The sequence below is a fragment of the Salvia splendens genome, chromosome 2 (genome assembly GCF_004379255.2).
Source record: "Salvia splendens isolate huo1 chromosome 2, SspV2, whole genome shotgun sequence".
Lineage (NCBI taxonomy): Eukaryota > Viridiplantae > Streptophyta > Magnoliopsida > Lamiales > Lamiaceae > Salvia > Salvia splendens.
This window is the reverse complement of record NC_056033.1, coordinates 17,016,083-17,160,261: the sequence shown is the minus strand read 5'-3', so window position 1 is coordinate 17,160,261 and position 144,179 is coordinate 17,016,083. Positions and strand designations below refer to the sequence as shown.

At 38.0% G+C, this 144,179-nt stretch overlaps 7 protein-coding genes, 1 long non-coding RNA gene, 1 other non-coding gene and 1 pseudogene across 9 annotated transcripts; 5 read left to right on the top strand and 5 right to left on the bottom strand.

The window, feature by feature from the left end:
* Positions 1 to 23,868: 23,868 nt before the first annotated feature.
* LOC121790374 (shaggy-related protein kinase alpha-like) lies at positions 23,869 to 28,312 on the top strand. Its single transcript, XM_042188614.1, has 13 exons — positions 23,869 to 24,082; positions 24,791 to 24,983; positions 25,067 to 25,159; positions 25,249 to 25,308; positions 25,761 to 26,033; positions 26,152 to 26,226; positions 26,300 to 26,356; positions 26,447 to 26,587; positions 26,682 to 26,732; positions 27,163 to 27,258; positions 27,340 to 27,423; positions 27,787 to 27,889; positions 27,983 to 28,312. Exons 2-13 carry the CDS (start codon positions 24,870 to 24,872, stop codon positions 28,063 to 28,065), a joined length of 1,230 nt encoding a protein of 409 aa, XP_042044548.1. The 5' UTR covers positions 23,869 to 24,082; positions 24,791 to 24,869; the 3' UTR covers positions 28,066 to 28,312.
* A 6,113-nt stretch (positions 28,313 to 34,425) lies between these two features.
* LOC121771212 lies at positions 34,426 to 37,391 on the top strand (annotated as a pseudogene).
* A 44,976-nt stretch (positions 37,392 to 82,367) lies between these two features.
* LOC121790365 (pto-interacting protein 1) lies at positions 82,368 to 86,153 on the top strand. Its single transcript, XM_042188606.1, has 8 exons — positions 82,368 to 82,618; positions 83,281 to 83,408; positions 83,919 to 84,166; positions 84,246 to 84,372; positions 84,946 to 85,219; positions 85,335 to 85,467; positions 85,574 to 85,660; positions 85,855 to 86,153. Exons 2-8 carry the CDS (start codon positions 83,324 to 83,326, stop codon positions 85,975 to 85,977), a joined length of 1,077 nt encoding a protein of 358 aa, XP_042044540.1. The 5' UTR covers positions 82,368 to 82,618; positions 83,281 to 83,323; the 3' UTR covers positions 85,978 to 86,153.
* A 2,088-nt stretch (positions 86,154 to 88,241) lies between these two features.
* Positions 88,242 to 90,963, bottom strand: LOC121790354 (chaperone protein DnaJ). Its single transcript, XM_042188599.1, has 6 exons — positions 90,786 to 90,963; positions 90,626 to 90,718; positions 90,521 to 90,554; positions 88,829 to 88,855; positions 88,617 to 88,755; positions 88,242 to 88,521 (listed from the first exon to the last, which is right to left on the bottom strand). Exons 1-6 carry the CDS (start codon positions 90,849 to 90,851, stop codon positions 88,467 to 88,469), a joined length of 414 nt encoding a protein of 137 aa, XP_042044533.1. The 5' UTR covers positions 90,852 to 90,963; the 3' UTR covers positions 88,242 to 88,466.
* A 1,760-nt stretch (positions 90,964 to 92,723) lies between these two features.
* Positions 92,724 to 93,237, bottom strand: LOC121774987. Its single transcript, XM_042171920.1, has 2 exons — positions 92,823 to 93,237; positions 92,724 to 92,728 (listed from the first exon to the last, which is right to left on the bottom strand). Exons 1-2 carry the CDS (start codon positions 93,235 to 93,237, stop codon positions 92,724 to 92,726), a joined length of 420 nt encoding a protein of 139 aa, XP_042027854.1.
* A 9,930-nt stretch (positions 93,238 to 103,167) lies between these two features.
* LOC121774982 lies at positions 103,168 to 103,479 on the top strand. The gene has a single exon (XM_042171910.1). The coding sequence runs from the start codon at positions 103,168 to 103,170 to the stop codon at positions 103,477 to 103,479; it is 312 nt and encodes a 103-aa protein (XP_042027844.1).
* A 12,264-nt stretch (positions 103,480 to 115,743) lies between these two features.
* Positions 115,744 to 115,827, bottom strand: TRNAL-CAA. The gene has a single exon. It is a non-coding gene; the product is annotated as a tRNA-Leu (tRNA).
* Positions 115,828 to 116,599: 772 nt separating this feature from the next.
* On the bottom strand, positions 116,600 to 118,030 carry LOC121762198 (two-pore potassium channel 5-like). Its single transcript, XM_042158009.1, has 2 exons — positions 116,916 to 118,030; positions 116,600 to 116,838 (listed from the first exon to the last, which is right to left on the bottom strand). Exons 1-2 carry the CDS (start codon positions 117,920 to 117,922, stop codon positions 116,691 to 116,693), a joined length of 1,155 nt encoding a protein of 384 aa, XP_042013943.1. The 5' UTR covers positions 117,923 to 118,030; the 3' UTR covers positions 116,600 to 116,690.
* An 11,072-nt stretch (positions 118,031 to 129,102) lies between these two features.
* LOC121771024 lies at positions 129,103 to 130,084 on the top strand. Its single transcript, XR_006043908.1, has 2 exons — positions 129,103 to 129,742; positions 129,869 to 130,084. It is a non-coding gene; the product is annotated as an uncharacterized LOC121771024 (long non-coding RNA).
* Positions 130,085 to 131,721: 1,637 nt separating this feature from the next.
* On the bottom strand, positions 131,722 to 132,039 carry LOC121774971. Its single transcript, XM_042171903.1, has one exon. The coding sequence runs from the start codon at positions 132,037 to 132,039 to the stop codon at positions 131,722 to 131,724; it is 318 nt and encodes a 105-aa protein (XP_042027837.1).
* Between the last annotated feature and the right edge of the window lie 12,140 nt (positions 132,040 to 144,179).

Genomic DNA, 144,179 nt, shown 5'->3' with positions numbered 1-144,179 from the left:
CGACATATTCGTCGGTGACATAATACCGTCAGACAATTGATCACAAGTGATGTTATCACAGTTGACTATGTAAGGTCAGTTGATAACTTAGCGGATCCGTTAACAAAAAGGTTTAAACTGTGATCAAATGCATAAATTGCTAAAAGGAATGGGACTGAAAACCACATCTTAAAATACGAGTATAGTGGTAACCCAACCATACGATTGGAGATCCCATGGGATTGGTTCAATGGGAAAACGAAGCTATACAAATCTAGCTGTAACACTCAGAAGATTTTAATCTTCGCCCATTCTTTAGAAAGCATTGAGTGTTGTAACCTGCATGTGGTAAGAGGCTAAGTTTTGACTTTTAATGATTCTTAGAAACCTCAAGGAGGTGGGTATTGCAGGATACCTGGAAAAGAATCACCTATGTAAGTGAAGAAGTGTGGGCCGCTTCAACATGTGAATCACTTATGAATCCAAAGTGGTGTTCCATGGCCAGTAATGGACACAAACGTGAGAACTGATAAGTTTGTAAATAATATTGTGTCAATATTATTGTCTCGGTATACACCAAGGAGGAATGGTTCAAGGCATCACGTCCACCAGGCCGCCGGTATGCCCGATAGTGTTGACTATGGAAAGTTTAAAGCCCCAAGCTACTATTCCAAATGCAATATTATTTCTCGAGAATTGAGCAAAAGAATCTGCATACATGCATTTGTGTCTGGTGTTGGTTTGAGCTTGCAGCGCTCTAACCAGTGTGGGGGATTGTAGGAAAAACATGTGGGAAATTAGAAGGGTCTCAAAACCTTTCCTTTTCCTAAGTCTTTTGGCTTTTCAACCTCCAAGTGTTTATGAGATGCCTAAATGCCGAGACCTCTCATGTGGCCACTCCTATCCTATAAATAGGTGTGGATTTGAGAGATAGATATACAAACACCAACAATCATTCTCCCTTTCTCTAGTCTCAAGCATTCTAGTGTGCATCTTAGGAGCATTGTCTAGCTCGATTCTCGGAACTCCATCAAGTTCGCCGGTGCTTAGCGGGTTTGAGGTGCTTCTACACGCTAGGAGGAAGTCGTTTTATCTTTGGGGGCAATACGCCATTCCGTGAGCACTAGTCGGGCCGTAATTTATCTTGCGGAAAGAGGGCTTTCCTCCACTCGACTTATAAATTTGGTTTGCTTTATTTCCGTTGTAATTTTCATTCTTCTTTTTGTTGCAAGTTTCCTTTTGATTGTAATAGTTAGAGTACCGCCTGTACACGGCTTGGGAATTTCTTCCCTATTTTTCTAACAATACATAATTCATTTTATAGCATTCTATTGAGATCAACCATCGTTTTGTACAGGGAGCTACTGCTGCAAAACGTGGAGCAAGTTCATGATTCTCTGGCCTCAATCGATGTCTGGACTTAGAAATTCACAGGGACCTCGAGAGTGTTGGAGGATCATGTGAACTCCGTGTTGAGGTACTCTAAAGTACTCTACAAGCAGTTTAAGGGGATAATGTCAACTCAAAGGGAGCTGAGCGAGGTGCAAGCTTTGATGAAGTAGAGTCTGGCACAGGGAATAGCGTTGCTAAAATAGAAATTCTGACCCAAATACTAGATTAGTGACAGATTAGGTAGTCACTAATGTATAAATACGCAACACAACATTAGTGACGGAGGTGCGTCGGTCTCTAATCAGTGGCAGACTTCTCGTCGCTACTATGAGACTAGAGAACACAGTTGTAGTGACGGCCTAGTCCGTCACTAATTTGGACAGCTAAGGTAGTGCCCAATTGATTTTGTGACAAGGTATTCTGCTAGTGATGTTATTGTTAAATTTAGTGGCGGACAAAATTAGTCTTCAAATTTTTTATTGACAAGCTTTTTAATTACGGCTACATTTCGATGCTAATCTGTTACTAACATTGTTTTGCGACGGAAATTCGATGTTTAGTGATGAATATTTCTATCACTAAATGGCGAGTTTTTTTTAGTGTAACACTTTTATGAATAGGCCATCTCTACTAATAATACTAATATGGATAGGTAATCTCTACTAGACATACACACACCAAATGCACTATTTAAAACTAAACATACACTCACTCTTATATTATTATGTATTCCGTACTAATTATTTTATCAAATACTACAAATTAACTAAAGAATGTACTCCATCCGTCCCACTTTAGGAGTCTCATTTGAGTTTGGTACGGATTATAAAAAATGTAAAGAAAAGTTGGTAGAAAAAAATAGTGGAAGGTGGGTCCTACTTTTATATATTAGTTTTATAATATAATTAAATGTGAGTGGAAAAAAGTTAGTGAAATGTGTGGTCTATTACAATTTATGGAATATTTTAATCGGGACTCCTAAAGTGGGACACCCAAATATGATTAACCGGGACTCCTAAAGTGGGAGTGAGTATAAATTTACTTTTATTTTATATAATTATTTTAAATGCTAATTTCAGTTTTGATAATGAAATACTCCTATAATATAATTAGTAGTAAGATAATTCTACTTAAATTAATAAACTTGGGTTTGAGACACTATAAAGGATCGAAAAATAAGAAAAAATATATTCCCTTTATCCTCAAAGAATATGAACTTTGGGTTCGACACGTGTTTTAATGCAAAATTGGTAAAGTAAGAAAGATGTAGGGAGAAAAAGTAAATAAAATATTATTAGTGGAGAATAGATCCCACCTCATTAGAGAGAAAATAGTTTCAAAAATTAGAAAGTGCATGTTCTTATGGGACGAACTAAAAAGGAAAGAGTGCATATTCTTGTAGGACGGAGGGAGTATAATGAAAAAAGTTATACTACTAATATTGAGTTGATCTCGTTTATATTAGGCTTTATTTATAAAAGAGCAAGTGATCAGTAAAATTAAATTTTTCAAAAACAAAGTAAATATTGGTAAAATGCTAATCTATACAATCAAAAGGGACAGTTGGATGGAAAGTAAATATTGTCATTTTTGGCGGGAAATTGTGAAACTATTTTGTTTACCATTTTGGTCATTTTGAGAAATGACAATCATTGAATAGGAAAAAGGCAGCTCCTATTGAGATAGTGGGTTCTCAAATGGTTCAACCAAATGCAAACTTTTTGAAGAAGATTTGAAACACTTTTAAATAGATGGACTAGAGTCTGAATTTTGGGGACTGATTTTGTGATTGCAGTATAGCAGGTTTGGTTCTGCTTGGAATTCGGCGACGGCTTCGGCCACAGCTGGCGGGTGAGGCTGCGAGAGAAATGCCGGAGTTGAAGAGGAAGTGGCGACGCTGCTGCTATGTAGGATGGGTTACTACGGCGGCGGCGGTGCAGGAGGGCCGACGGCGGTGGCAGCTGGACTTGCACGCCGGCAAGCCCGATACCTGAGAGTTACGAGAGAGAGGGGTTGGTGACCGGCGACGATGGTTGGGTGGCGTGGAGGAGTCCTCAAGCCGGTGGCCAAGAGGTGGAACCGCGAGAAAGAGAGAAAGGCGGCGGCCATGGCATGTAAGGCAGAGCAGCGCCGCGAGGGAGGAAGGCGCAGCGGGTAAGGCGGCGCGATAGACTGGACGAGCGGCGAGGCTGTGTGTGGAAGGAGAGCCGGCGAGGAAGAAGGAGCGGTGCTCTGGCCGGGGAGATGATTTCCGCAGCCGAATAAGGAGGAGGAGGGGGAAGGAGGGAGGGAGGGAGAGAGAAACTTGAGAGAGATGGAGGCGTCGCATGTTGGATTAGGGTTTTAGGATATTATTAATTTATTGTATATTGTTTGAAATTTTTGTTTAATACTCCCTCCGTCCCATAGTAGAAGTCACACTTGAGAGATGACACAGGATTTTAGGAGATATTATTTTGTGTGTTAAGTGGTGAGAGAAAATATAATTTTATAATTGATGTGAGAGGGAACTTTTTCCAAAAGAGGAAATGTGACATCTTTTGTGGGACAAACTAAAAAGAAAAGTGTGACATCTACTATAGGACGGAAGTATTTAGTAGGCTTTTAGTGTGTTGGATTTTGGAGTATAATTTAGATTTCAAATAGTAGTATTATAAAATTATGTAATCAATTTATAGTACTTCTTTCTTGATTAAATACAGTTTTTAATTTGAAATTTTAATTTATTGGACTTTGTATAATATACTATATTTTTAAAATAATTTTGGTAATAAGTAAGTCTATATATATAGTTAAAATTGAGTTGACTTTGATTTACTCATATTTCTATCTTTTAGACTTTCCAAAATTTTAAAATATGTATATATTAAATTTAAATTTGGCTAAACCAAATAATAATTATAAAAAGTGAAGCTAAATTAATGTTATTATTAAACAAAGAACAATATTGCATCACAAGAACATTTTTACTAATACGAACACATACTATGTGTTAGTTTCTTGATGGTAGATCATACACTTGGTGTTACTTCTACTCAAGAGGAAAAATAAAATTTTGAAGTCTTTTTACTAAGTACTTAAATTCATAGTATATAGTTAGATTTGAGTTAACTTTGATTACTCATATTTCTCCTTTTAGATTTTTCAAAATATTAGAATATGTAACTATATTATCATATATGGAAATAAAATTTGGCTAAACCAAATAATAATTAATAAAATAGCAAATAATAATGATAAAAAACAAAACTATATTAATACCAATATCAAATCAAGAACAACATTGCATCACACTAACATTTTTATTAATACGAAGGCATACTATACGTTATTTTTTTGATATTAGATCGTAAATTTGGTGTTACTTCAACTCAATAGGGGTGATGAAATTTTCAAGTATTTTTTAATTTTTCTTAATTTAGTTTTTCGTGTTTAGGTATATTTTCATGTATTGAATTTAAATTTGGCAAAAACGAATATATTAATTGTGAAAAAACATTTATTTTTGTATTTGTTTGCTCATATTGGCCTATTTCTTAAAAGGCATTTTTTTAGTCATTGACAATTGTATGTTGCAATTTCAAGAGTAACGAGTCCATGAATGATTAAAGGTTTTAGTCTATACTGAGGGGTAATTATACCATACATACAAAATGTTTCACTACTATTTTAAATTTGTAAAAAAAGTTTTAAGTTGGCATACATCACACAGAAAGTTTGATTATGTACATTCCGTTAAAAAATTCTTTGGTCCGTGCATAGCACGGGTGTTAACACTAGTACTATAAAAATAAGAAGAAGGTGCGTGATTTGTGGATGGCACACGCAAGAGCAACGTCCAAACATGGCAATAGACACGTGTAGGTTTTGATTTTCCTAAAGTGGGACCCAGATGCGTGACTTTGTATGAACACGCGAAAGTAAGCCCACCCGTTTACAAAATTTAATAGAGTGAACTACATAAAATGTCTCCGACGTTTCCATTTGTTACACTACAGACTCCTGACAAAAAAAATATCGCCACAAGACTCTGGCCTTAAACATAATCACATATCATGTTTTTTCTGACTAAAATACCCTTTAGCCCTAAAAGGGTATTATAGGCATATCAAATGGAAATCTGCAGTGACGGCCGGCAAGCTGCAGTGCATGTACTGCTGATTATTGTTCCCCTGATGAGATTTGACATGGTAACCTGTAAATGAAATTTTTAATGCATGCAATTTTTAAAGTACTAGTTAATAAAATATTTTGAGAAATATGAGAGGAGAATTTGATTTCCTTGTTTTGAGACGTGTCATATTTATGTTTCACCTAGTATGACTAATGCATTTTTAAAGAATGCTGAGTAATCATATTAAGTCGGTTGTTTCTTTTCCAAAAAAAAAGATGGATTAATTTTTCTATTAGCATACACACATTTACTCTGCTACACATATATGCCATATCCGAAAATAAAAAGAAATAAAAAGAAAGAGAAAGGTCTCATTCACATGAGATAATAGGATTGGTGAAGGTAAGAATTGAATACTTATTTAATAAACTATTGAGTCATATACATGTGGAGTTATTTAGAATTAGTGATGATATTAGTGAAAATACATGAACTAATGCACGGTTTTTTATTAATATTTTTACTAATTATATTTTGATCCTACTGTGTATGTTAGTTTTTTTACCAATTACACATGCAATTAGAAATTGGAGTACTGAGTACCATTTTCCAAATAAATATATATAAATATTAGTCAAACATATTCGTTGATTTAAGCGTATATGCATACGCGTATATATATAGTTGATTTGATAAATTGTTATTTTTCTATTTATATTGATATCATACAATATGATATGTGTCTTTTGAAATATATACATATAATAGAAGCTATAATTGCGTGCATATATGTGAGAATACAGTTATATAGTAGTTAGTTTATATAACTATTTATAACTCTTAATCATGTAGAAATATAAGAAGCTAATTTAAATCAACTTTGATTTGACAAAAAGTGCAGAGCTATGTCTACAAAAGTGCAGGTGTGTGTAGAGTAGGCCTGCACACACAGCGGGAATATGTCTGAAATGCCCTTCAAGGCATTTGGGCATTTTGGTCCGAAAAATGGCTACAAATATACGATATGTGATTATGTTAAAGGTCAGAGTCTTGTAGCGATATTTTTTTTGTCAGGTGTCTGGAGTGCAACAAATGGAAACGCCAGAGACATTTTATGTAGTTCACTCAATTTAATAACGACGTTTTCAACACTTTTACTCTATGTGATTTAACACTATCTTCGTCTATAAAAGTATACTCCATCCGTTTCTTTAAAATTAGTACGATATTATTTTTTAGTACAAAGTCTAAAAAATTTACTAATATTTAGTGTGTTAAATAACTAGATAAAAAAATAAATAAAGTAAGAGAAATAAAAAATTGAGAGAATAAAGTAAAAATTAAATAAAATAAAATAAAGAGAATAATGTGGAAAGAAAAAAAGTTAATTATAGTACTATATATACTATATATGGAATAACTCAGCTATAAAAAAAATTCTCAAGAAAAATGACTCAATTATGAGGAAGTGGAGGAAGTATATGACACGGCTTTTAAGCACAATTTGTAAAGTAAAAGAGATATATATGGGAAAAATGGTGGAAGTAGTGTTAGTGGATTGATGGGTCCATATATTTGTGTAAAATTTTCTATATTTATAAATTGGTCTAATTTTGATAAACAACCTAAAATAGTAAAACTAGTCTATTTTTTATAAATAGAGATAGTACCCCCTCCGTCCCAGATAGTTTGTCCCATTTTTCTATTTCGGTCCGTCCCACATAGTATGTCTCATTTCACTATTTACTATTTTTGGTAGTGGACTACAAATTCTACTAACTCATTCATACTCACATTTTATTATAAAATAAATATATAAAAGTATGACTCGCATTCCACTAACTTTTTCAACTTACTTTTATTATATTTCTTAAAACTCGTGCCCAGTCAAAGTGAGACAAACTATGTAAGACGGAGGGAGTAATAATTTGTGTCGGGAATTTAATGCTCTGATTAAGCCATGATTTGGCGAAGTAGCGAATTTTCTAGTACTAGTACACCATTATTTCACGAGTTTTGAGATTTACTTAAATTATGGTTGAATTTTTAGGCTACGTTGGCTAGTAGTTAAAGCTATTTTATCCATCTCTCCTCTTTGTTTGGTACCAAGTTGGGAAACAATTAGGAGGTCGTTTGGTTTCGGTGAAACTCAATCATAAGTTAAAGACAATGGACATAAAAGTAATTGTCCAAATTAGAGTTTCATTTTCTAGGTTAACTATTTGGTTTCCAACTATTTTATCCATTCACAATAGGAATAGCCCAGCAATAGCCTAGCCATAAACTCCGTCTGCCACATCATCAGCCCTAAAAATCCTCCTGCCACATCATCAAGACAAGCAAATAGTCCACCATAGCCCAGCCATAGCTTAGCCACATCACTAAAAATTATATAAAACAAATAATTAACAATCACACAACATACAGAATTAAATTTACGACACGAGAAAATTTAATAATACTATTAAAATTTTAAAAAGTACATTAATTAAAAAAAAGTACAATAAAATCAAAAAACTACATTAATTAAAAAAAAGTACATTAATTTAAAAAAATTCACTCCTCGTCTTCGTCGCCACCGTCGTCGCCGCCTCCGTCGCCACCGTTGCCACCGTAGCCGCCGCCTCCACCCAAATCGTCACGCATGCTCACGAACAATGCGTGAAGAAAACTCTTCTCCTCGGGGTCCGTCGCCGCCCGCCATTCGGCTAACGTCTTGACCATCTGACCGCACGTTTGTTGACGCGCGAAGAATTTGAGATCCTCTATGGACTGACCAAGGGGGGATGCCGGCTGGACCTCCTGGGAACCCCCGGCGACCCCCCTCGCCTCCCGTTGCGCCCGCTTTTGCCCAGCAGGGTGAGGTCGGCGAGCGAACGAACGAGGGGTGGGGATCACCTGGGCCGTCTCGGGGAGGTCGTGGGAATCACCGCTGCTACCGCTGTAATCACCGGTGTAGTTCAGCCGTTGCTTCTTCGGCCAGCCAGCGTCGACACCTGCTCGAAACTTCTCGGATTCGTTCAGCACCACAAAGCAGTTCCAGTAGGTGAAATCCTTATACAACCCGGGTTGGGGGAAGGCTTTCTCCGCTATCCTCCTGCAGTCATCCTCAGTTTGGCCACTGCTGTGCATGCGGAGGGCGTTGGTGTACAAGCCCGAAAATCAGGAGACCGCAGCCCAGATTCGGTCGACGCCTTCCGGTAATCCTCCCCGGTGCTTGGTCTCCCCTCCGGGCAAAATGTCTCGTAGGCTGCTGCTATTTTAGCACACAAGTTGACGATCCTCTGATTGTTCGAAGTGAGGGGATCATTGCAAACACTCACCCACGCCTTGGACAGCGCGACGTTCTCCGCATCCGTCCACCTCCTCCGTACCGAGCAGTCGTCCTCACCCGGCTGTGACGACTCGCCGACCCTCTTCCCCTTGCGCTTCTTCTTTAGGGCGCGACGACCCCGCACTGCTCCCCGGTTTGAACGGGAGTATCCAGAACTCCGAGAATATCAAACCCCAACTCCTCAAAGGAAAAAAGTCTCAAATTGCGTGAACTGCGCCTCCATTGGGGTCGATGTGTGCGAAGAAGCAGTCGAAAAATCAAAAATGGGGCGATAGACGTTTTCCTCCCCCGGCGTCCCCTGCGTCGCCGGTACCCCTCCTGTCTGGGGCTGCATCGCCGTCCCCCCCCCCGGCATCATCTGCATCCCAGGCACCCACCCCGACATCATCTGCATACCGGGTTTCATCCCCGGTACCCCCTGTCACGACGGCATACTCCCTCAGTTGCCATCCCGGGCATTTTCCCCCTGGTTGCCATCCCGGGCATCATCCTCTGCCACGGGTACATGTTGTAGTACCCTGGCATCGGACTCCATCCACCTCCCACGGGTACCGGGGGAGTTTGAGACCCGCTCGTCACTAGAGTACATTCGTTGTTGTTCTTCATTTCGCGTTGTTGCTCTTGTACAGAAATTAAGATAGAGAGAAAACTTGTTAAAACAAGTGGTGCAAATGAAAATGACGTGCAAAGCGCGTATATATAGTGTTTCAAAAATTAATTAAAAAAATCCGTTGGGCGATGCGCTCGACGATCTGGACCCTGCAATGGCACCGAGCGGATCTCCCAGCGCCCGTATATCGCCTAGCGCTAGGCGATTTTTTTTTCGGAAAACCGCTAGGCGGTTGCAATGGTTCGCCGAGCGCACCGCCTAGCACCGGGGCTCAGCTAGGCACCATTGTGGATGCTCTAACACATGTTTGGTTCGAACATATTATATTTAATAACTGACAAACTACTACAATAACGAATTTGTTCTCCGTCAATTCCGGAAATGACACTTATAACCTTCACGCCCTAGCAGTCAAAATATAAGCGGGAATTCTCTCATTCTTTCGTACGCCGCCTTCAACAAACTAGAGAGAAAATTGCAAGTGCCTGCAAACCCTTGAGTAAGTGCCTGCAAACCCTTGAGTAAGTGCCTGCAAACCCTTGAGTAAGTGCTTCTCCTGCTTCATGTTTAGCCATTTCCATGTTTTGTTCTTCATTTTATTTGGGTAGTCGTTGTTATTTGGTAACAAATGTAAATCTTTGGAAGAAAAATAGTTTACACTATTGCACACAATCTACTAATGGATTCGAGATCTGCCAAATGACCTTGAAATTGATATGGAGCAAGGAAATAATTTTCGAAGTCCAGATCTACATCGCCGACGAAGATGTGTGGGTAAATAATCTGTTGTCGAAAGAAGGAAAGCATCGAATGTAGTGGTGAAGACAATAATTAAGGGATAAAATAGGAATTTGCGCTTGTTTGATGGGTGCGGAGAACGAGACAATGTACATATTAGCAGCCTCACTCTACAATTTGTAAACAGCAGCTCTCTGAACAATTACCACCGGCATGCTCCAAATTCTTGGGCCAATACTGCAGAACCAAACACATGTAATCAATAGATAAAATTTATACCCATTTCATGGAAACCAAATGACTCCTTAACGAACCCAGATAAAGCTATGTTCCGTCCAAATACCACCACCGTTTCAAGTTGATGATTAACATCTTCACTTTTTTTTGATAAATTCGACGCCTTGAAACCCGCACATAATTGACCGAAATATCACCATTTACCGTGCAGAAAAATATTACGCCTTGAAACCCGCACCGAGTTTGTTGGTTAATTGACCGAAATATCATCATTTTTCGCGCGGAAAAATATAATCTTTTTATTTTTGGGATGTTTCACTCTAAATGATATATTTCTAAAAAAATATTACTCTCTCTGTTTTTTTCTCTCTCTCACTTTCTTCACTTCACTCACAAAACAACACTGCATAAAATTTTATGCAGAAATAAGAATTCTCCACTTAGAATGAGACGGAGGAAGTAGAAAGAAAGACGGGAGCAGATCCTCTGCTGTGGTACAAATCACAGCACCAAGTGCTGTGCATAAAACGCTGAAGATAACAAATGAAACGCAGCACTAATTCATTTTGTTCAAACACCACTACCTCCTTGGGCCCCACCTCACCGATCCATTCTCATTTCTCTCCACAAAATATATAAGTAGTGGAGTAATGTATTTATAAAGCTGATTCCAACATATTTATTCATTAAGTAAAAATAAATTTGCATTATTAATATTTATAGCAAAATTTTAGTCATCAGTTATTAACAATGAATTTGCAATATTAATATTTATAGCAGAGAGTGAAATATAATATTTAAATATATCTATATAAAATTGATTCAATGTTTTTGTCATAGATTACTAAAAATGAATTAGTGGTAATAATCATAGTTATAGTCTTATAGGAATGGGTGTAATTGTGAAAAAAAACTGAATATTATTGGATGTAATTGTGATAAAAACTAAATACTATTGTAATATGTAAAATTATTTAATCATAAAGGAATCATTATTATAAAGAAATTTTCTTCACCGGGAAAATCGATATTTGATATACACATTTAGTCCCAATCAAAATCAGCTTTATTGAAATCAACTTAAAAATATTATTACTAGAAATATTGATAATGTAAATTATTTTTAACAATTAATCACAAAAATATTAGATTAGCTTTATATATTACTACTAATATATTTTGTGGGAGAGAATGGATCGGTAGGTGGGGCCCAGGGAGGTAGTGGTGTTTGAACAAAATGAATTAGTGCTGCGTTTCATTTGTTATCTTCGGCGTTTTATACACAGCACTTGGTGCTGTGATTTGTAGCACAGCAGAGGATCTGCTCCCAAGAAAGACTTATGAAACCAAAGTATGGATATACGATGCCAATTTCAATTAAAAAGTTAAAATGCACTTTCTTACCGTATATCCTCAACAATATTATGCTTTTATAGATTAAATTAAAAAGAGTGAATTACATTAATAGTCTCTAAACTATGCGTTTCGCTCACAAATGGTATCCGAACTCAAAAAATATCATGGGTACTTCCTGAACTAGGATGTAATCAAATTTATTGTACTTTTTCACTATTCATTACAATTTTGCACAAAAAATGCCTCCAAGGCATTGAGGGCAATTTTGACTTTCATATCTTGGTATTGGATATAATATTTTCTCTATGTCTCTATTGAGTATTGGATATGATATTTTCTTATATTTTGAGTACCTAAACTGACATTTTATCACTTCTTTTTTCAATCACTTAATTGCTGATCCTATTTCTCTCTTTCTCTAAACCTTTTTAGAAAGGAAAAAATTAAAATAAAAATAATTTGAAATACTTAAATGTAGTACTCCCTCCGCCCCACAATAATTGTCACTCTTATTGTGGGCACGTGTATTAAGAAATGTAAAGAAAAGTTGGTTGGAAAAGTTAGTTGAATATGGACCCACTTTTTTATATTGATTTTATAATAAAATACGAGTAAAGTGAGTTAGTGGAATGTGGGACATGCTCACCATTTATGGTAAAAAAAAGTGTGCTAATTATTGTGGGACATGGGGAGTATTAATTATAAAAATTATAATTAAATTTAATTATTAAAATAACTCGTAGATAAATTTTATTTTGATTATGATTGAATTATTTTTTAATATTAAAAATTAGAAATTTTAGATTAATTAAAAATTAAAAATTAAAAATATAGGACTAATTAAAAAATTTAACTTTTATTATAAAAAATAATCAAATCATAATCAAAATTAAATTTAGCAACAAATTATTTTAATAATTAGATTTATAATTTTTTTCTTTCTAATTAATATATCTGATTGCATTTTTTTTATTGCATTTTGACGATATAAATCTAATGGATATTGTTGAAAATTTAAAGCGAACTGGGCTAAGCAAATAAATTGGATTGACCCAACAAGACTGCTAAATTCAGGATAAGGGTTTTAATTAGTTTTTATCAACTTATTTCCTTCTTATAAGTACGAGGAAAAAAGGGTATGTAGTGTATGTCAAGATGTGTTATACAGTATTAGATGTAATCTTTTTCGTAATATATGTCAAGATGTGTTATACAATATACTAATATCAAACTACTTGGTACGATGTGCTAATATATAATGTATTAAAATAAAAAATAATTGACATTAGTTAGACATATGATTTGCATTAGATATAACGTTTTACAAAGTAGAAATGTACTCCCTCCTTTCACCATTAGACCATCAGCAGTGGGGCGCCCTAAGGCGCGTCCTATGGCGCGCCACGTCAGCATTTTTATCTTCCTCCTTCTCCACCTGCAGTGGGGCGCCCTATGACACGCCACATCATCATTTTGTTGTTTTGTTTAATTAATTTAACTGTTTTCAAATAACACGTAACGAGTAAAAAAAACGACTAAATAACAAGCGGCGAAGTTTTAATAATAAAAAAAATTACACAATTCAACTAAAAAAAGAAAAAAACTAAGTCAGGCCAATTCCCAACTTCCTACGCAACTCATCTAGTAATGCACGGAGATACTCGGCTTGTTCGGGGTCGGTGCACTTCTTGAGGGCCTTGTGCGTCTGCAACATCGTCCTTGCCATCGACGCTGTAGCTAACGACGCAAACGCGGTGGCCGTCTGCGTCGGGAGCTCATCCGGGTCCGGAACAGGGGTTGCAGCGGTCGACGATGACGTCGCGGTCGCCTTCCCCTTGGCCTTCGCAGCCTTGATGCCGGGAGGACGCCGGGAGGACACCGGTGTACCGGAACTCCCTTCATCCACGTACGTCTGGTTGAGGTCAACCGGGTTAGTGCCGCTGCCGCTGCTCGTGTAGTCACCAGCTTCGGTGACCTTCGTCCTCTTCGGCGCACCAGTGTGCAGAATTCCACCTTGGAACTTCTGCTTCTCCCTCAAGAGCGCCCAGATGGCCTCGTGCTTGAACTCTCCGAACATCGACCGGTACGACAACATCGCTTTAGAGCGCACGTCGTGCACGCTCTCGCCGCTCCCCTGTGACCGCGCGCACTTCTCGAACTCCGCCGAGTACAAGTTCACTTGCTTCTTGATTTGATCCCAGTGCTTGCGGAGTTGCTCACTCTTGCGCTTGTACGCGGTCGGCGGCTTGACCGAATTGTAGAGGTTCTCGATGCGCTCCCAGTACGCGGTCTGTCTCTGGTTGTTGGCGAATATCGGATCTTCCGATATATCTACCCAACACCGGGCCAAAGTGAGAGTTTCGTCGTCGGTGTAGTTCGTACGGCCGGGGGCGTACTCATCGCAGTCACCGGGAGGCGGCAACTTCTGCGCCCGCTGCCGGTTCCGCTTCGCCTTCCCCTTGGCGGCACCGGTCGCTGCGGGGGCAGGATCGGCCGATGCGGTTGGGCGGTGCGGCAACGGCTCTATATCAGACAACCCATACGATTCCGTACTGAAATCGGGATCGTAATGGGTGTTGTCGCCGAACGAACGATAATCGCCGGGTTCTGTACCCGGCCAATGCGCCTCTCCGCTAAACGTAGGGCTATTGGGGCTTGAATCCATTTCGTAGTAATTATGTAAATGTAAGTTTCGAAGATGAAATCGTGTGAAATGAAATGTTACAAATGAACGCTATTTATAAAAAAATGAAACCGCGTGCCATCGTCCGCGTGCCATTGTCCGCGGCCTTCACAATGGGGCGGACGATGTCGCGGACGATGGCCATCGTCCGCGACGTCCGCAATGGAGCGGCTGATGGCGCGGACGATGGCCATCATCCGCGGTTTAAGTCGCGCCCGAAGCATAGGCCGCGACTATCGTCCGCGGCCTATGCCACACACCCACAGTGGGGGGCGGACGATGAATGGCGCGGACGATGCGCGCCATCAGGCGTGCCATCGTCCGCCCATTGCGGATGGCCTTAGGAGTCTCATTCCTTGGCGGCACGAGTTTTAAAAACTGTTAAGAAAAGTGGATGAAAAAAAGTTAGTGGAATAGAGGTCTCACTTGTATATATTAGTTTTAAATGAAATGTGAGTGAAATGAGTTAGGTGAGGGTGGGACCCTATTACCATTTATGGTAAAAGTGAACCGAGACTCCTATTCGCGGACGGAGGAAGTAATACGCAAAATCATACTAATTTCTATAATATTTTTAGACTTTTAATTTATAAAAAGATCCAATATTTGTATCAAACAATATATTAAAATATTATACTATATGCTCACTATTGGCCACCATAATCACTTAGTAGCAAATGAGTCTAGGTCACATAAATAAAATTAATATTACTACTACAACTTCAGGTTTTGACGAGGTTAGCAAGTGCAAGTGAATTACCCTTATAATTGGTGGGAGCGATAAACAATTGAGGTTTTAAAATTATTGATCTTAATAATGAATTAGGTATGAAATGTGTGGTAGTGGGTGTATGCATGTGAATGGATCAATCATTGCATAATAAAACTAAGTTATATTGACCGACCAGTTGCCAACATATTTATAGAATTATTTTTTATACCACAATTAAATAATACTAGTACTTAGTAATTACTAGTACTACTACTTTGTATTATTATCTTTTTCTTTTTTCTACGTAATCATTTCGAAATTACTCCAAATGAATGTTATTGCCCCTAAAGTCATACACTTTCATAAAATTATGATCATTCTAAAAAACTAAAAACTCTGATTCCAAATCCACGAACTTTTAATTGTTCGAATCATGATTGTTGCTGCCTTCACATTAATGATGAAATGAATATTTGAAAGAATGAGAAAAATGGGTATATGGACATTATAAGATGCATGTTTTAGGTATTTCGTAAAAATAAATTGTATATGGATAAAATTTTAAATTGTTTGAGGTATTGTTTCATTATATTGTTCATATATCATTTATAGTAAAAATGATCCGGGATTCCTATTCGCGGATGGATCGAAATAAAAAATGAGACTCTTAATTTCGGATTGATAGAATATTTCTAGAGCGGAAAACGAAATGACCGACTAGGCTCAAGATTTTTTATGCAAACTTTATTGATCGACATCAAATGTCACACCAACTATGAGGCCTATGGATCAACTGGAGGCAAGGAACGAAGGTGAAAGCACGACGAAGGATGAAGTCAAGGCTGAATAAAAAGGATTGGGCCAAGAATATATTTAAAATTTTATTTGAAAAAATATATTTCGTGTATTTTGTTAGGGAAGGGCAATTAATCTTAGACGTCACCACGGTTCGGGAACCGGCGGTTCACGGTTCGGAACCGCCGGTTCCGGTACAAAAAATAGGTGAACTTGAACCGGCCCGGCCAAGGATCGGCAATTCCGGTTCCTGAACCGTGAACCGCCGTTGCATGTCCGGTTCCGGGCCGGTTCAACGGTTCAATTTTTTTTAATACATTGTGAATTTGTAATTCAAGTAAAAAATGTAAATATATTTGTATAAATAAAATTAGAATAAAGCGATGTACAAATGCAATGCAATTTTATTGATACAAATTACAACTTTAAAATTGCAAATTACAACTTTAAAATTACAAATTACAACTAAATATTTACAAATTCCAACTTTAAAACTACAAATTACAACTAAAAATTTACAAATTACAACTTAAAAATTATAAATTACAAAAGACTTAAAGTCTTGATTACAATTTACAAATTACATATTCGAAACAAAGGGGAAAAAAATAAAGGAAAAGGACTTGAGCTCAACTTAAATTTAAAATTTAAGTTCAGATGCATACGTATCCTCAATGCTCAATTGCATTTTGGAATCAAAGTCCACGTAGTTCTCTTACCTTGCTTACCTATTTGGCTTGATCGTAGGAATTGGCGGCGCGCCTACTCTTCTTCATCGGGGAAGTAGTCTTGGTCGGGTTGTACTACTTGATTGTTCCAATCCGGTTCTTGGTCTCTAATTTCGGCGGAGCACCAATCATCAAGTAACATGGTGGCTTCCATATTTTACCCGGTGAGTCAACTTCTTCTATCGTCCAAGATGTTGCCTCCAACACTAAAGGCGGACTCGACGGCGACAGTGGAAGCCGGCACCGAAAAGATCTCCTTGGCCATTGATGCAAGGATGGGAAAATCTTTCTCGTGTGATCCCCACCAATCTAGGACGTCGATTTGTTGGGGAACGGGACCTCCTTCTTCCTCATTGAATGAAAAGTGTGAGTCAAAATATAAGTCTAACTCACTTGTCGAATTTGCCGTCCTTCCTCCGCTGCTGAAGCCGTATAGGTCCGGCAATTGGGATTGGGCGTCGGGTTCATCAACTTGGAAGAAGCCAAAGTTATGTGTTTGACGGGGGGTCTAGGTCTCACTTGGTGGGTACGGTTGTACTTGGCTTCGTAATCGTGAAAGAGAGCCCGCAAGTCGAACTCAAAACTTCTTTGGAGGCTTGGAAGGTGGGGGATGTTTATTTGGAATGTTTGGGCTAGGTTTATGTAGTTGTCGTCGTCCTCGTCAGTTTGCAAAGCTCGGAGTGGTTCAAGATCAATAGAAGCCAAATTGTTGTAATAAAATTCTAAAATTTTGAAAGTACCAACTAGTTTCCACTTTGGATCCAAAACTTTGGCAAGCAAAAAAACCGTGGGGATCTCGTTGAAATACTTGAGTCATTTTTCAACCATATAATATAAAACACACATTAACTCAAGATTGTTTGTGGAATTTTTCATTGCACTTTTAAAACCAAGTGATATGATCATGCAATGTTCTAAAACACGAACGGATGTGCAATAATACACACCCGATAACTCAATAGTGGCATTTCGAAAACCTTTGAATAACTTAAACAAGCTCATGCTTTGATCCCAACAAGAAGATGTTAGATATAAATCATCAACAGGGTAAGTTCTATAAAAATCAACTAAATATTCTATATGCTCCAATGTAGATTGCAACATATCATATGTGGAGTTCCATCTAGTAGACACGTCTAAAGTAAAAGTTGTGTACCTTATTTTCTTCGAGTGGCAATACTTCTTCCACGCCTTGCCAATTTGAGGCTTCCAGTGGATCAAGGATACAACTGTAGTAATAGGTTGAATATGTCTTTGCCATAAAGACAAATCATCTTGTACACATAAGTTTAAAATATGACAAATACATCGTTGGTGAAAATACTTACCACTTATCACCGGGGAGCAAGCCGCAATTAAATCGGCTATACTTGCGGTGTTAGCGGTTGCGTTATCAAAACCAACCGAAAATATCTTGTTGCATAACTCATACTCATTCAAAACTTGAATAATTAAAGATGCAATTGCTTGTGCTGTGTGTGGGGAAGGAAATTGTCTAAAACCAATTAAACGTTTATTTAAAGACCAACTATTGTCTATAAAATGACATGAAATTCCCATGTAAGAATTTCGTTGGAAAGAATCCGTCCACACATCGGAGCAAATATTAACTTTGTGCCCCAAGGTGGAAAGGAATTTTCCAACCTCTCGTTTTTTGTCAAAAAACTGACGGTTGTTAGATCTTTGAGCAGTAGAGGGGGGAATTCTCTTTGTAGCAACATTAAAAGCGGTTTGCATAGTAACTTCATATTTTTTGTCATTAAAAAAATTGAACGGCAAATGTTTCATTGCCGCCCATCTTACCATAGCATCGGTAATATTTTTCGGATCATATTTAAATAGCGGCGTACCTGTTTGAGACGATGAGCCGACGGGGAAGTTTATTTGGCTTTGGGACTTAGTATGCCCATATTCCACGGGGTGTTTTGACTTCAAATGGCGATGGAGAGTACCATATCCCCCACCGATAACAAATGGATAAACTTTATCGCAATAGTTGCAATATGCTTTGAACTCACTTGTCTCCACGGTAGTGGTCGGATCATTAGGATTTGAAATTACCACCGTGACCTTCTTGAAATGTTTGGTGAAAATCTCGGATTTCAACTTGGGAGGCATCTTTTTCTTTTGTCGTCCTGCGGAAGGAGGAGGATCGGCCTCCTCCTCATCATTGTCGCCAACTTGGCCGGTGCTAGAAGGGGGGAATTGATGCGATCCATCATCGCCTTCGTCCGATGATAGATTCACATCGTACTCAAAACGCGAAGCCGAATGTGAATTCCCCCCTTGTTGGTCGTCGTCGGCGAGGGCAAGTAACAAGGCCACATTTCGATCTTCTTCCTCCTACGAAAATTATACAACTAAGTAAAAATACTAACACAAAAATAAAACACATAGACACATAGATGTTGAAAAATGAAATTATGAATTTAATAAAAATGAATTAACAAAAAATTAAAACATATTATAACTTACTTGAACTCGAAGAGCGGCTAGCCTTCCCACCTCCTCCGCAACGTGAGAGTAAAGTATGAGCGCAAATAACGTAAACAACTTGAGAGAATGAGGATGGAGAATAGAGAAATTGAGATTGAGAGAGAAATTCTTATTAACACAAGAATGGGGTGAGTAGAAATGAAGAGGATGAGGGGTATTTATAGGGGAAACGTCCGAACCGCCGGTTTTCGGTGGAAACCGGCGGTTTTTCATCGATTTCAAAATTCAAATTTTTAAAAATACCGTTGGAACCGCCGGTTTACCGCCGAAACCGGCGGTTTCCGTCAACGGTTTCTGATCAAACCGGCGGCCGCGGGAGCGGTTTCTGAAAAGGCTAGGAAGTAGGCCTAAAAAGGTGTCGGGAGGTGTCGGGAACCGACGGTTACGGTTCTTCAAAATCTGCAAACCTGAACCGGCCCGGCGGTTCGGGCGGTTCCGGTCCCGGTTCGAACCGCCGCTGACGGTTCCGGTTCGTAACCGCCGGTGAGGTTCCGGGCCAGTTCGTCCGGTTCGGTTCGGTTTGGAGACCTCTAATTAATCTCCTCCTTAATCACATGTGTGTCCACCCATGCTCTATCATAATCGTTAATTATATTGCATTATCAATGTTTTTTTTCTCCCATTTCAATGCTCTTTATGTGTTTAGTAGATGTTATAGTTATAACTATTTTCATTGTAGTTGTGTCACTTAAAATTAAAAAGTTTTGTCTTAGAATTTTTTTTTCTCTAACGAGTTAAGACTCATTCTCTGTTAATAATATTGCAATTACTTTGTCTTTCTATTTTTCTAACTTTACCAATTGTCCATTAAAACCCATTGCATTTCAAAAGTTTTTATTTTTTAAAGAACAAATATACTATTCATCCCCATGCATTATTTTATACTCTTTTAGCCTCACACTTTTTATAATTTTTTTTGATATATTGATAACAAATGATTTAGTTAATTATATTGGAATATTAATACATTAAAGTAATTGTTATACTTCTCTTGTCCAAAAATAGTCTTAGAGCATCCACAATGGCGGATGTCCCGGCGGACATCGGACCGGCGTGCCGGACGTCCGCCATTAGGAAGCATGCATACGGATACGGAGTTCCGCGGCTTTCCGAGACGTCTGCCATTGCGTTGACACGACGGACGTCCCGATTTTTTATTGTTTTTTGTGGATATCCGCCGGGATGTCCTTGGGGATGTCCGTCATTGTGTAGTGGGATGTCCTTATGACGTGGCAGTGCAATGGGATGTCCGTCGGGATGTCCGCCGGGACATCCGTCCCATTGTGGATGCTCTTATTAGTGGACAATATGAATTTGATAAAGTAGGAAAGATAAAATATAAAGTGGGTAAGTAGGAAAGAGAAAGAGAAAATGTGGTTTTGTAAGAGAAAAAAAAGATTAAAATATGAGTAATAAAATAAAAGGGAGTATGATTCTTATGATTTATTTTTGTTAGTATGATATTATGGATAATCTATATGACTATTATTCAAACCAAAAATCTTCTCCATATTAAAAATTCCAGATATTGAGTATCTAATATAATTCCCCGTTTCATAGTAGTGGATGCATTTCTTTCGACACGGAGATTAAGAAAAATGTGTGTAATGTACTAAATAAAAAGATAACAAAGTATGAAAGGGGAAAAAGTAGAGATAAGCAAGAGTTGGAAAATGTGTTACTAAAAAAAGAAATGAATCTACTGCTACTCCATCCGTCCCTGAAGAGTATGCACTATTTCATTTTTCATCCGTCCTCAAAGAGTATGAACATTCCAATTTTGGGAATCACTTCTCTCTAATGAGGTGGGACTCATTCTCCACTAACAATACTTCAAAAACTTTATTTATCTATATCTCTCTTACTTTACCAATAATGCATTAAAACCCATGTCAAACTCAAAATTCATACTCTTTGGAGACGGATGGAGTATTAAACGCCCCAAATGGAAAAATGTCTACTAAGTAATATGCAATAGAAGTACATGTCAATTTTTAGATTAGATCAACTGATCAAGTACTCAATACTCGAATGATCACACTCAAGTACTCCCACAAAAAAAGCACATTTCTATTTATGGAAAGTTCTCCTCAACTCGTTATCCATATACATCAATTTATTTACAATTTATATTACTAAGGTTCATCATTAAACAATAACAATAAATGGATCCCACTAACCAGAGTTACAGTATTTTAACTACCATTCTCCTCTTTTTTTTACTTTACCAATTCTGTATTAATTTTCACGTCATCCTTAATACTTCAATTTTTATGGACGAATGAAGTATTATTATTATTAAAATCAATTAATTTATAATTTGGCAGACATGACACTGGATCATTAGGCCACCCGCAACGCGTTACCCGGGTGGCCCGTATTTCGTTCCTGCATGATGGAAGCGGGGCGGGACGCGTTGCAGCGTCTCGTCCCGTCACCTGCCCGTCCCCAGCTCGTCACTAGTCCCATTCCGCCGTGACGAAACGTAGGACGGCTCGCCACGCGCCGAGGCGACGTGGCGCGCTCCAAGGCCATGCGTGACGCCCACTCGTCGGCCTGCGAGTGGGATTCGTCACGCTGACGCAATAAATCATTTTTTTTAAAATTCGAATTAAAATAAAAAATTAAAAAATAAAAAATTGGTAAACGGTAATGTTACCGTTTTTATATCCGTTTCCAATTTATTATTATTATTTTTATTTTTTTACCCTATAAATACTCCTAATTCATTCTCATTTCACACACAACTACACATCTATTCTTTCCAAATCATCTCCATTTCCTCTCCAATTTTCATCTCAAATCATCTCTCTTTTATTCTTCCCTCAAATTTAATCGATCTCATGGATCCGTATGAGCAAATGCGTCGAATAATGGAAGAATCACTTGAAGAAGATCGACGCCGGGAGGCGGAGGAAGCCGCGCCGCCCCAAAGACGCTCCCAGACTTACATCCATCGTAACCGGGAGGAAGCCGCCGCAAGGTTAGTCCGCGACTACTTCTGCGATAACCCGGTGTGGGGAGATACCTACTTCCGTCTCCGTTTCCGCATGCGGCGACCGCTATTTCTCCACATCGCAAATACATTGGCGGCCCGGGAAGAGTTCTTCCAAGAAAGGTTCGACGCCGTCGGCCGTCCCAGCCACACGACGCTGCAGAAATGTACTGCAGCAATCCGTCAGCTTGCGACTGGACAAACGACGGATGTGTTTAACGAATACCTCCACATTGGAGATAACACTGGAGAATGTGCTTGCTCCAATTCTGCAAAGGCGTCCGGGCTGCCTTCACCAACGAATTTCTCCGGAAGCCAAGCACGACAGATTGCCAGTTCCTGCTCCGCCTTCACGAAGAAGTGCACGGATTCCCCGGGATGCTTGGAAGCGTCGATTGCATGCACTGGCAATGGAAGAATTACCCGGTGGCGTGGAGGGGGTCGTACACGAGCGGCCACAAAGGCACCCACCCCACCGTTATACTTGAGGCCGTCGCCGACTACCGGCTATGGATCTGGCATGCGTACTTCGGGGTCCCCAGCTCGAACAACGACATAAACGTGCTCCACCAATCCGACCTCTTCGCCGAAGTTTTAGATGGTAAAGCGTCGACCGTCAACTTCACCGCTAACAACCGACGCTATAAAATGGGGTACTATCTTGGAGACTACATCTACCTGAAGTGGCCAACCTTTGTGAAGACGTGCGCTAGGTCTGTGAACGCAAAACATGCGCTTTTTGCGCAGAAGCAAGAGGCTGCTCGGAAGGATGTGGAACAGGCGTTCGGAGTTCTCCAAACGCGCTTCAACATTATCAAAGCCCCGGCTCGTACGTGGTTCATGGAGAGCATGGTCAACATCATGTATACGTGCATAATCTTGCACAACATGATTGTCCAAGACGAAGGACCCGAGACGGGAAATTGGTTTGACCCTAAAGCCCCCGGAAGCTCAACTGCAAGTAGTCCGCCTCGAAGTGGAGTGCATTCGTCTATACAAGAACGATTGTCTATTCGGGCAAGGACATGTGACTCTTCCGCCCACGCCCAACTCCAAGATGATCTAATGGAGCACATTTGGGCAAACTTTGGCGGAAGAAATTAAATTATGTATTTTTAATTTTTTCAGGATTTTAATTATGTTTTTTTTTTAATTTTTTTTCAAATTTTTTGTGGTAATTTTATTTTATTTTTAATGAAGTGTGTTTTTTTAATTGAATTTGGTTGGAAAAAAAATGAAATTGAATGAATAGTAATTTAAGGGATGGAGGGTTGCAGGTTCCGTCCCAGATAAAGGATGTAGTAAAAAACGTAGAATGTGGCATGTAAATAGTAATTTAAGGGACGGTTAAGGAACGGTATAGTGACAGCAATGTGGATTACATTTTCATTGTCGTTAAAGTCTAATTAAATAACTACACTAATCACATGCATTAAAGGAGGGAGAGATCACAAAAATGATTATCGGCACAGCCCAATCCCGAGAACGCCGTAGAATCTCGTGGATTAGCCCGTCGTTGTGGAAAGAGGGCCAATTACGAATTTGAATGAATCCGAAAATGGTGACTGATAAAATAATTTTTTCGAAAAAGCAAATGTGTTTGGTTTGAACGGTCAAAAGCAGAGAAAAGTAGTAACGCAGCAAAAGCAACTTGATTTCGGTTTTTACCCCTAAAATACTTTATTTTACTATATGCTTTGGGGGGCGGAGTCATTTTCGTGTTGACTGACTCCCATCAAATAGCTGCCTGCCTATTCACATTACCCCCATTCAAACATTTTCAGGCGAAAATCTGGAAAATTAACAGGAATTGGTGATTTGGCGCTAATAATTTCACGATTTCGCCGCTGGCTGATTTGTTGGACGGATTTTTGTCGATTGGTTTCGTTTTCGTTGGGTGCGGTTTTGGATCGGTGAGCTTAGTTTTAATTTTTGTTGCGATGCGGCGCGGTTTGGAAGCCTGATTGGCTGAATAAGTCTGCGTGCTTGGATCTTCGCGTATTTGTCGTTTAATTTGAGTTTCGATTCGAGATTCGGGTGGATTTGTCATTCTTAGCTGATTTTCTGGCTGCGATTGATTTTGTTCCGTTTGTGTGCCTTTTGTGTTGGTTTATATGATTATATGGCTTGTTTTCGCCTGATTATTCTCGTTTTCGTTGGGTTTGCGGTTGTGGTTGAACAAATTGGAATTATTTGGGAAGATTTCATGAAATTGGATTTTCCGGACTTTATGTTAGCTGTCTTACTTCCTAGATCTCGATCTAATGCCATCGACCGTTATGTTTTTTGTTGTTGTTGTTGCGATCCTTGTGAAAACTGCAAGGAATTTTATTTATGCGCTTTAATTTTTCAGTTTTGCTTTGTAATTCTAGAGATGCTTTACATGTTTGTTGTTGAGGTTTTGGTTCTGTATTGACCTATATATGAGTGCCTGTTTAGTTTTATTGCTTGATCTGTTCCCTAACTTGAGAAATGTATAAATTCTCGAAGTGGTGGCCGTAGCTGTGTGTTTCTTGTTGTTTGATGTGATTATTCGCTACTTCTATTACGTGTTTTGGTGGAATTGTTGCAATTTTTACTTTGACAAAGATCTTGTTTAACTGAAGTTGGATTTTTTGCAGATAGGTTTTGAGTCAGCTTCTTTATCCGAGCCTGTATAATAGTGAGAAAGCCTTCTTCGATTGTCACGATTAAAGGTGAATGGCCTCAATTAGTGTAGCTCCCCCTAATGGTGTAAGAGACCCTGGTCGTAATCCTGGTGGACTGGATAAATTGCCAGATGAGATGAATGAGATGAAACTCAGGGATGACAAGGTAACTAATGATTATGAACTCTTCTTTCTGTTTTTGTCACAGTTCATTGCTTATAAATGTGCTACTGTAATCCTATGTCATAGGATGTGGAACCGGCTGTTGTAGATGGTAATGGAACAGAAACTGGTCACATAATTGTGACCACAATCGGGGGCAGAAATGGTCAGCCAAAGCAGGTTTAAATTCGATACTCAGTATTTATATTATGGTAGATTTGTTAACTTTTGTTATTTTCCTATTCATAACCTTCAATGTGATTTTTCAGACAATCAGTTATATGGCTGAGCGTATTGTGGGTCAGGGATCTTTTGGAGTAGTGTTTCAGGTACTGCCTTTGTGATGCCTTCTTCTTTCCTGTTTCAAGGAAAAGCAGTAGCTTCCATGTGTTCGCAATTTAGCATTTCTTATATATATATATATATATATATATATATATATATAGGGAGATGATAAAAATAAGTATGTGTTTAAATCCAGAAATGCAGACCAAATCTTGGCCCTAGGATTAGATGATCTAATGGTCAATAATTAACCAAAAACACGGAATGTCATAATTAAGCAATTTTAGGTCATATTATAATATTTGGGTTTAATGTCATGCTAAGATCGTTTTAGGTCATGCTTTGTTAGCATGACCTAAAAATTACCTAATTATGACCTAAAAGTGACCTAATTATGATATTGTTCTGCGTTTCTGTATTTAAATCTAGTTTTGCATAGATCAAAACCCTATATATATATATATATATATATATATATTCTAATGTTCTCTTTCAGGCCAAATGTCTAGAAACGGGTGAAACTGTTGCCATAAAAAAGGTTCTTCAAGATAAGAGGTACAAGAATCGTGAGTTGCAAACCATGCGTCTCCTGGACCACCCCAATGTTGTGTCTTTGAAGCATTGTTTCTTCTCGACGACTGAGAAGGATGAGCTTTTCCTTAACTTGGTGCTGGAATATGTTCCCGAGACTGTTCATAGGGTAATTAGACATTACAACAAGATGAGTCAGAGGATGCCAATGATATATGTTAAACTTTATGCCTATCAGGTATACTTAGTCACTTGCATTTTAAAAAAATATTTCGAGAAATCCCTGTGTTTAAGTATTTATGACTGCTTTACAAGCTGAATCTTTTCTCTAAAGCTAAAGTATCTTTTCATGGCAGATTTTCAGAGCACTTGCTTATATCCATGGCAGTGTTGGAGTGTGCCACAGGGATATTAAACCACAAAATTTATTGGTAAGTTTATTTTCCAGATAAGGCATATATAAGCAAGTAAGAAACAACTTACTTATCACCACACTGTCTACAGGTCAATCCACACACACATCAGGTGAAGTTATGTGATTTTGGAAGTGCAAAAGTACTGGTGAGCAACATTCGTTACCCCCTTCTGATGAAGACGTATTCAGGTCTTTAACTTAGTAGTGTTACTTATCTTATTTGACTCGATATGTAGGTCAAAGGAGAACCAAATATTTCATATATATGCTCGAGGTACTATCGTGCTCCCGAACTCATATTTGGGGCAACGGAATACACTACTGCCATTGACATCTGGTCTGCTGGATGTGTCTTGGCTGAATTGCTGCTTGGACAGGTTGGTGACAAAACTGCCATCTTAGAGATCACCTTCAACTGCTTTCTTGATGAAGCTTATAATTTGCTAAACAAGGTTTCAATTTCTATTTCAGCCCCTTTTCCCTGGTGAAAGTGGAGTTGATCAGCTTGTTGAAATCATTAAGGTAATCATGGTTGATCTTTACTACTCCCTCTCTCCCAACTAAGATGACACGTTTTCCTTTTCCGTCTGTCCCATATAAAATTACACATTTCTATTTATGAACAATAATAAAGCAACTTTCTCTCTCCAATGAATACACCTAACCATTTTTATTCTCTAATTAAAATATTCATCTCTCTCTCTACATTCAATACTTATACGCACATTTTCTCTCTTAAATTAAACATAGTATTAACCAATAACTCCTAAAATCCCGGCCAAGAAATGTGTCATCTTAGCCGGGACGGAGGGAGTACATGTTAACAGTACATATGTGATTTGAAACATCTGGCCTTCTATAGTATATCACATTCATATTGCATCGCTTGTCCATTATGGTTTATGTAATGTAAGCTAACGGATTGGAATTTCACGCACTTCTATATTTGTAGGTCCTTGGCACTCCAACAAGGGAGGAGATCAAATGCATGAACCCCAACTACACTGAATTCAAATTCCCCCAAATAAAAGCCCACCCATGGCACAAGGTAATGGCATTTCATCTCTGCTTGTTTCAAAGATGATAATTATGTATTTCAAGCATGTTTTGACAAACTTTTCTTCTTCAGATATTTCACAAGAGGATGCCACCGGAGGCTGTTGATGTTGTTTCAAGGCTACTTCAGTATTCTCCAAACCTCCGATGCACTGCGGTGAGCGTTGCTTTATTTTATTGTTTCTTGGATACATACATGTACAGCAATCAATGAATACAATGTTGTGCATTTGCGTTTAAACATTGTGTAAAAAATCTCACCCATGCTTCTAAAGGTGACTGAGTATATAACATTGATTTTTGCATGTGGTTTAAGTTTCTTTAACAAATAGTTTATGTCAAGGTTACACAACTCTGCTATTTTTTGTTTAATTGAATTGGAAATGACATGAAATTGTGTTGTTGGGTTATCAAAATTCTCTTTGTATACGGTTTGGTCAATGGAGTTAGAAATAACTATGGCATTGACGTGGCAACCATTCTCATTATCATCTGCTGTGTTTGCCTTTTCATGATGCAGTTGGAGGCGTTGGTCCATCCATTCTTTGATGAGTTGCGTGATCCAAATGTTAGGCTACCTAATGGGCGGTTTGTTCCGCCATTATTCAACTTTAAGCCTCATGGTGAGTATCAGTTATGCTATCCAGTCGTTTTCCCATAATTTGTGTTCCATATGCAACATCATCTAACCCGTTCCTCCCCATTCCGTTAACCAGAGCTCAAGGGCGTGCCAGCAGAGTTATTGGGGAAGCTGATCCCGGAGCATGCGAGAAAGCAATGCGCATTCCTTGGACTGTAATATATAAACGTGGTCTTCAAGTTGTGAAAAGGGATACTAACGAATTGTAATATGTTTGTAACCTCGTTTGAAGTGGTGATCGTCTCTTGGTATTCGGGTTTCCTTTCTTGTATTTATTAAAATTTGATTGTAGCAGCGAACAAGAAGGTTTAATTATGTACCTTGTATCTGACCATTTTTTGTTTTTTATTATGATTGACGAAACTGTAATTCTAGTTGAAATGGAAGAAGCTCACTTGCCTTGTCTTGTCTTGTCGCCCTTGTGGCTTTTAGAGGTCTCATTACATTTGCTGTTGTAAATGTATGTATGTGAAGAGAAATTACTAGTGCTGAGTTAGTTTTTGTTTTTTTACTCCATTCGTTCCATGTTAATAGAGTCATTTTTCTATTTGGGAAGTTCCAAGTTAATTGAGTTATTTCTATTTTTATCAAAAAGTAATTCTCACTTTTACTTTATTTTTTCTTCATATCTTTTACTTTATTCTCTCTTACTTTTTCCACTATTCATTTAAAATACTATTCTTAAACTCCGTGCCGAAAAGAAATGATTCTATTAACAAGAAATTGAGGGAGTAGTTTGCAAATCTCACCATGCCTCGATGTCGTCATCGTTGATTGAAATGGAACAATAATTTGCTAATCGAAAATATAGTTTGTTTTACGATGATTCGGGACTTTTGAGTTGTGAATTATTAGATAGAGGAGAAGCGTCTTGATCATTAAGTTATGGTTTGATTGGTTAAAAATGCAATTGGTGGGTTGGGACATAATATTACTCTCTCAGTTGGTAAAATGTTGTCCACTTTACCATTTCGGACCGTCTGGGAAATATTGTCCGATTTTATTTTTTATTTTTTTCTTTCAATTTTTGGTAAATGAAGCCCATTTTCTAGTACTCCGTCCGTCCGCCATTAGGAGTCTCATTTCTTGACAGCACGAGTTTTAAGAAATGTTAAAAAAAGTGAGTGGAAAAAAGTTAGTGGAATAAATGTCTCACTTGTATATATTAGCTTTAAATGAAATGTGAGTGATATGAGTAAGTGGAAGGTGAGACCCTATTATCATTTATGGTAAAAGTGAATCGGGACTCCTATTCGCGGACTGACTAAAATGGAAAAACGGGACTCCTATTCGCAGACGGAGGGAGTAACTTATTATACTCATATTCTATTAGGGGCTACTTGGGTCTTAGTATGGTAGAATGGAATGACATTCCTACCTCCATTCCATTCCTTTGTTTGATATTTTTTCACATGGGATAGCCATTCCTTCCTTTTTGCTAAGGAATGACCATTCTCTTTCATTCTCTTCTCCTTTTATTTTAGATTTTAACAAAATTATAAAATGTAGTATTATCTTATATTTAAATTCAATATCATTTAATTTCATAATTTTTAAATTTCTATAATAAAATTAAAATTTTAGAAATTTTAATTATTAAAAAAATCCACACACCTACACACATTGCATACACACACTTCACACAGTATGCGCGCACGCGCGCACACACACAAAACATATGCGTGCGCGCACAGACACACTACCACCACATATACACGCACACAACACCACATATACGCACACCATACACACATGCGCGCACACACACTACCACCACATGCGCGCACACACACTACCACCACATGCGCACACACACAACACCACATATAACACACACAAAAGAAAAATATTTGGCATAAATATTTTTGAACAAAATAATTTTTTGGTAGAATCTATACATTAATTATTCGTATTTCATTCAATTTCATTTCTATATTATTTGTAGTTACCAAACATAAAAATGGAATCAATCAAAGTATAACAATTACATTTGTTTTGTATTCCTTGTACTTGCTAAACACAAGAATAGAATGAAATTGTCATTCCATTCCCTCCTCATTCTATTCCATCATATTAAGAAGCCTCTTAAGGAAAATGACCCATTCATTGGACAAGATTTTATGTAGCTTTATTTTGTGTGTTAAGTTGAGAGAATAAAGTAAGACAGGGGGAATAAAGTATGAGTTTCCATTTTTAGTCATGAGTCATCATGGTTGGGACAAACTAAAAAGAAAAGCGGGTCTTCTTCGGTGGAACGGAGGGAGTATAAAACTAATACTTTCTCCGTCCGCCATTAGGAGTCCCGATTCACTTTTTAGCATAAATGGTAGGTTGACCCCACTTTCCACTAACTCATTTTCCTCAGAATTTATTAGTATAAAACTAATATAAAAAAATGGGTCATACATTCCACTAACTTTTTCAACCCACTATTCTTTATATTTCTTAAAACCTATGTCGAACTCAAATGAGATTCCTAATGGCGGATGGAGGGAGTATATAAATGTGAAACTCACGTTCCAGTTTTTTTTCATATATCTTAAAATCCACATCGAATAAAAAATGGACAACATTTCGCAAACGGAGCGGAGTGCACATATGATAGGCAGTGGTGCCACACAGTGACGGAACCAGCATAGGCCAAGCCCCCGCTGGAGCGGGGGCTTGCTGGTTCCTGATCACTAGTACCACCGGAAATTGTAAGGGCGCCGCCCAGTTGCAGAATATGTTGATCGCTTAAGGAAGAAGATGAAGTGGCTTAGGTTTTGATGTTGGGCTGGAATCCATAATAAATTTAATTGGGCCATTAGTATTTAGTTGAGTAGAAGCTATTTAATATAACTCCTATTTAATTCCTGACCGAATATCTCTCACTATATAATATACTATCGCCTAGGGTCTCTAGCTGCTTTTTTTTATTGACAGGTAATGACTCATTTATTGGCAATTATCATCAATCCGAAAGAAGTAATAGTACTATAATTAGTTTTATAACTCTAAGTCATATACTATTTATTTCTCTTTTCCGCCTACAAAACTATACTATCAATTTTGCGTGGTGTATGAATTTAGTTCCTCATATCATCAATTTATGTATCTATTATTTGTGTATTAGATGGAAATCTCTTTATTTTTTATTTGTATACTTTATTATTTATTTATTTTATATTAATTGCTAATGAGAGTAAGAGTTTAGGGGATATGGTTTCATACTAGAAAATGGTACTCCCTCCGTCCATGAAAAATAGATCTATTTTGCCATTTTTGGATGTCTTTAAAAAACAGTCGCATTCTATAAATGGAAAGTCTCTCTCATACTTTATCCATTTTTTTCTCCTTTCTCTCATCTTTATCTACTTTTTTCATATCTCTCTTACTTCACATTTTTTTCTCATTCTCTCTTACTTTACTAAATTTCTCTTTAAAAACTTGTGCCGAACAAAAAGAGACTATTTTTTGTTGACGAAGGGAGTAATATTTTTTAAATTTTATTATCTTTATAATTTTATGGTGAATAATTATAAAAAAAATTTGTTATCAAAGTGTCTTTGAATTTTGGTAGTTTCACTTGAGAAAATGTTATTCTCTTTGACTTTTGTAAAAAGGTTATAAGTAAAATTAAATATTCTGATACTATTATTTTAAAAAAATGGATATTATTAAATTTTAAAATTTCAGCACCGGCTTGTTTATGTTTTTGGTTCCGTCACTGGTGCCACATAATGTGTGGGGTGAAGGCACCCACTCTATGTTAAGATAATGCGGGGGAGAAAAGGAAGTCATGCGCGCTGCGAATGTAGACGGAAAGCCGACTGTCTCATTCATTCATTCCTACTTACTTTAATACTCACCTTCCACCTTTTTTTTTTCCAGCTTTTCTTGTTACACTATATATTACACAAGGAATATTATTATTTACACCATTGAATATCTAACTTAGTCTTAATGGGTAAAAGTAAAACTATCCATATTTGGTAGTGCACACCACAAAACCACCCACTTTTATAGAAATATTGAAATTTTAAGTGAAAAGACTTATATTTCCTTGTGACAAAATTGCGAGCATATTAGTGATATTGTTTCTCAAAATAATTTTCATCAATCAAGTAGTTATCGACTAGTCGACTAGCTGGCCCGCAGCCACATCAGGTTAAAAAGTCACGTCAGCTTGCTTGATGGTCGGAAAACGGCGACCGAATGTAAAGTTTATGACATTACACACTAATTTTTTAGTAGTTCGTGGAAAAAATCAGAATTTAATAAAAAATTATGACTTTTAAGACAGTTTACCCTTAAAATTTTTACCCTATAACTTTGTTGCATTCTTTGACAACAAATATTTGGACTAGATTTGCATTCTATCTTTTCCGTTTTTTTCAGTTGGTAAAGTTGAAAAAGGTCAAAATGGATGGAGAAAATGTCAGTAAAGTGGTAGCTTCGAGTGCGGACAATCTTAATCATACTCTACTAGTGCTCTGTTTAAGCTTTGATTCAAACCCAAGGTAAAAAAAATCTTGAGACCAGTCCAAGATCTTCTGACCTTCCTAATTTTACCAAACATAATTATAGGAAATAACAAAATTTTCGGGATGCAATTCTTTTGTTCTCACTGCAACAATAAAAAATCGGATAAATATACTTTTTAATGCAATTAAGGACACTAATTTGTGTCTTTAATTATACCACTGCACTTCATAAAATGTCCTTATTGGTAGTGTCCCAACTGAAATTAAGGGACACAAATAAAAACGTCATAAAAAGCAAAAGATTAAGATAATTTGGCTTGAACTTAGAGACCCTTTTATTTTGTATCCTAAATTATGGTTATTTTTTAAAATTTCCGAACACTAGTAATTGCATTTCAATTTTATGTCTCTAAAATATAAGTTTTCTGTAGTGTAAGAAGAAATGTTATTATTTATACTCAAATTTATTTTAAAAAATTGAATAGTGACTCTCTCTCTCACACACACAGGGGAAGTGCCAATATTTTGAAGTTTGGGCAGTGAAGTCATGAAGTGTTATCTACCTTACTTAAAGAAAACATTATCATCCTAGTATATATCAAAATGGTGATAAATGAAATAGAAGAATCCAAATTAAGCAGCTTTTCTACTTTGAAAATCCCATAGTCAGAATCTTGATAACGATAGATATGTATTTATTTTGAAATTTAGGTAAGTGGACCAAGACTGTAGAAATTTCTGGAGAGGAGAATAGTGGCCATTGGCATATGGCAATTCATGTATCACTCAACTTTAAATTCTGGTGAATCCAATGCAAGGAATATTCAGGCATAATTTCTTTTAATTCTATCTACTTTCTTTCCATTACATAAAATCTTCTTTTTTTTATAACTCAGTACTTTGTCTTGATATGTGCTAGTAATATTAAATTGGACATGCCACACATGTTATTTTTTAATCCATTTCAAAATGTATGGGATTGTAACACTGTACATTCTATTATATCATTTGAAAATTTAAGATTAGCTTTAACCAAAAAGGGTCATGGTTGACAGGGAGTGGCAGTGAACCAAAACAAGTGGGAAGTTATGGGAAGAACATGCGAGTGTGGGAGTGTATCTCATTTCTTGATTTTGCCTTCACTAACTAACCTTTTTCTTCCACACTCACAAAACTCCAATGCCTCATAGGTAACTGGTCATTTTATTAACTTACATAAATTTCATAATTCTATATGAAGCATATAGAATTATAACTCAGTTGATAAGACAACAAATTACAACTCAGTTGATAAGACATTTCTCTTCCAATCAGTATCGAACACAAGCATATAGGGGAGACTTAGCCCTAATTGCGGTAAAGTATTTTAGAAGAAAATTGCATGTTTTTTTTAAATATTGAAAAACTCCAATATATTAATAATATAATTAACATACATATGAAAAGGAGAAACTAAATATTTTTTGGTCACAAAAATAGTGCTCATGTTGCTATTTTTGGACATCTCTCAAAAGATATGCACAATTTATAGCTTCTTTTTTTACATTTCTACTTTACTTTATTCTCATTTTAATACATTTTTATCTCTTATTCTTGCAAGGCCCCTTCAAAAAATTATATATAGATGAAACTGGTTTTGCATGTGAGTCATAAACAGATCAAAGCCAAGTCGAAGTTAGAGCCGAGTTTGGTTGCTCATACTTTTTCAACAAATTCAAAATCTTCTTACAACTTCGTTAAACCTAAACCTAAACCTAAACCTAGTTTATCCATCCTTTCACTCATCCATCACTATCTTCCCTTGCAAAAACATGGTGCCCCGAACTTCCTTTCTCCTATTTTAATTTTAATTTTAATTTTAATTATTATTATTATTATTATTATTATTATTATTATTATTATTATTATTATTATTATTATTATTATTATTATTATTATTATCATCATCATCATCATCATCATCATCATCATCATCATCATCATCATCATCATCATCATCATCACCACCATCATCATCATCATCACCATCATCACCATCATCATCATCATCATCATCATCGTCGCATTAATTATGCCGGAAGGCCATGCTAGACACCACCACCACCACCTCCACCACCGGCATTCCCACCCGGCCTCCCAAATCTCCGCCCCTCCTGAGGCCTCCCCTCCGGCTGCGCCACCTCTATCGGGCGATGATTGGCGAGTCTACGACGTGAGAATGTTTGGCGCCATAGGCGACGGCGCGACGGATGACACCGGCGCATTCAAGAGCGCGTGGGAAAACGCATGCCAAATTGATTCCGGCGTCTTGCTAGTTCCCTACGGCTATACTTTTATTATCCAATCCACTATTTTCACCGGTCCTTGTCAAAACGGCCTCATCTTTCAGGTGCCACCTCTGTCTAAATCTTGTCCCAGATCGACTGGTTAAAGATTTCATCTAATCTATATAAGTGTCGATAACTATATAAGTCAGGATAACCCTCACCTTTGTGAAGCATTTTAAGGGGATGAGTAGCCCATTTCTAATAATCCCTCCGTCCTTGAAAATTTGTTACATAATTTCCGTCCATCCAACAAAATTTGTCAACCTTTCATTTTTTTTACTTTTTTTGGTAGTGGACCCCACATTTCTCTAACTCATTCGTATAAAACTAATATTCAAAATAGGAGTCACATTCCAGTAACATGTTTAACCCACTTTTCATTACATTTCTTAAAACTCGTGCTTGATGAAAATGTGACAAAATTTAAGGGATGTAGAGTGTACTTCTTTTACTAGTTTTACTTTGCTCTTCTTTTTCTTGAAGATTTTTATCTGGGAATAATTTTGTATCTCCAAAGGTTGACGGGACGATAATGCCCCCGGAGGGGCCGGATGCGTAGCCGACGGATTACAGTGGGCGACAGTGGCTCGTTTTCTACCGGGTCAACGAGATGGCGCTACGCGGACACGGCCTCATCGATGGACGTGGCCAGGCGTGGTGGGATTTGCCCTGCAAGCCTCACAAGGCAAGATATGGTCGCATTGTTCGGGAGCCATGCGACAGTACAGTTGTGAGTGACCCAAAAACAAATCTGTTTTGAAATGAAACAAAAATGTTACAACTATTAGTAGTAGTAATTAAGTATTGGATGAAAGCAGGCGATACGATTCTTCATGAGCAACAATATTAGAGTTGAGGGAATCAGATTGAAGAATAGCCCACAGTTCCATTTCAGATTTGATGGGTGCCAAAATGTTCACATACAATCAATTTACATAACTGCTCCACCTCTTAGTCCCAACACTGATGGGATTCATATAGAGAACACCATTAATGTTGAGATATACAATTCAGTCGTTTCTAACAGTTAGTATATAGTATATATATTCATTTTATTTATTTATTTGAAACCTAATTAATTTAATTTCTCAATTGTATTGCAGGTGATGATTGTGTTTCAATAGGATCTGGCTGCTACGATGTTGATATTAGGAATATGACTTGCGGCCCCAGCCATGGCATCAGGTCCATTCATCTAACTACATAAATATCGAAAATCGTAAGAGTGAGTGAGATTTTGTGAACGAAAACATCGTGAGTTTTAGCTAGTCCCACCAAAATTTATACAGAGAGGCGCAAAATATATTGCTGTTTCTATCCCATAAAAATAGAGACTCTTTTCATTTTGGTTGGTCTCATAAAAGTAGTCCACTTCTACTTTTGATAACTTATTTTTCTCTAATAAGGTAAGCCTCATTCTCCACTAACATACTCCAAAAAAATTTTCTTTCTATATGTCATACTTTACCAATTATTATCCTTTAAAACCTGTACCATCTTTAATGTCTCTATTTTTATGGGACAGAGAGAGTACTAATAACTATTTTACTTATTCAATATAAATAATAGCCATCATTTATGAATATAAAAACAGGAATATTGTCAAATAAATCATAAAAAATAGTTAAATTGTGGTTCGTCCCTTATTTTTCAAACCTGGAATGATAAATCACCAAGTTTCAGTAATTCGCATTTGTCCCGTACGTCATTGTTTTGGATGAAACAACGAGGTCTATCTACATGGAGAAAATGACGGTGGGACATAATGACATATCTAAAATCGATGGTGGGATAATATTAATATCTGGTTGTCACATTATCGCATGTTTCATCGGAAAAGAAAACTACGTATGAGATGATTATTGTCAAATTCTGAAACTTGGTGATTAATTATTCCAGTTTTGAAAAGTACGGGACAAACCCAAATTTGACTATTCTTTGTGGTTTATGTATAAAAATTCGTATTACCTTGTTAAAAATATAAGGAGGAGAGAATGAATTGCACCACTAAACATACCAAATGCATGCTTTTATTATGTATATGGAATATTCAAAGTATTTACAGTTTGATAAATATACAGCATAGGTAGCCTTGGCAAGCACAACTCGCGCGCGTGCGCCTCCAACATAACGGTGTGCGACTCGGTGATCAAGAATTCCGACAACTGGGTGCGGATCAAGACATGGCAGGGCGGGTCCGGGGCCGTCTCGGGCGTGATCTTCCGGAAGATCCACATGGAGAACGTGCGGAATCCGATCATCATCGACCAGTTCTACTGCCTCACCAAGAACTGCTCGAATGGCACCTCGGCCGTGCAAGTCTCGGACATCGAGTACTCGGATATCAAGGGGACCTACGATATACGCAGCCCCCCGTGCGCCTGAAGTGCAGCGACGCGGTCCCGTGCACCAACATCACCATTGGCGACGTGGAGCTTCTCCCGTCCCGAGGGGCGTTGGTGCTCGACCCCTTCTGCTGGAACGCGTATGGAGAGATGCACGCGCTGACGATCCCGCCCGTTGCTTGCCTTCTTCAAGGGTTTCCTCGCTCTGTCTTGGAGAGTGATGTTGGCATTTGCTAGGGTGCATTCCTTATTTTCTACCATCTTGGTTTTTAGGGTTTCTTGTTTTTGTGTTGGAAAAATTTTGTTGCTAATTATTCTTAGGATCTTCTTTAATTTATTTTTTCCCAAGCTAATTTGTGTACATTATTTGGGATTTGGTGATGTTGTGCGCATGGTGTATGTTGGGGGTTCAGACCATTCCATATCGGAGAATTAGAAAATGTGCACGCAATATAAAAATGCAGGATCTACTTGATTAGTACTAGGCATTTTGGGGAGTATACAAAAACAAAATCGTAAGGGTTTGCTCCTAAACACAATGTTTTAAAAACCGGACCGGTCGGCGAACCGGTAAAGCTACTGGTTCACGGTTCAACCGGTCCAACCGGTTCAATCACTGGTCGTTTTACTGTTGCAAATACATATAATTAAGTATACAATATACAAAATATATTAAATTTACATATACTTAATAATATATAAAAAATATTAACTTTATATTTTAGTTGTAATATAAATATTAAAATTTAGTAGTAAATGAATAAATTTCATAAATATTTTTGTTGGTAAATAAAAATAAATATATGATTCATTAATTATTGAAGATAAAAAATTTAATATTTTATATATAAATAGATAAATTTCATTATAACTAAAAAAAGTGTATTGAACAAAATAATATTATACTATTGAGTAATAATTAAACATGAATAATTAGTTATTTTATGTAAAAATATTAATATCAATGGTTAGTGTATATAAATTAAATATATAGTACAAGAAAAATATTAATATTAAGTAATAATAAATTATATTTACAGATAAAACATATTAAATTTATGTGTAATTACAAACTTATATATTGTAAAAATCTAGTGATTATTAAAACATAATTAAAATATATATTATAATTAATAATTTCTTAAAATAATATAAAATCAAAATGAATTATTATTTTATGTGGATTAAAAATATCATTTTTAGTGTATAAGAATAATTAATGTTCATATTATTTCAAAATGGTCATATGGTGGAGTGGTAAAAGTGTTGGTATATAGAGAAGAGGTCATGGGTTAAAGTCTTGCCAACAACAAATTTTGAAAAAGTAACGGTTTAACATGTTGGCGGTTTCTAGCGGTGAACCGAACCGGATTGCTTGCCGGTTCGCGGTTGGACCGGTCAAACCGGCCGTTCCGGTCCGATTTTTAAAACACTGCCAAAACAGATAATATCATGCTAATGTGAGTTCAGGTGTGCATTGTTGAACCCTTAAATATAAATTGATTATGTATGAAGCTTAAAGACTTAATTTGGCTAATTCTTGCCCGGGAAATTAATACTATGAATCAAATTAGTGGACGTATTGAGTGGATATATGCCTATTTAGATCCCTATGTTTTTTATTTTGTTATTGGAAATTCAATGGTGGATTCCACGTTCCTTGTTACCAAGAAACGTTGAGTATTAAGGTGTTTGGCCGTTGCCAGCTATAGTCCATTAATATGGATTTTACCAAATAAAATCCCACCATAGCAAACTCTATCGTATAAAAATGCAGTATATATAAATCTAGTGTTGTAAAATTAACTTTATTAATTCAGTTTTCTTTATAATTACCTATAAATAACTCCTTGAAGAAATTGAGGTATCCAAGGGATCAATTACTAGTTTTTATCCAACAAATGGTATGAGGTTAGGGTTTTTCTCCTTTCTTGGTTATTGTTCATCTCTTTCTTGTCTATTAATTTGAATGTATTATTATTCATCCCATCAATCCATAATTGTTAATTGCTTGAGAACAATCTAGTGTATTCAATTTATTCATCATGATATTTGTTCAATATGACTAGTGGGATGTAATCAAATGCAAACATTAAATATTGTACAAACTCCAAACTATTGATCTGGACCGTTAGAAAATGTCAAAAGATGACAAAATAATATCAACAAAAAATATCAACGATTGATGTTGTGTTGATATTTTTTGTTGCTATTATTTTGTCATCTGTTAACATTTTCTAATGATTCAGATAATAGTTTAGAGTTTGTACAATATTTAGATATTGCATTTTATATGACTAGTAGTCTAGTACGTATCCATATTTTATTATCAATTGTTGGTGATTTCTGCTTTCTCTTCGTATTAAACACCCTCCAAATTTTAGATATTTTTCAGAAATACTATCTCGTTATACAAAAATATTTTCACATTCACTCATGCACACATCCTCTACATGACTCTAACCCTTCGATCTCATTTGTATTTTTGAGATTAAATGTCCCACGTTGACTTTACATGAGTTTTAAGAATAAAAAAAAGTGGATGGAAAAAGTTAATAAAGTATAGTTTCATTTGTGGATGCCACAAGTTTTAATGAGAAATTAGCAAAGTAAAAGATATGGGAGAAAAAATAAATAAAGTAAGAGAAATATAGAGTTTACTTGAATAACTAAAGCAAAAATCTATCCAAGATATTCATGATGGGAGGCGTTTGGTGATAAAGAAATATAGGGAGGCGTTTGGTGATAAAGAAATATAGGATCAAGATTCACTAAAAAAAATGAGAATTAGTGACAGAAAATGAATGAAAAACGTCAGTCACTAATTCGTGACAGAATATTCTGTCACTAATCTGAACTTACCAAGGCAGTTGCATACCATTTCCGTCATTGTAATTTTAGTGACGGAAGAATCCGTCACTAATATTTTTTAGAGACAAGAATTTTAATGACAAGTACGTATCAGCAGATCCGTCATTAAAATTCTATAATGCTATGTATCTTTTTCTATAATGCTAAGTTATCCATTTTTTTCATTGGGTGGTTATAGAATTATAAACTTAAAAATTTGCAAATTTATCTTAAACTTATTAAAAAATCTCATATGGTCCAAGTAATTTAGTACTCCCTCTGTCCCATTAAAGATGACCTATTTCGTTTTGCACACTTGTTTCGTTTGTTGTTCTTGACTCTGTGTTTCAGGGTTATTCTTGTTTTTCCTTGTTTCGACATGTTTTTTTATTTTAGCACTATCTCCCACTTAGCCCAATGTCTGGTCTAAGTGTGAGAAGTTTCCTTGGTTTTTGTTATGCCTGTGCTGTTGCCTAACCCTTTTTCCACTGCATAAAGATGCTCGAGGGCGAGCCAATATGCAGTGGGATGGAGGAGGGTTAGTCCATTGGAAATCACACATGTCGGGTTTAAAAAAGAGAAAAAATAATCAACAACAGATATAATTAATTAGGACAGTATGCATGGAATTGAGTAAATGAAAGATATGAATGCTTGATTGCTTAACTTGATCAGCATGAATGATGTAAGTATGATGGAAATGCTTATTTTTAAAACCTTCTGTGAAGCCTCTCTAAAATGTGAGTTATAAGCTAAAGTAGAACACTTTCTACTATTTTTACAAAAAAAATACGAGAGGCTGCTTTTTGATATTTAGATGAAAATTGCACAAGTAGTAAGGACTAAAGGCATTAGGACTTAGCCATTTGAGCCTTTTTTTCTTTCATTTCACGAACCTGCCTCATCAAACTAGGCACCCCTTAGTAAACCAAATTGAGTCGTATACACTTTTACCCGTCTTTTGGAGCCTTAAAACCAAATTTTTACATTTTTATGAACACATGAGAAAAAAGGGTAGAGAGATGAATTATTTCAACAAAGAAAAGGGGTAGCGATAGAAGGACCGAAATAAATGGGTAGCCAGGTTGATCAAGTCAATTAGTCGGGTTGATCAAAAATAAAAAGTTAGGTTGATCAGTTCAATTCAAAAAAAAATTATTATTATGTTGAAGAAAGTTGAGAAAAAGTTGAAAATGGGCAGGAAAAAGTTGTAACCTGACCCAGTAAGTCAATAGTTAAGAATAAGCCAGAAAGTTAGAAGCAAGGTCGTAGCTTGACCAAGGGAGTTGTCAAGTAGAAAGAAGGAAACCCCGTTTGATCCAGTAAAATTGTTCAGATCTTGGTCTCTTGACTCATGAGCTTTTCTTTTTCTTTTTTCAGTTTATATTTTTAAAGGTTTTTAACTTAGAACCCCTAGGACCCTACCCTAACACGTTACTCCCCTAAGCCCCATTACTACCGAAACAAAGACCTTAAGGAACTATCTTGTACAGTCCGATTCGAGGTATTAAATGTGTAGCAATTACTGAGTGAATAGTCCTAACATCTCTGGTGAAAAATGAGTGACTGAGTGAATCCAACAGTTGGTTAAAATTGAGCTATCTTGATGAACTGACACCTTGATCAAGTGAACGCGAATGGAGGAAAGATAAGCTGCTGGAAAATGGATTGACCTCGACCTCGGGTATGATTGCTGGAAGTTTATTCGGTTTATGCATCTATGTGAATATGTGTCTTTGTTTTGAATCTTGTGTTTTTCTTCGTCTTCTTTCACTTTCTTGAAACTAGTAAACCATGCCTGAAATTTGTCTTATTCTCTTTTTCTTTTCTTTTTCTTTATACTTGAGCACAAGTATGCTTTAAGTGTGAGCAGTTTGATAAGGCTTATTTCATGCATCGGTTTAGGGTAAAATGTAGGTTACTTGATCAGTTTATCGCGCAAAGCTAGTGTTAATTGTGCAGGAATGCCACTTAACCAAGGGCAGCAAGACCAAGCTGATCAAGCTGGCGCAGAAGGCGAAAAGTGTGGGTTGATCAAGGTGGTGATCAAGCAGTTAGCCGGGGGACCACTACATTCCGGAAGGAGGACACGTATGGTCGATGCGCTAGAAAGCGATCCTCAATCAGTTATCAAGGACTACAGCTGTGAAACAGAAAAGGGGACACGTATCGATGGATAAGAAGCGCAAGGACGAAGGCGAATCCTCACTCGATTATTGAAAGATCGCTGCATTCTAGAAGGAGGACACGTATCAGTAGATGAGGCGCGCAATCCCAGCAAGGACGAATATTCGCTGCCAAAGTTGTTATCATAGCTGGAGTTTGTTGTGAAGTCTATAAATGGAGGACGCAGCGCCATAATGGAGAGCTTCTTCTCTCTTTTTAGTTTTAGTTTCCGCTTGTTCCTGGTTCCAAGTTCCAAAATAGCCTAGGTTAGAGAGTAGAAATGGTTAGTTAGAAGGAGAGAGACCGAAGGGAGCGACAGAGAAACCCAGATCTGTTCGGCGCCATCTCAAGTTTCCGACCGAGAATCTCTCTGCTTTATTCGCTTTCTCATACTCTAGATCTAGTTGCTTAGTTTAATTTTGTTTTGTTGCGTAGTCAAAGAAACGTTCTTGTTTTGTATTCCGCTTCTTCACGATTCTGTTTTGAGTTAAAAATCAAAGTTATTTGTTTTCGAAATTTTCGTCTACTGTTCTAGTTTAATCTTTATCTTGAAAAAAATCCCAGATCCAGTGTTGAACTTTCATTATGTTGAATGGAAAAGTGTTTCGTAGATTCGTAGCATGTTTAGGTAGTTAAATTTTTTATTCCAGTTTGTCGCTTACTTGATCGGTTCGCTATTTTCTAGCATGATGAGTCACTTGATCCAGTAGTTAGTTTATATTCCGCCTTAGTTTATATATAAAAAATATTAACTTTATATTTTAGTTGTAATATAAATATTAAAATTTAGTAGTAAATGAATAAATTTCATAAATATTTTTGTTGGTAAATAAAAATAAATATATGATTCATTAGTTATTGTAGATAAAAAATTTAATATTTTATATATAAATAGATAAATTTCATTGTAACTAAAAAAAGTGTATTGAACAAAATAATATTATACTATTAAGTAATAATTAAACATGAATAATTAGTTATTTTATGTAAAAATATTAATATCAATAGTTAGTGTATATAAATTAAATATATAGTACAAGAAAAATATTAATATTAAGTAATAATAAATTATATTTACAGATAAAACATATTAAATTTATGTGTAATTACAAACTCATATATTGTAAAAATCTAGTGATTATTAAAACATAATCAAAATATATATTATAATTAATAATTTCTTAAAATAATATAAAATCAAAATGAATTATTATTTTATGCGGATTAAAAATATCATTTTTAGTGTATAAGAATAATTAATGTTCATATTATTTCAAAATGGTCATATGGTGGAGTGGTAAAAGTGTTGGTATATAGAGAAGAGGTCATGGGTTGAAGTCTTGCCAACAACAAATTTTGAAAAAGTAGCGGTTTAACATGTTGGCGGTTTCTAGCGGTGAACCGGACCGGATTGCTTGCCGGTTCGCGGTTGAACCGGTCAAACTGGCCGTTCCAGTCCGGTTTTTAAAACACTGCCAAAACAGATAATATCATGCTAATGTGAGTTCAGGTGTGCATTGTTGAACCCTTAAATATAAATTGATTATGTATGAAGCTTAAAGACTTAATTTGGCTAATTCTTGCCCGGGAAATTAATACTATGAATCAAATTAGTGGACGTATTGAGTGGATATATGCCTATTTAGATCCCTATGTTTTTTATTTTGTTATTGGAAATTCAATGGTGGATTCCACATTCCTTGTTACCAAGAAACGTTGAGTATTAAGGTGTTTGGCCGTTGCCAGCTATAGTCCATTAATATGGATTTTACCAAATAAAATCCCACCATAGCAAACTCTATCGTATAAAAATGGAGTATATATAAATCTAGTGTTGTAAAATTAACTTTATTAATTCAGTTTTCTTTATAATTACCTATAAATAACTCCTTGAAGAAATTGAGGTATCCAAGGGATCAATTACTAGTTTTTATCCAACAAATGGTATGAGGTTAGGGTTTTTCTCCTTTCTTGGTTATTGTTCATCTCTTTCTTGTCTATTAATTTGAATTTATTATTATTCATCCCATCAATCCATAATTGTTAATTGCTTGAGAACAATCTAGTGTATTCAATTTAATCATCATGATATTTGTTCAATATGACTAGTGGGATGTAATCAAATGCAAACTCTAAATGTTTTACAAACTCCAAACTATTGATCTGGACCGTTAGAAAATGTCAAAAGATGACAAAATAATATCAACAAAAAATGTCAACGATTGATGTTGTGTTGATAATTTTTGTTGCTATTATTTTGTCATCTGTTAACATTTTCTAATGATTCAGATAATAGTGTAGAGTTTGTACAATATTTAGATATTGCATTTTATATGACTAGTAGTCTAGTACGTATCCATATTTTATTATCAAATGTTGGTGATTTCTGCTTTCTCTTCGTATTAAACACCCTCCAAATTTTAGAAATTTTTCAGAAATACTATCTCGTTATACTAAAATATTTTCACATTCACTCATGCACACATCCTCTACATGACTCTAACCCTTCGATTTCATTTATATTTTTGAGATTAAATGTCCCACGTTGACTTTACATGAGTTTTAAGAATAAAAAAAAGTGGATGGAAAAAGTTAATAAAGTATAGTTTCATTTGTGGATGCCACAAGTTTTAATGAGAAATTAGTAAAGTAAAAGATATGGGAGAAAAAATAAATAAAGTAAGAGAAATATAGAGTTTACTTGAATAACTAAAGCAAAAATCTATCCAAGATATTCATGATGGGAGGCGTTTGGTGATAATGAAATATAGGATCAAGATTCACTAAAAAAAACGAGAATTAGTGACAGAAACTGAAATTTCAAGAATTAATGACAGAAAATGAATGAAAAACGTCAGTCATTAATTCGTGACAGAATATTATGTCACTAATCTGAACTTACCAAGGCAGCTGCATACCATTTCCGTCATTGTAATTTTAGTGACGGAAGAATCCGTCACTAATATTTTTTAGAGACAAGAATTTTAATGACAAGTACGTATCAACAAATCCGTCATTAAAATTCTATAATGTTATGTATCTTTTTCTATAACTAAGTAATCCATTTTTTTCATTGGGTGGTTATAGAATTATAAACTTAAAAATTTGCAAATTTATCTTAAACTTATTAAAAAATCTCATATGGTCCAAGTAATTTAGTACAGTATTTTTTATTTTAATTAAAAATAACTATTGCTATACGCATTTCGTCAATTTAATTACTTTATATTGCGATTCTAAATTGCTTCAAAGATCAAACTATACAACCATTCGACAAGACGCAAGACATTCTCTAATTTAGTTTTATTTTTTATTTCTATTCAGCTCTAAAAAATTATTGGTAGTAAGGCGCTCGCCAAATATGTTTACTAAGATGTACTCCCTCCGTTCCGATTTAATAGAGACTTTCATTTTCAGCACTCATTTTGGAAAAATAATACTGTAATAAATAGTTAACGTGGAAAAGAGTAAAGTAAGAGAGAATAATGTAATGAACAATCTTCTCTACATTATTTATTACTCCTTCAGTCCCTTGTCAAGTGATTCATATTTCTTTTTGTAACTAAACTTTGGCAGTAATATTTATTAAAAACATGCATATGCATATTAAGATCCAAAATTGTTTTAATTAACATATGTGTCTATGTTATTTTAATTTTGAACTTATTACATTTTATGTTTTTAGTTGTTTAATAAAGTGTTAACTATTATATCCCTTGACGGATCTATTGAAGAAGGACTCATTCCAATGGACAACTGCAACAGATGAAAGTTTTCAACCTCTGAAGTCAGCCATGACTTCTGCTCCTGTTCTCCATTTACTGAATTTTGATTGCATTTTTTATTTGGAGACAAATGCTTCAGATTTTGGCATTGGAGTTGTACTCATGCAAGATGATCACCCTATCGCTTTTTTCAGCAAGAAACTTGGTCCTAGACGTCGCAGCGCCTCCACTTATCACAAGGAACTATATGCTGTAGTCGAGGCTGTGCAAAAGTGGCGACAATATTTATTGGGAAGGAAGTTTGTCATCCGTAGTGACCAAAAGAGTTTAAAGGATCTGCTTCACCAAGTTATTCAAACACCCGATCATCACTTATATGTTTGGAAACTTATGGGCTACAAATTCCGAATTGAGTATAAAGCAGCCCCTCTAATCGTGCAGCAAATGCTCTTTCAAGGCGCGAACCAGACGCTGACAAGGCTGCAGACGTGCTCACCTTGCTTGCACAGCCAGTGCCAGACTTGTGGGAGGTTTTGCATGCCGAAACAGCCAATTCAGACGTGCTGTCAGCAATAAAACAATCCACTGAAGCATGCACAACAACCTCTCACCTTTCTTATAGCGATGGGCTTATTTATTTTAAGCGTCGCATTTATGTGGATCCGTCGTCTCCATCCAGATCTCGGCTCCTATTTGAGCACCACAGTACTCCGTCGGCTGGTCATCCCGGAGTAGATAGAACATTTCGGCGTCTGGCAACAGCTTTTTATTGACCAAAAATGAGAAAGGAGGTTCAGCAGTTTGTTGCCTCTTGTGTCGATTGCCAAACTACAAAATATTCCACTCAGAAATCGGTGGGTCTTTTGCAACCATTGCCGATTCCGACGCAGGTGTGGGGGGATGTTTCTATGGATTTCATCACCGGCCTTCCACCTTCCTGAGGGTATACGGTAATTATGGTCGTGGTTGACCGTTTAACCAAATACGCTCATTTTGCTACATTACCGGCCAAGTTTGATGCTTAGCGTGTTGCTCGTTTGTTTATTGATACTGTGGTTAAACACCATGGTTTCCCTAAGACTCTTGTGACAGATAGAGATCCGATTTTTCTAAGTGCGGCGTGGGACCATATGCTTCCTTTGAGCGGCACAAAACTACACTTTTCGACCGCTTATCATCCTCAGTCTGACGGTCAAACAGAGGTCCGCAATCGAGGTCTTGAACAATATTTAAGAGCATTCTCGGCAGATATGCCTTCTGATAAGGCCTATTTCATGCATCGGTATAGGGGTAAAATGTAGGCTACTTGATCAGTTTATCGCGCAAAGCGAGTGTTAATTGTGCAGGAATGCCGCTTGACCAAGGGCAGAAGGCCAAGCTGATTAAGCTGGTGCAGAAGGCGAAAAAGGCCAAAACCATGTGGGTTGATCAAGGTGGTGATCAAGCAGTTAGCCGGGGGACCACTACATTCCAGATGGAGGACACGTATGGCCGATGCGCTGGAAAGCGATCCTCAATCAGTTATCAAGGACTACAGCTGTGAAACGGAAAAGGGGACATGTATCGATGGATAAGAAGCGCAAGGACGAAGGCGAATCCTCACTCGGTTATTGAAAGATCGCTGCATTCTAGAAGGAGGACACATATCAGCAGATGAGGCACGCAATCCCAGCAAGGACGAATATTGGTTGTCAAAGTTGTTATCATAGCTGGAGGTTGTTGTGAAGAGTCTATAAATGGAGGACGCAACGCCATAGTGGAGAGCTTCTTCTCCCTTTTTAGTTTTAGTTTCTGCTTGTTCCTGGTTCCAAGTTCCAAAATAGCCTAGGTTAGAGAGTAGAAATGGTTAGTTAGAAGGAGAGAGACCGAAGGGAGCGACAGAGAAACCCAGATCTGTTCGGCGCCATCTCAAGTTTCCGACCGAGGATCTCTCGGCTTTATTCGCTTTCTCATACTCTAGATTTAGTTGCTTAGTTTAATTTCATTTTTTTGCGTAGTCAAAGAATTGTTCTTGTTTTGTATTCCGCTTCTTCACGATTCTGTTTTGAGTTAAAAATCAATGTTATTTGTTTTAGGAATTTTCGTCTACTGTTCTAGTTTAATCTTTATCTTTAAAAAGAATCCTAGATCCAGTGTTGAACTTTCATTATGTTGAATGGAAATGTGTTTCGTAGATTCGTAGCATGTTTAGGTAGTTAAATCTTTTATTCCAGTTTGTCGATTACTTGATCGGTTCGCTATTTTCCAGCATGATGAGTCATGCTAAGGCTCGTTTCATGCATCTATTTTACGTATGAATTCTGTGATTTCTAAGATGCTAACATGTATTTATAAGTCCAGGTGCGTGAAAAATCTACCAGACCCAGGAATGGAAGACGATTACCAGGGCAGAGAAAATGGAGAAGAAAAGTGGAGAAAAAGAGTGAAATCCGCGAGGGTACAATCGTCAAATCAAGATGACCGTTGCCCTAGGGATTGGAGTCATGCCTATAAATACCAGGAAGCTTACGAGAAGAAAAAGGGGGACGGACCCAAGGAGAACACGAAGTTAGAGAATTCTCCTTAGTATTTTTTTGGGCTCACTCTTCACACACTCACTCACGCACTCGGTTCCATGGAGATTTGGGGTAGTTAGTGGTGGTTTGTTTTTTATTCAGCTGAAGGTATAACACCACTCCGAGAAGGAGTGAAGAAACAATTTACTTTTTGCACGTACTCTTTCCTCGCCGATTTCCTTGCCGGAAATTCGGCGATTGCTTTGTGACTCATTTCACTTTATGTTTAATCTAGTTTGAATTTCTGTTTTTTTCGATTATGTCATTTACTGCTCGGATTTCTACTTTGGATGCTTTTCGCAATTGTTCTGTTTATCAGAGCTGAGATTGGTATTGATCGGAGGTGGATTTCTGAATTGAGGTTGAATCGGAGTTGGGATGATGTTGAGAATGGTGGATCTAATTTGTTTGGTGTTGATTCTGGTACATCTAGCTTAGATTTCTGTTAATCGTTCGAATCTGGAATACGTGTGTTCGGATCTGCATGGAAAACTCTGTTACCGCTTGTTTACTTAGTCCAGTAGTTTAGATCTGATAGCTTTCAGTTTAATTGAAGTGTTCTGCGTTTGATTTGAGGTATGCTCTGTTTTTCATGTCTGCTCTGTTCATTCCGTGTTCGTTTGTTGGAAGAGATGAAGTCGATCGGTAGTTGTAGTCGTACTGCTTTAGTTTGTTAGTTGTTGCTTTTGTTAGTAGCTAATTAGAGTAATCTGTTTTCCTGTTTACTTTTGCTTGCCCTATGTTCGGTTAATTTAGGAAACTCTTTTACTTGACCCAGGAATTTTGCGAATACTCTCAAATTACTGTTTGATACAAATCATGCATGCATTTACGTTTTATGTACTTTCAATTCTCCAGATCTGGTAGTTAGCACTTACTAGATTTTATTTCCCAGGCCTAGTAGTTTAAAACTCGACCCTCATGTTGCGTGGCAGCAGCCAAATCCCTCCAAAAGTTCTCTCTATGCATTTCAACCCTTCCGTCCCCGTGGATTCGATCCCGACTTCCCTATACTAACCAATAGTGTAGAGGGTTGAGGTTTTGAGGCAAGGTTGTTACAACAACGACTGTATTTTGAAGGTTCACGATCTCCTAGACCATGTGCTCTAGTGAATCATCTGGACCTAAGAATTAGGCACACACACAATGTAACGAAAACCTGTCCAGCTTCAAGTCACTTGATCCAGTAGTTAGTTTATATTCCGTCTACTATTTTGTTCCTTGTTTTTAATATGTTTTTCTTTCTTTTCATGAGAAGGTACCACCGCGGAGGACACTGGAATCGTCCTCTCATCTATAGAAATACAAACGCTCATTGGAGAGTCCAGGAGGCCGGTGTAGTAACCACTCGTTACAGAGCCGCGTTAGCAGCAGCACCTTCGCCATCAACTGCTGAGCAACTGACCAGTGAGGAGGAAGGAGAACAGACCACGCTGCCTAAACCACCACTACTCGAGGAAGCAGAAAAGCAGATGGTCGTCATATACAACGATTGGGGAATCGGCTCCCTACACGCTCATGACGAGAAAGATCCCACTCATGCCATTACAGTTACCCCAGGAATACGGGCAATCGCAGTGGAATCGGGGGTGCTCGTGGTGATGTCAAATTTCTATGGACTCTCGAAGGAATGCCCTTATGCCTTTTTAGAAGAATTTTGCAGATATTGTGACATTCAACCCGTACCGGCTGGGTCCACATCAGAAGATTATAGGCTCAAGGCGATACCCTTCATTTTGAAGGGTGATGCAGGAATCTGGTTGAGAAGGCTGCCAGAAGGCTCAATTAGAACTTGGGCCGAGTTTTGCATGATCTTCCTGGACCGTTTCTTCCCAGCGTCAAAGACAAGTGCCTTGAAAAGAGAAATTACAGAGGCAAGGCAGGAGTATGATGAGCCTCTGGGCCAATATTGGGACAGATTTCAAGGACTGCTTCAAGCGTGTCCGAATCACAAGATGGGAGAGCGGGAGGTCTATTCAACCTTCTATGGTGGATGGATGGGGGATAGCAAGAATGATCTCAACTTAGCTGCCCAAGGGGATTTCTCGAAAACCCCGTTAAGCCAAGCGAAGAGTATTTTGGAGAGGCTAATTGAAGCAAAGAGATCGTATGAAACCTCCCGCGGCCAGTACAGACGAGGAGCGGTGCATGCAGCAGAGGCACGAAGTGACGAAAAGCTGGAGGCTCGATTTGAGCAGATGGAGAAAAAGCTGCTAGAAGCAGTAGAGAAGTCCAGAGCGCCTCCACCGCCTGCTCCCAAGGAGAAGCCATATGTGCCACCACCGCCGGAGGAGCACCATTATTATTATTGCGAGTTTCCTCCTGAAGCGGAGCCGCAAACTCAGGTGAGTGCTGTCGGCCATTGGAACCCAAATGACAACTGGATCCAGGGAAAGCAGAGGGATGCTCCGCGGAGAGATCATCCTAATTTTAGGTGGAGTGATCAGAACCCAAGCCAAGCGCCTCCACCGTCGACACAATAGATACAACCCTCCTATGGGCAGCCCAATTGGCCCGCTCAAAATCAAGAGAGACCACACAATGGAGGAAACCAAATGCAAAGTGGTCAAGCAAACTGGCCAGGCGGACCACAAGGCAATTGGTCAAGCGGTGCCCAGGGCAACTGGTCCGGCAGGCAGCAGGAAAGGAACTGGGGATATAAGCACCAAGGCCCTCAGCCAAGCAACTCCGGAAGGCAACTGAACAATCAAGTGGTGAGCTATGTCCCGCCACATCAAAGGGGAAATCAGTAGCACCCAGGGAACCAACAATACCATCAGCCCCAGTATCAGCCAGAGCACTACGGTCCATCAGACTTCCCGGCCATGGTGGAGGACCTTCGAATCAAAGATATAACAGACACCCCAACGAAGGTCCAGGGGAGGTAATGGCTCCACACCACCCTAACGATGCGATGCGCGAGATCCAGGAAGCACAGAAGGAACAAAGGGCTCCTCTGGATATGCTTACAAAACAACTTTCTCAAGTTGCGATGTCGCTGGGAGAACTGAGAGGGAACGAAGGGAAGATCCCTGCCACTGTACAACTGACTGGGCAGGAAAACATAAGTGAAGTCTCCTTGAGATCAAGGAAGGTATATCAGAGCCCCAGCTCACCTGCAGTGTCCCCAGCATCTATACCCGGACCGAGCTAATAAGAAGAAGGAGAGTCTAGTTCCTCTGATCAAGCTGCCAGAGGAAAAGACAAAGGGAAAGTGAAAATGGGCGGCGAGACCTCAGGAGAAGGTCAAGCCCTACCCCTACCGCGAAATGGTGACCAGAAAGAGAGATGCCACGATTGATGTGGCCAGTCTATTCAAGGACGTGGAAGTCAAGGTGCCTCTCCTGACGGCGTTGAAGATGCCCCCAATCAGCAAGTTTATCAAGGACTACCTGGCGGGCAAGGCCAATGAAGAAGGAAGGATTATTACAGAGGAGAATGTCTCTGCAGTAATCCAACGGAGCGACCTCCCATCAAAGAAGACTGACCCAGGGATGTTCACGCTCCCGATTTCGATCAGAGATATTCAAGTGGAGCACACAATGTGCGATTTAGGGGCGTCTATCAATGTTCTGCCTTATTCTATCTACAAGAAACTGGGAGAGGCTAAGCTTGTCGATACCGACATCATGATACAGCTAGCCGACAGATCTTGCATTCACCCAGAAGGGATTCTCGAAGACGTAATAGTGAAGGTGAACAATTTCCTATACCCAGCCGACTTCTTCGTGATAAAAATGTCAGAGCCAGCGGCGAAGGAGTCAAGTAGAGTCTTGTTGGGAAGACCATCCCTGTCTAAGGCCAACACTATAATCGACGGCCGTAATGGACGATCAGTCTGGATTTCAACAGAGAGCAATTTACATTCAACATTGACGAACCAATGAAGAGGTCGACAGACAGTGAGAACATGTACTCGGTGGACGTAATCGAGCCGCTGGTGCAGGAGTATCTGGAGGAGGAGTTCCTACAAAGGCAGTTCACAAACTCTGCCACGAACAAAGAAGTTGAGAAGGAGATCGCAGACTAGTACGAGGCCATGAAAGTGGGCGAGATGGATGATCAAGCCACAGTGAAGACAGTGATGGATTTCTGCGAGCGACCACGGCCAGCTGGGTCAAGCAGGATTGCTCAAGTGTCGAGCCTCGAGAAGCTGCCTGATCAAGGCACCCAACTGAGAAGAGAAGCGGAAGAGAACCCTCTGCCTACTGCAGTACCCACACCCGCAAAGGAATTGAAGTCGCTTCCTGCGCATTTGAAGTACGCCTATCTGGGGGAAACGAAACATTGCCAGTAATCATCATCAATCAGTTGACCCAGGGGCAGGAAAATCAATTGCTGGAGGTGCTGAGGCGTAATCAGAAGGCCATCGAGTGGAAGTTGACAGATTTGGTGGGTATTAGGCCAGACTTATGCATGCACCACATTCGGTTGGAAGAAGGAGCAAAACCTCACCGTGACCAGCAACACAAGCTCAACCCAAATATGAGGGAAGAAGTACTCAAGGAGATAGTCAAGCTGGTCTCGATAGAAATCATCTACTCCATCCCGGATAGCAACTGGGTCAGTCCAGTTCATATGGTACCGAAGAAAGGTGGAATCCATGTGGTGAAAAATGAGAAGAACGAATTCATTCCCACAAGACCCGTCACGGGATGTAGGATGTGCATTGATTACAGGAAGCTGAATGCGGCCACAAAGAAGGATCACTTCCCAATGTCATTCATTGACCAAATGCTTGAGAAATTGGCTAGGAAACAATACTTCAGTTTCCTCGATGGTTATAGTGGCTATTTCCAGATTGCGGTGAATCCAGAGGACCAGGAGAAGACCACCTTTACATGCCCCTTCGGCACCTACGCCTACAGAAGGATGCCATTTGGCCTCTGCAATGCTCCAGGTACCTTCCAAAGATGCATGATGAGCATTTTCTCTGATTTATTAGAAGACTGTATTGAGATCTTCATGGACGATTTCACCGTCTATGGGGACACATTTGAGCAAGGACTACATATCCTAAACAGAGTTCTGGAGAGGTGCCAGCAGAAGGACTTGGTCTTAAACTTCGAGAAGTGCCATTTCATGGTCACTGAAGGCATTGTCCTGGGCCATGTGGTATCAAGCAGAGGAATAGAAGTGGATCAAGCCAAAGTGGCAGTTATAGCAAAGCTCCCGTATCCAACAAATCAAAAGGAGATCAGGGCTTTCTTGGGCCATGCGGGCTTTTACAGACGATTTATCAAGGATTTTGCGAAGATAGCCCAGCCCTTGACGAGGCTACTCCAGAATGATGTGGGGTTCGAATTTTCCGATGCCTGCAAGGCCGCTTTCCAGCTTTTGAAGGATAGACTGATCAGTACTCCGATCATCCGCGCCCCCGACTGGAGTCACCCCTTCGAGGTGATGTGCGACGCAAGAGACTATGCAGTAGGGGCGGTCTTGGGTCAAAAGATCGATGGGAAAAGCTATGTTCTCTTCTACGCTTCAAAGACTCTCAATCAAGCACAGAAGAATTACGATACGACAGAGAAGGATATACTGTCAGTAGTCTATGCATTTGAGAAATTCAGACCCTACCTGCTGGGCTCGAAAGTGATTGTTTACACCGATCACGCGGCGATCAAATACCTTCTGGCGAAGAAAGAGTTGAAGTCGCGCTTGATCAGGTTTGTACTCCTGCTGCAAGAGTTTGACTAGGAAGCAGTCGACAAGAAGGGCAGTGAGAATAGAGTGGCTGATCACCTGAGCCGCATCATGCAAGAGGACAATGGGGAAGCCATCTTTGACGCATTCCCTGAAGAGCATTTGTACCTGATCAAGTCGAAGTCCAGCCTTCAGTCAATCAACCACGCTGAGAAGGTAAATTAAGCTGATCAAAGGAAAGAGATCCATGGGCAGAGGGAGCCATGGTTTGCTGACATGGCCAATTATTTGGTGACGGGCGAACTACCCAGAAATGATGAGGTCACAAGAGCGCAAAAGCAGAAACTCAAGAGCGACTCTCGCTACTTCTACTGGGATATCCTTATTTGTGGAAGATGGGGGCTGATCAAGTCATCTACCGCTGCATACCTGAGTGGGAACAAGAGGACGTATTGGTCCACTGCCACACACTAGCATGTGGTGGTCATTTCGGTTCAAAGAGAACAACAAGGAAGGTGCTTGATAGTGGGTTTTACTGGCCCTCCATCCATAAGGATGCATATGAGTTCTGCAGGATTTGCCCCCGATGCCAATTAACGGGAGGAATCTCAGCAAAGGATGAAATGCCGCAACTCCCAGTGATAGTGTGCGAGATTTTCGACATCTGGGGGATGGATTTCATGGGACCGTTCCCATCGTAAGAAGGAAACTTGTATATTCTGGTAGCGGTGGACTATGAGTCCAAGTGGATTGAAGCAAATGCAACAAAGACTTGTGAGTCCAAGGAGGTGGCCAAGTTCTTAAGGTCTAATATCTTTACCCGGTTTGGAGTACCACAGGCCTTCATCTCCGATCAAGGCACTCACTTCGTCAACCGAACCATAGAAGCCTTGATGAAGAAATATGGAGTCCACCGACTGTCCACACCCTACCATCCCCAGACGAATGGCCAAGCTGAAGTGTCCAACCGAGAGATCAAGGCAATCCCGGAGAAAATAGTAAACCCAACGCGAAAGGACTGGAGTCGCCGACTTGAGGATGCACTCTGGGCATACAGGACTGCCTTCAAAACACCGATCGGGATGTCCCCTTACCATCTGGTATTCGGGAAGATGTGTTATTTACCTGTGGGAATTGAGCATCAAGCCTTCTGGGGTATCAAAGAGATGAATCTGAACGCCGAGGCCTGCGCTGAGGATAGGAAGTTGCAGCTGCAGGAGCTTGAAGAGTTCCGCCTTGACGCGTATGACTTTGCCAAGTGGTATAAAGAAAGAACGAAGATGTGGCATGACAAAAACCTCAGAAAGAATGAGCTCAAGGCAGGACAGAAGGTGCTACTATTCCAGTCGAGACTGAAACTGATGCCAGGGAAGCTGAGGTCGAGGTGGACAACCCCCTATACCATCATCGCCATACGAGCAAATGGAGCAATCGAACTCCAAGGAAGCGACCCTGACTCGTCTTCCTTCTTGGTGAATGGCCATAGAGTGAAGCCCTACAGGGATAGAACCGTGGTGTGCGTGGTGGAAGAAATTCCACTATTCATGCCTAAATCTCTCCAGTGATAGCAGGTAGAAGGAGTAACTAGGTACTCTTGGGTAGTCTGCTTGATCGAGCAACTGATGATTTCTAAACTATCAAACTGATCAAGTGACATCCTAAGGGCACTCAGCCAACTCCTTGGTAGCTTAGTGTAAACACTTTTTTTTTTCTGATTATTAATTTTAAACAAATAATAATAATAATAATAATAATAAATATATATATATAGATCTAAAAACAAGGTTAAACTGATCAAGTGGTTATTATTTGAGTATTCATCTGGAATTACTTGTCAGTTTGATCAGTTGGATTCTGGACTTAATTGATGGTCTAATGTTGTTGGCTTGATCAAGGCAGGGAACTGAAAAGACGTGCTCAAATGTTGAAAAGTCGCATTTAAAGATGAAGCGTCGAGGGAGGCGTGCTCAAGCATTGAAAAGTGGCATTTGAAGGCGAAGCGTATTGAGGAAGCCAGCTATTCTTAAAAATCGCGCCTAGTACTTGAAGTGTCGTTGGGATGCCAACAGTCACTTTTTTCAAATTAAAGGGAGTTTTCTGAAACGTCCTTCATTTTTCCTAACCGCTAATAGTACTCTCTCGATATTTCTCTCTCGATATTTCTCTCAAATTCGCAGGAACCCTAGCCAAATCGCCATCATTTTTCACCCAAAAATCCCACAAATACCAGTAAAATGAAGAAGACCGGAGCAAGCGAGAAAGCTACATCCTCAAGGGACGTTGCTCCCGGTACCAGAAGCAGTGGGTGGCAAACTTCCGTTCTATCCTCGGCGGCGCCGCTTGCAAACCCTAGCGCCGCCGCTCCATCTCCCTCACTCCCTACAGTAGATCCAAGGTTATCGGAGCAACTAGAGAGGCTCCTCGACAGTGTACATATAGGGACGAACGCCGCGACAGCCTTCGCCCATCTCAGAGCTAACCTAGTATTTCCCAGATCTTGAAATCCCGCTCCGATTTCTAAATCAAAATTCCACCATGCTTTCCACCCAAAACACAAAGTCCGCCTCCTCCTTCCAAATCCCTAAACCCAATGGAGCTGCTGGACCACTATAGTGAAGCGACGGTAGTGGTGGAGGACCCGAACGATGTGGAGGAAAGGGAGACTGTTAAGCAGCCTGTCGCTCGTTTCGCCCCGAGGCTGGAGGAGCCGGAAATCTAGCGGGCAGTCGAGGATGCCGGTAGAGCTAGTCCCAGACAAGAAGAAGGTGCCCGTGCCTGAGATATCCCGTCACCCCCGAGTGGCGGAGGCTCCAACTCCACCCACTTCCAGGAGCTACAACCGATTGAGGTGGTGGAGTTTGAGGATGACATGGAGGTCCGGCAGCCCCTCCCCAGTGATGTACTACTTCAGAGCAGGGGGGTCGACTGGAACCTCCTGCGAACGATAGATGATGAGCCATACTCCGAGTGGAAGGAGGAGCAGCTACTTCGACGGCCGCACCGTATGAGGTGCCTGGTTGATGAGGAAGAGGCTGTAGAGGACAGCCACGCCAGGACGGAGAAGAAGAGAAAGGGGAAAGAGCTAGCCCAGCCTCCCCTGAAGAGTACATGCCCTGCCCACCAGGGGATAGTCATTAGGGACCCCGACCAACCAGCTGCCCCTCTGTCGCGTGACGATGATGAAGGCAGTGAGACTGGGGAACGTGAGCTACGCTGGACCCGGACTTCCAGAAGAAGCATGGGGAGGCCTGAGCCCGCCCCTACAGTTGACTACTCCAAAAAGTATGTGGTTCTGACCGCAGACCTCCTCAAGCGGATGTTAGAATTTGATAATCCAAAATGGCAGGAGGAGGTCAACCAGAGGGTGACTAAGCAAAAGTGGCTAAAATCAGGGAAGAAGCTCCACCAACCTGCCCTAGAGAAGATACAGGTTGAGGAGAAGTTTACAGTGTACATAACCGGGATTGGCTTTGAGTGGCTTTTGGAGATTGATGAGACCCCTGTTCTAGAGGTCTTGGCCAAGGAGTTTTTCACCTCCTTTCGGTTTAGTGGGGAGGTCGACCTTGATGCCAGGAGCGTCAGGTTCAGAGTGTTTGGCCACCAGCAGCACATGAGCTTAAATGAGTTTTCCATCCGAATGGGGCTCTATACAAATAGCCAGGTGGCACATGGAGAGTGGTTCGGGGCGAAATATAGGCCTCCCGAACAAAAAGGCTGACTTCGATCAACAGGCTATCTAGAAAGACCTCAGCCACGAAAGAGCTCCAACATTCAAGGACCCTGCTCTCCGCCTAGCCCAAGTATACCTCGGGTGCAACCTCCTGGGTCAAGCCAACACCACAGCCATGATCACTCTGGTTGAGCTCTATTTCATGTGGTGCATGAAGAAATAGAGGAAAGTCCACTTGGGCTTCTGGCTGGCTTATTCTATCAATCAAATCGCTACCCGACCGGCTCGCCACTTGAACATCTGTCACCTCCTGGGAGCTTACCTGAAGAGGAACTGGATTCTGGAGAATCAAGAGAGTGTTAGACGCCCCCTCCATTGCCCTCGCCCTGAACCGTTTGACCTTGATTACTTTTTCAGAATAAAGGTACTGGAGAAGGCGCGATAGGGGGTATTTCGCTTCTACACAATTGGCCAAAGGGAACAATCAAGGAGCCAACTGGAAGGAAGACAGAGGCCAGCTGATCGCCCAGCCAGCCCGAGCAAACACCAAGGTGTTTCGTCTACTGTTCTAGTTTAATCTTTATTTTTAAAAAAATCCCAGGTCCAGTGTTGAACTTTCATTATGTTGAATGGAAAAGTGTTTCGTAGATTTGTAGCATGTTTAGGTAGTTAAATTTTTTATTCTAGTTTGTCGCTTACTTGATCGGTTCGCTATTTTCTAGCATGATGAGTCACTTGATCTAGTAGTTAGTTTATATTCCGCCTTAGTTTATATATAAAAAATATTAACTTTATATTTTAGTGGTAATATAAATATTAAAATTTAGTAGTAAATGAATAAATTTCATAAATATTTTTGTTGGTAAATAAAAATAAATATATGGTTTATTAGTTATTGTAGATAAAAAATTTAATATTTTATATATAAATAGATAAATTACATTGTAACTAAAAAAAGTGTATTGAACAAAATAATATTATACTATTAAGTAATAATTAAACATGAATAATTAGTTATTTTATGTAAAAATATTAATATCAATGGTTAGTGTATATAAATTAAATATATAGTACAAGAAAAATATTAATATTAAGTAATAATAAATTATATTTACAGATAAAACATATTAAATTTATGTGTAATTACAAACTCATATATTGTAAAAATCTAGTGATTATTAAAACATAATTAAAATATATATTATAATTAATAATTTCTTAAAATAATATAAAATCAAAATGAATTATTATTTTATGTGGATTAAAAATATCATTTTTAGTGTATAAGAATAATTAATATTCATATTATTTCAAAATGGTCATATGGTGGAGTGGTAAAAGTGTTGGTATATAGAGAAGAGGTCATGGGTTGAAGTCTTGCCAACAACAAATTTTGAAAAAGTAGCGGTTTAACATGTTGGCGGTTTCTAGAGGTGAACCGGACCGGATTGCTTGCCGGTTCGCGGTTGGACCGGTCAAACCGGCCGTTCCGGTCCGGTTTTTAAAATACTGCCAAAACAGATAATATCATGCTAATGTGAGTTCAGGTGTGCATTGTTGAACCCTTAAATATAAATTGATCATGTATGAAGCTTAAAGACTTAATTTGGCTAATTCTTGCCCGGAAAATTAATACTATGAATCAAATTAGTGGACGTATTGAGTGGATATATGCCTATTTAGATCCCTATGTTTTTTATTTTGTTATTGGAAATTCAATGGTGGATTCCACGTTCCTTGTTACCAAGAAACGTTGAGTATTAAGGTGTTTGGCCGTTACCAGCTATAGTCCATTAATATGGATTTTACCAAATAAAATCCCACCATAGCAAACTCTATCGTATAAAAATGGAGTATATATAAATCTAGTGTTGTAAAATTAACTTTATTAATTCAGTTTTCTTTGAAATTACCTTTAAATAACTCCTTGAAGAAATTGAGGTATCTAAGGGATCAATTACTAGTTTTTATCCAACAAATGGCATGAGGTTAGGGTTTTTCTCCTTTCTTGGTTATTGTTCATCTCTTTCTTGTCTATTAATTTGAATTTATTATTATCCATCCCATCAATCCATAATTGTTAATTGCTTGAGAACAATCTAGTGTATTCAATTTATTCATCATGATATTTGTTCAATATGACTAGTGGGATGTAATCAAATACAAACTCTAAATATTGTACAAACTCCAAACTACTGATCTGGATCGTTAGAAAATGTCAAAAGATGACCAAATAATATCAACAAAAAATGTCAACGATTGATGTTGTGTTGATATTTTTTGTTGCTATTATTTTGTCATCTGTTAACATTTTCTAATGATTCAGATAATAGTTTAGAGTTTGTACAATATTTAGATATTGCATTTTACATGACTAGTAGTCTAGTATGTATCCATATTTTATTATCAAATGTTGGTGATTTTTGCTTTCTCTTCGTATTAAACACCCTCCAAATTTTAGATATTTTTCAGAAATACTATCTCGTTATACAAAAATATTTTCACATTCACTCATGCACACATCCTCTACATGACTCTAACCCTTCGAGCTCATTTATATTTTTGAGATTAAATGTCCCACGTTGACTTTACATGAGTTTTAAGAATAAAAAAAAAGTGGATGGAAAAAGTTAATAAAGTATAGTTTCATTTGTGGATGCCACAAGTTTTAATGAGAAATTAGTAAAGTAAAAGATATGGGAGAAAAAATAAATAAAGTAAGAGAAATATAGAGTTTACTTGAATAACTAAAGCAAAAATCTATCCAAGATATTAATGATGGGAGGCGTTTGGTGATAAAGAAATATAGGATCAAGATTCAATTAAAAAAACGAGAATTAGTGACAGAAACTGAAATTTCAATAATTAATGACAGAAAATGAATGAAAAACGTCAGTCACTAATTTGTGACAGAATATTCTGTCACTAATCTGAACTTACCAAGGCAGCTGCATACCATTTCCGTCATTGTAATTTTAGTGACGGAAGAATCCGTCACTAATATTTTTTAGAGACGAGAATTTTATTGACAAGTACGTATCAGCAGATTCGTCATTAAAATTCTATAATGCTATGTATCTTTTTCTATAATGCTAATTAATCCATTTTTTTCATGGGGTGGTTATAGAATTATAAACTTAAAAATTTGCAAATTTATCTTAAACTTATTAAAAAATCTCATATGGTCCAAGTAATTTAGTACTCCCACTGTCCCATTAAAGATGACCTATTTCGTTTTGCACACTTGTTTCGTTTGTTGTTTTTGACTCTGTGTTTCTGGGTTATTCTTGTTTTTCCTTGTTTCGACATGTTTTTTTATTTTAGCACTATCTCCCACTTTGCCCAATGTCTGGTCTAAGTGTGAGAAGTTTCCTTGGTTTTTGTTATGCTTGTGCCATTGCCTAACCCTTTTTCCACTGCATAAAGATGCTCGAGGGCGAGCCAATATGCAGTGGGAGGGGGGAGGGTTAGTCCATTGGAAATCACACATGTCGGGTTTAAAAAAGAGAAAAAATAATCAACAACAGATATAATTAATTAGGACAGTATGCATGGAATTGAGTAAATGAAAGATATGAATGGCTTGAGAAAGAGTTAGAAAAAGGAGTCAGTATGTTTACATATGGAAACTTGATTGCTTAACTTGATCAGCTTGAATGATGTAAGTATGATGGAAATGCTTATTTTTAAAACCTTCTGTGAAGCCTCTCTAAAATGTGAGTTATAAGCCAAAGTATAACACTTTCTACTATTTTTACAAAAAAAATACGAGAGGCTGCTTTTTGATATTTAGATGAAAATTGCACAAGTAGTAAGGAATAAAGGCATTAGGACTTAGCCATTTGAGCATTTTTTTCTTTCATTTCACGAACCTGCCTCATCAAACTAGGCACCCCTTAGTAAACCAAATTGAGTCGTATACACTTTTACCCGTCTTTTGGAGCCTTAAAACCAAATTTTTACATTTTTATGAACACATGAGAAAAAAGGGTAGAGAGATGAATTATTTCAACAAAGAAAAGGGGTAGCGATAGAAGGACCGAAATAAATGGGTAGCCAGGTTGATCAAGTCAATTAGTCGGGTTGATCAAAAATAAAAAGTTAGGTTGATCAGTTCAATTCAAAAAAAATTATTATTATGTTGAAGAAAGTTGAGAAAAAGTTGAAAATGGGCAGGAAAAAGTTGTAACCTGACCCAGTAAGTCAATAGTTAAGAATAAGCCAGAAAGTTAGAAGCAAGGTCGTAGCTTGACCAAGGGAGTTGTCAAGTAGAAAGAAGGAAACCCCGTTTGATCCAGTAAAATTGTTCAGATCTTGGTCTCTTGACTCATGAGCTTTTCTTTTTCTTTTTTCAGTTTATATTTTTAAAGGTTTTTAACTTAGAACCCCTAGGACCCTACCCTAACACGTTACTCCCCTAAGCCCCATTACTACAAAACAAAGACCTTAAGGAACTATCTTGTACAGTCCGATTCGAGGTATTAAATGTGTAGCAATTACTGAGTGAATAGTCCTAACATCTCTGGTGAAAAATGAGTGACTGAGTGAATCCAACAGTTGGTTAAAATTGAGCTATCTTGACGAACTGACACCTTGATCAAGTGAACGCGAAAGGAGGAAAGATAAGCTGCTGGCAAATGGATTGACCTCGACCTCGGGTATGATTGCTGGAAGTTTATTCGGTTTTATGCATCTATGTGAATATGTGTCTTTGTTTTGAATCTTGTGTTTTTCTTCGTCTTCTTTCACTTTCTTGAAACGAGTAAACCATGCCTGAAATTTGTCTTATTCTCTTTTTCTTTTCTTTTTCTTTATACTTGAGGACAAGTATGTTTTAAGTGTGAGCAGTTTGATAAGGCTTATTTCATGCATCGGTTTAGGGGTAAAATGTAGGCTACTTGATCAGTTTATCGCGCAAAGCTAGTGTTAATTGTGCAGGAATGCCGCTTAACCAAGAGCAGCAAGACCAAGCTGATCAAGCTGGCGCAGAAGGCGAAAAGTGTGGGTTGATCAAGGTGGTGATCAAGCAGTTAGCCGGGGGACCACTACATTCCAGAAGGAGGACACGTATGGTCGATGCGCTGGAAAGCGATCCTCAATCAGTTATCAAGGACTACAGCTGTGAAACAGAAAAGGGGACACGTATCGATGGATAAGAAGCGCAAGGACGAAGGCGAATCCTCACTCAATTATTGAAAGATCGCTGCATTCTAGAAGGAGGACACATATCAACAGATGAGGCGCGCAATCCCAGCAAGGACGAATATTCGCTGCCAAAGTTGTTATCATAGCTGGAGGTTGTTGTGAAGTCTATAAATGGAGGACGCAGCGCCATAATGGAGAGCTTCTTCTCCCTTTTTAGTTTTAGTTTCCGCTTGTTCCTGGTTCTAAGTTCCAAAATAGCCTAGGTTAGAGAGTAGAAATGGTTAGTTAGAAGGAGAGAGACCGAAGGGAGCGACAGAGAAACCCAGATCTGTTCAGCGCCATCTCAAGTTTCCGACCGAGGATCTCTCTGCTTTATTCACTTTCTCATACTCTAGATCTAGTTGCTTAGTTTAATTTTATTTTGTTGCGTAGTCAAAGAAACGTTCTTGTTTTGTATTCCGCTTCTTCACGATTCTGTTTTGAGTTAAAAATCAAAGTTATTTGTTTTCGGAATTTTCGTCTACTGTTCTAGTTTAATCTTTATCTTTAAAAAAATCCCAGAGCCAGTGTTGAACTTTCATTATGTTGAATGGAAAAGTGTTTCGTAGATTCGTAGCATGTTTAGGTAGTTAAGTTTTTATTCCAGTTTGTCGCTTACTTGATCGGTTCGCTATTTTCTAGCATGATGAGTCACTTGATCCTGTAGTTAGTTTATATTCCGCCTAGTTTAATCCAGTAGTTTAAAACTCCCAACTTAAAGCGTGGCAGCAACCGAACCCTATTCACTAAACACACACTCAACGCACCAGTTACTCTGTGGGATCGACCTCGTACTTGCCGCTTGCTGTTAGAAGTAGGATGCATGTTAAGGAGTTATAAATATTTTTGTGAAAGAGAGAAGCGCCTTGATCAAGTCGCAACGACATTTGCAAACTGATCCACTTGGTCGGTTATTTTTTCATATAACTTGATCACGCGTAATCTCCCTTTTCACCACCTTCTAAATGGGTAATTTTTTTGCCTTGGGCGGAACTTGCTCTAAATTGCTTCCACCATGATGGTCTTAGGACATCTCTTTTCCACGCACTTTACGGCCGGGAGCCCCCTCTATTGGTTGCGTCGTCACCATCTCGTTTTACGCCTCCGACTGTTGTTGATTTGATAAGGCAGCGAGGTGAATTATTAGTGCAATTGAGGAAGAATTTGGAACGTGCTCAACAACGTATGCGAGATACGGCGAATAAACATCGTCAAGACGTTCAGTTTGATGTCGGTGATTCAGTCCTCCTCAAGATCCAGCCATATCGACAGCATTCTGTCGCGCATCCACAATCTGTCATGTTATCTCGACGCTTTTATGGGTCTGTCATAGTTACAAAGAGAATTGGCCCCGTGGCGTATCGCCTCGACTTACCACCTCATTCTCGTATTCATAATGTGTTCCACGTCAGTTTATTGCGGCCATTCATCTCTGATACTCGTGCTCATCCGCCAGTCATGCTACCGGAGGAATTCTGTATGTCGCGTCCGATGCTTAAACCCACCAGATTGCTTGATCGAAGGGTGATTATGCAGTAGAGGAAAGCCGTGGAACAAGGTCTAGTTCAGTGGTCTGATGAGGAACAAGATTCACCAACTTAGGAGCCAATCAGTTACTTGTCTCGTCGTTTCCCTTCTATTTTCCTTGAGGACAAGGAAAGCTCTATCGGGGGTTGATAAGGATATAACAATGTGTCAGCCGAGCAATCGAGTCATGCAGAGCACAACGATCCCAATGTGGCTGTAGCAAGTGACGACACAGACGAACAGAGTGTGTGCAATTCAAGAGCTCGTCGTACACGCCGACCACCAAGACGTTTCCAAGATTATGTAGGTCGTTAGTTGTTTGAATCTTTCTTTAGTTAGTTAATATAATGTAATAGATTAGTGCGTCGAGCATATTTATAAGCTCTATCTCGGATTTTCTTTGTGGTTCTTTCCCGGGAGATAGGAGGTCGAACCGCACTAGGGTCCTAGACTATAAAAGGGGACTTGTCAACATTAATGAATGATAAGTTTATTCCCACAACTCTTGTTATTTTTCTCTCAATTTCCTTATAACTTGACGTCTGCCTTATAGGGCCTATTTCATGCATCGGTTTATGGGTGAAATACATGCTACTTGATCGGTTTATCGCACAAAACAAGTGTTAAATGTGCAGAATTACCACTTGACCAAGGCTTCAAGGCCGACCTGATCAAGCAAGTACAAAGGTGATCAAAGGCTCAGAATCGGGGGAGTTGATCAAGGGGAGCGATCAAGCAGTTAGGAGGGAACCACGGGCTTCTGGAAGAAGAGCACGTGAGGAAATGAGCTGGATACAGCGCACCATTCTGTTATCAAGGACGACGTTTTAGAAGGGGACACGTGCTGGAATATGAGACGCAAGGACGAAGCTGAGTCACGAATTTGTTACCAAAAAGTGTCGACATTCTAGAAGAACAGCACGTAGCAATCAATGAGTCGCTCATTCTCAGAATGAGTGAATATTCCCTGACAAGATCGTTATCCAGCTAGAGGTCGAATCGAGCTTATAAATAGAGGGAGTGCCACCACAAGAAAGGAAGAGACACTTTACTTTCCGCCTAGTTTAGTTTAGCATAGTTATCTAGCATAGTCCAGCTCTCTAGCTTAGTTTAGTTTAATTTTCTAGCTTAGTTAGATAGCTTAGTTAGAAGGGCGACCAAAGGGAGCGCTACAGAATACTCATTTCTGTTAGCGTGACTTAAGTTTCCCGCTGAGATTCTTCTCAGTTTACCGCTTTCTTAGACTCCAAGAGTTAGCTTAGTTTAATTTCACGCTGTAATCAGTTTTTAGTTTAATCAAGCTATTTTTGCTTTAAATCCGCGCATTTACTTTTCTGTTGTTTCATGCAAATCACTTGACCCAGTAGTTAGAATTCCGTTGATCAAGCTAGCTAGTTTAAATTCTGTCTAGATTAAAACAGTAGTTAAAACTCACAAATTAAAGCGTGGCAGTAGCCAACCCCCCCTGTTCACTATTCACACACTCGACACACCAACTTCCCTGTGGGATCGACCCCGAACTTGCCGCTTTACTGTTCGTTGTGCAAAATTAGGAGTTAGAGTGCATTGATTAAGTGTCAACGACATTTGCTAACTGATCCAATCGGTTCGGTTATCACACCATATATTTTGATCCGCATTCTATTCGTGTTTTCGATCTCTTTCCCAGTCCCTCCAAAATGGCGCTGTTGCCGGGGAAGCATGGTGTTACTTTATGTTTGTGCGTAGTGCGTAGGTGTATATAATTTTGTTTCTCATTTTTTTTGTTTTTGCTGTTGATGAGAAGGTACCACCAAGGCGATTACTGGAATCATCCCTTGATATACAGAAGAACTAACACTCAGTGCAGAGTCCAGGAAGCCGACGTTGTCATCACTCGTCGCAGAGCCGCATTAGTAGCAGCAGCAGCCACCGAGCAGAAAACACAACCACCACCCGAACGTACGGAAGCAGAGATGGCCGTTGTCATCGACGACTCGGGGATCGGTTCTCTACATGCTCATGATGAGAAAGAGCCAACGCATGCCATCACCGCTACTCCTGGGATGCGGACAATTGCCATCAAATCAGGAGTACTGCCCGTCTTGTCCCACTTCTACGGCCTTTCGAAGGAATGTCCGTATGCTTTTCTGGACGAATTCTGCCAGTACTGTGCAGCCCGTGCCAGCTGGGTCCACATCCGAAGATTACAGACTCAAAGCTATTCCTTTTGTCTTGAAGGGGGACGCGGGTGTCTGGCTGTCAAGGCTGCCAGAAGGATCCATCAGAACGTGGGCTGAGTTTCGCATGATATTCCTCGATCGTTTCTTTCCAACATAAAAAACAAGTGCCCTAAAAAGGGAAATTACACAAGCCAGACAGAAATACGACGAACCCCTCGTCCAGTACTGGGATAGGTTCCAAGGGCTGCTTCAAGCATGCCCTAACCACAAATTGGGAGAGAAGGAAATCTACTCGATTTTCTATGGCGGACTCACGGTGGATAGCAAAAACGACCTCAACCTCGTAGCACAAGGGGATTTCTCAAAAACTCTTTTTAGCCAAGCTAAGAATATTTTGGAGAGGCTGATTGAGGCTAAGCGGTCGTATGAAACCTCTCGAGAGCAGTACAGGAGAGGAGCAGTGCACGCAGCAGAGGCGCGCAACGATGAAAAGCTGGAGGCTCGATTCGAGCAGATGGAGAAGAAACTGCTGGAAGCAGTAGAAAAAATGAGACCACCGCCACCACCTGCACCAAAGGAGACACAGTACGTACCGCAACCGGCACCTCCAGAAGAACATCATTACTATTACTGTGAATTTCCCCCTGAGGTAGAGCAAGTGAACGCAGTAGGCCACTGTAACACAAATGGCAACTGGATCCAGGGGAAGCAGAGAGATGCTCCGTGGAAGGACCACCCCTACTTCAGATGGACTAATCAGAATCAAAGCCAGCCACAACTAACCGCACCTCAACAAATACAACCCTTCGACGGGCAGTCCAACTGGCCAGCCCGAATCTTGGATAGACCAAACACAGGAAGAAATAGAATGCAGGGAGGTCAGAAAGGATAGTCAAGTACACCTCAAGGGAACTGGTCAAGTGGAGGACAGCCTAACTGGTCAAACCGACAACAAGAAGGAGAATGGGGGTACCAACACCAAGCTCCTCAGTGTGGCAACCAGGGTAGGAAACCAAGTAATCAAATGGTGAGTTATGTCCCGCAGTACCACAGAGGAACCCAGCAATCCCAAGGGAACCTACAGTACTACCAAGGAAATCAACAAAACCATCTGTCCCAGAACCAACCAGAGCAATATGGATCTTCCGGTTTCTACCAGCAAGGCCATGGAGGAGGCCGATTTAATCAGAGAAATAACAGGCAGCAAAATGAAGTTCCAGTGGATATGATTGTTCCACATCAGCCTCATGATGCTGTGCGAGAAATACAGGAAGCCCAGAAGGAATATAGAGCCGCATTAGAAATGCTTACAAAGTAGTTATCTCAGGTCGCCATGTCACTAGGCGAGCTGAGAGGTAATGATGGAAAGATTCCGGCTACAGTGCAACCTCCAGCAGGGTGAGAGAATGTTAACACAGTCTCTCTGAAATCAGAAGCAGTTTATCAGAGCTCTACTGCAAGTTTTCCAGCATCTAGGGCAAGTCTTAGTAAAAGCCTTGAATCCAGCGCCCCTGATCAAGTCACAGCGAAAGAAGAGTCTAACATATGTGAACATGGTGCTGAAAAGAGAAGGAGGGCCGAAGTAGAGGAAGTAACCTGTGAGATCCAACCTGATGATCTTCCCTCAAAGAGAACTGACCCAGGAGTATTTACGCTCCCAATTTCTATCAGAGTTCAAATGAAGCACGCAATGTGCGACCTAGGGGCTTCCATCAATATTATGCCGTATTATATATACAAGAAGCTGGAGAACACCAAGCTCGTCCAAACCAATATGGAAATACAGCTAGCAGACGGGTCCTGCATCTACCCCGAGGGAGTTCTGGAAGATGAAATCGTCAAGGTGAACAGATTCATGTATCCCGCTGACTTCTTTGTTATAAAAATGACGGAACCAGGAGCGGAGGAGTCTATTGGAATCCTTTTGGGGAGACCTTTCCTATCCACCTCTAACACAGTCATTGACGTCCGCCATGGGACAATTAATCTGGAGTTTAAAGGAGAGCGACTTACAGTCGGCATTAATGCAGCTGCAAGAGAGCCACAGGACAGAGAGAGCATACAAACAGTAAACGCTATCAGCCCTCGAAAAAAGAAGTATCCAAAAAGGGAATCCCTCAAAGAGCCACCGTCTGGTTCCGCTGAAGGCGAACAGCTGAAGAGAGAGGCAGCAGAATGGTATGATACGACAATGGCTGAAGTAATGGATGACCAAGCCATTGGAAGGGCAATTATGGAGTTTTGCCCGCCGTCACAACCAGCTGAGGCAAGAGAGATTACTCAGCCAAGAAGGGTCGAGAAACCACCTGACCAAGCCGCTCCATTAAAAGAAATGCTGAAGAAGGATCCCTCGTTTACAAGGCAACTATTTTCCGTACCAGCGTCACCGATGGCATTCAAGGACCTGTCCAGTCAGACAGATCACAAGACAGTCAAACCACGATTGCAGAGAAAGGAAGAATTACTCTTCCAACATCAACCCCAGCCGATGCCCAAGAAGCAAAATTCAAACTGGCCGGAACATGGGACAGTCATGGCAAGACACACACATGTGGCAAAATTTCTGTACCTTATTAACCAGGGGAAGATCATAATCTTGTTAAGGCACGCTAAGGGCCGTGGAGGACGTATCAAGGATTTTACTGGGGAAACGCAGATCCTGACAAAGCTTCCCCAGGACGACATGGAGTTTAAACTTTCTGATGACTGCAAAGCCACGTTCTCATTCCTGAAGGAACAATTGATGAGTTATTCTATAATTCGTGGTCCTGACTGGAATCACTCCCTTGAGGTGATGTGTGAGACTAGTAACTGTGCTGTGGGAGCAACACTAAGTCGGAAGATCCAAGGGAAAAGTTATGTTTTCCTCTACGCATCAAAAGCATTGGGTCAGGTGCAAAGGAACTATGATGTAACAGAAAAAGAAATGTTATCGATAGTCTTTGCATTTGTAGTGTTCAGGCAGCACCTACTCGGTTCCAAGGTGACGGTGTATACAAATCAGGCGGCCATCAAATACCTATCGTCGAAGAAGGGATCAAACCCGCATTTGATCAGATGGTTACTCCTTCTACAGGAGTTTGAATGAGAAGCAGTTGACAGAAAAAAATGTGAAAACATAAAGATCGACCAGGAAAGGAGGATTGATCAAGGTAAACAGAGAAACTGGGAGCAACGTAAACCTAAAAGGGCAAAGTTCGCAGGAAGGACCAACGGTTTGGAGCAAAGCGAGCTACCCGGAAGGAACGAAAGGAAGTCGTTTGTAGTGGACGACATTTCATTACCAATGCCTAGCTTGTACCAGTAAACAGGTATAAGGAGTGATCGGGTATTCATGGATGGTCTGCTTGATCAAGCAATAATTTCAAAATCTCTAAATCTGATCAAGTAACATTCCAAGGAAACCCGGTCAAATCCTTGTAAATAGTTTTTTTATTAAGTGTGTTTAGTTTTATTTTCGTTAATCAAAAGTCGGAAGTGGAGAAAATGAACTGATCAAGTGGAATAATGTGAGTTGTCATCGAGATTTAATGATTCACGTGATCAGTGCAATTTGAATTTAATTAGTGGAACAGTGATTGAGTTGATAAGAGCAGGTGATAACGAGACATGTGCAGTAAGTAGAGAGGTGTCAGGCGGCGCCGACTGTTGAAATGAAAGGACGTTCTGAAGAGAGGAAGAAAGCGTATCGGGGAAGCTTTGCCATCTGGCATTCTAAAAAGGCGCGTCGGTACACGAAAGGTCGCAGAGATATCAATAAGCGGGGATCTCAACATTTGGAATTTGAGTATAAAAGAGGGTTTTCCGGATCTCACTTTTCATCAAATATCTTCAGAACCTTTGTGCTATCTTCATTCGGAAAGAAATGCAGGGCAATCAACTCGAGACCTCCAATACTTCCTCGTTTTCTTCAGGAGCCGGTCTCGACAGTAATAATCAGAGATCCTTTTCACCACCGAGTCCACCAACCACCAGAACCCCATTATCGCCTCCTAGATTCATCGGTCCACTCCAATATGTGGACCCGGCTGACATAAGGCGTGTGGACTCCGTACTCAGAAGTTTTCCCGTGGAGATTCACACCGCCCTAAAGGCTCGCCCAAGGATATCTCGGTCTAAGGACCCTGTTCCGCCACCACCAACAGAGGGGCTGCCTCGTCCCAGTGATCTCCCTTTACGACGAAAGAAGGCAGAATTTAACCTTTCATCGACCACAGAAGAAGACTCCATCCCGAGAAGAACGCGCCACCAGGAAATGAACCAGCTGCTTCTTGAAGCTGAGGGTTCAAGACAGCAAGTGGATGAGGAGAAAATCAAGAGACCGGAGCAGTCATTGAAGCAAGCAAGACTGTGGAGAGCAACCAGGTGAGAGCAGAGAAAGGGAGCAAGAGGAAGGGGGAAGAAAGTATCTTTCCTCCCCCTAATATGGGCCACCATACCAATTAAGGTATGGGGCTTACTAAAGCTACCAGCAGGTCTTTTGCTTCCCCTCCCCGAAGGAGAAAAAGAATAAAAATACCAAGGAGGAGGAGCTCCGATAAGCACGGAGCCGTAGAGGCAATAAGGAAGGCCTGTGTAATGGAGGCAATAAGGAAGGAGAGCGCAACATTCCCCTGATTCAACTATCTAGAAGGCAGTACTATCACCCTTAACCTTGTTTCTTTGTGTAAATTGTGTACTCCAATCTCACATTTAGTCCTGTGTCTGGACTAAGTGTGAGAAGTTTATGGAGGTTGTTTTCTATTTTGTCTATATCTGTTTTATTTCTATGTGGTTATTAGCATGTTTTGATTGCTGGCACTATCTCACACTTAGCCCAGTGTCTGGTCTAAGTGTGAGAAGTTTCCCTTGATTGTTGTTATGCCGTTGCCTGTGCCTAACCCTTCTTTCCACTGCATCCAGCCCCTCGAGGACGAGTTCATATGCAGTGGGGAGGGGGGACGGGTTAGTTACAGTAGAATCATATATGCTAAAAAATTTTCGAAAACAAATTCCAGATAGTAATAAAATAGGAATATTGCATGAAATTGGATAAATGGAAGACTTGATTACTTCTTGGGAGAGTTAGAAAAAGGATTCAGTATGCTCACATGTAAAACTTGATTGCAAAAGCTTGATCAATTTGAATGACGCAAGTATGATAGAAACTCTCAATTTCTAAACCAACTGTGAAGCCTCTCTATATGTGAGTCATAAGCCAAAAGTAGAACACTTCTACTATTTTTACAAAAGAAAAATTATGAGAGGCTGATTTTTAATATTGAGATGAAAATTGCACAAGTAGTAATGACTAAAGGCATTAGGACTTAACCATTTGAGTCGTGTTCTTCCTTCGTTCCACAAACCCGCCTCATTAGTCAAGGCACCCCCTAGTTAGCCAATTCGAGCTTATACACTCTTTCCCTTTCTTTGAAGCCTTAAAACCAAATTCAAAGTTTCATATCACATGAGGAAAGAGGGTCAAAGAGATGGAGTTTGTCAAGGGTAACGAAAGGGGATAGCAAGAAAAAGGAGGGGCAGCCAGGTTGATCAAGTTAGACAATCGGGTTGATCATTGATCATATAAAAAAAAGGGCAGGAAATAGTTGTAACCTGACCCAGAAAATCAAAAGCAAAAAAATAATATAAGGTTGAAGGTCGAAATCTGACCAAGAAGGAGCACCAAAGAAAAAAAATATCCCAATTCTGATCCAGCGAGTCTAGGCAAATCTTTGGCTTTTTGACTCATGTGATTTTTCTTTAAAATTTTTTATTTTTTTATTTTTTATTTTTGAACTTAGAACCCCTAGGACCCCACCCTAATACGTTACTAACCTTAAGCCTCGTTACAACCTTAAAACAAAGACCTTAAGGAACTATCTTGTGCAGTCCGATTCAAGGTATTAAATTTATGGCAACATCGAGTGAACAGTCCTAACTTCTCAGGTAAGGAATGAGTGACTGAGTGAATCCAACAGTGGTTTTTTAATTGAGCAATCTTGACAAGCTGACACCTTGATCAAGCAAAGGCGAAAGAGAATGAACACAAGCTACTGACAAATGGATTGACCTCGACCTCGGGTATGATTGTTGGAAAATTATTCGGTCTAATGCATACATGTGAATACGTGTCTTTATCTTAAGGTCTTATTTTTCTTTTCGTCTTTTCTCTTACTTAAAAAATAAATAAACCATGCCTGAAATTTGCCCTATCTTTTTCTTTTCTTTTTCTTTATACTTGGGGACAAGTATGTTTTAAGTGTGAGCAGTTTGATAGGGCCTATTTCATGCATCGGTTTATGGGTGAAATACATGCTACTTGATAAGTTTATCGCGCAAAACAAGTGTTAAATGTGCAGAATTACCACTTGACCAAGGCTTCAAGGCCGACCTGATCAAGCAAGTACAAAGGTGATCAAAGGCTCAGAATCGGGGGAGTTGATCAAGGGGAGCGATCAAGCAGTTAGGAGGGAACCACGGGCTTCTGGAAGAAGAGCACGTGAGGAAATGAGTTGGATACAGCGCACCATTCTGTTATCAAGGACGACGTTCTAGAAGGGGACACGTGCTGGAATATGAGACGCAAGGACGAAGCTGAGTCACAAATTTATTACCAAAAAGCGTCGACATTCTAGAAGAACAGCACGTAGCAATCAATGAGTCGCTCATTCTCAGAATGAGTGAATATTCCCTGACAAGATCGTTATCCAGCTGGAGGCCGAATCGAGGTTATAAATAGAGGGTGTGCCACCACAAGAAAGGAAGAGACACTTTACTTTCCGCCTAGTTTAGTTTAGCATAGTTATCTAGCGTAGTCCAGCTCTCTAGCTTAGTTTAGTTTAATTCTCTAGCTTAGTTAGATAGCTTAGTTAGAAGGGCGACCAAAGGGAGCGCTGCAGAATACTCATTTCTGTTAGCGTGACTTAAGTTTCCCGCTGAGATTCTTCTCAGTTTACCGCTTTCTTAGACTCCAAGAGTTAGCTTAGTTTAATTTCACGTTGTAATCAGTTTTTAGTTTAATCAAGTTATTTTTGCTTTAAATCCGCACATTTACTTTTCTGTTGTTTCCTGCAAATCACTTGACCCAGTAGTTAGAATTTCGTTGATCAAGCTTGCTAGTTTAAATTCTGTCTAGATTAAAACAGTAGTTAAAACTCCCAAATTAAAGTGTGGCAGCAGCCAACCCGCCCTGTTCACTACTCACACACTCGACACACCAACTTCCCTGTGGGATCGACCCCGAACATGCCGCTTTACTGTTAAAGTTGTGCAAAATTGGGAGTTATAAATTACTTTGGCAACGCGGAAAGGGCAAGAGCTAGAGTGCATTTATTAAGTGGCAACGACATTTGCTAACTGATCCAATCGGTTCGGTTATCACTCCATATAACTTGATCTGCATTCTATTCGTGTTTTCGATCTCTTTCCTAGTCCCTCCACTGCCTGACGGAGGAAACCTCTCCGCTCGCAGCTGACTGGAACGCTGAGCTCTCTGTCGCCGACGACCATAGCTCTCGATACAACGTTGTTGTATCAATTTGCAAATAGAAATAGTATGTGAAAATTATTTGGCCCATGCATCGCACAAATGATGACACTAGTTTGCATTAATTCAACATATGTTGTCCCATTTTTACCCATTTAGCAATTATTATTTTTGTTGATAATCTCTTAAACAATCCATAAAATATGACATTTCATTTATTTTCGATTCATTAGTCAGCACGTCTCTAACCATTTACATTAAATTCAAATCCATTTTTGAGTATATGTCGCATCAAAATAATTATATTCCAACTATTTACATCAAATTCAACTTTTACAACATTTTTAATATATATTTCACAATTATTTTGCAATAGCTCCATATAGAGGTGGGTAGGTACGATATACCTTACCGAAACCACCATTCCGTATACCTTACCGTAAATTCGGTATGCGAACAAATCATACCTTTACCTTACCAAAATTTTCGGTATACTGAACTTCGGTATACCTTATTTTCGGTATGACCAATTTCCATACTGATGCAGTACCTCATTTTTGGTATACCGTACCAAAGTTCGGTATACCGTACTTTTGCGGTATACCTTACTTTCAACATCAATGAAAATAGATAATTTGAGTTTTTAGAATATTATTTATATTTTATTTTTTCAAAAAATATATTACATATATTTTATTCATAATTATATTTATATTTCACAATAAATTTTATAATTTTAAAAATATATAAAATATATTTTATACTATTAAATTTATATTTTACGGTATATACCTTAATTTACGGTACATACCGAACTTTGGTATTAAGCGGTATATGAAAATTCATACCGTTACCTTACCGAAAGATTTCGGTAAGGTATTATACCGTACCGAAAATCACGGTATACCAAAAGTTCGGTATTTTCGATATTTTTTTGATTCGATAAGGCCGGTATTTCGGTCTTTTTCCCCAGCCCTAGCTCCATATTTTATAATTGGTGTTAGTTCCGTAGAAACACGCAAAAATAAATTTGGATTTATAGTATAATTGGAAATTTTTTTTTAACACCAAAAATTAAATTTAATGTACGGTTGAGATGTTCTTATTACGTGTGTTTCTCTTTCTTTACATGAAAGGAAATTAAACTACATTTGACAAAAAAAAATTCGCACGCATAAGTAAAGTTCTGTATCTTATTTGAAATAAACTAAAAAATTCTTGAAATATTTTATACAAGTTCAATCTTTGTACTCATCTTATAAACTCAGTAAAATAACTAAACTAGATCATTCTATACGGGTCTGTAAAATACTGAAACTAGGCCTCAATCGTTGGGCCTGCTTTATTCGGGCCTAAGCGGGACTAATAAGCTCCAATTTTGCAAAATTTTAGGAATATTTTAATAATAATTATGAAATTTTTTATATTTGAGAATTTATTTCATGTTTTAATTTCTAATTTTTATTTTTAACTTATTTATCATTTTGATTAAGAAATATACTCCATCATCTCATAAAAATATAAGTACTTTTGTCATTTTAATTTTAGAAATTTTTTACTCGATAACTTTTTTTCTCTCTAACAAAATTGACCATATTCTCTACTAACTTTACTCACTTTTTCTTTCTGCCTATCTACCTGTCTTATTTATCAATCATTTATCAAAATTTATGTAATCTCAATATGGGCTTATTATAATGGAACTGAGAGAGTAAGTTTCTTTTTGCAATTTGATACAATCCAGATTTTATAGGTTATCAATTCGGTTATTGGAGTCGTATTTAACCAATCATTGTTTTCTTACATATTATAAAAATGGCTGATTCGGTGACTACACAAAAGTGCAATGAATAATGATAACAAATGGCTGATTTGTTGAGTGCGCCAAAGATTTAATGAATGTTCCTCATAAGTCATGATAAAATAATAAACTAGATCATTCAGTGCACCTTTTCATGTTCTACTCCCTCTATCATGCTTTAGCAGTCTCAATTACTTTTGAGCACTCATTTTGTAAAAAAGAAACTCCTCCGTCCCTCAAGAATATGCATTCTTTCTTTTTTTAGTCCGTCCCACAAGAATATGCACTTTCTAATTTTGGAAAGTCTTTTCTTTTTAATGAGGTGAGACTAATTCTCCACTAACAATACTTCATTTACTTTTTCTCTTTACATAATTTTACATTAAAACACATGCCGACCCCAAAGTGCATATTCTTTGGAGACGGAGGGAGTAAAAAATAGTTAAAGTAGAGAAATGGTAAGTAAGAGAGAGAATAATGTAAATTAGACTCTTCTCTACATTATTTTCTAACTTACTTTACCATTTCTCCACTTTAACTATTTATTACGGAGTATCATTTTTACAAAATGAATGCTCAAAAGAGACTGAAACTGCTAAAGCGGGACAGAGGGAGTACTAATCAGACTGGATATATTCAACATGATTGCCAATTAAATTAGTACTCCTAACTTTTAATTTCTGATTAATCTCGATTTTGAATTGGGATCCCTAGGCTACTCTACCTATTATATTTCGTTATTTAAATGAGATTTTATATAAAAAAACAAAAGAAATTCAAGTTTTAATAGTTATAAGGCCATCTGCATCTGCGGACGCGGGCTGCGGCTGCATTGCAGACCATATACTGCCGCTTATCCCCATGTGGCTGAAAGCCGGGCGCTCACGGGACCCTTGTGGCACCCGCAACATTTTTTTCAATTTATGGAATATTTATTAATTTAAATACCCCAATTCTATCTATAAATATCATCTTTTTTTCGTACGATCTTCTCTCTTTATGTGTAAATGCAGTTAATTATACAAGCATAATAGAATATTTTAAGGAGAAGGAAAGCGAGGGAGAATGTATTAATGTGCCAAGCCCTAAGAGTTGTTTCCGATAACCCACAATGGGGCAAAGCCACTTTTTGGCGGCCATTTCGTATGCGTCGATCTCTATTCTTGCGTACAGCGAACACGATGTTGGGTCGTGGTTAATATTTTTAATGCAATCGGGTGGGGCATGATCTTGATATTGCAGAAGTGCACAACTATGATTAAGCAACTAGGAGTGGTCGAACGCCGATGTAATGTACACATGCATATTCTTCCATAAGACCATAACATGATAATCGAGGATGGAGAATCTACGACATATGTTGGGAGAAGAACCAAGACCCAGCTAGGGAGTAGCTCGCAAAACCTAGACCCATGGCGCGCCACCGTTTTTCTAGGAGCATATGGCCTGACATGCTTCCATTCATGAGGGGTGGGCTCATGACCAACTCCAACATAATATGATCGAAGAAATTTGAGCACATAACGATTGAGATTTTATTTTAGGAATTTAAATTAAAGGTCACACTTGTGGGATTGCACATGATTTTAGAAGGTTTGTTTCGTGTGTTGAGTGAAAAGAGAAAATATAATTTTTATATTAATATATAGAGATTTTTTTTCAAAATGGAGTTGTGACATTTTTAGTATACATGACAAATTAAAAAGAAAGTGAGACATCTTTTGTGAGATGGATAAAGTAGTTTATAATGATTGTGAATAAAATATGTTAGTGAAATGTACAAATAACGAAATAGGAGACATTTAACTGAGACTTGATGGGATAATTCATAATTGTTAAATTGACTTCATGTCTATCAAAAAATGTTTTTATTACAACGATTTGTAAACAAACAAAATAGCATGTGAGAGCTTCCACTTTCTCGACAAAGATATGTCAAAAAATACTAAAATAATCAAACTTTATCAAAGGGAACCTTCATAGCAGTTTCCAATAAGCGCCTGGTCCTGTCGTGAGTTTGAAGCTTCTGATTTATAGTGCGTAAAAAAACTAGAGGACTTACAAGTTGAAAAGTTACATGTTTATGGATTTTTTTTTGTCTCTAACTTTATAATTTAGCAGTTAATATCAGTTCCCAGTGATGTAGAGAGCAATTAAGTGATGCTCATTTTCTTCACGTTAAAGTAGGAAAAACCACGTCGACGATAGACCAAAATTGTCTATAAAACTAGAGAGAATAAAAATGATGATATAGAAAAAAAAGTATTCATGTGAATTGAGATTTGTTTCGATGTTATTAATCAATATTCTGAAATCATTGGTGGATGATGGGGTTTGGGACACCTTTGGAAATCAATATTCTACAATTTGGGTAGTGTTGGTTCTCTTCTCCTTTTACTCGATTCGAATATCTCAAGCTCGCATTCTGCAAGTGCGTTTCCACAGTTTTAGTGTTGTGGTGTTCGTCTCGTCTCCTTTTTATCGTGTGTGTTGGCCGTATTTTGTGGTAGCATGGTTGTCCACTTACCCGGGCTTCTCACCGGAGTCCTCCATTGTTTGGAAGGGGTTCTTAGTAGGAGCCCCGGATATGACATAACATAACTATAGATTTGGAGATGGAGAACGTGCTGCATGGATGGGCGATGACACCTAATCTCATCATTAACCTTATGTATGAATATGATCATCAACCTTCTAAAATAGTACTACATGTTCTCATGTTCATATAATGTTTCCTTTATCTTGTACTACTCGTATAGATACTTCATTATTCTTTTTATGTTTAGGTTTTATTGGACTATGCATGGATGGTGTGACATATATTGTGAACTTCAATTTGGGCTTGCTATTTAATCACCCGGGCTGATTTAATTGATGGCCCGTTTCATATATATTGAGGCAAAAAAAGTTTCTTTAAATAAAATTGGTATGATGTGCTCCTAATTAACTGGCATATAGTAGTACAAACTGTTTTACTTTTATTTTTATTTATTTTAGAATTAAGTGAATTCAGTTTGTGGCTGGCGATGAGCCACGTCAGTAAGTCCCAATGCTATGGAATTGGACATATAATATCAATAATTTTGACTACTTGTGGGCTATCTATCAGGATTTGGAATCCATCGTAGTTATACACTGATTAAACTGGCCCTCAAAAACTGATCTTACCTCATTTGGGCCTTGCATGGGCCCATATCTGTATATTACAATAATACAATAATATTCGTTTTATATAGAGCCGATAATTAAATTGTGCGGCTTGAGTCTTTATCAGATCAAGTCAATATCGATCCAACCCAATAAGGTCAAACCCTAACCTAACTGAATTCATTAAGTTTTTAGTGGATCTCAACCCATTAACTTCGTGCGTGTTGGGTTTTTGTGTCATGTCGAAAATCGTCAGCCTGCCTTTAACGTTAATATGTTATAATACGAATAGTTTGACACTACATGATAACGACATCAACATGATATTACATGATAAAATATAACATTACACAATTAAAACATGTTTAGTGATTTTTCCTGCTTCAAATACTCAAAAGGTTTAAACCACATTTTTCAGAAACCATTTTGTCGCTCTTTATTTAATGAGTAAACTATATAAACAGTTCCTGATGTTTTAGTCAGGGACATAGATAATCTATGGAGAATTTTATAGCCTTTTTGGAACTCTTGACATTTTTTCGACCCAAAATGTCACCTAAGGCATGAAGGACATTTTTTTCACTTTCCATTCAAGTGCTAAATAGTACTCCCTCCGTCCCACCATAAACGAGACGCTTCATTTTTGCACTCGTTTTGAAAAATTGATACTATAAAATAGTTAAAGTGGAGATAATGTGATTTCTCTACTTAACTATTTTATACTCCCTCCGCCTCAAAAAGTAGTCTCATTTATGGACGATACAGATTTTAATAAAAAATTGGTAAAGTAAGAGAGAGAAAGAGATAAAGTAGGTCAAACGAGGGTGATAAAGAGAAAAAGTGGGTAAAATATGAGAGATTGGAGAAAAATGGGAAAAGTATGAAAGAGAAACTTTCCATTTATAGAAATGAGACTATTTTCTGTAGACATTCCAAAATGACAAAATGAGATTATTTTTCGTGGACCGGGGGAATATAATTTTTCAAAACGAGTGCAAAAAAGAAGTGTCTCACTTATGGTTGGACGGAGAGTGTGATATTTTGTTGAACTTTCCAACCAAGTACTCCCTCTGTTCCATTAGTGTTTGACACTTTTTTTGCCCTCGTTTTGAAAAAATGATACATCTCTCCTATTAAATTGTTTAAGTAGAGAGAGTAACGTAAAAGGGGAAAATAATGTAGTAAGAGAAAGAATAATATAGAAAAGAGTCTTAGCTACATTAGTCTCCCCTCTTCCATCACTCTCTCTACTTAAACAATTCTGCCCTCAATAATTACAAAAACTTTTTTAGATAGATTTTATATACTACACCTAAGTCTGGGTTATTAGATCATCTCTAATGGTACACTAAAATTTAAAATAGGATTGTATTTAGCTCCAATAGTACTCCAAATTCAATATCATTTTCTGTTTTTGAGTGAAAAATATCTATCTTTAGGTTTACACTAAATCAAAACAATTTTTTTTAAATCTGTAAGTAAAAAAAGGCATAATATAGATAATATTTTTTTAAGTTTGAATTTAGTCAAAAATGTTTAGAGTAAAATTATATATAATGTGATATTTACATTAAAATAGATTTGAGTTTAGTGTAAATGGTTGGAGATCCTTCGTAGCTAGGAAGGATTGGAGTTTATGTTATGAGTGACATGCCGATTTGAGCCATTTTAAAACACAATTAAGTCAACATGATAATTATGTAAAATGGAATTTAAATCTTAATTTTTCGTTGACTTCGTACAATTTCATAAAATTAAAATTAGAATATAAAACCATAATTTTTTTATTTTGTTGCAATTTCCCATGATGGTCAAAGTCCAAATTAATGTGGCGTATAACTCGTTTCAAATAAATCCATGTTACTTTATACTCAAAATTAAATAACGTTGTTTTGTAACTTTTGTCCAGCCGTTTTGATGTCAAGTTATATTAGATTTTTGACATATTAGTCGTGATTTTATCTATTGTAAGATAATTGCAAAAAGTTAATAAGTTATGGTTTTATAATATAATTTTAAAATTATAAGATTAATCAGAAGTTAAGGAAAATTGTGATTAAATGATAATTATTCCTATAAATTGAAGTCTTTCTTGTTGATAATTCAAGATTTTTATTTTTTATTTTTAGTGAATATATTCATCCGTTATACACTAATAGATGTGTATTTCTTTTTGGGACGTTTAATTGTAATTGAGTCAATTTTATTCTTATTCCTACTTTATTTTGATCCGTCAAACAAAATTTGTCCACTACAAGGACTATTTTTCATGGACGATGTGAGTACGTTTACCATGTTCTCAAAAGTTTAATCAAACTATAGTCTGCCCCCACAACTTTGAAAATCTATTTAAAAAAGAGGGAACATCTTTTTTGGTCACAAACTTTGCCAAAGTATCATTTTAGGTCCGTGAACTTTGAAAATATCATTTGAGGTCCACCAACTATAGATTAATATCATTTGAAGTACTTTTACTATTTCTAAGTTTTTTTGGACGAAAATACCCTCAATACCTTAAAGTGTATATATTTTTAATAAATTTATCATATACTCATATTTTTTTATAAATATCTTTACAATATATTTTTGACTAATTTTCTAAATATAATTTGACCTTAAATATTATCACTTAATTTTGTGACATGCAAGTAAAATTGCTTCTTCATTTTTTATATTAATTTTTAAAAAATTGAATAAAGAACTTTTCTTTAATAATAAAAAATTGAATAAAGATCTTTTCTTGCATGTCACAAAATTAAATGATAATATTGAAGGTCAAATTATATTTAGAAAATTTACCAAAAATATATTGTAAAGATATTTATAAAAAAATATGAGTATATGATAAATTTATTACAAATATAAACCCTTTAAGGTATTGAGGGTATTTTCGTCCAAAAAAACTTGAAAATAGTAAAAAGTACTTCAAATGATATTAACTCATAGTTGGTGGACCTTAGATGATATTTTCAAAGTTCACGGACCTAAAATGATACTTTGGTAAAGTTCGTGGACCAAAAATGATGTTCCATTTTTAAAAAATCATGAAGTTTGGATTTATATGCAATTTTCTCAAAGAAGAATCTGCTTGTTTAATTGTGATATATTGTTGATGTTTGAGGTGACATCCACACTTGATTTTTCGCATGCAGTCAAATACAATTTCACAAACTTTTTTTAACAGGACTATTGCAAATAAATTCAGGTTTGATTACTTTTCTAGCTAATTTATAAAATAGCCGGAAAGATCACGAAACGAATTTTTTAATAATTTACCTACTAAAAATATCATATTAAGTAGTAGTAGTAGTAAATTACCTTTCAACTAAATTCCAAAAAAACTTTACTTTACAACTCATTTATTAATGTAATTAAGAATATAGATGATTCGTTTTCAATAAGGTGAAAAGTAAAAGTCAAAGTCCGGCGGCTTTCCGGTTGAAATATAGAGACACGAGTCGCAGAGGATCACACATCCAACGGCCCACAATTAATCGGATCATTATTTTAGTAAAAGCAAGTCTTCGTCACCGGCTTCTGATTCTCGATCTTCTCTTCTCTTCTCTTCTCTTCTCTTCTCTCACTCGCCCCCAAATTAATTGTGAGCTGCAGAGGTTGGCTCGCTTCAACACTTTTGCTGCATTTTGCTTCAATCGCCTCCGATCGGTTGAGTTTTTTTGTGAGTATATCAACTCGTTCACTGATTCCAGCTCGACTTAATCCCAATTTCGCCGCATCGTTGCTTTTTTTCTTTCAGTTGGAACTGTTACTAGTAATAATTCAGTTAATTCATGCATTCAATTTTCTTATCCTTATTTTGCGAGATCTGATTCACTTTTTCCGTGCCTAATCGAATGCCAATTTTTTTTTGTTGCATCGTGATTTCCCCCTCAATTGAATTACAATCAGATTAGGTGGTCCTCAACTCCACTTTGTGAATGTTTTAGGTGATGAATAGTCTATAACTTTTATTGGCAAAATTGGCTTGATAGCATAACCTGCAATTGGAAGCATGCGAGTAAAAGAAGCTTTGAAAAGCTTACAGCTTAATTAGATAGAATTTAGACTTCTGGAGTCAATTAGGCTACACAGGATTTTGGTCTGAATGCAACTTCTCTCATTGACGTGCTATCTTGAAGAAGTGTGTATCAGGTCACAATTTTTTCTCGGGATAAGCTGACTAGAAGCAATAATTCGTTGAGTATTTGTGTCTATTTGAGTTATATCTGTATGGTTAACTTGTTTTGGTGATTTCAGTTACTGACCTTGTGGCTAACATTTTTTTCCCATCAAAGTTATTTGTAAAACATGTAAACTTACATCAATAGTTCTCTTGCTCAGCGGATATCGTGACATTTGAGGAGATCATTTGGTGTAACGGAATATGAGTTGTCTTGGTTGTTGTGGGGAAGATGAGATCAATAGAAATGCTGATGGTGGAGGCCCGTATCCAGTAAAAACCGCAGCTGGTAATTTAGCAGTCTTTAGTCTTTCATGCCTTCCACATGAAATATTGGTAGATTTTAATTTCTTTTTATGTTTAAACCTTTTTCTGAAATTTTATACATTTAATTTTACTAGGCGATTCAACTGATTAAACATTATGCTACAGGTTGCAGTATACAACAACCAGTTTTATTTCTGGTGTTTATCTAATTGGCTTTTCTTAAAACTCATATGCTTGATTCTCAAATTTTGGAAGTTGACCTTTTTGTTCCCACTGGGGTTATCTATTTAATATTGGATTTGATACTAGTCACTTTTTTAATTGTGAAAGAGGTGTTAATTAACCAGGGTTGGTCCGAGATCTAGTAGTTTGTACAGTTATGGCAACTTATTTGCCGGTAGAGAAGTCCATTCCACTTAATCGACAGCACCATTATTGTGTCCCTAGTGTTACTTATTTGCTTTTCTTCAGCATGATTCCTTTTTTTCTTTTTTGTCAAGAAGAAATGTATAAACCAAGAGTTGTTTGGTAGGCAATGCTGGGAATTATCACACTGCTGAAGCCACATCTAAAGATCAAGCTGTGAAAATACAGCCTATTGCAGTCCCAATAATTCCCGTGGATGAACTCAAGGAAGTTACAAGTAACTTTAGCACAGATTCTTTAATAGGAGAAGGGTCATATGGAAGAGTTTATTACGGAACTCTTACTAATGGTCGAGCTGCAGCCATAAAGAAGTTGGATGCCAGCAAACAACCAGATGATGAATTCTTAGCTCAGGTCCTTTAAGATTTATACTAATTCTTGTGCTAGGAAGAAAGTATTTGATATCTAACATGTCATGCATTTGAACTTTCAGGTATCTATGGTGTCAAGGCTGAAGCACGAGAATTTTGTGGAGCTACTTGGTTATTCTGTTGATGGAAATCAACGTATTCTGGCATATGAATTTGCATCTAATGGATCTCTTCATGACATTCTTCACGGTTTGTTAATCACCTAATGCAAGTCATTAAGTTTCTTTTGTTTTTTTGCCTTGTGATTGAAATGAAAATTTTCATGTAGTATAACACATAATCACAAATAATCCTTTATTCAATGAGTGTGGTCGCTTTCTAATGCATCTTGTTTATGTTTTTCTCCCACTATATCATTGCATCGTGTTGTGTACTGTGTAAACAGTTTTAAGATAGCCAAGCATGTGCTAACTATTTACTCATGGAAGCAGCGAAAGATTCTCTATAATTTGATGTCTTGGGCATTCTTTAGTGGCATTTGGTTTAGGGCCAGAAACTCATTGAACTTCATACGCTTCATATCATTGATTTCTCTCTCTTTGTCTCTCTCGGTCTCTCCATTGTCATAACTATCTTTGAAATATTGGTGAAGCATTTTATCAACTAAGTTTGCTTTAGATGGTAGTCATGCTACTGCATAACTATAACAAATTTGCGCCCTAAACCCCATGGCCCAGACCACCTATAATGGAGGAAAGGAAAATAAATGATTCATATTAAGAGGTATGAGTTGCAATTTTAAGTATCTAATTTTATTTTCAGGAAGAAAAGGTGTTAAAGGAGCGCAGCCTGGTCCTCTTCTTTCTTGGGCTCAACGTGTTAAAATCGCTGTGGGTGCTGCTAAGGGCCTTGAATATCTTCACGAAAAAGCAGACCCTCATATTGTCCACCGTGATATAAAGTCCAGCAATGTACTGATTTTTGACGAAGATGTAGCTAAGATTGCTGATTTTGATCTATCAAATCAAGCTCCTGATATGGCAGCACGTCTTCACTCTACTCGTGTCCTTGGGACATTTGGATATCATGCTCCAGAGTGAGTTGCTTTCTGTTTTTCACATACACACTTCTTTTCACCTACCCATTTTCTCTGATCATATACATTTGCTACACATAATGTGTTCACCTCTTCCTTTTTTGTGATATGGCAGATATGCTATGACTGGACAGCTGAACTCAAAGAGTGATGTTTACAGCTTTGGTGTCGTCCTTCTGGAGCTCCTTACTGGCCGCAAACCCGTTGATCATACATTACCTCGTGGGCAGCAAAGCTTAGTAACATGGGTACTGGACTTGCCCCCATCCCATGCCTAAATTGCGCTACAAAACACTCTTGGTCTTGCACTATTTTGCATTTGTAAGTTTGTAACTCTGTTATTGGATGTTTCAGGCTACACCTAAACTGAGCGAAGATAAGGTTCGGCAATGCGTTGATGAGAGGCTACAAGGAGACTATCCTCCTAAGGCTGTCGCTAAGGTAATGACGAAATCTCCTTATAAACTAAAACGAATTACATTTTGATATGGAGCTAATTTGTTAAGTATACATTGCAAGCTTAATCTCGATACAACATGATTGATTGTAGCTGTCCAGTATACTTGCTAACTTAATTGAGGCTAGATCAATAACAACTTCATTTAATGTAAAACTATGTATCATGTTGAATGCAGATGGCTGCTGTTGCTGCCTTGTGCGTACAGTATGAAGCCGATTTTCGACCAAATATGAGCATTGTGGTTAAAGCGCTCCAGCCTCTGTTAAATACTCGGGCTGGACCTACTGGTGAAGCTTGATTGACATGAACCCTGAATCAGAAAGATATCCTCTCTCTCTCTCTCTCTCTCTCATGTTCGTTCTTCATCGTGATTGTTTAAATTAAACAAGAGTCCCCTGAGGCGTGTATTGTTTACATTGTTTTTCCTTGCCAACGCAACGTGTATTATATAAGGGTAAATTGCTTCAAAAGTCATGAACTTTGTCAAAAGTGTGGTTTTTTCCATCAACTTTAAAAGTTGCATGAAAAGTCATGAACTTTACCGGGTGTTGCAAATTTCCCATCCAACCCGACCCGGTAAATTCCGGCGTAAACTAATCCTACATGGCTTGCCGGAGGCGTGATATGGCATATTTTCCGTTGGCGGCGTCACAGATCGGGAATTGCAAACGGGAGTGGGAATCGCGAGCCCTAAATCGTGTGGTCGTTTAATTCAATCGAGCCCTAAATCTCGAAATTTGGTTTAATTTAATTAAATATGTATAAAATGATGTCGTTTTTAACAGTGCAAAACAACGTTGTTTTATGTATTGCCGGAAAAATATGCCATGTCACACCTCCGGCAAGCCCTGTAGGATTAGTTTGCCCCGGAAATTTACCGGGTCGGGTCGGACGGGAAATTTGCAACACCCGATAAAGATCATGACTTTTCATGCAACTTTTAAAGTTGATGGGAAAAACCACACTTTTGGCAAAGTTCATGACTTTTGAAGCAATTTACCCATTATATAATGACTTGAAATTCTATGTATGTGACATTCTTTCAATATGTGATATTTGCCTACCCTTTTTCATATCATTGTAAATTTTGTACATTACAAATATCGAAATTTGGAATTCTGAATTTTATTAGAGCATTCACAATAGTGACCTATCTCCGGAGCTCGGAGCCCATCTCAGACCATATCTCCCTGCAATGAGAGCCCATCCCAGAGCTTATCTCAGAGCCCATCTCATTTCCACATCATTATTATTTTTATATATTTCACTTGTAATTATTGGTTTAAATTAAAGACAACGCAATATACGACAAAAAAGAAATTAATTAAAAACAAAATAAAACATTATACATTAAAAGAAAAGATAAAGATAGAAAACATAATAAAAAAACAACGGAAGTAGAAATCGCGAAATTTAGCACACTGATACACCAGGCTCGTCCTCCCCGACACGACCCATTAACCTTATGAATTTGGGGCAATCCTTCAGTTGCATATATATTTTCCAGTACTTGAACCCCCTCGCATTGCCATCGTAGAATTCGTGAAATTTTGCACACTCATACACCAGGTGTTTCCAATGCTTGCGTAGATCGTCGGGCTGGTGTGTCGGGGCCCCTGTGGGCTTTACTTGTTCGTATCTTTTTGTGACACGCCCCCAGAAACCGCCCTCTACAATCGGGTCTTCAGATATCTCTATCCAACAATGAGCAAGAGCAATCGACTTCTCTATGGAGTAAGTACTCATTATCCGCCCAACTTCAGACGCCTCCCCGAGTGTCTCCTTTTTCTTCCCCTTCATGTCGGACACCTTGTTGCTGAAGTTCATATCACCGTGGAGAGAAGTAATAAAATTGAAATTGAGATTGGAAAGGGATGAATGTGAATTGAAGGAGAATGAGGTATATCTAATGGATTAAAAATTGAATTATATATTTTTTTAAAAATGGATATTGGCTCTGTCATCGGCCCGAGCCCCTGCAATGGAGGCCCATCGCAGGCCGATGCGGAGCCGATATGCTATCGGCTGGGGCGATCGATCGGCTGATAGGCGGGGGCGAAGGGGAAGGGAGATGGGCTCCCTCCCCACAATGGTGACCCATGCTCGGCGATAGGGGGGGCGATCGATCGGTTGTGGCGATCAGCCCCATTGCTAGTGCTCTTACACGTGCAATGAGTATTTGGTATGCTGAAGACGAGGGAAATGTGAAGTTTGGGTGGACTGAATATGCAACAGTGTTTTTGGTACAATAGAATTATAGGTTTGATTTTGAAAATGCAATCTCTAGTTCAAATTTAATGGTTAATATCACATAAATATTTGAATATAGAATTGAATTCCAATTTCGTATCATTTTCCTCTCTTTTGTCTCTGTTGTGGTCTGAGGCTCGATCTTTCGATTTTGAATTACAAGAAAATTACAAATCCATAAAATCATAGACTTTTCTAACTGGTGCTGTTGAACATCACTTGAAGTCTATCAATTGTATTTATAACAAAAATAATTTTAATCATGAGAATATTTTTTTTGAAAAGTATTTCTATATACAAGAACAACAACTCTTTTTAAGCTTATGTGAGGGAGGGCTCACATATATTTTTTTACCAGTCTTATTGAAACATAAATATTTTACAAGGACAATACAAAATCTATACATCTGAGGACAAGACTACTACTATTCCCCATTTGAATTTTAAGAGTGGTTTAGAATTGTTATATTACCTTTATGAATGATCAATATAAGTATTTTCATTTGTATTTAATATTAATTATACATGGGCTGAAGTTCATGGGAGAAAGGGATTGAAACAGGGATGAGCCTCCTTCTGTCTTTGATAAGCCCTAATAAATATGATTCAAACAGAGTTATGTAAGGTTAGGTTATGCAAACAACATCAACCATACAAACACTTGATTTACCCATTCCAATACCATACCTCGAAGCAGTCGATCCGCCAAGAGCAAGTGCTCCAAATATGATTAAAAGAAAAGGAGCCGATGCAGCTCTCATACTGCCTCGTCCACCCTTTGAGTTTGGGACACCACTCCTCACCACCTTAGAGTAGTAGGGTGATGCTGGCCAACGAAACAACAAATATAAATGTCACTCTTCGCTCTATCAAATCAACCACTTGACGTAATAGATTACCTGTTGGAGCTCTTCTTCTGCTTCCTCCTGCAAATTCCCATTCATAGGGAAGTCAGTGTCTGTGGTTTTTAACATCTAAAATGATGCAACAATCTTATCTTTAATCAACAATCCTTGTTTCTACTTGTGAATTGATTAGAGAATCAACCAACAGCCATCACTGATAATTCAAGATTGCCATTTTACCAACAAAGCCAGTTCATTAGGAGCTTAGTTGGAATCTACTTCCAACTCATAACCAACTTTCAAGATTGCCATTGTACCAAAAAACCAATTCACGAGGAGCTGAGTTCAGATCTACTTTCATCTCATAACCTACTTTCAAGATTGCCATTGTACCAACAAAGCCAATTCACGAGGAGCTAAAAATTTTCCCACCAATTTACAAATAGTTATCCCCTATGCGGCACGGATACGGATACGCGTATCAGTATCCGAAGGATACGGATACGCGGATACGGCTCTTTCCCAAACAACCCGATACGCGGATACGTTTTAACTATTTTTTTAATAAATAATAATAGTGCATAATAAATTACAAAATAGATATTCTAATGTTATTATACAAATAAAAATAATAAAATTACAAAATATTAAAAGCTAAAGTCAATTTCTTTTATGGTCGATTACACCACATCGATTTTTTGGTTATACTTATCCATATTACCAATAATATTGATCAAAATATTTATTTATAGTTACAAAATTAGACAAAGTTAATGGAGTAATAAATTGGCCCAAAAAATGAGCCCCAAATATACTCCTTTTCCATCGTGACTACTTCTTGCCCAATTCATTCTCCCATTTCCAATTTTCTTCAATCCCTAGTTGAGGCAATAGCGGCGCCTCCCCTTTCTTCTTCTTCTTCTTCTTCATATCCGATTAACTGTCAATTTTGTTCCCAAATCGGATTGAAGTTCGTAAATTGAAAGTTGCGAAGTTCTTCGACAGAGATGGACGTTGATTTCGAAGAGGAGAACCTCAGATCTTTGCAGATAGAGGAGGATGAAGGCCCAATACGGCCCAGCTCGCGGATACGCCGAAGGATACGTATCGAATCTGAGGTTTCCCGGCCCAATACGGCCCAGCTCGCGGATACGCCCAGGATACGTATCGACGGTGTATCCGTTGCGTATCGGTATCGGATACGTATCCGATACGTGATACGGCAACAGGGTGGCGTATCGGTGTTATATAGGTTATCCCACTTGCTTTATAAATTAGGGAGCCTTTACTAAGAATGATTAAAAAAATTAGTATAGATAATCCATAGTTTACTAAGATGGATTGAAACGTCGGATATCCTAAAGTTCTTGATGTCATTTGAGATAATTTTGCTTGTTTCATCTATTGATGAAAAGTAAACTCCATTCACTTATGAGAATTACTAACACTATACTAACATATAGTGTAGGCAAATCCATTGTTTACTAAGATTGATTAACTTGGGATATCCTATGTTTTTTATACTATTGTCTATCATCTGATGCTGAGCTAAATCTGCTTGACTCATATCTCAATGAAAAGATGGAACTGCATAAATCAGGATAAAAAAAATAGTCAATCATGAAAAATAAACACTCCTTACTTATCTCCTAATCCTATTTTTCTCAAATCAAACATACTACTACAAATGAATCCAATTCATAATTCCAATTTCACATATTGATCATGATGAATAGCAAAAGTTACCTGAAGAGTTCAACAAAGTGTACGCTTCTGAGAGCTGCATTCATCAATCAACAATTAGTAGCCTGGCCATCAAAGATTGAATAACCCAAACAAAATTTGACAAACCAATTTGAAATTGGAGTCGGCTTGGGCTTTCAGCTGGGGCGGAAATCGATCGGGGTGAGTTTCCCAAACCTTCCTTCTGTAGGCGGACTTAATCTGCATACCAAATTAAAATTAGAGGTGAAATTAGGTTTGGATTGATAGGAAATGTGTTTTGGTGAACCTGAGATTGGGAGGGGACGGAATTAGGGGGAAATCCCAGCACGATCTTCGCCTCGTCGTTTTGCATAATGCTTGACTCGATTCTGTTTCAAATTGGAGAATCGGAGTTCGAAATCGGAGCCGCCGCTTTTGAGTTTGAGACGAGCGGTGCGCCAACCTCCACGTCCCCATTTTTTCTTCCACTTTTGGTGATGGACTATTTCTTTTTCTAGAACTAACTGTCAATTTTAGTCCCTTATATTTGCCTTAAAATTCTTTTTGGTGATTTATGACTTTTTTAGTCCATAATATATTATTTTAATACTTTTTTGGTCTCAAATAAGATCACAAACTTAATGTATGAGAGTCAAAAAGAATTTTATGAAAAATGTACGGGACCAAAATTGAACTGACCTAGATTATAGTAATTAAGTTATTAAATTGATCAAACATTTTGACTGTTAATTTTAACAGAAAATGATTATTTTAGACTAAAATAATATATTTTGGACAAAAAAATACTAAAATAATATATAAGGGACTAAAAAATCACAAACTTAATGTAAGGGACCAAAAAGAATTTTAAGATAAATGTAAAGGACCAAAATTAGATTTTAGTCAATAAATTAAGTTGAGGCTATAGCCTAAAAAAACGAATCTTGTCTACTTTATTATTTATGTTACTTTATCATTTCTATACTTTTTAACTATGTATTTTTATTTTTATAAAATAAGTGTAAAAAAGTAAATGGGACTCCTATTCGTGGACGGAGGGAGTATTTAGTACTATACTCTCCGCATCCCCAAAGAATATGCACTTTGGATTCGACACGAGTTTTAATGTAAAATTGATAAAAATAAAAGAGAGGTAAAGATAAAAAGTAATTAAAGTATTATTAGTGGAGAATGAGTCTCACCTCCATAGAGAGAAAAAACTTTTCAAAATTAGAAAGTGCATATTCTTGTGGAACGAACTAAAAAAGAAAGAGTGTATATTCTTGTTGGACGGAGGAAGTCGATAGGAATTTATGAACATGACAACCCTTGTTTATTTTAATTAGATTGGAATATAAAAAACGCTGAAGGACAAGATCGGCATTCTCTATATTTAGTCTATTACCAGATCACAATGTTACTCTATGAATATTGCAGTGTTATGCGCTTGCATCATTCGTAATATAGTTTTTTTACTTTATCAGATTGCATGTTACTCTATAAATACTAGTTTTACCACCCGTGTTATGCACAGGCCAAAAGATTTTCAAAAAATATGAAAATATATTTATTACGAATTAAATGAAATTAAAAAAATATATAAACATAATGAAAAAATTATTGAAAAATCATGTATATAAACTTCAAAGGTAGACCTTGTATTGATAAGATTGTAATGATTTAAAGAAAATATTTCTACGTCTACATGTATCAATCTATCAATATACCGTAATGAAAGGAAATCAGGAAAGAAAGAGAAATATTTTGTGTGTATACGATATACACACATAATGAAGAAAACTGTTCGAAAAAATAAACTGTTTCACACATATTCTCAACAAAATAGTAACAAACATCTCTCTAACACCAGTAACTCATACATTTTGAAAGACTTCTTTGTAGACAATATTCAAAGTTGAATCACATCTACTATCATTCTCATCCCCACAAACTAAAATCTTCAAACATTCACTACTTGTCACTCTAGATACAGCAACATAAAGTTGTCCATGACTAAACACCGGTTTTTTTAAAAATAATCTAACATGCGAAAGAGATTGGCCTTGACTTTTGTTAATGGTCATTGTATATGACACATCCAATGGAAACGAGCGTCGTTGGAATCTGAATGGTAGCCTTGGATCAGACGGTATCAAGGACATACGTGGTATGAAAACCTTATGACCAATATTATGCCTCCCCAAGACACGAGCCTCCAAAACATAATCTCCTAACCGGGTAATTACTAATCTGGTGCCATTACACAAACCGTTAGAATGATCTATGTTTCTTAACAACATCACATGAGTTCCAACTTTCAACATCAATTCATGATTAGGTGTACCTGAACACTTCAAATAATTCAAAAATTCGACTGAATGTATGTCAGCAGACCCATTCGAAGCAGAATCAGAAGCTGAAATGCCATCAGAGCTCAAATACACTCGACCCTGAGACTGATCCAACACGATCATGAACTGGTTAACCTCATCAACAATATCAAGCGTGAGAGCAAGTACAACACGATCATGCAAACAATTGCTCAACTCCTCAAGATCCATATAAGAAGGATAAATCTTCTCAACAATGGTTTTAAGAGGATTTCCATTATTATACAATACAACATCAGATGGAAGATCAATAACGACTTCACCATCATTCGGACCTTCAACAATTCCATCACCTACTGAAGCAACCCAAGAAGAAAATTCCTTCAACTTAGAAGCTTCAACAGGGGATTCAACACTCAACAATCTCATGTTTTTGGTCAACCTTAATACTGTACAACCTTAATACTGTGGCACCCCGGAAAATTGTGACTTTTTTTTTATTTTTTATTTGATGGCTTATTTTATTTTAATTAATGTGGATGTTGAATGAGAATTTCTTTTGTGGAGATTGAGTCTCTATGTGTTTGAGTTAATTATGTGAAATTAGTTGTTGTGAGTTATGTGAGTTAATGTGATTAACCTTCCAGTGTGTGAATTAAATTAAATGGGATAATGCATAATCATTCTAGCCATTTTATTTGAAATTTTCGGCCTTTCTATTTATTGGAAACAATATTTTCTTCTCGGATTTAATTAATTATTTTGGGATATTTATCCAAATTAAATCCAAACCAAATTATGTCATCCCTCGAGATTTTTGAAATCTCCTAGTAATTAGGAGAAGGAATTATTTTGTGGATTTAATTGGTATCTTATTTATCTCCTTCCTTGAATTAAAATCCAATTAAATCTTACCATATCTTACCAAATTTAAATCCTATTCCTATTTGATTTGAGGATTTAAGTATATTTTTTTCCTTGATCTCTCCCATTCCACACGCCTACTTTCATTTTTAATTGTGGGATTTAATTTTATTCCCCCACTATTTAATTATTTTATTTAATTGTGAGATTTATCCTAGACTATAAATTAAAAGAACCCTAACCCTAGCCCTCATATTTTTCGCCTCCCTCTCTTCTCTCCTCCCACACGTTTTTTTTTCCTCTCTTCCTCTCCTCCCCCACACGTTTTTCTCCTCCCCTCCCATCTCTCTCAAGTGCTCCAAATCAATTCTTCATTCTTGCTTCGATTTGGAGTTTGAAACTCAAGATTCGTTGAGGAATCGAACCACTCGTCGTTTCTACCGATTGTTTTTCAAGAGAAAGGTATACTTTGAATCATCCTTCTCATTCTTATCATTGAATCCATAAATTTTGAACCTCTCATGCATATAGTGAGTGTAGAGATCATAGATCTCAGAGTTAATCGGTTGAGATTGAGGGTTACATGAGAAAATATATGTGTATGCGTTTATTGATGTGGATGAATGAACTTGTGGATGATTCGTTGGTGAATGATATGTGAATATATGAGAACATGGTGGTGAGATCTTTTAAAGCATGATTATGTGTTGGAAGCATGAATATATGTGTTTGGATGAATGATAGATAAACCCTAATTCGAATTTGCGAAGCATGAAAACTGTGGTGTTCGGACAGTAGATTCCGACGTGTGTTTGACCAATCAAACGATCTTATTTTGGCACGAATTTTTAACTGAGAAAACTTTGAGATGTCTTCTGTGTTGTTTATAAATTTCAGCCTCTTTTGACGAAAGATGAATTTTAAATAAATTTTTAAGTTAACTGCGCAGTTCTGTCAGAAATTGTATTCTCGTCCAGTGAGTTTCGTTTTTGATTTGACCGACCTGAAGATGTGATTTTGATGTGAAATTTTAATTGGATAATCTTTGATGTGTCTACTGTATTGTGGTAAATTTTCAACCCCAACGGAGGTCGGATGGATGTTTAATGATTTTTACAAAATGATCGCGCAGTTCTGCCAGATTTCTGTCATGTTAAAATAATACTTGTTGTCAAGTTTTGAGTGAATAAATGATACATGTGTGATTAAGGAACGTATCTTATGGCGTGGTTATGTGTTATACGTTGAGGTATACTATGGGGTGTTTCCTTATATTGGTGAACGTTTGGGATGTGTAATTTAAGAAAACGATGAAAGGAACGATAGGACATGCATGATAAATTGTATTGATGGAAGGCTGATTGTGTTGTATTATGTGGTTATGATGTTGATAAGGGTTGTTGTGCGTACGTGGGTACGAAGAGAATGGATTTCAATAAAGTTGTGAACCGTGTTTGTAAGCAATCGAGGTGGGCTTTCTTTAACTAAACTCTTTTATTTTTCCAAAGTATGATTGTGGAGCTATAAGGGTGGTTTAAAGTGTTATGTCATGCCGTGATTGTTTTGATGTTGAGATTGTTGTCTGATGCCTAGTTCGTTTGAGCTTGCTCCGTTAGGCTATAGGGCTATGTTGAGATTGTGCGTGATGCCTAGTTTGTGAGTTCGCTCCATTAGGCTATAGGGCTATGATAAACGAATTCGGGTCTAAATAGGGCCGCAAACCCTATCAGTTGTGTACACAGAGGGGATCGTGAGCCGTCCTTGCTAGTCGGCCGGTCTCGTGGGCGAATAGTGTGGCCACACTTTCATCGCACTATGGTAAGAGGATGTGATTGATTGATTGACGAGAAAGTGGGGAGATTGTTTTGTCTGACCAGACTACGAAAATGTTTTTGTGTTCTCGATGATATTTCTTAACTATATGTAAAACTCGAGTTCACTGGTATGGATAACATAACTATTATAAAATGTTTTCAGCATGAGCCCATTGAGTACAACAAGTACTCAGCTCTGCATTTCTTTTTAAAATTTTCCAGGTTGAGCGGGATGTTGCGATGGATGTTGAGTGAGTTTTAGGAATTCCCGGATGCGTCGTGTCTTCATACATGGGCGTCATCCTATGGCTCTCCTTTGATACTTGTTTTTCCGCTGCCTTGTTTCGAATCGTTCTTGATAAAGTCTTTCATTTTTCCCCACACTACGTTATGACATAATTTACCTTGAGACATTAATCTGTTGTTTAACTATTCGACAGACCAAAATATTTCTTTTTTAAGTTAATTGGGTTTTCATATTCAATCTCGTCCTTTATTGTTGTTTTTCATTGCGTCCCCTTTTCTTCCCCGCTCCTTAGTCCCTCCCCTCGTCACGTTTTCCCCGTCTTCACTATCTTTAGTTAGGGCGGTCGTGACAGACTTCACCATCATTCGGACCTTCAACAATTCCTTCACCTACTGAAGCAATCCAAGAAGAAAATTCCTTCAACTTAGAAGCTTCAACAGGGGATTCAACACTCAACAATCTCATGTTTTTGGTCAACCTTAATACTGTACAACTACTCCAAAGATATGAAGAATTAATGGTGGCATTCACAACACTCTGTCGACTCCCTTTAGGAACAACAGGTAAAATTTGTCTAATTCACCACAAAAAACTACAGTTTTTCCACCAAACGGTTTGTCCATATTGGACCCACTATACACACGAAGAATATCTCTAAAAGTCCTATCCATGGCTTCTATGCAATGTTTATGAATCATCGGTGTTTCATCCAATGTTTATGAATCATCGGTGTTTCATCCCATATGATAAGCTTGGACCTTATGATAAGCCCAGTAAGATCCGTCCCTTATTTTATATTCCACACTGAATCTTCATTCACATTGATAGGAATCTTAAAGCGTGAGTGGACGGTTCTACCTCCAGGTAACAATAGAGATGTTATGCCACTGGACGCAACATTTAACACAATACCTCCCTGCGAATGAATTCTTGTTGACAAAGACTTCCATATGAATGTTTTAACAGTACCTCCATAACCATAAACAAAATACATTCTTCCTTCACTATTGACAGACGACATTATCGTATCATGAACATTACGTTGCTCATCCGTGAACTTCGAAAGATATTCCAAATGTTCTCTCCCTAAAGCTTCACGATCATAACACAACTCATCGCTGACCAATGTATTCTGAGATGTTTCAAAATACTGGGATTCTGGATACGACATACCATGGTAATCTCGCAAACTTTTACCAACATTCTTCAACAGTTTCTCAATCTCAGCCAACACATAATTTTTAATTTCTTCATCATTTAGCACCAAACCTGGCGTAATAAATATAAGTATATTATTAGGGCGATAAAACATATTTACTAAATTTAAAAAATACAAAAATATGATGTCAAATAAACATTACCGGGCTGATTCCTCAATTTTCTTTGGTTATAAACAACGTCATCGGACAAATGTTTCCAACACTTTTGCCAAACTACATCCGGACGGGAAACAGATTCAGATGACAACAAACTCACAAATAGCAATCTCAGTGAACAGGTGATAGCCCTCGTCACAAGCATGGTTTTATAGGGGTTTATTACACTAACTGAGGTGATAATGTGTGAAAAAGTGGGGAATTTAAGTGTGCATGTGCTAAAAAATGTTGTAGCGGCAGAATGCAGGAACAACTTGATCAACTCGGAAAAGAAGCGAAAAATGGCCAAATCTGAAGACAAATTGATCAGTTGGAAACAAGCAATGGAGCCTGCCCAACCGGCAAGTTGATCAAGTGGAGTTCACCACATGAATGAGTTGATCAAGTGGAGTTCATCACATGAGATGACTGAGTTGATCAAGTGGAGTTCACCACATGACTGAGTTGATCAAGTGGAGTTCACCATATGACTGAGTTGATCAAGTGGAGTTCACCACATGAGATGACTAAGTTGATCAAGAAGAGCTCACCACATGAAGACTTATCTGCTGAATCATCCTCAATTACTGCAAGGGTAAAATGGTCAAATCGGACGAGAAGTTACCTTAGGGTTGAAGTTGAAGCCGCCCTTTAAATAGAAGCTTTCCACGATGAAGAGCAGTGCTTAACGCTACAGTAGTTTAGGTAGAAAGCTCTAATAGGCGGTTAACGCCACCTTAGCTTAGTTTTAGTTTAGTTACTATTGTCTTAGCTTAGCTCTGTAGCTTCAACGGAGGAATTGATAACTCCGACATCGGATTTACATTTTATTTCATGTTTTCAAGACTTTAATGTAGATTTACAGTGTGTTGGCCATTTCAATGGTGGAATTGACGCCTCCATCTTAGAAGCTCCTTCACACCTCGCTTTCTAGTTAGATTTAATGGTTTCGGCAGAGGAATTAACGACTCTGACGTTGGATCTCCACTTATTTCCAGTTTATGAAGCTTTGGTTTATTTTCATGTTGATGATGTTATTTACTCATGTTTCATGGATGCTTTTCGCAATTGGTGGCTTAGATGTTGAGATCTAGTTGCTGCATATGATTTGCTCTCTTGTTTTGCTCTAGTTTAGAAGTAAATTTTTTTTCGAAGCTTGCTTATTTTCTCCCTGCAACCTTTCAATCTCGATCTTGTTTTAAGCTGCAAATCCATTACTCTTGTTTCTGAAATGATTTCAAGCAAATGTTTGTTTCAAGTTGCCTTTAGTTTAGGAATTTTCATGTCAAGTCTTTGTCTCATCTCATTATTTTCTCTTGAAGCTTTCAAAACTCTCTTTCATGCTCCCTTAGTTTAGCTTAAGCTCCCAATCTCTATTCTCATGCTTTACATTCAAGTTTCCCACTCTAGTGTTTAGGTCCATGTTCAAGTGCTTAAGGCGTGGTGGCTAACACCAACCCCGTGTCATAGAATCGATCTCGAGTATGTCCCTAGTCTCTGTATTTCGACCCCTCTCTTGCCGCTTATACTTAGTAATATTTGTTGCAAAAGTGGAAAACTATAAATATTGTTGAAAGGAGTGACATGTGCACATGACACACGTGCAAAACACCTCTCTTCAACGGGCAGAGGACCAAAAACAAGCCTCAATAATTCCATCAATATACTCTTTATCATCATCCAAAAATCCCATAGCAAAGCATGCATCGCGAAATGTATCATACTGAACACCATTAACAAACCTAAGATCTTCAAAGCATGTAGCTCCTTTAACGACATTCAACAGACATCTCAAGTAATACATATCAGGGCAACATAAAACAACCTCCTAATCGAATAACGTTGCCAATGATTTTTCTTCCACACAAACTTGCTCGAAAATTCCCCATATGTCAAATTTCTTCCTTCAGAATAAATCTTATTTGTCTCCATCCAACCTAAGAACTTACTCTCATGAATGGTCCTCCGACTCATAACATTATCTAACGAATCAGCTTCATCAACAATGATATGTTGCTCATTAGAAAGATGAAAACTCAACCGTTCAACTGAAGGATCCTTGTACTGAATTTCAAACCCAAAAATTCTCCAAGCAGCTTCGCAGGATGATACATATCTACAATCATAATACTTAGTACACGTCCATCACGCATGCAATGGGACGATTTTCTTAGAACACCACATGGCCCATGCATCATCACTCATGATAATAGGGATCAATCAATGGATATGGAATTTCTGCAGATATAATTTCATCAATGCATCGGGGATGAGGTTGTTTATCATCATTACTTAAAAACAGCAAAATAAGTGCATGTGGCAATCCAAGCTTTTGAAACTCAATGGTGTAAATAACTGCATCACAATTTATAAAAAAAATATGGTTCAATAACAAAATAAAACATTAACATCATGTTTAAAAATAAAATAAAAATAAAATGGAAAATAAACCTGCTTTAACGGCTCCAATTTTTTCTTACTCTTTACATCCCTTATGAAACCATCCAATTTCAATTTAAACATCCTACTGACGATATCAGGGCGATCATCAGATTTTAAACCCCTGGACCCTACAAACCCACTAATCTCAGGCCATTTAGGATTGCACGTAAATGTTATAAAAAGGTTAGGATATCCAATCCATCTACAAATAGCCATCGCATCTTGGTAATTTTGAATCATATATCGGGCACCACCAACAAAACTGGAAGGCAAGATTATTCGTTTTCCATGCCTGGAACTATCAGTTTCACCACGTAGAACGGCCTCCTCCAACCAGTTATAAATTTCAGCTCGCAATTTCTTCTGTTGTGTTCGTACATACGTCAAACGACCAGACTCAATCATAGTGTACGCATCAACAATAAATTGTTGAAACAATCGCCCCGCATACAAAATAATAGAACACTCAGAAACTCTGTCATGCATGCGGTATGAAAAAATCTCTTTAGGGCTAACTTTCTTTCTGTTGCTCAATGAGGAAGTGGCAGAATCGGAAAAACCTATAAATTCAGTATAACCATCCTCCCCATAAGGTAATTACAACAGATATTGCAATGAAAGATAAGAAGGATGAAGTTCACTGATGCGTTGCAGTTTGCCTGACTGTTTTTCAACAATAATGTCTCTATCACCTAACGCATGACCAAAATCCCCTACCACAAGCATGGCCACCTCAGATACAGAAGGTAGGTTATAAATCCTTCCATCCCGACCTCTTCTACCAAGCAACCTCAATTTAACATTTGGTGGATTCTGTTGTTTGATCATTTCTTTAGCCAACCAGGATGACTTTACCAACACATTATACTCATCCAACATAAATTATAGGTCACATACACACACACACACACACACACACACACACACACACACACATATATATATATATATGTATATATATATATATATATATAGAGTTGTGATCATATGATAACCCCTAAATCACGTAATAACCCTATAACCAAATTTGAACCACACATATTTTCTAATCTTGTGGTTGAGATTCAAACTTAGATTTACTTCATAAAAAAAAGCGCGGGGGTAAATATGTTATTTCCCTCATTTAATTTCTGAATTTCACCAAATATCACGTAAAATGATAAAATGATATATGTTAGGTTTATTGCATAGAATGATAGTTTTACCGGATAGAATGATACTCTGAGTTGATAAAATGATAATATGTCATTTCCCTCATTTAATTTCTGAATTTCGCCAAATATCACGTAAAATGATAAAATGATATATGTTAGGTTTATTGCATAGAATGATAGTTTTGTCGGATAGAATGATACTCTGAGTTGATAAAATGATACTTTTTTACTAATTGATAAAATGATAAAATGATATATGTTAGGTTTATTGCATAGAATGATAGTTTTGCCGGATAGAATGATACTCTGAGTTGATAAAATGATACTTTTGACTGACTGATAAAATGATATATGTTAGGTTTATTGCATAGAATGATAGTTTTGCCGGATAGAATGATACTCTGAGTTAATAAAATGATACATTTGACTGACTGATAAAATGATAAAATGATATATGTTAGGTTTATTGCATAGAATGATAGTTTTGTAGGATAGAATGATACTCTGAGTTGATAAAATGATACTTTTGACTGACTGATAAAATGATATATGTTAGGTTTATTGCATAGAATGATAGTTTTGCCGGATAGAATGATACTCTGAGTTGATAAAGTGATACTTTTGACTGACTGATAAAATGATAAAATGATATATGTTAGGTTTATTGCATAGAATGATAGTTTTGCCGGATAGAATGATACTCTGAGTTGATAAAATGATACTTTTGACTAACTGATAAAATGATAAAATGATATATGTTAGGTTTATTGCATAGAATGATAGTTTTGCCGGATAGAATGATACTCTGAGTTGATAAAATGATACTTTTGACTGACTGATAAAATGATAAAATAATAAAATAATATATGTTAGGTTTATTACATAGAATGATAGTTTTGCCGGATAGAATGATACTCTGAGTTGATAAAATGATACTTTTGACTGACTGATAAAATGATAAAATGATATATGTTAGGTTTATTGCATAGAATGATAGTTTTGTCAGATAGAATGATACTCTGAGTTGATAAAATGATACTTTTAACTGATAAAATGATATATGTTAGGTTTATTACATAGAATGATAGTTTTGCCGGATAGAATGATACTATGAGTTGATAAAATGATACTTTTGACTAATAAAATGATAAAATGATACTTAAATAAGATTTTACGTATTTAAATGAGCGAAATTTGTATATCATGGGAAATAAGATTTTACGTATAACTGAACCTCATACATACGTGTAACTGAACCTCATACATCTGTATATCATGTGAAATAAGATTTTACATATTTAAATGAGCGAAATTTGGATACGTAAATTTTATCATGAGCGAAATTCAGAAATTAAATAAGCGAAATGACATATTTACTCTCTGCGCCTTTTTTATGAAGGAAATTTAAGTTTGAATCTAGACCACGTGATTTTAAAAATGTGTGGTCCAGATTTAGTTATAGGGTTATTACGAAAATTGGGGTTATCATTATAATGCACCCCTATATATATATACATATATATATATATAGGAAAATGATCAATACAAAACTTGATCTCAATACAAAATCCAGACCAAATCCTGACCATGAGATTTGACAATCCAATGGTCAATAATTAAACAAAAACAAGGAGGGTCATTATAAAACAGTTTTAGGTCATATTATAAACTTTGGGTTTGAGGTCATGTTAAGATCATTTCATGTCATCCTTACTATAATGACGTAAAAATAAGCTTACAATGACCTAACAATGACTTTTGTATGCTTGGTTCTGCATTTTTGTATTAAGGATGGTTTTGCATGGATCAAAACCCTATATATATATATATAGGGTGCTGTTAGGTTGAGATTATTTAGCTAAATTGAGAAATGAGATGTAATCTCAGCCACTAATCCACAAGATTAACGACATGTCAACAGCTATCACATTATGTCAACACGGGGGTATAAGTGTCATTTCGTGTTTTAATGTGTCTGATTGTTGACATGGCTTGGATGTCTAGTTGACATGACTTATAATTGTTGTTGACATGGTTTCTATGTGCAGTTGACATGGTTGTACGTGTAGTTGACATGGCTTGTAACACAGTTGACATGGCTTGTACGTGTAGTTGACACGATATGTACCGTAGTTGACATGAATGTATGTGCCGTTGACACGATATGCACCATAGTTGACATAGTGTCACCAGCTTATATATCAAATGTCAACAACTTATAGTAAAATGTCAACAACTTGTATATCAAATGTCAATAAGACATTAATTAATAAATTTCTAAAACAAATCTTCAAAAACATCATTAATAAAAACTGTAAAATTAGGGGCAAAAAGACAAATAAGCACTAATTTATCGGTTAATTTGTAATAAATGAATTTTACTTGAACCGACAAACATTAGGGGATTGGCACAAATCTGGGATCCCAATTTCTCTATTTCATCTAAATCATTTTATCTTGAAGATAGCTAATCACCTGCTGAAATGGAGTCGGCGGGAGAAACTAAATCGATTGCAATCGATAGCATCATTCCGCTGGAAGACGCCGGCCTTGAGGACTGTTCCCTACCGCCGGATTCCATCAGGGAGGCATTTTGGAAGGCAGCCTCAGCCGTGAGATCGATCGTTTCGGACGAAGGCGGATGCGTGGAAGATCCATGGGAAGAGTCCTCCTACGAGGGCTGCGTGGTGGAGAAAGGCGGCGGATGGACGGAGGCGGCGGGAGATAGAGTGGTGGTGGTGGGGGATGCGGAAGAGAAAGTGGATGACTATGTGATTTGGGATATAGGTCCATGATCTAATTGATTAGGTTGTTTGAAATCTGTAATTTGAAATCTTTTTTTGCCGAAACCGATTCGGCGACGGGGGAGACTTTGACGAGCGGAGTGGGGGTCCAGACGGTGGTATCGTGGCGGAGGGCGGTGGAGGAGACGGCGAGGCCGCGGAGGAGGAGATGGCGAGGCCGCGGCGGAGAAGACGGCGGAGAGGTGGTGAAGGGCGGTGGATTTAGCGTTCACAGCAAATTGGAAGATCCCTTGTGAAATCATAATTAGAATATAAAATTACCACTATGCCCTTTTATAATTAATTAATCTAAAAATATTTTTTGTGTGGTAAAATCTGGACCACTCATTTAATAGAAATGAGTGGCTGAGATTACATCTCATTTCTCAATTAACCTAAAAAATCTCAATTGATCATGGACCTATATATATATATATATATATATATATATATAGGGTTGTGATCAATGTCGAACCAATTTTAAAGACCGAACTAGAGACCAAATCTGGGCCATTAGATCTAGTTTTTTTGATGAGATGTGCTGCTGTGTAAATTTTTCGGTCTTCATTTCAAGCCCATTTTACTTCATTGTATAGGTTTATTACTTCATTCCGTACGTAATACCTTGAAACTACAACATGTTTTTACTTTCTTCCAGTAGGTTTTGAAATGATTCAACATATGTTTCATTTGAATTCATTGACCTGAGTTTTTACTTTATTTACATTAAAAAATGCAATTTATTCAAGTGCGTTTATTACTTCATTCAGAAACGTTATTACTTCATTGGATAAGGTTTTTACTTCATTCCAGTAGGACTTCACATACTTCATCCCAATAATTTATTGCATCATTCCATGTGTTTATTACTCCATATTAGCGTTGTGGTGGTGGTGATAGATATTGTAGAGAGAAAGAACGGCACGCGACGGCAAAACCGCATTTACGTACTGGAATGAAGTAATAATCCTACTGGAATGAAGTAAAAACCTACTGGAATGAAGTAAAATCTTTGTAACATGTTTGTATGACTTATTTACCTTCGGATGAATTAAAATAGGCTCGTGATGAAGGCGAAAATAAATGATAAATTTGTGTCTCTCATCCATAAAAAACTAGATAAAAAACCCTAATTTGGTATGGTTCGGTGGTTCGATCTTTAAGAGTGGATTTGTGAATAATGAGACTCTCTCTCTCTCTATATATATATATATATATAGGTGTGATCAAATACAAACTCTCAATAATACAAACTATACAAACTGATGTCAACGGAGTGTACAAATTTTGTCAACGGGGGCTGATGTCAACAGGGGCTGATGTCAATGGAGTGTACAAATTCTGTCAACGGGGGGAGGGGGGCTGATGTCAACGGAGTGTACAAATTCTGTCAACGGGGACTGATGTCAACAGGGTGTACAAATTATGTCAACGGGGGTGTACAAATTCAGATTGTTCGATGTCAACGGAGTGTACAGATTTGTAGGAAATGTTGATGATAAGGCTCGTTTCATGCATTGGTTTTGGGTGATATTACATGCTTTTTTGGGGAGATAATGCGCAAATTTTAGCTTAAGTGTGCAGATATTTGCTGGGTCAAGTCGATGCTGCAAATTGACCGACCAAATGCAAAATGAGCATAAAAGGAGTAAAAAGTGTCAAAAATCCACTAGGTCAAGGAGAATTATCAGGAGAGCAGGTGTGTGAAAAATCTGTCGGACCTAGGAACGCACACAAATTACCCGGGGCGGGGAAAATGGAGCAGAAAAGGTGAAGAAAGGAGCAAATTTAAAAGATCATATTTTAAGGGTACAAACGTCAAATCATGAAGAGCATACCCTAGGGATTCGAGCTTGAAGCCTTCATATATAAAGGGATCAATATGAATGAAGAAGAGGAGCGCTTAACGCTATGGTAGTTAGGTAGGAAGTTCTCGGTAGCGCTTAACGCTACCATTCTCGTAGTTTAGGTAGAAAACTCTCATAGACGCTTAACGCCACCGCTTTCTTAGCTTAGTTTAGTTTAGTTGCTGATTTCTTAGCTTAGTTCAATGGTTTCGACGGTGGAATTGACGACTCCGACGTTGGATCCTTGCTTTCTTTACCGCTTTTGAGACGATGTAGTTAGATCTCGAGTTTCATCGGAGGAATTGACGACTCCGCCTTTGGATCTCGACCTATTTCTGGTTTTATGAAGCTTCGGTGTTTATTTTCATGTTGATGATGTTATTTACTCATGTTTCTTGGATGCTTTTCGCAATTGGTGGCTTAAATGTTTAGATCCATGATGTTTACATGATTTCCAATAGTTTAGAGGTTGAGATCTAGTTAATCACATGCTCGATTTCTAAGATCTGTTAGTTTAGGTGATGCATGCAAGGTTAATCTGTGTTTATTCCGCTTTCTGCTAGACCCAGTAGCGTAGATCTGTTAGTTTAGGCTTTAATTTCATGTTTAAATTTAGATCTAAGATTGCTCTGTTTTCATGGTGTTTAATGCTCTGTTTTGTTTTGTATTTCCCTTTGGATTCATGAAGAAGATGAAGTTTGCTGGTAGTTAGAATCAGATCTGCTTTAGTTTGTTAGTGGCAGCTTTCTTGTTAGTAGCTATTTAGGGAAATCTGTTCTGCTGCTTTTCTTACGGTCTGTGTCTGGCTGTTTTAGGAAACTTATTTGCTTGACCCAGGAAATTCAGTGAATGTCCCAAAATTAAATTCAGTTTCGAATCATGCATGCATTTATATTTCAAGCAATTTCCATTCTCTGGACCCAGTAGATAGAATAGATTAGGTTTAATTTCCCAGGTCTAGAGTTAAAACTCAACCCTCTCGTTGCGTGGCAGCAGCCGATCACTTTTCCGTTTGTGTCGTAGAAACAATCTCGAGTAGGTCCCTAGTCTCTGTGGTTCGACCCCGCTCTTGCCGCTTATACTTCGTAATATTTGTTGCATTAGTGGGAAAATTATAAATCTTGTTGAAAGGAGGAACACGTGCACACGACACACGTGCAAAAATCCTCACTTTCAGTTGACATTAGAAAAATCTCTTATATTAACCGGTGATTAATTGTATTAAGTCAGTAGGATTAAAGTTTGTATAGTTTGTATTATTGAGGGTTTGTAGTTTATCACACCCCTATATATATATATATATATATATATATATATATATATATATATATATATATATATATATATATATATATATATATATATATATATATATACCTCACAGACCCCATCCTATAATTGATCTCATTATCAATGTCAAAAATATACAACTGAGCAAACTTGGGACGTGCACTATGCGGTGGTAGCAAACTACCAATTAAGTGGTAATTTTGACCATGTAGACAGAAAACAGATGGAGAACGACCGGTGTTCATACTATTATCAATTTTACCTCCCAAAGAAGTAAAACAAAACATAGAATTATATGAACGAATATTTTTCAAGAAGTGAACACTTTTGGCATCGTTAGAGAACATCAGACGCAATAAAACTTCAGGAGGTGCTATCATGAAAGGAATCTCAATATTCTCATTCATACCACTCGGCTAGCATACCACAATGCGAATAGGAGAACAAAGCATCACCAATATCCCAATAATCTACATATAGAAAAATTAATTAATTTAATTAATTTGCAATAAAAATAATGTTTTATTAAAAAAACTAAACTAATTAATAAAAGTGAACATTCTAACATGATAAAAAATTGATACAACACAATCTAAACAATGATAGAAATATACCTCCAGATTGAAACAAAGATGACGATACAACAGTGCTCCCTTCCGTAATAGATGGACCAAGTTCATCACCAATAACATCATTTATAATAATAGGATTCTCAACTGATCCACCAACAAAGGCTTAAAAAAATTTTAGTACAACAATATTAACGAATAAATAATTGATAATTTACTTATATTAAATATATACAAAATAAAAATCATTGTTATTAAGATTAAAAATTTCAACCAATTGTTTAACTAATGCAAATAGAATAGTTCAATAAAAACTAAATAGAAATATAATCATATGATTCCAAACAAAACCAAAATATTATACATTCAAATATTGTAGAATTCATCTTATCTTAATCAATAAAATACTTGATGCAAAATACTTGGATAAAAGAGGAGTTTAAAAAAATTCAGAATGCTTTTTCTACATGAATTTCACTGCTGGACAATGATAGAATTCAACACTTTGTAACCTTCTAAAAATCATTTTCAAATTGCTCAAAAGAAGAAGTAGAAAACCAGATTTTGTGAATTTATGAATTATATTGTAATATACATTCTATACATGTTGTGAAAGGAGATTATATTATACTGCAACTTTTTTCCAAAATAAAGTACTTACAATTGTTTAATGAAAGGAGAAATATTGAAAGACAATGATATATGCAAGAAGAAGAAGGATAAAAAGATTCTGCAGTCAATTCATCAAGGCAATCAGAGGTATAATACTCACTTGAGGCTTCAGTTGATACACCTTCATAGGAGCAACCATTTATAGTTGTGGAACTCTTCAACTTTTTCATTGCATACACACAAAAATGTAAAACACATAATACTGCAACAGACGAGGGATTTATTTAAAGAAATTGTGTTCTTAAAAAGGTGTTTACTTAAAAAGCAACACAGATTCCAACATGACCTTTCAATTGCCAAAATATTAGGGTTTGTGATACATTTTGGGCTTAAAAACTACTGGATATGCATGTTTAAAAAGAAAATTGCAAAACTTGAATACTGAGATAAATAGACAATGATCTATTTCTGAGAATGATAGAAAAATTTAGATATGTCTACTCTGATATGTGTATGACAGTTAGTTTCAGATCTAAAATATAGTAAAATTAGAGCAAGATCTGATTTTAAAATATGTATCTATGCTGAAAAGGAAATAAATAGCCGTATCTGATAGTTGGATCTAATATTGTATGCATATATGAAACAACAGAATATCTATTCAAATACATGTAGAAGATGACTTTCACTAAGACTTACATATTTGATTTAAGGAACAACAGAGTGTTTACTTGCCTTCCAAAGACATAAAGACATTTGCTATGATTTGTAAATGAATACTACACATGTTGCATGTAAGGTGAAAGAATTGGATCATGATTAAGAATTAAGAATCTACATAATTAGATTTGCAACAAATTGCTTCTAATTTTCAAACTATCGAATTTTAAGATGATATTTAATTTTTATGCATTACTTAAATCCTCTCTGCATTATTAAGTTGAAATGGATACTTATTTATAACTATAAGAACAGATAGCAAATAAGAATTAAAAATCCAATAGAAGGCATATTATTCACATCTGATCTAATTAGAAAAGATAGCAAATAAGAACAGAAAGCATATAAGAACAGACATCAAATAAGAACAGATAGCACATATGATACTATTCTTATTTCTGTTGAACATTTTAAAATTATTATTCACATCTGATCTACTTAAAGGAAGAAAAATCCAGTAAAAGAGATTAAAAAGAAGAAAAGCAGAAGAGTCTAGCTATAAAATAGAATCACTAAACCTTATAATATAACAGAAATCAGGAAATCAGTTGTCTAGACATATAACATGAAAAGAGTTAGTCAATAAACCTCTATTGAATAGAATAATGCAGTAGAAAAGATTAAAAAGAAAGAATGCAATAGAGTCTAGCAAAAAAACAAAATTAGTAAACCATTTACTACTTTTACTAACTGGAATGCATCAGTATTTATCTTACTTAATATTCAAATAAGTCCAGACATGACTATGCTATATGATAGAAAACCAAAAGAAAGATAAACTAATAACTGATAAAACTTCAACCAAATAAATACTTCAACAAAAACAACCATCAGCCATCATTAGAAATAAAATTCAACTTAGAAATGTTTACTAATACCAAAATAGATAATGACCCCAACCAAAATCCAGAACTGTTACCTGATGTAACATAATCCAACTATTAAACCTTCAAAAAACTAAGATGACATTTCAGAAATGTTCAAAACACTTAAGCAAGAAAAAAAATAGATAAACTCTTTAGATTTCCCAAATCTAATCAGCACCAGACAAATCTTGAGTATAGATGACAGAAGCCTCATCTTCATCTTCAATCACATTCACTTTCTTCATCTTCTTCTTGATGTTCTCAAAATAGGCATAATCACAGCTATCAAACTCATCTTCCAAGCATCGCTTCACACTTCCTTCAACAATCCATTCAATCCTATTTTGCTTAGTAACAACTGATAAATTAGGTGTGAGTATTGAGAACTTGTGATGCAATGTTCTGAGGAACAAATAACACTTCTTGACCCACAAGCAGCTCCTCAATCTTCTAGAATATTACAGATTTTGTTAACTGTATATGGATATCTGCGATAATATTCCTTGCTATTCCTACTTTGAATCTTAAATAACACTTCTTGACCCACAAGCAGCTCCTCAATCTTCTTAGGAATATACTCCATAGCACAATTCTAAAACAACAATAAAACACATTAAAATAGAAAATATAACTACTACTGAAGCTGAACTCTGATTTAAACAGGCATATTACCTCCATATTACTCCCTATAAAGTCATTCACCATTTTTCCAATAAGTTGAACAACTTCTCTATCCCACAGCAAAAGGGATGCATTACTTGAGTCATCAACAATGTTCACAAAAAACCTGAACCTAAATAAAAGGAAAAAGGTATTGAATTTAATAACTTCTTGCAAAATATAACAAAAGAAACCAAAGACACGCCAAGAATAAAAGAAAACAGATTAGTACTTCTTCACAGTTACATCAAAATTCTTAATACAGAAGTCACACCTAAACTTCTTGTCATCCAACACTCTGACTTTCTTCACACATGTCTTACATGCTAAATAATACCATTCTCCAAAATGAGACTCAATTGATTCAACTTTTCCAAAAATCCAATAGGATCCATCCTGATGACCAAATTTAGAAATAAACTACTCCAATATTAAATAAAACTACAATCTGGACATTAAATACAATATGCTTTAAGAAATGATATGGATATATAAAAACTTATTTATAAATAAGAACATTCTATACCTCCAAACAAACAACATCACCAAGAGACTTGACATCAAGATCATCAAACTCTTTACTAACCCTTACTCCAGTTTGATCAACAAGAAACTTGTTTAATTCTATACAGTATAAATCAAATTTATTAAAATCATACACCATTAAATAACTAATACTTATCCATCTGAAGAACAATACCTGTTCCTAAACTCCTTCACTTCATTAATATTGCTTCATCAATATCAGAATTGATTAAAATCTTGGAAGCTTGATAATGAGTGGATACACCAACCTCACCTAAAAATTTAATAAAGAAATATTAAGCCCAATACATGACATCCATAAAACTAAACATTAATAAGATAGAAACACACATCTGAAAACATTAGGTTTACAAAACTGCACTATGATCAAAGGAACAGTCCCTTCAGCATTTGTCAATTGAGACAAATAAGATTCCACATTAGAATCCCAAATTGTACACAATATTTTATTATTGTTGTTACAAATGTAGCACAGTTAGTTTGAAGTAGAGAATCAGATAAATATAATTATGATATCTGAATGTTTAAAATGGAATAAAACTTACTTCTCATCACTTATTTCAACTTCAATCTATCTATATCTACTTTACTTAACAACTCTTCCAGGTGAAGTAATGACCCCAATGATGTCTGCCAAGAGAAAGATGACATCCGTCTACCAAACAATTGAAAAATAAGATCTGCAACACAAAATATATCAAAAGATTTATACCAAAAAAGGATGATTGTTCTTCATTCTCATTGCTTGCTATTTCACCAAATGGTTTAAATGAAAAAAACCATGGCTGGAAAATCATTATCTCTGACTTCATACATCTCAGTCTTGTAATTCATTATGAGTCTATATGGATGATTAGTAGCTTTGTTTCTAAGGGTGTTATCCCTAACAAAGAAGTTTTTTATGTAATAGATGCCTACTTCTCTAAGTGTGTGCTCCAGATTCTGAAGTACTTTCTTTAGAAATGTGACTTGAATGTATGTCCCCTAATAATAAAATAATTTAGATATTAGGGATGAGATAAAGATCATACATGAGAAATAGATCAATATAATAGATATTAGATATTAGATATATAGATATACATCAAAAACCTAACATATACACTAAATTATATGTCTTTTCTTTTGCAGGTGAAGATATATTCTCAATTGCATGATGCAGATTCCAAAAAAGGATAAAGGATGATGACATTGAAGATCAAATGAAATACTTATAAATGGCAGAAAGCTGGTAAATAATTCTAACCCTATTCCATTATAAATAATGTTATTCTTAATAACTTCCTAATCTTTTTTATACACTTCAGCCTAAAAACTGTGGAATAGGAAGATAGCAAAGTAGTATCAAAGATTGGAAAAAGATGGAGAGCATAAAAAATAAGAATGAAACAGAAGAAAAAAAATAGCAAAGGTCAGTTCTCCTATACTAAACTGAAGTAGCATTCTAATGAGTATGATTAATGAAGTAGTAATGTAGAGTTGCAGAAAAAGAACAATCTAATCTATATATAATCTAATCTAAATAATTAAAAATAACAGATATAAGATTAGGATACAACTTAATATAATGAAATTTGAATATACCTTAGTATCATGAAAAACAGATTCTGTATTGATATCCCTATTGTCATCAGAAAGACCTCCAAAGACACAAACGCAACGGACCTTAACAATAGAGTTAGTAATGGCAGTGTGAAGATTCTGGAGCAAGGTAACATAGGGAGCCATAATGGAGACTGTTTCTGATGTAGATAAAACAAATTCAATAGAGTAAGATGCACATATACACTAATTTTGATCTTCATTGTTTTGAGGTACACAATATCAATATTCCATGACATGAATATAAGTGGATGACAAAGATGTAGGGAAGAGAACTACAATGTTAGAGAGATGGTAAAAATTTCTTAACACAGACTACACAATAATTTATTTTTTAAGAAACAGTACAATATATTATAAATACAAAACTATCACATAAGCACAATCATTTATTGACTTCTGTTTCTTCTTTTCAGGTTCACAAATAAAAGTGGATGAGAATCAAGATCAATAGAAAAAAGTTGAAAACAAAGAAAAAAAAGGGTATTTATAGATGTTTGTTGCTGTTTATTTGCAGAAACAGCAGAATAAAAACAAATAAATTAGGAAAACAGACATAATCATGAGTGAGACCTTTCAAATAACACAAATAAATGATAATCAAACAAAATCAGGAATAAAAAACAAAAATTCGATTAAAAAATATTTGCTGATATGAAGAAATAAGTTATTTAATACAACTACTAAATATATATTCAATCAATGTGGATTTTTATGCATGTTGTATTAAATATAGGGTGCATTAATTGGGCCACCTTACATAGTAATAAATGAGTATTAGTTAGTGTTTCCCTATTAATATCAACCCTATTTTGCAGGCATACCAAGAGATAAAAAATCCCTAATGAGAGATGAGCCGCCTCTCATTTTCAAGGAGGAAGAGAGAGAAATACTGCTGCAACCAATAGAAAAGAAGCAGGGAGAAGATGCACGCCTATATACCTCTTCTAATCTGCAAATATGTCTCAATGTGAAGGCGAAGGAGAGAGAATAATAGAGGCAATCATTACACAAAGAAGAAAGAGACAGGATGCAAGCTTAAACCTTTAATATTCTACACTCTACAATGTTGAAAAGAGAAGAGTAAGAAGAAAGAACACATAATAGGTAAGTACTTCCATTTATTAGCTTTAATAAATATATTATTGTCAGATTAAGAAACTAACCCATATTTTATACGGATTTGCAGGATTCTTTAATATTCTATAAAGATAGAATTTTAACATCTTACAATCTACAATCTGGAAACGAGAAGAAGAAGAAGAAGAAGAAGAAGAAGAAGAAGAAGAAGAAGAAGAATGAATGAATGAATGAATGAATGAATGAATGAATGAATAAATGAATGAATGAATGAATATAAATTAGGTAACACATTTAATTTAAACATCTTTAAGAAGTATATAATTTATACTAACATACTAACCAACTTGTGATTCGATCTGCAGGTTACCTTAACATATAATTACACACATGTTTGAAGACTTTAAGATTACACACCAATCTGTGCAATACAGAAGAGGAAGAAGGAGCAAAACAAAAGTAACAGAATTAATGTATAAAACTTTAAGTAGTCTATTAGTTTTGAGATTAAGATACTAATCCACAACCGAAAATTGGATATTAAAATCTGGAAACTCAAAGAAAGTAACATTAACTTTGAAAAATTGGATATTGAAATCTGAAAACTTAAAGAATATGAATTGAATGTATTGGTTCTTCAATCATATGATTTTAATAAACTGCAAGACTAATAAATATAACAATAAATGATTAATTTTTTATTAATGCAGCTACTATTAGTTAAATTAGCCCTGACATCCATGTATTAACCACCATTTTTGGAACATAAAAAAATTCCAGTGGCTACATATAGTGCTAAGGTGAATACTAATAGTCCAGAGGATAATTCTATTAATCCCTTCCAATATTAAACCTCAAATATATTTATATTCTCCATAATATTCTATACTAATTCTCTTTATGCCTTGTAAAATCAGTAGTAATTAATTGTGTTAATCTTTTATTGAACATATGCATATCTTACTAACTATGTCTTTGTTATTTCTCTTAATCTCTATAGAAATGATTCAAGCTAAATTATATGAATATCCTTGCAAAGTGAGTTATAATCAATTGTGTTAATCTTGTATTGAAAATATGCATATCCTCTTGATTTATGTCTATGCTATTTCTCTTAATCCCTTCCATGATTCAAGGTAAACTATATACATATCCTTGCAAAGTGAGTAATAATCAATTGTGTTCATCTTTATTGAATATATGCATATCCTAATCATTATGTATTTGCTATTTCACTTAATCAATTGTTCATGTTGTAAATGTGCACAACTAATATATCCTTTATACTTGTTCAGGAAAATGAAGCATTGGAATTTGGAGAAGATATATATCTCAATCACCTTTGAAAAGTGTGATTTCATTGTGTTTTGTGATTGTAATATAATAGGAATATGCTATATGGTGAACTGCACAAACCAATCAAACAAAGGCTAAAAAAATGAAAAACAAAAAACATACAGTATTGAAACCATGAATGACAGCAACATTATTCACAAAAAAACGCAATAAAAATGAAAAATAAAGAGTAACAAAACTTCATTTTCCCGCCAAAATGTTGCCGGGTGGCGTTCGGAAAAACTGGCACTTTATATATTAATAGATTGCAGTGTTACCAAGTAATATTTGAAGTTTACTTAATTATACTTGTTCCTGATATAATTTTATTCAAACGATTACAGTTTTGTTCTCGCAGTATTGCTAATTATAGCTTTGTGGTATGCAGTCTTCCTTCAATTACAGGAATGCGGCTAAAATGTGGATATGCCAAATCCGTTTCTAATTTAATTTTTTTTGGAATTGACTAAAATACATGCCTGCAATATCTGACACATAAAACTGCAATCCGAACTTTATTTCATCAATTCAATCCTAGGCGTCCATATTATTGATCTAAGGGATAGAATTAGTGTTATGGTGTCACTCTAAACATGATGTCACCTTAATGCTACCCGGTATAGATATTCTCATATTCGACCAAATTAATACCGAAACATTACATTTCTAATTTCATGAAAATAGAACCATATGATTATGTGTGTAATCTATATATGTAAATTCATGAGACGAAGGATATTGTGTTGAACCATATGAACACACTCTCACCGAATACTGATTTTAAATATAGATAACAAAATCTAGCTAGTGGGAGTTGAAAATTAATGTTATTGTGGCTAATTGAACAGGCATATACATTCAACTATATCGTTTTATTAATATATCAGTCGTTTAATCATACCAAACATTTTGCTAGGAGAGTATGGACTTTACAAAAAAGGACCGGTCATATTATAATAATCTCACTAACAAGTATATTAATAGGCCAAATGGGAAAGGCATGGTACATGAAGTCACACCAAAATTATTAACAGATTAAACACGAAATTAAGAGGCATGGAATATAGATTAATAAGTCGAAGACTAATTGCAAGAAGCTGGTGTAACAAAATAAGATGTTAAAATTGTCATTAAAAAAATAGGAAAAAATGTCAGAAGTGGGATTTGAACCCACGCCCTCTCTCGAAGACCAGAACTTGAGTCTGGCGCCTTAGACCACTCGGCCATCCTGACTAGATGTTATCATCATGAATGTATTGTTTAAAATAATCAGTACAATTAACATAAAGCAAGGCGAGGCGAGGCGAGGCATATGGAGTATGTTTTCGATGGCTCAAGTTTATTAAGTAGTAGTACCAGTACTAGTTTTGCAGCCAAAAGAACAAATTAAAGAAAATCTTTTAGTATTGTACATGTGATAATGTATACAGATTTCTGTAGAAACTATTATTGTTTGTCTGAAAAAATTCCGGATATAATTAGAGAGTGAAGTTATGCTCAAGAAACGTTGTTCCCAAAAACACATTCCTGTTTGTCTACCTTACCTCACCTCACCCCACCCCCCATGCAATGTAAAAATGATCCCATTCCACAAGCGATTGGATTGGATTGGATTGGTCACGTTGAATGCTCTTGTATCTAGACTTAGAAGCGTCGACTCTCATCGATCTACTTATATTCCTTTTTCATTGCAGGTTGGTTGACAACTCAAGCTCTGTCTGCGGTGGAAGACTGTGGGGGAGGAGGACGTCTACCAACAGTATCATACATTGTTGCATGATTTTTCATTGGAGATGGATCATAAACTAACTACCACAAACTTAACTCATAATTGGAATCATAACAACAGTTCCAACGAGATCATACAAATTTCTTGCCAGTGCTCTGTTTTCATACTTGAAAGTTTATTTGAAATTTGATTCGGAGGTGTTCATGTTTCTTATAAAAGGAAAACGCCACACTGCCTGTGGCAAAACCACTGTCTAAACTAATTGTATGCTACAAATAACAACAAATGATGTGTCAATCAAATAAGTCCAGTTTGTATATGCACACATTAATTAAATCCCACAATGAGTGTATAAACAAAACAAATGCTATACAGGATTCTGGAGCAGATGAGGAAGAGTGATCTTTCCCGAGTTATTCTGGTCAAGTTTGTTGAACTGATCGCATATCTGCATAATATCCTTCTCTTTAATCTTTCCCATCTCCTTCAATTTGTAGATCACATACTCCGATTTACTGCCCCAATTTCAACCCCATCAACGCATCGACAAAATAAATTTAAGAGGAAGCACACATTGGGGATTAGTGTTTACCTAATGAAGCCGTTGTTGTTGAGGTCAGCAGCGAACAAATCCTCCACCGTGATTTCCCGATGCAGCGCCCAATTCGCAATTTTCCGATGCCTCTTGTCAACCCTAGCCTCCGCCAGGTACAGAAACGCACGCGCCACCGCCAGCGTCGACAGCAGCAGCCACACCGACGCAAACAGCCTCCCCGTTATCGTCTTGAACGCCTTGTCGCCGTACCCCACCGTCGTCACCGACATCACCGACAGGTAAACGGAATCCACCCAATTGAGGCGCTCCACCAGGTGGAGGAACAGGATTCCGATCCCGATGCACAGCACCACCACGCCTAGGGCTAATCCGACCTTCAATCGGATCCTCATCCTCCCCTTCGCCACATCCACTATGTAATTCCTCGCCGAGAAGCCCTTCGCCGGCGAAGGCTTGATTCCGGCGAGGATGATGTTCTCCTGCAAATCCAGCACGTAATTGACGACGCCGCTGAGGAGAATGTCGATGAATCCGAATCCGACGAGCACGAAAACGCAGGCGAACACCTTCGCGATGGGGGTGGTGGGGGCGATGTCGCCGTAGCCGATTGTGCACATGGTGACGATGGAGAAGTAGAGCGCGTCGACGACGGGGTGAGTCTCGATGCCGGAGAAGTGGTCGCGGTTGAAGGAGTAGATCACGATGCCTAGGGCTAGGTACAAAACAAGCAGAATCGCGGCTTGGCGGACGAGCGAAGGGGAACCGGATTCGAAATTGGCGTCGTCGGCGGCGGGATGAGACCGGTAATCCTTCATGACGACCATCGCCGGGGCGGTTTTACTGCGCTGCATCTTCTTCCGGCCGCAGGAGGACGGCGGCGGAGGCGGAGGCTCGGATTCTTCTTCGTCATCGTGTTGTTGGTAAAAGTTAGGGTTTGCGTCCAGGGATTGGGTTTGGGAAAGGGGGGAATGGAGAGTGATGACGAAATCACAGAGATTTGGAGTAGAGGTGGTGGATATCAGTAAGGGCTCCACCGCTTCCATTCATCAAGCGAACTATGAGATTTCGGCTGAGATGGAAAAGGGGCGGCGAATAGGAATGGCTGCGCCGCTCAATTTACAGCGGAGTCTTTTTCGAAGGCGGAAGAAAAATCCAATGAGAGAAGAGAGAGAAGATAGAATTAAACATTTTATTAGACCATCTACAACGCGTCTCGCGCCGGACTCGCGTCTCGTCTCGGAGAGACGAGACCCCCGCGAGACGCATTGCAGCGCCCATCTCGTCTCCAGCTCGCGACCGTCTCGTCGCGTAGCTCGTCTCGGAGAGACACGAGACGAGCTGTCTCGCCACGCGCCAGGGACACGTGGCACGTCCCCATGCGTGCGTGACGCCCACTCGCTGGCCCGCGAGTGGGCGTCGTCACTGATGACGCAATAATTCATTTTTTTTAAAAAAAATCGATTTTTAATAAAAAAAATTTTTTTCAAACGGTAATATTACCGTTAAATATTTATTTTCATTTTTTAAATTTTTAATTTTTTTACTCTATAAATAATTATATTCCATACTCATTTCAAACACAAACACACATCTATTCCTCTCAAATCCTCTCTATCACTCCAATTTCCATCTTCAATCAACTCAAACAAATGGATCCTTTTGAGCAAATGCGCCAATTAATGGAACAATCACTCGAAGAAGATCGACGACGAGAGGCGGAGGAAGCCGCACCACCCCCACGACGCCCCCGGAAGTACATCAATCGGAACCGGGAGGAAGCCGCCGCACGGTTAGTACGCGACTACTTCTGCGATAACCCGATTTGGGGAGATACCTATTTCCGTCGCCGTTTCCGCATGCGGAAACCGCTATTTCTCCACATAGCGAATACTTTGGCGGCCAGGGAGGAGTTCTTCCGAGAAGGGTTCGACGCGGTCGGTCGTCCCAGCCACACGACGCTGCAGAAATGTACTGCAGCCATCCGGCAGCTTGCGACTGGACAAACGGCCGACATTTGGGAAAACTTTGGCGGAGAAGATTAAATTATGTCATTTTTATTTTTTTAGAATTTTAATTATGTCTTCGTTTTTTTTAATGTTAAGTTGTAATATTGTTTTAATTTTAATAAAGTGTGTTTGTTTAAATTGAATTGGGTTTTAAAAAAAATTATAAATTAAATTGAATGAATAGTAATTAAGAGACGGTATAGAGACGGTTAAGAGACGGAGCGTTGCAGGTTCCGTCTCTTAGTTAAGAGATGGAGGAAAAAAGGACAGTGGGGCCCTCAAATAGTGCTCAAATAGTAGTTAAGAGACGGTTTAAGAGACGGTATAGAGACAGCGTTGTGGATGGCCTTATGCGCGCGATTGATTAATTAACAGAATAAACCACAGCCCCACACAAGTGGGGACCACTACACGTCATACTACTGACTTGCAAATCGTAATCTGATACACGATCTCCAACTCTCAAGCGTGCCACGTGACGATTTGAATTCAAAATTTTTGAATAAATATTACACCCTCCGTCCCACATAATTTGACCCAGTTTTTCATTTTGGGTCGTCCCACATAATTTGACTCATTTCACTGTTACCATTTTTAGTAGTGGACCCCACATTCCACTAACTCATTCCTACTCACATTTAATTATAAAACTAATATATAAAAGTAGGACCCACATTCCACTAACTTTTTCAACTCACTTTTCATTATATTTCTTAAAACCCGTGCCCAGTCAAAGTGTCCCAAATTATATGGGACGAAGGGAGTATATTTGTTCAATAATAGGATTTACATTTGATTTCACCCTAATTTTAATAAATATAAAAAATAATGAATTATAAAAGTTAATAGTATAATTGAAAACAAGTTAAAAAAATTAATCAAATATGAGTTCTACTTTTATATAAAATGTAAGTTGAAATGAGTTAATAGATTATGAGTTCGTTATTAAAAATAATAACAAATGAAATGTGACAAATTTTGTGTAAGATGGAAGAAAATGAAAATGTGACAAACTTTTCAGGACGTAGGGAATAATATTTACAATGAACTAAAAAAAATATCCATAGAATACGATTTACACAATTTTCCGATACTAAATAAAAAAAGGATAGTTATAAATTTAGATAATTGCATATACATAATTGGAATAATTTTGTCAATATCATAATTTCCTTAATTAACAGAATTTGTATAATTTAATTCAATTTTTAAAATTTTATTTAATCACCTTTCATGTTCATTAAGAAAAAGGTAATACTAGTAATTATTACTATTTTCTAATTGTAAAGTATCCATCTCTAAAAGTAAATAAAAATAAAAATATTCACATATTTATTTTTGGATATTTAATTATAAAAGGAAATAAGTTCAAAAAAATAAAATAAAAATAAATAACATATAAATATAAAGATAAAGATAATGCAAAGAAATATGTGATCATTATGGCCATGTTATTTTAATATATAATTCACATTTTGATAAAAAAAAAATGATTCTTTATTTTTTACTACTTCATATACTCCTTCCATCTCATGAGAATATGCAATCTTGGTTGGACACGGGTTTAATAGATAATTGATAAACTAAAAGAGAGATAGAAAGAAAAAATGATTGAAGTTTTAGAGCATTAGCAATAGAAGAACCTTCCCAAATGGCCCTTTTTTTATTATTTCCACATCAACATTTTATCCCACTTATTTTTAAAAGGACCTATCTCTCTCCAATGGAATGGCCTATCCCACTTTCCATTTCATTCCACATCATCAATATTTTGTTTTAATTTTATTTTTTTTGCTCTTCTATATTTAATATGTTATCAACTTAATTAAATTAAAATGTAAAAGTAATTTAATGCATGAAATAAATTTTAATTGATCTCAAATATGTGACAACTTATTAATTAATTAGATGAAAACCTAAATTAGGTCATCTCCCAGCTATATTCCATTTATTTAATAAAAATATTGGCCCACTAATAATTGCAACAGAATTAATAAAATTAGTTTAAATAAAAATTAGAGTTACATTTTCTATTCTTCCTATCTCTCTTTCTCTCTCAGCAAAACTGGAAAAAAAATCAATCATAGGGTCGATCGTCGGCACTATCACCACTATGGAGGGTCGATCGACGGCCCTATGGGATCGGCCAAGGCCGATGCAACGACTCAAATGGGGGAGGTGGAAAGGGGCGGTGATCGGCCCCTCTTCCACAATGAGGGGCCGATGGGGAAGCCGATCATTTGCTCAATTGATCGGCCCCCCATTGCTAATGCTCTTATTAGTAGAGAATGAGTCACACCTCATTTGAGAGAAAAAAAATTCTAAAATTAAAGACTTCAGGACGGACTAAAAATAAAAGATTCATACTTTTGAGGAACGGATATAGTATTAAGATTAATGGTTCATTGTTACTTATTGATGATTTATACCCAGTGCAGACCTACTAAGAGCCATGGGGGACCCATGGAACCCCCAAAAATTTTATGTATTAGTATATGTATATTAACGCTTTTCACAAATATATCAGTAGCGTAGTTGGCTTGTTTCTCTATCTTTAGCGCGGAGATTGGTGAGAGTTTGATTCCCAGTCGAAGCAATTTATTTGTTTTCCACTTAAATTTTAACTAAGAGTTTATTCACTCCATTTTTACTGATTCTTCTTATATCTATAAATGCTCTTATTTTTTCTTATTTATACTTGACATGAGTTTGATTCTTACAAAATTTTTATTTTTTATTTTATATATTTGAGAGTTTAATTCTAAACAATTACTATATTTTCTTTCATTTTACATTGATGTTTGGAACCATCATAAAAATCTTGCGTCCGCCACTATTTATACCTATGAATTATGATGATTTGGTTTGAAAATTTTTTAAATCAAAATAAAAAAAGTTAGGAGAGAATAATATATGAGACAAAGAAAAAAACAAGATATTATAAAATAATTAAATATTTGAAAAAATATATAATACTCCTCTGTCCTACAATAATAAGAGTCATTCTTATTGTTGGCACGAGTTTTAAGAAATGTAAAGAATAATGGGTTAGAAAAGTTAGTGGAATATGAAATCCACTTTTTATATTGGTTTTATAACAAAATATGAGTGAAGTGAGTTAGTGGAATGTGAGACCAATTTATCATTTACGGTAAAAATGAAGTGTGACTCTTGTCATGGGACTAACTAAAATGACAAAGTGTGACTCTTATTGTAGGACGGAGGGAGTAGTATATATTAAGTTATAAAAGTATTTTATAATTAAGTTTAGTAATTTGATTATGTAATGTGTTAATTAATACTATTACCATAATTAATTCACAGTCTAATTCAATATATTTTTCTTTAAATGGCAGGGTTTAGTCATTAAATTGTATCCTAAAACAGAACTAAAATAAAGCTATTATGTGTATATAATCTATGTAAATTTAACTTCTTCTTTTTTATCTCGTATAAAGATTTAATCATATTTGAAGTATTTTTGTATTGTTTTAGACTTATATCATTTTCATCTTATTGACTTGAGGGCTGTTTTAGTCTTCTTACCTCCCTCATCTCTTTTCTCTTTTCTCTCTTCTCTTTTCTTCAATTGTATCTCTCTCTTTCATTTATTTAACAGTGAATTATAAAAATAGCCTATAAACTTTGCTATTTGAACCTTTGGAGTCCTTGGACTTTAAAAATATTCTAGGTGATTCCTTTTTTTATCATCTTTATCATTTTTAAAAAAAATAATTATTTTAAAAAAATAGATATTCAATACATCCATCAAATTAAAAATCATAACAAGAGCTTTAATTTAAAATACTTTATTTCAAAAATAATTTTCAAATGAAAAAATTATTGACTAATAAAATTAAATTCCTAATAATTTCAATCCATCCGATTATTTCAACCATTCCTCTTTCATTTAATATTTTCTTAATAAGTCCTTAAACTTATTTTTAGTCAAGTCTAAATATATGGTGCTATTTCTTTCATTTAATAGGTAGTCTTTAAAGAAAATGTTAACGGTACATTTAGATAATTCATTAAAAATCATATTTCATCGAATATATCACAATGAATAGTTTACTAATTAAGATAAAAATAATATTATGAGGAATTCTGAGACAATTTTGAATTATAAAAACATAAAAGTGCTTATATTTTGTCTTCGATATTCCCTGAATTTTGGCGTAGGTCATGATGCCAACGAACATGGAAGTCCGTCGTTAAAGCCACAGTTTTTTATATTTCTTATTTAAAAGCTGGGACGAAGGTAGTAGTTTTTTTATTACTTTAGTAATTGCAAATCGGAATGGTATTTATTACACTGCAGGTCGTAACTAGACAGGACTAATGTTTATATAGGTATTCATTAAATAAATGGTCTAAAAAGTAATCTTTGTGTTTTATAGCGGTGGATGTAATATTTTTTTTACGAAGATTAAAAAAAATTATGTGATCTATTAAATAAAAAGAACTACTAATAAAGTAGGAGATGGAAAAAATAAACACAATAAAGTAAAAGAGATTAAAAGAGATGGAAAAGTAAGAGAGTCATTCTACCATTTTGGTACGTTCTATAGTAATAAAGTAATTTTCTCTTTTAGTAAAAGTCAACACATTTATCCACACCTATTTTACCCTCTCTTACTTTATTCTCTCTTCATCTCTCTACCTTTTTTCATTTTCCACTTTATTCTCCATTTACTTAACACACCTAACACAATTTTCTTAATCTACGTGCCGAAAAGAAACGCATCCATTACGATGGAACAGATGAGTACATTTTACTAAAAAATGAAATGACTTTATGTTACGAGCACACCGACACCACCAACTCCGACCACTGGAGCAGAGGAGGTTGAGGAGAAGCAGCCGGAGACCATGGAAGAGGAAGCACCGCCGGAGACAGAAGCACCGCGGGAAGAAGAGCAGGTGGAAGACACGGCGGTCAGGAAGCTCCGGCCAAGGGAGCAGATCAAGCAGCCAGAGAGGTTTCGGGACTACAAAGCCAAATAGGCGTGTACTCCCTCAACTTGAGTAGATGGAGTTATTTAATTATTTTTTATTTAAATTATGTTTTATTTTTTAAACATTTTATTTTATTTTAAACATTATTTGAGTCGGTCGTTTTATAAGCTCCGTTTAGGTTTTCTTCATTGATGCTTTCCCGGATGAATAGGTTAGGTCGAATCAACCATAGGGTTCTTAGTCTATAAATAAGACTATTCATTAATCATCATTAATTAATGAAGAATTATTTTTCCCATTCGCTTGTGTTCCAAGTTTCACACTAAACCCTAAAACTGCCGATGGGAATTTTCCCACGCCAGTAGTGTTTGTGTCACCGCCGATCCTCTCGAGGATGCCGGTTCATCGTGAAGTTTGTGCAGGAGTGGGGAGATATCAGTTGAGAGGAAGAACCTTCTTAACAAGTGGTGCTTTCATCCCGAATTCATGGCTCGGAATGAATCTATTGTTCCGTCGGGGGTGGTTTCTACTGGCGGCAAAGCGCAAGAAGTGTTGGTTGGCACATCTCGTCGCCAGCCCATCGTGGGTCGACGGCAACCGCAACGTGACGATCCGTCCTAAGATACCGGTCAGCCGATCGGGGAGCCTGCCATCGACCTCTTAACTCAAGGGTGCGACAAAATTATAGCCCGTTTTGAAAGATTGGAAACTCAGATAGAGAGTCTGGAGGCCCTGGATTATTTGGATCCCGATCCTCCGTATGATGATGATGATGGTCAGGATGAGGAGGAGTACCAGGCTTACCAGGGATCTTTCAGCCCGACGTCGTGCCGTAATCGATGGCCTGGGGATAGGGAAGGACGATCACGTCGGGAGGAGTCAGGAGGAAATTTCCGTGGTCGCGATATTTTTCGTGGAAGAGGGCTCGCCTCTCGACGCGTGGACGGTCTCCCAAGGGCTGCGACGTGTTGGGACCCTCCTGCAGCCCGTCACTCGACATGGCAGGACCGACGACAGCCGTAGTGCTGGGATCCGCCATATCAGCGCGGGCAGTCATACTCCAACTCCAAGAGGGGGTCAAGATGTCCGCCCCTCACTTCGATGGGGAAGATGCCTCGAACTGGATTTCTCGAGTGCAATATTACTTCGATCACTTGATGATGCGTGACGAGGATCGATTGCACTATGTGATCATGTTGTTTGATCCCCCAGCAGCGGAGTGGATTTTCAACTACTGAGCCAATAACACTTTCGTCACCTGGGATGAGTTTTTGGAGGATGTGCAGCATCGGTTTGATCCACAGAGTTTTATGAATCCCATTGGACCATTGTCTAAACTGGTCCAGACGGGCAGGGTGGCGGATTATCATGCCACTTTTGAGCGTTACGTGAACCGTGTAGCAGGCCTCTCGGAGGAAGCTTTGATTCCAATAATCATCGAGGGCCTCAAGGAGCCGATTCAGGAGAAAGTTGATCTTCACCAGCCATCGACTTTGGCTTCAGCAATGGCGCTGGCTTTGCGTTTGGGGGCCTCATACGAAGAAAGGACGTGTAAGGCAGCCTCGTTTCAACGACGCCAAGGGTACAATCGGGATTCGCGGCTGGAACCAGCAAACAGGGTCGGCTAGCAGGGCGGTTCCTCCACGGAAGCCCCGGGTCAGCCCCCGCAGGATTCTGATCACCCCCGTTTTTAGCCAATCAACATATCCAATGCGGAGAAGGCGGAACGCTCTCGAAAAGGACTGTGTTAGCATTGCCCGGAGAAATACTCCCCGGGTCATGTGTGCGAGGTGAAACTTTTATCCTATGTTGGGGATGACGATGAGGATTTATGGGACGATGGCCAAAACGTGCAGAACCTTGACGAGGACGTCATTACAGCTGATTTGTCCCATTTGCACGCCATGGATAGTCAGAATCGGTCGATTCCGTTTCACATGGAGGGTGTGACCGGTTCGACGGATGTCCGGATTTTGTTGGATACCAGTAGCTCACATGATTTTATGCACCCTAGAATTGCGGAGCTCCTTCGGTTGTTTCCAATCAATAAGATATCATCCACGTAAAGTACCAAGAACACCACATTTGCACCTTCAACTTCCTTATACACGCAGCTCTCTTTTGGGCACTGATCAAAACCAAAATATTTCACAGTTTTATCAAAGCACATGTTCCATGCTCTAGATGCTTGCTTAAGTCCATAAATAGATCTCTTAAGCTTCCAGACCATGTTCTCTTTTCCCTTAACCTCATAGCCCTCGGGTTGTTTCATGTAAATGGTTTCTTCAAGACTGTCATGTAAGAATGCGGTCTTGACATCCATTTGTCATACTTCCCCGTCCATGTAGGCTGCAATGGATAGGAGGATTCAAATTGATTTAAGCATAGCGACAGGTGAGAAGGTCTCATCGTAGCCGTTGCCCTCTCTTTGGGTATAACCCTTTGCCACTAATCTAGCTTTAAACAATTTCACCTTCCCATCGGGACCTCGTTTACGTTTGATTACCCACCTACGTTTTCAAGGTCGTAAACGTCCTTATCCTCCATTGATTGTAGTTCGGAATCCATCGCCTCAATCCGGTTGAGGCCATCCAAATTATTTACTGCTTCTTTGTAGTTCTAGATGATCAGAAACTGAGTCAGAAGACTCTCCCAGACCAATCCACCTTTCAAGTTCTTTTTAAACCCTCCCACTACAACGAGGCTCAACAATCACACGAGTAGAAGTTGTAACAGTTGGTGCAATATTTTCTTGTGGAGTTTCCTCTTGTGTAATTGGAACGTTATCATCTCTCATTTCATCGAGAGTGATTACACTTCTGGGTTTTTTATTCTTTACATATTCCTCTTCCAAGAACTTTGCATTTGTGCTGACAAACACTTTGTTGTCTTGAGGACTATAGAATTCATAGTCTTTTGTTCCTTTGGCATATCCCACAAACAAGCATACCTCAGTACGAGGATCCAACATACTTGGATCTTTAACTAGCACATGTGCTGGACAACCCCATATCTTGAGATGTTCAAGGTTGGACCTGCGTCCAGTCCATAACTTATGAGGTGTCTTAGGTGCTAACTTTGTAGGTAAGTTCTTGTGGGTATAACACGTTGTTTCTAGCACAAAGCCCCAAAGGAATTTTGGCAACTGAGCATAACACATCTTTGATCAAACCATTTCAAGAAATGTTCGATTTCTCCTTTCTGCAACCCCATTTTGTTGAGGTGTGCCAGGAGCGTTCAATTGGGATTCAATCCCAGCTTCTGCCAGGTAGCCCAAGAACTCATCACTAAGGTATTCGTCTCCTCGATCTGTCACGACCGCACTTCCTAAGGATAGAAAGCACGATGGATCGCGACTAGTGGGGGAATTAAGAAGCGGGGAAGAAAGGGGAAAACAATCAAGGGGTATGATATGTAGATCAAAAGATGAACTTTATTACCAAATTATAGTCTGAAATAACGAAGCAACAAAGTTCGTAGGAAAAGTAGTCCAACAGAATAAAGATAACATCAGAGTTCTAAAACTTGACGTAGCGGAAGCATTTGAGAGTTAGTTACTACTATGTATGAAGACACAATAGCAACCGGAATATTTAATGAATACTGTCTTTGTCCAAATGCTCAACATCCTCCGTCCTCGTCAACGCTCAACCTGCACATAGAGAAAACATATGCAGGGCTGAGTACTTGATGCACTCAGTGGACAAATGCCAAAACAGTTATATCATGCCACCATTGAGTGACCTCGGGGTTTTAACTTGAAAAGGCCCGAGACACTAAAAATATCTCAATCACAACCTTTCAACTCATCCTCAAATCATTTTTCCTCATCATTTCAAAACACAACCATTTCTCCTTGATTTATTTAAGAAACTGCCATATCTGTTCTTTAGGGTGCCGTGTAAGGGGCCACTTTCCACGAGCACGAAAACCGGCCAACCCATTCGATGACTCACGGTCCTCATCGTGTACACTAGTCCGAGTAGGGACGTACCCTTGCTAGGACCCGAATTCGATTAAACTCATAGTAGGGACTCACTCCCTACTAAGCAATCATCAACATCATCATCAATCTCATCAACATCAACATCCTGTGAACGAGAATGTGGCCGTAAACTCGATCACTAGACCGGCCGACCCAAAAGACGGCTCACGATCCCCATTGGTGTACACTAGCCTGAGTAGGGACTCACTCCCTAGTCAGACCCGAATTCGATTTCAATAGGTCTAGTAGGGACAACTCCCTTGCTAAACAAACAGATAGGCATTTCTCAAAACAAAACATGGCATGATATTCCTTTTACAAACTTTATTTTCCTCAAAAACGTATTTGAAACATAAATCATTTTTCTGTCAAGGTCGAGCATCATCTCACATCACATCAACAAGTCGAGCATTTCATAACCACTCGAAAAGCTATACAGCGCAACACATGACAATCACTTTCACTTTAAGCACATAAATCACATAATCATGTAATAATCGCAATCAAAGGCATTTCGTCACATAAAATAATGCCCAAACCAATATGTCAAATCGAAAGCTCTTGAAAATACTTTAGTTCGAAAACCCACAAAATACTTAGTTAGAAAGCCCACAAAATACTTAGTTAGAAAGCCCACCTCATTCGCTTAAAATTCCCTTAGTAGCTTCTCGTTCCGACTTTAGCGGCCGTGCGAACCACCTTTTCGGAAAATACATAAAGTTCACATCAATCTCGGTAACGAAGACATTTTAGAATGCATGCACTCTAATTAAAATCTTTTAATTCATTTTCTCGGTTTTCGTACATTTTCGATTATTCGGCGGCCGCCCAAGGCGTCGCGTGCGACGCCGGTCGGCCGCTTACTCTCGTTCTTTCCTCCGTTGGCTCCTCGTATTTTCCATGATGTCGGAAATAAATTTCCTAAAATTATTTAAACGCATACTTAATTTATCGCAATTATTTCTCTTCGTAAATACTTTTACTTCGCACTTGGGTAGTATTATTCGTGCTTCAAATTATTCCGGGATTTAATTAAATCATTATTCACGATTAAATTATCGGCCCAATCATCTAATCATTCCCCCACCTTTTATCTCCAATTTAAAATTTTGAAGCCCAACAAAAAGATTTGGAGCCCAACTAACCAAACATCCCATTTTAATTAATAGGTCCACTTTAAAAAAAAACAAGTAGAGGCCCAAATGACAAAAGCCCAAATCCCTTTTTCTTCCACCATTTTACACGTCTCTCTCATCTTCTTTTATCTCTCTCTTCTCCTCTTCCTCTCTTCTTCTTCTTCATTTAAAATTTCCGCCGCCCCTCCCTTTTCGCGTCGGAGCCACCTGCCCGGTGAGAGGAGTGCTGCCGCCGAGCGTCGCTCAGCGTCGTTGTACTCCCGCTGTCGCCTTCGATCCGTCAGCGTCGCCGTCGCGGTGGGGGTCCAGCCGCCGGCTTACTTAGCCGCTGCACAGTGCCGTCGTGGCTGTTCCGTCGCTGCTGCTGTTCGCCAACGGGAGCTGCTGCTGTTCGCCAACGGGAGCTGCTGCCGGAGTCGACGGACAGCGCAGCTGCTGTCGCCGGACAGCATAGCTGCTGTCGCGCCATCGTCTCTCCTCGTCGAGCCGCTGCCGTCGCTTCCTCCTCCCCAAAACCACTCCGAACCCGCTCGGAAACACTCCGAAAAGACCCGCAAGGTGTATTTTTATTATCAAGTTACGTTCTTTGGGACTTTCGATTGCATACGGCGAGTGTTCGATTAATTTCAATTGTTGATTGTTATTTTGTTTGATTTGATTATGGAAGTGGATTATGCAATGATGTATGAAATATATATACAAAGATTCATGCTTTGAGGCTTGAAAAGAGATTATACCTCAAGAAGGATTGATTTTGGTGGTGGAGGAGCAAGAATGGTAGCAACCCACTTCCTTCACTCTCGGCTCTCTTCTCAAATTTTGTTTTGTTTGAAGTTGAAGTAGAAGAGTAGTGGAAAGATGAATGAACATAGGTTATAATATGGGTGACTCTTGATTTTGTAGAATTAATTGTGAGAAGATGGAAAGTGAAGAGAGTTGGAGGTGAAGAGCCCCCATGGTGAAAGACCGTAGACTACTGGGAGAAGAAGAAGGAAGGAAGACTTTTTTTTTTCTTTTGGGCTTGCTCTCATATCTTTGGAAATTGTATTGGGCTCAACATATATCATTTAAATTAGTTTGGGTTCATTTAGTTGAAAGCCCAAGTTGATAATTATTTAATTGTTATGTATATATTGTTATTGCCCAAGGCCATTTTATATATACTCATTGGACTCTAATTTAATTTGAGAAGCCCAAATGTAAATATACGTACTTCATATTCTCGCATTTTTTTTCGATAATTAAAATTCGCAAAACTTTATTAACTTTTGTTATCTTGTTCAACACAAATTAAAGAACGCCTAGCGTCACAACTTATATTTGGTGTTGTTCCAAATATAATTTCTTCGACCGTTCCTCGATTTACGCGCATCATCTTCCATAAAAAGTACGGGCATTACACGATCGGATCATAAGGACTTTCTAGTCTCACTATGACGCGTCTCTGCAAATGCCTTGAACTCTTTGAATTTCTCAAATGATTCTGATTTGCGTTGCATCAAGTAGACTTGGGCTAATCTTGAATAATCATCAATGAAGGTGATGAAATATACATAGCCACCCCTAGCTTGAATTTGAAATGGACTGCACACTTTTGAGTGAATGAGATCTAGTACCTTCTTGGCTCTATTTCCTTTGATCTTAAAAGATCTTTTGGTCATCTTACCTTCCAAGCAGGATTCGCAAGTTGGAAAATGTTGTAAATTTAGTCCCTCAATTGAGCCAAGGCTCGCCAACTTTTGGATCCTTCTTGGATTGGCATGCCCAAGCTTTAGATGCCATAAGTACATATCATTCACATCGTGTGGAGAAGTTTTTCTCTTGCGAGAAACTGATATGTTATTCAATTCAACAAGATGATGCGTAGAGCGTATAGTATACAAGTTATTTTCCATGATACCCTGACATATAAAATAATCACCTTTCTTTATAATGCAAGCATCATGAAAAGAAACAGAATATCCGTCAAAAACAAGTTTAGAAACCGAAACCAGGTTCCTTCTAAACGAAGGTATCAATAAAACATTGTTCAATACAAAAACTCTACTACTAGAGAAGCTAATATAAACAACTCCAACTGCAATCGCTCCCACTCTAGTAGCATCCCCCAGATGGACAGTGATCTCGCCTTCACTTAGTTTCCTTGATTCATGCAATAGAGCAGAATCAAAACACACATGATCAGTGGCTCCCGTATATACTACCAATTGATGGGTAGAAACAGTTGCTAAGTGAGTTTCAAGAACATGAGCTTGGTGTATACCTGAACCATTTGGACCTTTACCCTTTTTGGGGCAATCAGGCTTCTAATGTCCCTTTTCACCACACTTGAAACACTTGCCAGTTTTTCATGCCTTAACCTTTTTCTTGCCCTTCTTTGCCTTCAACCCTTTGTCGACTTGCTCCGCCTTGCCATCCTTTCTTGGTCTAGTGACCTTGAAACCGGAGGCATGGTCAACCAACATAGCTTACTTAGCTTGGGCATAAATGCTTTCAGCGTTCTGAAGCTCAGTTAGAAGTTCAGTCAAGTTGAGGTCTTGCTTAGTCTTCTCATCGTTGACTTTGAACTACTGAAAGCTTCCTGGAAGACTCTGGAGTATTATGTCCACATGGAAATCCGCATCAATTGATCCTCCCAAGACCTCAATTTGATTGAGGTGGCGCATCATCTCAAGGACATGGTCCCTGACTGGTGTCCCCTCCTTCATAGTCTTATTCATGAGACTCCTGATCGCTAGAGATCTAGCAGATAGTCTCTAAGTCCCAAAGAGGGATTGAAGGTTCTCCATGATCTCATAAGCAAATTGATAGGAATGATGCTGATGTTGAAGCACATTTGACATAGAAGCCAAAATGTAGCACTTCGCCATCTCATTTCCTTTCATCCATTTCTTATACACGGCCTTCTCTTCCTCTGAAGCATTTTCAGTGGGTTTAGCGAGACAATCGGTATCAATCACAAACTTATAATCATCAGCGATGAGAACAATATCCAAATTATGTTTCCAGTCTACATAATTTGGCCCATCGAGTTTGTTTTCTTTCAAGATCACAGATAATGGATTGAGCGACATAATTGATATTGACTGAGAAAAATAAAAGGTATCCATCACACAACCAAATGGACAGTGATCTATAAAACATTCGAGAATAAACATATGCTATTAAAACGCTAAATAAACAAGCACCAAAAGATGTCATGGATTATTTAGATTTTAAAAGGTTTTTCTTGATCACAATACCGACAGATAGTCCAGAGACCATAAGAATGGTATGACTGCCTAATATTGCCTATGCTAGTACCATAACTCTAGTCCTCAAGAATCTTATCTTTCTTTGAATACTCTTCTAAAGAAAGGTCACACGCCACTCAACAAGATTCTAAGACCATGGTTAACATCTTTTAAACAATGCTCACTTCTTGATAATATTGCTCCCACTGGACACGATATTACTTCAGAAATATGCCTTTCATTTAAAAGAACCATTTTAGTTATTCAAATATTGCGAAAACTGTAAATACTACTTATAACATGACTCCTCTAAAGAAAGGTCGAAATGTTATCTAATTTACTTCACATTTGAATACCATTTATGGAGACCATATACAACATGACTGTTCGTAATTATCGCTTAGTCATTTTAAATAAAATTGGTTTTCATTTGATTATCATGCAAGCAAATAATTATTTAACTCAAATAAGATGTAAATCACATAGGCAAATAATTTTACACACTTAGTCACATCACACATAATCAAATAAATCATTTGATTTTAAACCACTAAGTGTCTAAAATCAAATAATTAAAATAAATCACGTTTTATCCTTTCCATGAACCATGGTACTCCGGATAAAAAGGATTAAATAAAATATATACCCCATTTGACTAAATCAAATATCTAGGGCATAAAAATTAGGTGAAGACCACACATTGGGTCTTGTCTATTAATCGAGTCATCTAAAACCCTAATTAGGGTTTTTCCCTAAAATAAAAACTGTCGCCGCCACCATGGAAGTCGCGCCGCTGCCGTCTTCAAAGGGCAGCCCAGCCACCACTGAGCCGAGCACCGGCAACCGCCACCGCAGCCTCCTGCTGCTACCTCGATCTGCGTGTGGTCGAACCCTAGGGGTTCCGACCGCCGCTAAGGCTGCCTGCCCAGCAGCCGCCTGCCTAGCCTCCTGCAGTCGCTAGCCGGGAGCCGCCAAGGCAGCGCCGCCGCGGCTGTTTCATGAAACAATTGCCGCCGCCTGGCCCTCCTGCCGCCGCCGCCGTGCACCGCCGTGGACCAGATCCGCGAGCGGCCGAGCCCACTAGGTTTTCGGTTGCCGCCTAGGTCTCCCTTGCCGGTCTCGTTCTTCGTGTTTGTTTGCTCCATTGTATTACATTTGTTTGTATTCTAACTATTACATTTGTTTACAAAAGAAAATACAAGGGAAAAACAAGTCCTATTCTACCACGGTCAAGCCCCGTGGGTTTACAATAAAACGAAGAACAACAAGATTCAAAAATCACGCAATATAACAAGCATGAAAACAATCATCCATCACATTTTTCAAATGTAGATCTACACAATTGAAACACATATGTAGAACATAACAACATAGATCTAGAATAAACTATCATAGATCTACAATATTCTTAATCAAGAATATTCTTATAGATCTAGAATATTCTATCTTGCAACTATATAATAAAATATAGATCTAGAATATACTCAGTGGATCTTGGAATATTCTACTGTAGATCAAGACATTCTTCATCGATCTTGAATAAAATTCATAGATCTAGAATGTTCTTTAGCTGATCTAGAATATTCACTTATAGATCTAAAATATTCTTCACGGATCCATGTACATTTGAAAACACTAGATTAAATCCACATAATCAGAGCCTAAAAGCATGGCTTTGATACCATTGTTGGGGATATCGTAGCGGAAATTGCAAATTAAATAAATCCACAAAAGAATCTATTTAGGAGATTATGTGGATCGATTCAATTTCATGCTTGAACATATAGAGACATATTATTGCGCAATTAATCACATAATTTAGAATTAAATTATGACGTTGAATACTTACAATTATGATTATCCAAAGAATCGAAGTGGCTTGCTACTTCTCCATGTGTAGATCTTGAAGCTTGAATGTGATTGCAAGACCAAGAATCTTCTAACCTATGACCCAACTCTAGATCTTAATTCCCTGTGGGAGTAATCTCTTAGAAATTATAAGGATCTTGAAGGAGAAGACAAGAATGCCAAGAACACGCAAAAGAGGAATTTCGAATTCCTCTATGAGAGAAGGGGCCGAAAATTCCAAGTGCAGAGGCTAGGGTTTCACTTCATATGTTGTGTGTATTTGTCACATCTCCTTCATCCCTATTTATAGAGTTTGTGATGGGCTAGGTTAGGGATCTATGGGGCTTGGATTGGGCCTCCCCTATTGGACCTTCTTTACTAATTAAATTATAACCCATAATTCAATACTCCCTCCGTCCCGGACTACTCGAACGTTTCCTTTTCGGCACGGAGATTAAGGAATGAGTAATAGACAAAGTCAAATATTACGGCTGAGTGCAAATAACTTGGGACGCCCAGAAAGGAAATAAGTGCAAGTTGTCCGAGACGGAGGGAGTATAAGGACAATGGAATATTTCTTGTGCCACTATCGAAGAATTACTGACCGCCCATCCAATCCGTGATTACAAGTAATCCGGGTTAACCTCTTTAATATATTATTTCCCGTGTCTAAGACTTTCTACATCCATTAATTAATTTGTAGTCTGCTATGGACTTTAAATTAATCAATATCTTTTATTTCCAAGAGTTTGTCTAGTACGAGAAGTATATTAAAATATACTTGGTCTTTTCTATTATTCTTGGATAAAATCCAAACGGGCCGGGTTTCCGAACAATAGAACTTTTCTCGAACACCTCTTGGGGATATAGTCATACCGTGCAGACACACGATTCAATGTAATAATAAAACTTACACCATACTAGTTATCAATTACTACTGCCCAAGATATCAGGAATATTGGGTTAAGAAAAACACCTACTGATAATCAAAACAGCGTATGATTAAATAACGTGTGCCCTATATTATTACAGAGATTAAGAAATATTAAATCTCCAAGACATCGTCTTACAGTAGATAACAATAAAGACGTGTCTATATTTTAGATCCTTTCAATGCTATACCACACCAGTGTCACTAGTCATTCTCAAGGTAAAGACGACTTTCGGATGGACACTGCAACCTTTCGTGATAGGTATCTAAAGTCTATCTAGGTTGTGAAAAAGTTTTACTTCTACAAGGTTCCGGCTGAGCCACCTATTATGATGACCTGTTCCACTACCAAGCCTTCAATGTAGAAGACTTAGACCGATTTTACTTTCCGGCGTTTTAATTATATAATTAAATATATAATTAAAGACGGTCAATACCCATTAAAGTAAAATACACAGCATGAAGAAAACATTTATTATTCTCATTAAATGAGGAGAGTATACAATATACAAGCAATTTATCAAATTCATAATAAACTCGAAAAATATTTTTTAGTATATATGTTCCAACAATCATCCTGTCCCCGCCGACCGAGGATGCTACCACTCTGCTGTCCACCGAGGAGGCGAATATTCCAGATGTGGCGAATATTCCAGACAAGGTGCGTCGCGTACTGACGGACAACAAGCTGGTTTTTTGCCTGCCAACGGGTATGCCACCTATAAATGTGCGTCCATATCGCTATACATACTTTCAAAAGAATGAGATAGAGAAGCAGGTGAAGGAAATGTTGGATCAGGGTATAATCCAGTGCTGTCAGAGTCCTTTCTCGTCTCCCGTCCTCCTCATCTGCAAGAAGGACGGGACGTTTTGTTTCTGCATTGACTATCGTGCGTTGAATATGGCCACCGTTCCCGACCATTTTCCTATTCCCACAGCTGATGAACTATTTGATGAGCTGGGGTGGGCCAAGTTCTTTACTAAGTTGGATCTCCGATCAAGCTATCACCAGATCCGGATGCACGACAGTGATGTTTTTAAGACAACATTCAGGACGCACGGCGGGCATTTTAAGTTCCTAGTGATGCCTTTCGGTCTCACTAACGCTCCGTCTACCTTTCAGGCGACAATGAACAGCATTTTCCAGCCTCTTACAGCCCCACATTGGAGTCTCACTGCGCCCATCTCGTAGAGGTTTTGTCCCTCTTACTCACTTATCAATTCTTTGTAAAATTATCCAAGTGCTCGTTTTGCAGCACTACTGTCGAGTACTTGGGGCACTTAATCACAGAGGGATTGCTCAAAGCTGAACCGGAAAAATAGAGGCCATGACCGAGTGGTTGGTGCCCCGGAACGTGAAACAGTTGCGAGGTTTGTTGGGGCAAATGGGTTATTATCGTCGGTTTGTGGCTAAATATGCAATGATCGCCGCCCCACTGATTGATCTCCTGAAAAAAGACTCCTTTGACTGGACGGCGGCTACAGAGGCGGCTTTTGCTGTTCTTAAGGCCACTATGACGACGACTCATGTGCTAAGCCTGCCCGATTTTACTAAGCAATTTTGCATAGAGACCGATGCATCGGATTTGGGCATTGGGGCGGTCCTAATTTAAGATAGCCACCCAATCACTTTTTTCAGTAAGAAGTTGGGACCTCGCAAGAAAGCGTCATCCACTTATCACAAGGAGTTGTTTGCGATAGTGGAGGCGGTACAAAAATGGAGGCAATATCTTTTGGGTCAGGAATTTGTAATTAGGAGCGACCAAAAGAGTCTCAAGGAATTGCTTCAACAGGTAGTCCAAACTCTGAATCAGCAGCTCTACGTCCGGAAGCTCATGAGTTACAAGTTTCGCATAGAGTATAAGAAGGGGATCTTCAACCGAGCAGCCTATGCTCTATCCCGATGGGAGGATCCCGTGTGCCAGGAGACCGCCGCTGATTCTCCAGCGGAGTAGGCGGAAATCGCACCAGAAGGCGCTGCTTTGGTTGCCTTGGCGCAACCTGTTCCGAAGGTGTTGGAAGTTATCCGAGCCGAAGTCAAATCCTTACCTGATCTGAAGGAACTCACGGCTGCGATCTAGGCAGGTACAACTTTGTCGCACCTATCCCTGGTGGATGGCTTGATTTACTTTGATCGCAGAATTTTTATGAGCCCGCATTCCTCCGTGAAGCGTTTGTTATTGGAGGAGCATCATAGTACCCCATCGGCTGGCCATCCCGGTTACGACCGCACTTTCCGCCTACTGGCAGCGGGTTTTTACTGGCCAAAGATGCGCAAGGAGGTGCGCTTGTTAGTAGACGCCTGTGTCGTGTGCCAATCGACCAAGTACTCAACGCTTGAAACCTGCAGGCCTACTGCAACCCTTGTCGGTTCCGTCACAGGTTAAGGATGATGTTTCTATGGATTTCATAACCAGCCTAACCCCGTCGCGTGGCTATACGACGGTTATGGTGGTGGTGGGCAGGATGTCGAAGTATGCCCACTTTGCGGCTTTGCCTACTCGGTTTGATGCATTGCGCGTCGCCCACTTATTTGTGAACACCGTGGTGCGCTACCACGGTTTTCCAAAGACTGGGTTTCAAACCGGGATTCCATGTTCTTGAGCGCAACATGGAAGGAGATACTCCGTTTGAGCGGTACTAAACTGAATTTTACCACAGCTTACCATCCCCAATCCGACGGACATATGGAGATTAGGAACAAGGGGTTGGAACAATATTTGAGGGCATTCACGGCGGATCGCCCGTCAAAATGGTCAAATTTGTTGTCATGGGCGGAGTTGGCATTAAATTACTTTCATCATGCCGCTCTGGGCACGTCACCCTTCCGGGATCTGTACGGCAGGGAACCGCTGACTTTGGTGGCTGCGCCTCCGTCTGCCATGACCCCCCACAACGTCGCAGAGTTGATACGTCAGCGGGGAGAGTTGCTGATTGAGCTTAGGAGGAATTTGGAGTGAGCTCGGCAAAGGATGAGTGAGACCGCTAATCGTCATCGCCGCCACGTTGAATTAAAAGTAGGTGATATGGTTTGGCTGAAGTTGCAGCCTTTTAGGCAACATTCGGTGGCAAAGCCGATCTCTGCGAAGCTGTCCCGTCTCTTCTATGGTCCCTTTGCGATCCTCCAGCGCATGGGCCCTGTCGCGTATCGATTGCAGTTGCCGGAGGATAGCAAGATTCATAATGTATTCCATGTGAGTTTGTTACGTGAATTCGTAGCTGGGGGAGGCGCGGTGGCGCTTCCTACTCCTGGGTGATTGCCCCATTGTGCGGCCGGTGCAGATTCTGGAATCACAAATGATGTGGAACAATGGTGAGGCGGTCGAGCATGTGTTGGTGAAATGGTCAGATGGATGAGAGTCCCCGTCGTGGGAACCGTTTGCAGAAATCAAGAAGCATTTTTCGTCACTTCTCCTTGAGGACAAGGAGGCTTCTAACGGAGGGGGAGTTGTTACGAGCACGCCGACACCACCAACTCCGACCACTGGAGCAGAGGAGGTTAAGGAGAAGCAGCCAGAGACCATGGAAGAGGAAGCACCGCATGAGACGGAAGCACCGTGGGAAGAAGAGTTGGTGGAAGACACGTCGGTCGGGAAGCTCCGGCCAAGGGAGCAGATCAAGCAGCCAGAGAGGTTTCGAGACTACAAAGCCAAATAGGCGTGTACTCCCTCAACTTGAGTAGATGGAGTTATTTAATTATTTTGTTATTTAAATTATGTTTTATTTTCTAAACATTTTTTTTATTTTAAACATTATTTGAGTCGGGCGTTTTATAAGCTCCATTCAAGTTTTTTTCGTTGATTCTTTCCCGGATGAATAGGTTAAGTCGAATCAACCCTAGGGTCCTTAGTCTATAAATAGGGCAATTCATTAATCATCATTAATTAATGAAGAATTATTTTACCCATTGGCTTGTGTTCCAAGTTTCACACTAAACCCTAAAACTGCCGACGGGAATTTTCCCACGCCAATCATGTTTGTGTCGCCGCCGATCCTCTCGAGGAAGCCGGTTCGTCGTGAAGTTTGTGCATGAGTGGAGAGATATCAGTTGAGAGGAAGAACCCTCTTAACACTCTACTACTATGGAACGGAGGGAGTATCGATCTTTTATAAAGGTTAAAAATGATGAACATAAATAATTAAACTGAAAAGAAAAAATTGAAAGGGAAAGAGAAATAATAAAATAGAAGAGGAAAAAAATTGGGTAAGAGAGATGAATGATAAATATAAAGATTAAAGTAGTCCTTAAGTTTAAAAATGGTGAAAATAGTATAAAAATCCGAAAATAGTGAAAAAGTATATGAAATGTGATTAATTATTTATCTGGAAATCTTTGATGTTATTTTTTATGAAGTACCAAAAAAATACAAATACTATTGTCCAAGGCCTTTCTTGTTGTTAACTTTATTACTAATATTTGTACAACATCAACAACCACCTACTAAAGAAGCTTGTGATTTATAATTATATTAACTGAGTCTCAATTTTTTCTCGAGGTATTTTCAAAAATGCGGGCTGCTTTTGCAATTTATGCTTTCATTTAAGATATGTCTTTCTTGTCGTTGTCGCACTAATGTTGTAGCATGTGCCATCCACAAAAGGTGTCACCCTTGTGGGACGGCACATAATTTTGGGAGGTTTTATTTTAGGGCATCCACAATGGGGTGCTCTATGGCGCGCCACGTCATCAGTTTTATCCTCCTACCCCCTGCAATGGGGCGCCCTAAGGCGCGCCCTATGCATTTTCTTTTATTTGATTATTTAAATAACTAAAAAAATTGGGAAAAAACTTCATTTCATATATAATAATTAATACATTACAATACGAATTAAAAAAATACGCAAACTCAGCGACGGCGGTTACGGGCCCACACTTCTTCAATCATGTCGTTCATGAGTTGAGCATGGTCTTGTTGGTTGCGCATTGAGGCCTGTCTAGATAGAACCTCATTGAAGCCCGGTGGTAATCCTCTAGCGGGGGGCTCGGTCGCCATGCTGGACGAGCTACATGCACCGTCATCATCGTTCCACTCAGTGATGCTCCCACCTTCATGCTCGACTATCATGTTGTGCATGATTATGCACGCATACATGACATCGGCGATGACTTCCTTGAACCAGAGACGAGTCGGCCCTTTCACAATGGCCCACCGTGATCGGAGCACACCAAATGCCCGCTCGACATCCTTCCGCGCCGACTCCTGCTTTTGCGCAAATAAAACCCTCTTCTCACCCATTGGGCAGCTGATCGTCTTCAGAAAAACATGCCATCGTGGGTATATGCCATCGGCCAAGTAGTACCCCATGTGGTATTGGCGCCTGTTGGCAGTGAACTCGATGGTCGGGCCGTTACCGTTGCATTGCGAGGCAAAGAGGGTGGATGAGTTGAGGATGTTGATGTCGTTGTTGGACCCGGCTACGCCAAAGTACGCATGCCAGATCCAGAGCCGATGGTCAGCAACGGCTTCGAGGATCAAAGTCGGGTGGCTGCCCTTGTATCCACTAGTGAATTGGCCTCTCCACGCCGTCGGAGAATTCCTCCACTCCCAGTGCATACAGTCGATGTTCCCTAGCATCCTAGGAAAGCCGTGCGCTGTCTCGTGCATCTTCATCAGGCCCAGGCAATCAGTGGCAGTCGGCTTGCGCAAATATGTGTCTTCGTAGGCCTCCACAACTCCCCTACAAAATCTCTTCAGGCACTCCCGACCTGTTGTATCCCCGACGTGGAGGTACTCGTCGAAAATATCCGCCATGGTGTCGTAGGCCAACTAACGGAGTGTAGCCGTGCACTTTTGCAGCGGTGTGAGGCCGGGTCTGCCGACGCCGTCTTCCCGATACGTGAAGTATTCATCACGTGACGACAACGTCTGGACAATGCTGAGAAATAGGTAATGTGACATTCTAAACCGGGGGCGGAAAACAGTCGGTCCCCACTGTGGTTGATCGGTAAAAATAGTCTTCAACCAGACGTTGATGAGCGGCAGCGTGGTCACGTAGGATAGACGTCCGACGTCAAATAGGCCTGTGGATCTACTCCGCCTCCGCCGTCGCCGCCTCCTCGCGCTGCATCTCGACTAAGCATTCCGCCATGGCCTCTTCAACGGCTGTATCCAAGGCTTCCGAGGTCTCCGAGGTCAAACTACCCGACTCCGAGGAGCTAGAACTCATGGTGTCATCATCGTGGTTCATTTTGGTATGTGAGAGAGGTAGAAATGTGAGAGATGAGCGAAATGAGAGAGGCGAGAAGTTCGTATGAACAAGTGAATGAGAAACGATATTTAAATAGACCAAAAAAAATAAAAAACGCGTGCCATCGTCCGCCGATCCCACAATGGGGTGCCCGATGGCGCGGACGATAGGCCAATGTCCGCGCTTCTTCCGCGGACGTTGCATTGGGTGTGGGCGTAGGGCGCGGACGATTGCGGGCACCCACAATGGAGGCATCGTCCGCGCCCGAGGACGATGGCCGCCATCGGGCGCCCCATTGTGGGTGCCCTTAAGCAAAGAGAAAATACAATATTTATATTATTGTGAGATAGAACTTTTTTCTGAAAATAGAAATGTGACATCTTTAGTAGGATCAATTTAAATGGAAAGTGAGACATCTTTTATGGGACGGAGGGAGTATTAGTTTAAATGAAATGTGAGTTGAATGAGTTAGTGGAATGTGAGAACCTATTACCATTTATGGTAAAAGTGAACCGGGACTCCTATTCACGGACGGACTAAAATGGAAAAACGGGACTCCTATCCGTACAAGATTGAGTATTTGTTAGAGATCAGTCGATGCCTGCCCACTTTTAACTTCCTTCGCCTAGTTGTCTGAATCCTTTTCTTGGTTGATCAAATTGAAGAATAAAATTCAAAAACTTACATTTATCAGATCCCACATATGATCACTTTATGAGAACCAAACCAAGGAACTTACGTTTGGAATTGGAAGTCATTAGAGCATCCATAGTGGGGCGAAGTCATTAGAGTATCCACAGTGTGGCAGACTATCGTCCGCCACTTAACCGTGAGGACGATGCCCGATTCATCGTCCGCGCCCTATGCTTCGTCCTCGGACGATAGGTGTTGGAGCATGCATCGTCCTCGGTATCGTCCGCCCTACTGCGGGCGACGCGGACGATACCGCGGAAGATGCAACGCGTTTTCCTTTTCTTTTTTTGATTTTTTTTATCTATTTAAACCCCCATTTCTCTTCCATTTCCCGCACCAATTCTCTCCCATCTCTGACTTTCCCCACACATCAATATTTCACTCCCTATCACTAAAAAAAATGAGCAACGGTGACGATTGGAGTACATTGGAGGGCATTACTCGGACCTTGACTCTGGCCTTATTCGATTGTGTTCATGAGGCTGCGGCGGAATGCTTGGCCGAAATAGAGCGCGAAGCGGCAGAGCAGGCCCGACGGTGGCACAGATCCCGAGGCTGATTCGATGTCGGACGTTTGTCCGCCGTGAGCACGACGTAGCTCACCAACGTCTGTTTGCAGACTATTTTGACGAGCAACCACGGTGGGGCCCAAGATCTTTTTCTCAGCATTGTCCAAACGTTGGAGGCACATGATGAATACTTCCAGTATCGGGAAGATGGGATCGGCAGAGCCGTTATAGAAGTGCACGGTTGCGCTCCGGCAGTTGGCCTACGACACCACGGCGGACATGTTCGACGAGTACCTTCACTTCAGGGAGACAACTGGCCGTAAGTGCCTGAAGAATTTTTGTAGGGGAGTTGTGGAGGCTTATAGCAGCACATATTTGCGAAAGCCGACTGCTGTGGATTGCCAGGCCCTGATGAAGATGCAAGAGATGATGCACGGCTTTCCTGGTATGCTAGGGAGCATAGACTGTATGCACATGGAGTGGAAGAATTTCCCGACGGCGTGGAGAGGCCAATTTACTAGTGGATACAAGGACAGCCACCCGACGATGATCCTCGAAGCCGTCGTTGACCATTGGCTCTGGATCTGGCATGCTTACTTTGGTGTAGCGGGGTCGAACAACAACATCAACGTCTTCAACTCATCCAACCTCTTCACCGAGCAATGCAATGGCAACGGCCCGGCCATCGAGTTCACTGCCAACGGACGCCAATATCATATGGGGTACTACTTGGCCGATGGTGAAAGGAAAGAATTTTGCACGCGTGTCGTTTGCACGTGTCCCTTCCTATTCAACAAGATTTATACATTCCCATTTCCCAAAATACTATTAATTAGTATGTGGTAAGTCGGATGTCGATCCCACGAGGAACGGTCGTATCCGTTATGTATTTCAACACTTAAGAGTTTGGCGATGCCGCCACGCTTTAAATTAGGGGTGGGAACTGAACTACGAAATATAAATAACACTTAAACTAATGCGGGAACTAAGAGTGAAAATAAAAAGCATTTAGAAGAAAGCATATAAACTGGAACGCAGACTGGGCAAGTTGACAAATTGGGCAATTTAGCAGAAAAATAAAAGCAGTGGCGAGAACTTTGTAAAATAGCACTTTCAAGAATAAAAAGAACAAGGGGAAAGGAACCAGCTTTTGTCATTAAAATTACTAAGTAAAAGAAGCAAAAAGAACCAAGTAAAGGCTGCTAACTAAATTCTAAGTGTTCACACCTAAATGAAAGCTAGAGAAGCTAATTTACTAGGAAAGAGACACTTAAAAGGTGGGATCTAAAAGCCTACCTAACTAGCTATTTTGGAGACTTCCTATGGTGACTAAGCTGACATGAAAAGCAGGATAGAGAGTTTAAAACTGATTTTGGAAACTCCATCTCAATAGTGAAAAGAGATTGTACTAGTTGCTTGCTATTAGCTGTTATCCAATGGTCAAAAATATTAGACAACTAAATTAAATCAAGGATAAAAGGATTAGCAATTTGAAATCAGATTTTTGGGTTCCTAAATACACTAAGGCACGAAAACTATGAGAAAAGAAAGACTAAAAGACTGCTACACAACTAACCAAGCAAGAGAAACACCAAATCATCAATTAAACTAAAAGACTCCTAAAAGATGATCATGACTCCTAATTCTATACTAAAGGCACGAAAATAAGAGTAAATAAAAGACTGAATGGCTGCTACACAACTAACCAAGCAAGAGAAACCCCAAATCGTCAATTAAACTACCTAAACATACATTGAAAACACCAAATTAAAAGCTGAAAGTTAAAGACTCATTGAAGAAGATAAAGAAAG

Bases quoted from the DNA above. Each gene is read 5' to 3' on its own strand.
- LOC121790374 (XM_042188614.1), top strand. From the start codon at position 24,870: ATGGCCTCAATTAGTGTAGCTCCCCCTAATGGTGTAAGAGACCCTGGT. The intron at 24,984-25,066 runs GTAACTAATGAT...CCTATGTCATAG, and splicing joins TGAAACTCAGGGATGACAAG to GATGTGGAACCGGCTGTTGT. The intron at 26,227-26,299 runs GTAAGTTTATTT...CACTGTCTACAG, and splicing joins TTAAACCACAAAATTTATTG to GTCAATCCACACACACATCA.
- LOC121790365 (XM_042188606.1), top strand. From the start codon at position 83,324: ATGAGTTGTCTTGGTTGTTGTGGGGAAGATGAGATCAATAGAAATGCT. The intron at 85,220-85,334 runs GTGAGTTGCTTT...GTGATATGGCAG, and splicing joins TTTGGATATCATGCTCCAGA to ATATGCTATGACTGGACAGC. The intron at 85,661-85,854 runs GTAATGACGAAA...TGTTGAATGCAG, and splicing joins CTCCTAAGGCTGTCGCTAAG to ATGGCTGCTGTTGCTGCCTT.
- LOC121790354 (XM_042188599.1), bottom strand. From the start codon at position 90,851: ATGCAAAACGACGAGGCGAAGATCGTGCTGGGATTTCCCCCTAATTCC. The intron at 90,555-90,625 runs GTTTGTCAAATT...TGATGAATGCAG, and splicing joins CCGACTCCAATTTCAAATTG to CTCTCAGAAGCGTACACTTT. The intron at 88,856-90,520 runs GTAACTTTTGCT...GGGAATTTGCAG, and splicing joins CACTTTGTTGAACTCTTCAG to GAGGAAGCAGAAGAAGAGCT.
- LOC121774987 (XM_042171920.1), bottom strand. From the start codon at position 93,237: ATGAGATTGTTGAGTGTTGAATCCCCTGTTGAAGCTTCTAAGTTGAAG.
- LOC121774982 (XM_042171910.1), top strand. From the start codon at position 103,168: ATGGAGTCGGCGGGAGAAACTAAATCGATTGCAATCGATAGCATCATT.
- LOC121762198 (XM_042158009.1), bottom strand. From the start codon at position 117,922: ATGGAAGCGGTGGAGCCCTTACTGATATCCACCACCTCTACTCCAAAT. The intron at 116,839-116,915 runs GTAAACACTAAT...AAATTGGGGCAG, and splicing joins AACAACAACGGCTTCATTAG to TAAATCGGAGTATGTGATCT.
- LOC121774971 (XM_042171903.1), bottom strand. From the start codon at position 132,039: ATGTCGCTCAATCCATTATCTGTGATCTTGAAAGAAAACAAACTCGAT.